This window comes from Homarus americanus, unplaced genomic scaffold (assembly GCF_018991925.1).
Source record: "Homarus americanus isolate GMGI-L3 unplaced genomic scaffold, GMGI_Hamer_2.0 scaffold59232, whole genome shotgun sequence".
Classification (NCBI taxonomy): Eukaryota; Metazoa; Arthropoda; class Malacostraca; order Decapoda; family Nephropidae; genus Homarus; species Homarus americanus.
In genome coordinates, this window is record NW_024717214.1 from 559,575 (window position 1) to 687,315 (window position 127,741).

Sequence of the window (127,741 nt, forward strand, 5' to 3'; positions counted from 1 at the left end):
AACCACGCCATGGTTGCGGCAGCGGGCGCACTTTGGCGTGCGCTGATACCGCTCCGACGCCCGCAGGAAGAGCGCGGGCGGCAGCGACGAGAGCATCTGACGCTGCGCCATCAGGAGGGCATCGCCCACAGGAACGTCCACATTGGACCCGCTCATGACGGAAGAGGCCGCCCCGTCACCCACACCGCCGCCTCTCACACTCCCGAAAGACGTAGTCGTGGCTGACACACTCCAGCAGTTGGCGTAACGTGGTCGACACTTCCGCAGCTGGTGTAGCGTGGTGATCCTGTCTGCGATACGCTGACGTGTGACTGGCTGCGGCCCTGCCCTCCAGCGCTCTGACTGGCCTCACCGTTACCTCTAATCAGCAACAAGTTTGGCGGAAGCTGACACGATAATAATCTTCCTTTAGATCCTTTGCCTCAGTACTCACGTGAGAGACCACGCCTACACCCAGAAGCCACTTCCTATTGGCCGAGGCTCCAGCCCACAGAACGAACGATTGGCCAAGAGAGTTGATACAATCAGCGACTCGCGCTCTGATTGGACGGTTGTGGCGGGCGGCAGAAGAAGTAACCGACGAGGACCGCGTAGATGACATAAACCAATAGAATGTTGCCAACTACATAACTTATTACACTAAACAGCCAAATTAACGCAAATAAATATATAGCAGATAGCCATAGTGGCAGAGGACGTCATGTGAGAGCGGGTAGGTGGTAGAAGGCGGGAGCGAGGAGGTGTGTGTAGAGGTGAGGACCCCGCCAACCCCAACAGAATGTCAATACTGGCCGCGGTTCATCCTGGCCCATGTGCAACCCAGGTCAACCACCTGAAATGTTACTGTTACAACGATGGCCGCCCTACACACCACCACGCCATGTTCTTCACCCAAACTACACCCTCACCCACATCCCTGCAACACCTACACACGAACCATCCTCGTCAAAGAGAAGATAAAATATAAAATAAAATAACATTAACCTGAAAACGAACAAAGCCTCAGTACCTGACAAGAAAGGTAAGGACTCAGCTTAATGATAAGAGTTTCTCGTCATAAGAGTAAAATAGGATTGTGGGTCGTAAATGCATTAATTGATATGTAAATTAGTGTTTAATGAAGGTAATAACAATGAGAAGCAAACAGTGAGTATTACTGATGGATGGTGAAACCTGCCAACTGTCACACACACACACACACACACTCACGCACACACACGCGCACGCACACATACACGCACACTAAAACACACATACATACGCTAATACACACACATTAACATACATTAACATATACACAAGCACCCACAGAGACACACACACACACAAAGTAATACACATACAATAACGTACACACACACATACACACAAACTTATACACATGCAGTAACGCACACACACACACACACACACACATACACAGAAAGTAATACACATACAGTAACGCACACACACATACACACACTAACACTACATACAAACATACATACATACTGTACATACATACATACAGGTACATACATACATACAGGTACAGTTTTGCCCCACCTCCTCCGCCGACTCAAGTCCCTCGGAGTTCCTGCACCAAGCTCCTCAGTGTTTACACAACATTCATACTTCCCAAGCTCACCTATGCCTCCCCACCTGGTCTTCCTCTCCCTAAATGCCACACAACGTAAACACCTAGAAAAAAAAAGAGGGCATGCAAGATTATTCTCTCCCTTCCTACTCCACATATCAAGAAGCGCTCAACACACTGACCCTTTCGACTCTCACTGACCATCACCACGACCTCATCTGCAAATTTGGTAAGAAGCTTCTACACCATCCCCGACACCGGCCCCTACTACCACCTGAGATCCCCTGTCCGAGAATTGCTGTTCGACACCACAACCGCATCCAGCCCATACGTGCACGAACTGATCGCTATAAGAACAGCCCAGTCCCAACCATTGTAAAAATTATCAATAACATGTAATAAATCAGTGTATTCACTCCCAGTAAACACTGCTCCCTACACTGTCACTATGTTGAAATGAACTGTATTTTGAGCTGATCCCCATCTAAGTTACTATATGTCTTATTTGTGTCACTTATGTCACTTGTATATTATTTGTAATTCGTAACCCATTCCCCAAATATGTAACTGTATATTTTCAGCCTTCTGACTGCCAAGCTCTTTCAATAAACCGTTAGTGTGTGTGTGTGTGTATTATACATGCATACACATAAGTATAGACACAAATATCCCTAACACACCAGCACACACACACACACACACACACACACACACACACACACACACACACATGTACAAGCATATACACGCACATACACACAAACTAGTACACACAGTAACTCACACACACCTACAATGTGTGTTTTACACACACATTAACATACATTAACATATACACAAGCACCCACAGAGACACACACACACACAAAGTAATACACATACAATAACGTACACACACACATACACACAAACTTATACACATGCAGTAACGCACACACACACACACACACACACATACACAGAAAGTAATACACATACAGTAACGCACACACACATACACTCAAACTAATACACACAGTAACGCACACACACATACACACAAACTTATACACACAGTAACGCACACACACACACATACACAAAAAGTAATACTCATGCAGTAACGCACACACACATACACACAAAGTATATAATAAACATACTGTAACGCACACACACACACACACGCATACACAGAAGGTAATACACATACAGAAACGCACACACACATACACACAGTAACGCACACACATACACACAAAGTAATAAACATACAGTAACGCACAAACCACACACACACACACACACACACACACAGGTATGTACACTAACCACAGACACACTCCTCATCCACTAAGCATCCTCCAATCCTACTCCCTGCCACTACCAATCACCCTCCCTGCCACTACCAATCCTCCTCCCTGTGTGTGTGTGTACTCAACAGTAGCCAGGTTGACACTGACGGTCTTGGCAGCTCACACGCAACACATCAACTGACCCGCTAACGAAACTTAGTCCTGGGCAAAAGTGTCTTGGTATTAATTCATCTCTATATCACGAGTATTTTAACTTAAACATTATATAAACAAGTACTAAATATAATACATCTTATAGACAACACGAATCACTACATTAAAGTAATGCTGATACTCACATATCACGTTAATGAATAGCCTTCGTCTTCACCTGTATAAGAGATGGAAATATTAATGATTTGTCACCTGTGAAAAATATTCCTTATGAGCTGTCACCTTTGATGGGCTTTTGCTGCTCTGTCATCTTGGCGGGCTAAGATTTGTGACGTCTTCTCCGTCACTCTAAACTGTAACTTGAGTCACTTCCAACACTCTAAGCTGTAACTCGAGTCACTTCCTTCACTCTAAACTGTAACTTGAGTCACTTCCTTCACCCTAAACTGTAACTTGAGTCACTTCCTTCACCCTAAACTGTAACTTGAGTCACTTCCTTCACCCTAAACTGTAACTTGAGTCACTTCCTTCACTCTAAACTGTAACTTGAGTCACTTCCAACACTCTAAGCTGTAACTCGAGTCACTTCCTTCACTCTAAACTGTAACTTGAGTCACTTCCTTCACCCTAAGCTGTAACTTGAGTCACTTCCAACACTCTAAGCTGTAACTTGAGTCACTTCCAACACTCTAAGCTGTAACTCGAGTCACTTCCTTCACTCTAAACTGTAACTTGAGTCACTTCCTTCACCCTAAGCTGTAACTTGAGTCACTTCCTTCACCCTAAACTGTAACTTGAGTCACTTCCTTCACCCTAAACTGTAACTTGAGTCACTTCCTTCACCCTAAACTGTAACTTGAGTCACTTCCTTCACCCTAAACTGTAACTTGAGTCACTTCCTTCACCCTAAACTGTAACTTGAGTCACTTCCAACACTCTAAGCTGTAACTTGAGTCACTTCCAACAGTCTAAGCTGTAACTTGAGTCACTTCCAACACTCTAAGCTGTAACTTGAGTCACTTCCAACCTCCTAGGCTGTAGCTTATTCTCCTCAGCACTCCTAAGCTGTAACTTTTGTCGTTTATGTTGAGCTAAGCATCTCTTATGACTGACTAGGCGGCAGAGAAAGTTCCTCCCACCGCGGTCAGAGATCAGTCTATATATGTGCCTCCGGCCCGATCTGTACACAGGCTCATCATTTTGCACCCCTGATGACATGAGACACAAACCACTCAATATATACTGTTGATGGTAGCATGGTTAGGTTAGGTTTGGTTGGGATTGGGATTAGAGTTTGGTTTGGATTGGGTTAGGTTAGGTTAGATTAGATTTGGTTTAGTTGGAGTTGGGATTAAGTTAGGTTTAGTTGGGATTAGATTTGGTTTTGGTTTGGTTAGGTTAAGGTTAAGTTAGGTTTGGTGAGGTTAGATTTGGTTTTAGTTTTGGTTAGGTTAGGTTAGGTTAGGTTAGATTTGGTTTTGGTTTGAGGATTTGCAGAGTTAGGTTAGTTTAAGTTAGGTTAGGTTAGGTTAGCTTAGGTTTGGTTTGGTTTGGTTTGGTTAGGTTAGGTTTGGTTTGGTTAGGTTAGGTTAGGTTAGGTTAGGTGATCTGTCCCTGGTTACTTATTGTAGTTTTGTATCTGATTATAGCATCCGTGTTTTACTGTGTTGTCAAGATGCTCTCAAATAACCAGGTACTCATGTTATTTTATGTTCAGAACAGTATTGGATGATGAAATATGTCCTCCTGGTGGCCTGGTGTTCTCCTGGTGGCCTGGTGTTCTCCTGGTGGCCTGGTGTTCTCCTGGTGGCCTGGTGTTCTCATAGTGGCCTGGTGTTCTCCTACCAGTGTCCTGGTGATTACTCCTGGTGGTCTGGTGTTCTCCTGGTGGTCTGGTGTTCTCAGGGTGGTCTGGTGTTCTCCTGGTGGTCTGGTATTCTCTAACCTAACCTAACCTAAATCTAATTTAACCTAAGCTAAAAAGTAATTAAGACAAACTTCAGGACCTTTGTGGGATTTTCCTTAATGGGGTTTTGTCCAGCAATTTACTGTCAGTCAGTCTTCTTCGCGGGATTTTCTTCCTATGTCCGTTTTCTCTACTTAGCCTTACGAGTCAGACAGGGTGCCAAAGTCAGTTCATTATATCCCTTACCCTAGTTTTGTCTGGTGTCAGTTACGAGTGTCTGGTATCAGTTACGAGTGTCTGGTGTCAGTTACGAGTGTCTGGTGTCAGTTATACGAGTGTCTGGTGTCAGTTATACGAGTGTCTGGTGTCAGTTACGAGTGTCTGGTGTCAGTTATACGAGTGTCTGGTGTCAGTTACGAGTGTCTGGTGTCAGTTACGAGTGTCTGGTGTCAGTTATACGAGTGTCTGGGTGTCATACGAGTGTCTGGTGTCAGTTACGAGTGTCTGGTGTCAGTTATACGAGTGTCTGGTGTCAGTTATACGAGTGTCTGGTGTCAGTTATACGAGTGTCTGGTGTCAGTTACGAGTGTCTGGTGTCAGTTACGAGTGTCTGGTGTCAGTTATACGAGTGTCTGGTGTCAGTTATACGAGTGTCTGGTGTCAGTTATACGAGTGTCTGGTGTCAGTTACATGGGTGTGACTTCATTTATCACTGACAGGGTGAAATGGGTCAAATTTCTCTCCATTTCTCAGCCATGCACGTTTGATATTAGGAGATATTCTGAAGTCAATAGTAAATACTTTCTCCTATGAAAAAATGCCTTAGTACAATACTACATTAAAGAAAAAGTATTGGAATTTTCTGGTAAAAAGGGGGGTCCGGACTCCCTGGATCCGCCCTTGCCACAACACATGCAATAATTCATGATTGTATATTAATTGTGTGCGAGTATTGATTTAACAGCGATATCTACACCTCGTTAGTACTGTACACACTCGTATTTATCCCCCGAGCAAACCAATGACGAGTCTACAAAGGTTTTTATTTTTATTGGCCACTTTTGATACAGCCCAGAATAACAGCTGTAGTTGCCACAATGATATAGGGTCACTGAGATCCATCACGTGAAATAAACTGGGGTACCGAATCTTCAAGTGATCCCAGGAGTCGATATTCGTGAGGTGGAGGCAGCTGTGAGAAGGAGGTTGGGGGGGTTAGTTATCACTTAACCTCACTTAATGTTAAAGTTGAATCTTATTAAGTCTAGATCTTTCGTGTGTGTTCTGAGTGTCATAGCCGCGTCAAGCTCAACCCTTAAAACTGTATTTACTCTCTCTCTCTCTCTCTCTCTCTCTCTCTCTCTCTCTCTCTCTCTCTCTCTCTCTCTCTCTCTCTCTCTATCTCTTTATCGTCATTTTCACACCTTTATTGTCCAAGAGATGCGGTGATGAGAGAGAATATGAGGGTGAGAATATGAGAAAGAGAGAAGGAGGATTGTGTAAAGAGGGAATGAGGGAGGGAGAGGAGATGAGTGAGGTAATGAGAGATGTGAAGAAAGGAAGAGAAGAAGTGATGGGGACGAAGGGAAGAGGAGGTAACTCAGAGAAAAAGGAGGGAATGGATGGAAGGAGGGTGAACGATATGAGAGAAATGAGACCAGAAAGGGAGGGAGTAAAGGGAAAAAGAAAAGATGAAAGAGAAAGACAGGAGGACAGATAAGGGATGGAGAAAAAGTAAGAAAGTGAGTTAAGGTCTTATTAAACTATCGTGATGATGTTGTTGAAGGTGGTAGCGCTCAGCTTGAAATTAATGATGTCTTTAGTCCGTAAAATATAATAACACAAGAAGAATAGAAAGAGCTTTGGTGGCAGTGACAATGGAGCGCAGAGAGAGAATTGGCCCCCCCTGCTCCTCCTCTCCCTCCTCCTCTCTCTCTCTCTCTCCCTCCCTCCCTCCCTCCCTCCTCCCTCCCTCCTCCCCTCCCTCCCTCCCCTCCCTCTTCACCTCCCTCCTCCTCCCTCCCTCCCTCCCTCCTTCCCTCCCTTCTTCCCTCAATTACCTGGCATTAGAACGTCAAATTACACTAATTATCGGGTGAGTTGAACACACTCCCCTCAGGCTCTTTTAATTCTGATATTTACGTAATTTTAATCCTTATCTATCAATCACGAATTCATTTGTTCATTATGCCCTTCCCAGTGTCATTAATCCATTGTAAAACGTTATATGTGGTTAGATTAGGTTAGGTTAATACTCAAATTCATTTAATAAACAAAACTGGCAGATGAAGCGCTTATTCTTATGTGTAAATAACATATGTGTAAGAGAAAACTGGCCAGGTGTAAGGGAGACTCAACTATTAAGTCGATTTAGTTTGAGATTAATTTAGGTTAATCTAGTTTTGGTGAAGTCGAGTTAAAAATCAATGTAGTTTTAGTTAGGTTAATTTGGATTGGATTAGGATAATTTAGTTTTAATTATGTTTATGTAGTTGAGGTTGTTAATATAGTTTAGTTTAGGAAAGGTTAATTTAATTTAGACTCGGTTAATTTAGGTTAGTTATGGTGTGTTAGAGTAGGTGAGTTAAGGTTTTGTTAGGTTAGTCCATGATAGGTTAGGTTAGCTTAGGACAAATATAGCAAGGGACGAGTCTGGCCAGTAATTACAAATTTTCACTGAGGCAACACCTGCTCTCTCTCTCTCTCTCTCTCTCTCTCTCTCTCTCTCTCTCTCTCTCTCTCATGTTATTATTATTTGCCAACATTGTCAAGGTAAAATGTAATCTAAATAGTTATATATCCGTCTATCTGCAGTCTGTCTAATTTTCTTTGTATGTATCTATCTACAGTATATCTATCTATCTATCTATCTATTAATCAAGGTGACTCCAGCAAATTCAGGTGCAGGTCAAGAGGGTAATAGCAGTGAGACGATTAAGTGTGTGTGGGAGGGGGGTAACACATGGCCCACAGTATATTACTAACTAGGCTATGCACTTAATTCGTTGTTGAAGCTCAATAATAATATAACAACAGTATCTCTCGTCACTAATGATAGAAAATACTTAGAGAAATCGATCAATTAAACTTCAGATTTTTTTTTAAACAGTTTGCTTAGTAAGAGGAATACATTTTTAGTCCAATAGTGTATTTTTTTTTTCATTCATAGCAACGATCATCTCCTAACAATAGTACAATACGGTATTCCTTTAATACCAGAAATTATATTATTTTATTCTTGTTTTATTAGGGTGCAATAAGATGTTTATTAATGTATATTTTAATTAAGAATCCTGAGGTAACGCGTAACTATATAATCAGTATGTATATAGAAATTCTTTACACAACGCTTCCCGATTGATTAGTCTTAACTGAGGCTTCCTTATAATTATACCTGTACATTGATAATAAATCAATAAGTGTTGTTAGTGAGGTGAAATTCATAACCATGTAAATTCTAAAAGATAGACGTATCTGAATAACAAGTGAAGATAAATTCTCACGTTGATAAAATAATATTGACTTCAAGTCTGTACCTTATCTACCTATGTAGAGGATATGAACTTATGAATGTGAGTTAACAGTGAGTATTGAAGTACACTTATTATCATGTATTGTAGAGGATAATAAAATATATAATTATTAGCAAGGATGTTATATATGGACACAGAGTGGCGGTGTAGGGAGCGTGGCGTGACAGTGACTGTTGGTGTGTGAGTCTTGGAGCTGCTCGGCCCGCCGCCAGGGGGATTACCTCCCTCGCCTGATGCGCGATAATTACAAACAACACAATTTCTTTGATTTCCGAAGTAATTAACTTTTGTATTCACATAATAACTTTGTTACGTGAAGAAAAAACGATAAGAGCTGTTTATCATTAAAAATGGACGCTGGGAATTATCTAGGAATAAGGAACATGATGTATATAACTTCGACAACATAGTCAAGCAGAACAAAAGGATATAAAAATGTGGCGACGGAATTAAAAAGTTGATTAAAAGATCATTTTCATATGTTGCTCGGAGACGAGCGGGAAGAAGAATTCTCCTGAGCCAAGATGTTTTTTTTATTCTAAAACAGAAAAACAACTCTGACTTAATTAAAAATTTTGAAATTAAACTGGCAGGTGATAATCAGTAATGTCAGATCCCCTTCGCAAGGAATAATTTTCACTGATTTTTTATTTTTTTTTGGATAGTCTACCTACAGAAGTCCTGGCTGAGGGTAGCGTAGCGAGGAGCCAGTAACATGGGTGACTGATACAGATATTTGTGTACCGTAGAGGATGAAAAAATAATTCATTATAATAATTTTTAGCTAAGAGGAACAATGGAACGGAGTATTGGTAATGACCAGCGTCTGAAACACACACACACACACATCCCTCAACAGCTAGTGAGGCTTTACATCCACTTGGCATGGTGCAAATGTACACTTATTCCACCATCTATACGAGCCCTAAGCCCCTAACGGTGTACCCTGGCCCCTACTGTGTGCACAAAGCTAGAATCCATTCCTCCAATCCGGTCCAGACACTGCAGTACCGGATAATCTACCTATTGATATTTAGGATTACCTGAAGATTAGGCACCCCAGTTTATTTTACGCAATGAATAAACACTTTAACATTAACCTAACCTAACCTTACCTAACTCCACAGGCAGTGTTAGGGTGTTTAATCATCAGATGAAATAAGCTGGGGGGATAATCGTCAGGTGATATTTACTGGTGACCAAGACCTGAATCATTCGTGTCTTCCCAGGGCTGCCTCATTAACTGTGGCTACACCCAACTGAGGGGGCAGTCTCTCTACCTACTGTACACTGACGTCGATGTGCGAGCTGGGTCACATTTTGGGTCAGGTAGGGGATGACCTCTTCTCAAAGTCAATATAAGAGTATCGTAAACACACCGATAGCATACAATCGTTCGTAAACCAACACCAACACCTCTGGGTCGTGTAGAAGGTGAACAAAACTCATCTGGTTGTGAACTTTGTGTCGCCATCTTTAATTTGTTACCTAACTTGGTGTATTTATCATCAAACTTTTAATGACCTTATCAATAAATGGGTCGTGGCTGATGACGTCACAAACACCTGCTGAAGGGAACCAACATTTCTTCTATTAAACACCACTCGCAACTCACTACTCACTACTCACTAGTCTCCACTCGCTACTCACCACTCACTACTCACCACTCACTACTCACCACTCACCACTCGCTACTCACCACTCACTACTCACCACTCACTACTCACCACTCACTACTCATCACTCACTACTCACCACTCACTACTAACTACTCACCACTGACTCACTACTCACCACTCACTACTCACCACACCACTCACCACTCACCACTCACTACAAACTACTCACCACTTACTCACTACTCACCACTCACTACTAACTACTCACCACTTACTCACTAGTCACCACTCGCTATTCACCACTCACCACTCATCAATTACCATTCACTAGTCACTACTCACCACTCACTAATCACTACTCACTAGTCACTATTCACCTATCACCACTCGCTACTCGCCACTCACTACTCACCACTCGTCACCACTAATCAACTTACTGGCCGTTCAAGGGGTTGGTCTATCCAGCGTAAATTCAGGAGGAAACTGTAGACCTGGCCGAGGCTCGAACGGCCGACACATGAGTGAGAGATACTCGCGTTACCACATTATGCAGTATTGGATAAATGTGGCGAGTGAATGTGGGAGCAAGTCAGTCAGTATCTTTTCATATTTAGAACTGTTGGCTCGGATAAATTGCGATAACTGATGAACGCCATTAATGTTAATTATCTGACGCGACGCCAGGTGTCTCAGGTGAAAGATTAACCCCGCTACAGTAACTCTCTTTTATTTCTATTCTCAGTAGAAGTCCGTCCGGCAGTGACACATTATTCAAACCAAAATAATTCGGATAATTCATTTAATTCAAATTACAAAACTGAATTATGTTGGTGTATTACCGTCATATGTCGTCAATTACAAAATACAAGATGTAAATTTCCATACACACACACACACTTGTATACTGTACATGTGTGGGGCTCTGCCGCACTCTGACCAGTCTATAGTTAACGCAGCTCACAGCCGGTAACATCTCTCTCAGTGAACGACATTGTACATCAAGATTTTCACAGAATAATACTGCAGTAATCGTCACATAGACCGCAATGGTTTTACTTGTACATATATACAGTAAAAATATAAAACAACAACAACAACAACAACAAAATTAATACATCTACAGTAGCCTACAGTCGTGTTTACATCACTGATCCCTCACACTCCCGTAGACACCATCGCTAGAATAGTACTGTAGAGAAAAGCAAGTATATTTATCAAACACATACATACATACATACATACTCAGAATACGTATCATGCGAGTGACACTTAAAAACGGTGTGAAATATGTCATCTTTTTCAGCGGAGTCTCCCTCCTCCTCACACACCTGTTGGTGAGTTAATCTATGTATATCACGCCATACATTACCTGTATATCACGCCATACATTACCTGTATATCACGCCATTCACCACCTGTATATCACGTAGAGTGAGGATGTAAACGGCACAGGAGGTTACTGACGGTACAGTGAGGATGTTGACGGTACAGTGAGGATGTTGACGGTACAGTGAGGATGTTGACGGTACAGTGAGGATGTTGACGGTAGTGAGGATGTTGACGGTACAGTGAGGATGTTGACGGTACAGTGAGGATGTTGACGGTAGTGAGGATGTTGACGGTACAGTGAGGATGTTGACGGTACAGTGAGGATGTTGACGGTAGTGGGGATGTTGACGGTACAGTGAGGATGTTGACGGTACAGTGAGGATGTTGACGGTAGTGAGGATGTTGACGGTACAGTGAGGATACGACGAACACAGTGAGGATATTGATGACAGTGCGGGTTGCTTTTCCTCATTCAACAAGACTACTGTATGTGAGGACAAACAGAGGAATCTTAGCTCATGTGATGTCGTGTGTCATGTGATGTATGAGTCGTGTGTCATGTATGAGTCATGTCATGTGATGTATGAAGTCGTCAATGACATCATGATGTAAGTCGTGCGTCATGCTGTGATGTAATGAGGTCGTGCGTCATGTGATGTATGAGGTCGTGTGTCATGTGATGTATGAGGTCGTGTGTCATGTGATGTATGAGGTCGTGTGTCATGTGATGTATGAGGTCGTGTGTCATGTGATGTATGAGGTCGTGTGTCATGTGATGTATATATTATACTCTATGTACTCAAGTCGAGGTTATATATGTGTAATTAACCTTTCAAAATATAATGGTAATGAGACACTTTATGAGTAATTTATGTTAGGTTCCTGGCTATGGTGTGCCCGCGACCCCCCATAGAATGTTGGTTGTATCCGACGTAGCGGTCACCTCTTAGGAGACTTACGGGATATGTCTTTTTACCAGTCTCTTTATCACAACAGGTAATTGTATGTGGAATTAAGAAGCATATGTTTCCCACATTTTGGTGGCTGATGAAGCAAGTGGTGCTGTGTTTTAGGTTTAATTTTGTTCACTTCTGCCACTAGCTGTTTGAGCGGTTGGTCTGTTCTTAGTTACTTTTTTACTGCCTCTATTGTCTAGTGTTTGTACAGGAGGAAACCAGAGTACCTGGAAAATACCCGCTATGTTTGGTAGTGTCACAATGGATAGCGCCATTATAACATCTGTTCCAGGCCGGTGAATCAACCCTGCAGGACACAGCACTAGAGGCAGTCAAGCGTGTTATCGTTGTTATTATTTTGTTCTAACAAATATTCTTTGTGGGTGTTGTTAGAAATGTCTTTACAATGAAAAACTTAGTCATCATTTGTACAAATACTTCAAAAAGTATCTTTACAGACGGATCCAGTGAATTTCAAAGTGAACACTATGACTCCCGTCTCGTTAGGGCTGTCAAAATCTTTTCCCAGTTGTGTCACATTGTCTAACATAAAATTGTAAAGATACTTTTGGGAGTGTTTGTACATGGACTATACAGCCCCTCATCTGCAAAGTTAGGTATTCCTTTACAACTGGGTGGACTGGTGGTACCCTGCATGGACGCGAACCAGCGTACCTTAGGGCAGAAGGCGAGTGTTGTATCCACTCGATCACCACACCCTGAAGTAGAATAGATAGATAGATAGATAGATAGATAGATAGATAGATAGATTTTCAGTAAAATCGTCGTACGAGTTTACTTTAATTCAGTATGTATATAAAAAATGCAAGCATATAACGTACAGTTGTGGACCAAATTCCCTGAACACTTTGTAATATCTGACATTAACTTCTGGGTCATATATATGATTGGTTTATATCTTAATAACGCTGCTCATCATTATGTTGGAGCCACAAAATGGAGAAATAATCAACAACTCTGTAATACAAAGAAAAATCTGAGAAGATGCATTAAAACTTCAACCCCCTTCACCTTAAGTTTCTCAGTACTTACATGGCTGATATTGCCAAGTGTCCAAGGTATTTTGTCTGTATCTGTACATGGACGGTGGAGGCATACCAATGATATACACACAGACATTACGGGTATATAAGCAATGGTAAACAATATGTCGATTCAACTAAGAATAACCAAAACGCCACCATATACTGTACGTCCAGGCTACTGAGTGGTCCTTATAGCTGTGGATGGAGGACTAACCCGTAACCTTTAATCTACAAAATTAAACATGGGAATTTCCGGTTATTTAATTAATAATATCAATAATTTCCAATGTATCTTCAGTATATACTCCCTTAAGATAAATAAAGTATATCTTGCTCTAAATAACAATATCATGATACAGCTCATCTGTTTCAGAACAACGTTGATCATGATAAGAACAAGATCAAGCAGATGCAGAGCGCACTGAGAAATGTTGGCAAAGTTTGGTATCAAAGTAATAAACACGATTTCGTCCTCCCACATAAGAACCAAGAAAACGTTCACATTCAAGTGATACCAAAAAATATGTCTGAGGAAATGGTACCACAGGAGATATATGAGGTCGAAAATGATTTAGAACCTGATCCTGAAGTCTTTACAGCCATCGCCATCACCAAAAAGAATGCAAGTGAAGAAATATCCCAGGAAGATCCAAGAAAAGATCAAGATGACTCGAATATTGATGCAAATACAAAATTCTTCTTGGAAAGAGAGCAGGTTTGATTGATATTTTATTCCCATTATATACATGTATAAGGCTGTAAACATGATTATCAAATGAGAAGTTAGATTCCATGGCTAATATGTAGATAAATTTATCAGTAAGTAAATATAACAGTGAATCTAATCACCAAATCGTATGTTGTGTCACAGGTTTACAGGAGAAGGTGGGCGCGGATCAAGGGTGTGTGTAACCTGCTGAGAGGCGCGGGTTCATATGGCTCTCTATCCGCCACACCACTCCACAGACTCCGCTGGCTTAACTCACACAAGCTGATCATGTGCTTCAACGCCAAGGTAAGTTGGTCTTGCAATGTAGCAATGCATTTTTGTTCCCTAAATTGTAGGCATCGTGGGTTGTGGTGACACTTATAATTAGGGAGAACAACTAGTAAGCACGAGGTAATGCACACTCTGGGAGGTGAGGAGACACGAGTTTTGTTGACGAGTGTACGTACTTTTGTTTTCCCTCAGCAGTCACAGTATTTCAGGCACCTTTAACTGAGTGAGTTCATTAGGAAGATGTCATCACGCCTTCGTGCTTTCTTTTTCTGTAATTGGTTATCTAGAAGCTCTCTTTAGATACGAATTTACGAAATGATGATGAAGGTCAATTTGACATCTTTGATATAGTCTGTCATGATGAAATACGTTCCCTCATTCTCACTCAGAGGAAGTGGCATAAAAATCCTTGGGAATCTTGTCCGACTTTTTTAAAGAGAACGTTAAAAAAATAATCTCACAAATACTCTCTTAACTTGTCTTTACTATGACGATAAAATATTACATCAGCTTTCGGTAAACTTTCATTACAGTTTCGATGATATTTAGGCGAAAATTTTGATGTAATATAAGAAACATATATGAAGTCTCACGTCCCCTGTTAGAAGGAAAATTTGGTAGGTCAGTCATGTGTTCGATTCATTCATTCAGGTGTTTGTGCCGCAGGTGGGGACGTCGACGTGGTTACAGTACCTGATGGAGGCGGGTTATCCTGGGGTCCTCCGTAACTCCTCCAACTGGCACCACACTGCCGAGATTTACCTCAAGCCCTCACAGAAGCGCCTCAGGTCCTTCTCTTTTTATCAGCTTATTTCTTTTCATAATTGATGTTCTTATATTTTTTTTAAGCGTTTACTCCTTTAGTGTTTGTCCTTATGTTTAATATTGCAATGGTGCCTTTATCCAAGCTAATGTTCTCTCATGGGTTTATTTTATTTATCTCTTCTATTGACATTATGTTTTATTAACAGTCTTCACCTTAATTACTGTATGTACTGTACCTGTATATAACATTTTGCGAGGTAACCTTAAGAATGTGTTTCCTTGGCTATGGAATCCTCAGCCGATGAATCAACCCAAGACGTACACAATGGACCTTCTTTCCTCAGCAAGATCACTCTGGCCTTGATGAATCGGTACAGCAAGGTGATGATCGTCCGACACCCCTTTGCTCGTATCGTCTCCGCCTACATCGACAAGATCGCCTCCAGTCCCTTCTCAAAGTACGTGAGCGATTTTCTGCTTGTACCATAACAAAGCTCCACTTTAGGGAAAATGCGAACAAACATTTGCCTGGAGTTGCTTCTGTAAATGGGTCACTGAAGAGTAGGGAACTCCGAGAAATGTTTCTTACATATGCGGACTCTGTACATGTGTTTTTGTTCTGGTACAATATTCTGGTACAATAGAAAAGTGCAATTGCAACATGCAACACTGTCTAGCGTTCGTCTTCAGGTAATGTACCTCCATATTTGTACCACCGAGGAGTGGAGAACACACATTGAACTGATCACGATAGCGTTGACTTTACGATACGATGGATTGGGACTTTATGAACTTCATGTATAATTAAAGGTCTTGGACTTCTTTTTGTTAATCGTCAATGGACAAAAGATTGTTTCAAAAGAGGTGTTTGAAGAAAGAAGTGATAATTGGTAGTTTCTGGTAAGTAATCAGGCACTGAAAATGGTTAAGTTGTAGAGATCTTGTGAAGACGAGGATGATGTAGAGGAGTTGGCAAGGTGTGAAGGCACGACGATAATCCTTTAAGTTGTACTTCTTCCCTCACTCCGAAACACACCTTACTTTCTTAAGAGTTAACTTAAGTGTTACAAGTAAGGCCATACAGTTAGGAGAGCAATCTTGAGGAAGTGCTGAGCGGTTGACCTTAGTAAACTCATGGCGCAGCTCTCGGTATAGTAGGGGTGAGGGGAACGTAGCCACCCCTCGTAATCCAAAATTCTTAAAACTATGTACGTAATTTTTCCCCTTTCCTAAAAATATGAGAATGTATTAGATGCTTCTGTAATCTACAACTCACCAATGGCTCAAATTGCACTGAGACTGTTCTGTAACTGCGTCTCTCCCTCATTTCTGAGTCAAGAAAAAATATCGTTACAATCACTGCCTCACTCCTCCCACAGGTTGTCTCGTTATATCATCAAGAGGTACAGCCACCAGGAATCCGGGCAAACTTTCAGAGCACCGAGCTTTGAGGAATTTGTGCGCTACTTGGTGGATTCCACGCCGGTGGAAGACGATGTGCGAGTGAAGAAGAAACATCGCACCAACCGGCACTGGTTCCCTTACTACGCTAACTGCGCCCCCTGTGATATCCAGTACAACGTCATCGCCACCATGGACACTGTAAAAGAGGACACCAGGTAGTGAGAATCAGACAATTATCTAAATACATCAGTACGGTCAAGTAAAACTTAATATGAATTACAAGATAATTAATGCCCCCCCCCCAGCAACACTTTACCATGGATGGGTGATGCACTTCTCAGTAAATATTAGAGGTACCATCCACTACTTTATAAAATTGTGTATCAAAAATTACAATAACGAATTAATTTAGTTGCAATTATCACTTGCTTTAATTAATTGCCTTGGTTTTATTTAAGTCTTTTGAAAGTTTAGGGAAATTCACATAGAAACGTCAACTGGGCGAGCGATGAACTACACTATGTTAGCGGCAGCCACAGGTGACGTAAAACAACCTTAATCTAACGGGTGTAGGTCACTTGTAGGTCACTTCATGGTTGCAGTTCATATTATTTTAGGGCCTCATCCTATCACTTAACACAACGGACTCCATTTGTTGATATATTTCAAAACTTTTCTCAGCATCAACTCGCTAAGCAAACCTGAAAGGCTTCTACTGACACAGTGTCCATTATCGCCTGCATCAGTACATGAGGTGTTTTATGAATTATGTGAGTTTAGCTCAAGATACAAATTAAACTGGTGTTGTGGTACAGATACAACATTAACTAGTGTTGTGGTACAGATACAACATTAACTAGTGTTGTGGTACAGATACAACATTAACTTGTGTTGTGGTACAGATACAACATTAACTAGTGTTGTGATACAGACACAACATTAACTAGTGTTGTGGTACAGATACAACATTAACTAGTGTTGTGGTACAGATACAACATTAACTAGTGTTGTGGTACAGATACAACATTAACTAGTGTTGTGATACAGATACGTAATACAAAAACACAAGTTGGGTGTGACTAACCTGACCTGGAAGAACCACCGCGCCCCCACCTCCTCCGAGCAGCTTGCCCTCGATCTCTTCAAGGTAATGACTCCACCCATGTACACTCCATTCATGTACACCCCACCCATGTACACTCCACCCATGTACACTCCACCCATGTACACTCCACCCATGTACATTCCACCCATGTACACTCCCCCACCCACCATGTACCTCCCACCCATGCCTACACCCACCTCCCACCCCTTCACCCATCCACTCCCCCACCACCTCCCTCCCTCACCCACCACTCCCTCCCCCACCTCCCTCACCCCCACTTCCTCACCCCCATCTCCCTCACCACTCCCTCCCCACCCACCCTCCCCTCCCACCCATCTCCCTCCCTCACCCATCTCCTCCCTCCACCCACCTACCTCCCTCACCCCCTACCTCCCTCACCCATCTCCCTCCCTCACCCATCTCCCCTCCTCACCCACCCCTCCCTCCACCCACCCCACCCCACTCCCTCACCCTCTCACCCCTCACCACTCCGCTCCCCTCCCACCCTCCCCCACCCATCTCCACCCCCTCACCCCCTCCCCACCCCCTACCTCCCTCACCCACCCCTACACTCCCTCACCCTCTCCCACTCCCTACCCCATCTCCACTCCCCTCCACCCACCTACCTCCCTCCACCCCCCCACCCTCACCCACTCCCTCACCCTCCCCCTCACCCATCTCCGCTCCCTCACCCACCTACACTCCCCCATCTCACCCCCCCCATCTCCTCCCTCACCCACCCTACCCTCACCCATCTCACCCCTCACCCATCTACCTCCCTCACCCCTCCACTCCCTCACCCACCTACCTCCCTCACCCATCTCCCTCCCTCCCCACATCTCCTCCCTCACCCACCTACCCCTCCCTCACCCATCTCCCTCCCTCACCCACCTACCTCCCTCACCCATCTACCTCCCTCACCATCTCCACTCCCTCCCCACCCATCTACCTCCCTCCCCACCCATCTACACTCCCTCCTCCCCCTACCATCTCCCCCCTCCTCCCCTCACCCATCTCCCTCCCCTCACCCACCTACCACTCCCTCACCCATCCACTCCCCTCATCCATCTACCTCCCTCACCCATCTACCTCCCTCACCCATCCCTCCCTCACCCACCTACACTCTCCCCATCTCCCTCCCCTCACCCATCTCCACTCCCTCACCCACCTACACTCCCACCACCTCCCCTCACCCATCTACACTCCCCACCCACTCCCTCACCCATCTCCACCCTCACCCATCTCCACCCTCACCCACCTACCCCCCTCACCCATCTACCTCCCTCACCCATCACCTCCCTCACCCACCTCCACTCCCTCACCCATCTACACTCCCTCACCCATCTACCTCCCTCACCCACCTCCACTCCCTCACCCACCTCCACTCCCTCACCCATCTACACTCACTCACCCATCTACTCCCTCACCCATCTCCTCCCTCACCCATCTCCACTCCCTCACCCATCTCCACTCCCTCACCCATCTCCACTCCCTCTCTGACATTGACAGTACAAACGTGTTACCTCCCCAATACAATTCTATCCACTACTATAATTATAAGAAGGAACATGGGAGAATTTTTCTTGTAATTTTTAATTTATCGTTTATCTTATTTTTTAGTAAACGCATTATAAACGTTTTCCGAGTTAAATTTGTTATATTTATGAACAAAGAATTATGATGATGAAATGTGTTTTATGATCTCATCTGTCGGATAAAGCTGACTTTTGTACAGTACATGTTGTGTGGGGAAAATGGGAAGGTTTACGTCAGGTTTAGCGCTGCTGTTGCCTTTTGATATTATAGTTACTGTACTGATATTTTTCTTCTCGCCACAGAAGCTGCCGACCAACCTGACGCTGGCACTCCACCAGAGATATCGCATTGACTTCCTTATGTTTGGTTATGATGTCACCTCCTATCTTTCCTCTCCTAACTGACAATCATGACTTCATCTCACACTCACTCACAAGAATCACTTCCACATGAGACATAACCACACCTCCAGCAGGAAGTCACTGGTGTATGCACTCATTCTTACTCAAGTATTATTACTTCATGACCTTAACATCAGAAATACTGTTTTCATTAGTCACTCAGATCAACAAGATCTGGGTAAGCTGTGTTTCAGTGTGAGCCGTGAAGGTCTTATGATGAGGTAGGGAGAATGAACACAACCGGAGCAAAAAACATATTGTTCTGCCAAGGCAAAATTTATTATTATAATTTTTGTGAACTAGGCATTTTGTTTATTTTCTATTCCAAGCATCAGTCATTTTGGTAAGTTTTATGAGATTTTCTTGTATATATTTATGTATTAACTTTGTAAGAATTTTCTAGAATGTATTGCATCATTTTTGGTATAATTTACTTAGTATTGTAAGCCTCGATCAGAGTATAGCGTCCTAGAACTTTTCAGGCGTGTCTCGTTCTGACCTATGACGCCTGGATGTTGCAAGCAAAGTCTAATTAAACCAAGTCAACCTAAGCGCAGGAGGCGGAGCTAATTATGTGATGTCATTGGCTCTTAGTGGAAGAAAATGGTAGTAAGGGAGGACTTGTATATTATCATGGGTGAGACTACCTACGGTATTAGAAAATATTCTTGCCATATTTCCTGATTTTCTCATCCCCTAGCACACTATCTTTCAGTTAGCCATTTGAACTTCTCATGTTATTATTAAAAATTTATTATAATTATCAATAAAACTCTTCTTCCTCTCTTTATTACTGTATTATTTCTACTCTCATGATTTCGCTGCCAGTATCAGTGTAAAATCAATTAAGTAATCATAGGCATGTGGGCTAGCTATTTTACCTGGGGAAGAACAGAAAATACAATAATTAAATAAAATAGCTAAAAATAATAACAATTGTTAATGATTATAATTATCACCATCCTCTCTCTCTCCAAGCTGTTACAGTAAATCAGTGAGTACAAGAATATATGTGTAGAGGTTTTCAGTTTACCAATATGGCCACTAGGTATATTACAGATGACAAGGCTATATAACAGTTTCAAGCAACAAATAGGTACTTGTCTCTACACATCCAGTTCTCCTGGCTGAACGTTAGACTTTTAGGAATTTAAATTTAAACCTGCCAATGGCTCTCAAATATTGCCCTTCCTCCTGTTGCACCCTAAGTATTTACTGCATGCACAATAAAATCCACTTTTTTCTCTGTTTTCATCCTTTGGAAATCAATGAAAATATCAAACTTTTATCATGTAATCTGTAATTTGATGTGCATACAGGTACAGTGCATTTATCAGACATTGTCATGGACCTTCACATCATGACGGTCAACTGTTAACTGAGGTCCCACCCCAGGCCACCTCACCTCCTCCCTCGGGCCGCCGACCAGATGACGTCATGCACAGCGAAGGACGAATTTTCGACTCGAAGTGGGTTGACTTGGTATAATTAGACTTTGGGTTCTAGGATTCTCTAGGCGGCTGATGAGAGGTGTAAATGGCTCAGCAAGGCGTCTGGGAAGTAGTGGGTTTATTTCTTGGAAGGGTTCTGTAAGGCACTACTGGGGTTGTTTGGTTTATGGCGCTGTGTAGCTTATCTAGTTCTTCGTCGAATTCTCAAGTGTTGCTTGTTTTACATTCACTACTGGATAGTTTTCCAGTAATTCCTTGTATTTTATCCAATCTGTTTTGCTCATCTGGAGATCTTGGTGGTATTTTTATTCATATTGGGCTGATTAAGATTGTGAATATTATCTGGATATATGATCAGTTGGGGTAATGGGGCCTTTCTCTATGCGGTAGTTTAGGAATGTTTTGTTATTACAGAGGATTTTGTCGGGTGTTGAGACGCCGTTTGGTCCCATCCATGTGGTGAAGTACGGTCCCAGGTGTCTTCCGGTGTTTATTATTCTTTCTAGTGCCGTACCTATGTTGTTATTATTGTCATTGTTAAATATGCGATGTTTAGCATTAAAATCTCCCAGGATGTACATTGGGATATTGTTGTTTATTAGTTTAAGGAGTACTTCGATAGGGAGGAATGGTCTTCTTGGGGGTAGGTAAGTTGTTGCTATTACTATTTCGCCCTGAGTTGTCTGTAGCTTGATGGCAACAAATTCACTGGTAAAATCCCCTCCCCCCATTACCTCCAAAGTTCTTCCAACCCAAACCTCCTACCCTCCCAACCAACAACAAACAATAGCCCTTTATCCTTATCTACAGGTGTTATGTCAAGGCTGGAACTAATCGCCCGTAAGTACAAGCCAAGTGACAGCTAAAGATAACTGGTTTTCAGGTATTGTGGAATTGTTGTGAGCGATATAAGGTTAAAAGACTAAGGAATTGTACACTGGTAGTGTGCTGACTGTATATATTCGAAATGAGAAGTCCAGCGGTAAAGACAGACCCTGTGAACGGTGCTGTGAAGAGTTAGTGATTATTTAGTGTGTTTCTGTGACCTGGTGGAAATCTACCTGCCTGTTGTTTGTCTGTACACTGATACTGATCGTCGGGAAATTACGACACTTGTGATATATCTACTGCTTCTGTATATACGACCTGGCCGCTGGTAAGAGGCGAAAGTGATTCCTGACAATATTTAAGCTCATGCTAGTGACCGTGTTGGCTTAAGAACCTTGTTCAATTAGAGATACTTTTACGGTATCTCTGAAGGAGACTTTTTCTGATGTCTTAAAAACGGAATATTAAAATTTAATAATATTACAAGTAAGAGAATAAAAAAATAGTAATATGGAAATGTGGACAGTCAGCTTATAGCTGAGGTAAACATTGAAAATGTGAATCTGTTACAGCTAGTCTGTGCTCGAGACAAGGACCGACTCTTGGTGGTTCCCATTTCCAACTTATTATCTACATAAGAATGGAGGAAACTGCAAAAGGGCCTATTGGCCCATACTGGGCAGTCCCATTTACACCCAACTCCTATTGCTCATATATCCATCCAACCTATATATTAAGTAAGTAAGCAGCACCTCTTCCTATGCTGAGTTATGCCTCTTCTTATGCTCGAAATATGCTATGCAATTGGGGAATCAAGCCATGACCCTGAACTTTCATCTTTTGACAACGAACTGAAGTTCTCGCACCATTGTGACTTATAAGGTCTTATAAGAAGGTCGTTCAGATATCAGATAGTTCGTCGTAACGCTCTTGAAGAGTGAGAGGTGTTTCCCCGAGATATGTTAGAGACTCAGATTGTTGGAAATGTCGAAGAAGGGCCACCAGACTGGTGCCTTCACTACGATACCTCAAGTACCCAAAGAGATTAGAACGCCGCTCAGGTTCAGATACATAAAGGAGCTAGTGCATGCCCAGTCCTTGCCAACAGAGCGTAACTGAGACGTGACCGATCGCCTAAGCGGCTAACGAGCCGATCAGTGGTGAAGAGGATAAAGGTAAAAAAGTAAGTAAAAGTAAGCAGTTGATACACACGAAAATCATTTTAGCTATTTCATAAAATGACAAAGGTAGAATTTAGGTCATTTCACGCAATGTTTGGTGCAGGTAAACACTTATATACAGCATCCTTAACCACCCCAACAGAATGCTGTAGTAATTCCTGGTCCGGTAAAGTACATCGCCCTCGCCCCTTTGGCTCAAGGAATTATAGGGAGAGAAACATAAGAATTCGCATCTGTCAGCGTGGAACTTATTTCAAACGTTTATCAGTTTTAAAACCTAACCCATATAATCTTTCAATCATCTTCACCATGTAGTTAAATATACCCACACTGTGGAAGCTTCTGTTGTACTGTACTGAAAAAACTACGTTTCAAGACAAAACTCCAAATAAATTCTAGAAAACTCGACTTTAAATATAATAAAATGCACATGGTACAAAAATCGTCCATTGTACATTAAAGATCAAAGAGAAGAAGAATCAATTATATTTTTCTTAATTGCTCGACAATTATGTTTTATCAGCTTTTTTCCCCAAGTGAAAATTTTAGACATATAAAGTACAATAATTTGCTTCCATATTAGTTTTTTTAATAGGTACCAGATAATTTCTTGAGTTATTTGTATGAACGAAGGATAAGTAAAGATAAATAAGTCAGTGGTGTAGTGGACGCTGCCCATAGAGGAAGTGTATCCCCTCAATATTTATCCCTCAGTGGCTGTGTATAGAACGTGACGTATTGTTGATATTTACTTGACTGATACTAGTTTATGAACACCTACGTAATTCCAAAACAATGAAGAAATTGCAAATGTACAGTTTATTGTTGTAAGTATCAGTGGTTTTGATTTTATGCTTACCATGAATTTTCCCAAGATTGTGTGAGGGAAATTGTCTATGTTGTCTTTTATGGCATGGTAATTCATTATGATTTTCGTAGTTGATATTTTGCCGTGACTCGCTAAAGTCCTACTTATGCTATTTTACCGTGAGTGCGATTTGATTGGCTAAGCACTGTTTTATATAATACGGGGAGGGGGTCAGCTCCCTCCCACAGCTAGGAAGTTAGTCTGTTTCTTTGGTTGGTTAGGTCTGGTTCTAGTAAATGTCTCCTCTTTTGAGTTAATATATAGGGCTGCATAGCGTCGATGCGGCCATATCATCTCACGTCCAGAAATGCCTCAAATTTCACCATATCATCGTAAGTTCTTTCTGTTTTATGTACTCAGAGTATATTAAGAGTTAGCTAAGGTTAGGTAGGTTTGGTTGGTTGGGTCTGTTCTTCATAACCACAAATATTAAGAAGCGTTTATTTTAAAAATATAATTTTTTTTTAATATTTCCACAAACTACAACAGTGTCCACTATAATATAACAATGAAAATCCGGCGTTTTTATAATTGTTTTCAATCAATATCGCCTGTGGGTTAGTCCTATATAATTACCCTCTTTTATAAGGATAAGTTTCCATGCACAACAGATACATGCCGCCAGAGTCACGGTTAAATATAGTTCTCACATTGTTCTCCGATAAGGGGTGATTAGCCAATCAGAGTGCACTCATGGTAAAATAGCGTCAGTAGGAACTTACCGGTCACGGCGGCAAAATATCCACTGCCTATGATTTTAGGAAATGCTGGTTTCTTTGTAAAGGTACCTATAGTTTGGTCACCTTGTGTTAAAATGGAATATTTTGGGAATACCCCTGTAGTGTAGATCACAACAATTTTTTTTCCAAGCACTGCTGTCGCCCCAACTTTTACAAGTCCCATTTGGACGGCCATCTGTTTTATATGATATTTACCATCGCACTAAGATGATAAAGTTTGGTTGAATTGTATAAAAGAGAACATTGTCCTGATGGAAGCAACCAACTGGAATAGAATTCTGGTGCTTGCTCGGCTTGGTACAGTCATACAAACCTAATTGTGCATGCAATAGTGTTCTGAGAAAGTGGCAATCTTGCAGAGATGATCAGAGAAATGTCATAACATGGTTGAGGGTTAATATGTAGAAGTTGCCAACACCTTCTTATGTATTGAGTCGGTAAATATTGACTATTTTAGGATAAAATTACCCACAATATTAGTTGAAGTAGAGGAAAATGTGGGTAAATACTAAAAGACACCGAACAAACCTTTGAAAACATTACCTAACCTTTTCTAACTTGTAAAAATGTTAAGAATTGCTTTCGAGCTTATGGATCCCGCCTCATCTGAACACCGAACACAACACCAACACATACTAAAAACCGAAACGTGAATGAGGTAAACTTTTTATAGTCTTAGGCCTTTTAAGGTTAGGAAACGCTAAGTCTGTTTTTTCAAAAGTTTGTTTTGTGTTTTTAAATTTACCTCATATTTTCCCCCTACTTCAAAGCCCTGTCCACTTTGAAAAAAGAATATTGTTAATAATGTTATTGGTTAAAATACTTGAAAAATATAAATTTCCGACGGAAACAATATAGTATAAATTATTATTTTTTCTCGTACTCCATATACAGTATAAGACTCAATATGTAAGTAGGTGTTGGCAACTTCTAAATATTTAAAGGTTAAGTAATCTGCTACTTGTAGCCTTCACCCACTCAACATAAAGATTGGTAATAATTTAAACAGCCACTTTGGGGAAATTTTCCATTGAAGAAACTGTTTCTTACCACTGGGATATATCACAGATAGTCGGAGGAAATGTTTGAGAACGGCAGTACAGTGTAAGAAGGAGTTGTTTGATTTAATAAATTATTTCCACAGATGTTCTCATCATTATAGTAAGGGTATTGTTGTACAGTATTTTCAACCAATTATGTAGCCAGAGGTTTTTGACATAAAATATGAATAGATCTTGTCAAGAGCTATCTTCTGAATCCTACTTTACTTGTTGCAATCGAATAATAAGCTTGATATGGAGTGCTCTTACTTTGTTTACCTTAAAAATTTTTCTATGTCCATTGTTTATGTTACGTGCTTGTGTTCTCAGGGTCGCTCCTCATCCTTCAAGTGTTAAGGTATTCATTGTAGGTTAGGTTAAGTTGGTTTTTGAGTTGAGCACTGTGTTTTTCCGGTGGTTCTTGATCTGTTTTATTCTACTTTGATATTGATTTTTTTTGGAAATCACTTTTTTGGTTGTTGTAGGGATATCTCAAAAAATGAGTGGTTCTAACAAAAATCAATATCAAAATCGAATAAAGCACACCAAAGCCACCGGAAAAACACAGTGCTCAACTTCAGAGCATTACTGGTTGAAAATCAAATTTACTATATTAAATATTTTAAAAAACAGCATTTAATTGCCTAATAGAAGCTAGTGAAATTATTGTTTTGATGTTCACCTATTTTCTGATGGTCAGAATCGTTCAAATCTCAAAAAAACCACCCGGAAAACATAATTTAATCCTACCTAAACTTAAATTAGTTGCATGACCGAAACAATAATAATACCTAGAATCTGACCAAACCAACCAAAAACTACTATTATACCTAACTTCCTAGCCACGGGCTCTGTCCTCCTGGACCCCACCATATTAGTACATTTGGGTAACTGGTACCAATGAAAGCAACTTTGTTGAAGTGTCATGGTGTAATTTTTTTGTGGACGTGAGAGTTCGCTCCTACCAAGCTGGTCTATTCCTAAAACAGACAATGCAGTGACTTGTCAGAATTTTAGTAGGGGTATTCTGTAAATACAGTAATTAATTTCTTCACATACAAATCACTTAGAGACATAATTTTAGTGTCATATCAGTTTTTTACTGTTTTTTATCCAAAATTTCCCTCATCCTTCATGCCCTGCCCACTACAGGTGATTTATGATTGTAGATAGAGAAAAATTAAAAAGAAATACTGTACATAAATACTTATAATTCAAATAAAAAGTTGTTGCCTCGTTTTAAAATACTTACTTCAATGATAATTACATCTGTAGAAAAATGAACAAAATCAAACAACTCCTTCTGTTGGTAGTGGTGTTTTCAGAAATTACCTGGTGGGGAAATTATATACAGTAACTGTATAAATTTCTTCACTTTGGTTTTTCTTTGTTTTGTTGAAATGTGTCACTTGGAACATCAAGTGTAAATAAAACAATCACTTTGTGTACCAAACATATACTATGTATGTACAAATTAATGATCTTTTAATTGCTAAATGGCAACTGCCTGCCTGCAGCTTGTCTAAAAGTTAGAAGTGTAGAGTAGGTTTAGTATATTAACTGATGATGTTACAGTATATTGCTTGTATTATAGCTACAGTACTGTACTAGGAAAGTATAAATCAGTATATCTACACAGAACAGGTTTGATGTATTGAATACCAATCATAAAATCATCTTAAACTACATACCATACTTATAGCAATAAAAAGTGAGTTTTTGAACCAGTAGTATTCATGAATGCATTTATGAATACTTTCACAAAGTATTGGTACAGTATTTGCATTCAATTACTGAACTTTTGTACTGTATGCACTCCATCCCTTCTGTACAGCACTTGTGAATACTGTACTGTAGTGTTCTAAGCAGAAGGGTTCAGATTATTTAAATCCATATTAATTTGTGGTGATGATAGCTGTGCTGTTATGAAGTCTTTCCAAAGATCTTAATTTATACTTTTATTTTAGGATGTGTTGAAGAAACGTGAGTCATGGTAGGAGGAGGTGGTGGAGACAGAGACGATGGAGGGGCTGGAGGAAGGATTCACCGAGACTATCGAGGTGGGGGTGAGGCGAGGGGGAGTGGGCGCTACCGTCGAGGCTTGACCCATCACCGCCACATCATCCCGGAGACGAGGTATCCCAGAACAGGGGCATCTTGGAGATGATGAAGCCAAAGCTGACCCTGATAAAATGGATATTGTGAAGCATCTCCGCATAAAGGTGAGCCAATATTTTGCTCTCTGATATGTTTGTAGTAAACTATTTTTTCAGTGCCTTACCATTGCATTGTTCATTGTCTTTCTGTCCCCTGAGCTCCCTGTTAATGGAGTTTGTGTGTACCGTATGTAAATAAAAGAGATTTTGCATAATATCTAGTATTCATGTTTTTATGACTGCTATTTGAGTGAGAAATTACTTTATGGGTATCAATATATTTATCTGTACAGTATTCATAAATTTGCTTACAGTTTTCAATTGAATTTTGTGAAACTTGTTAGAAATGATCAACATAGATGGATGTGCCAGGAGGGTTCCATTCCAAGTATTTTTAGTAGAGTTATCGTTCCTTATTGTCTGGTAAGCCAAAGTTGATGGCTCTTAGCCATCTTCAGTTGCTCTTGTTATGTTACAGATGTAAGTCGAGGATTCAGTGAAGACTCCAGAATATCTAAACAGTTAAGGAGGCTCTCTCGAGAAGATGACTCAGAACGTTACCTTGCCCAGGTTCAGCAACTACAGGTCAGTTTTCTTTCTTCCTTTATTTTATGATTTTTACTTGTTTTTCTATATTCATTTTGAGCTTCATAATTCAGGAGAAAATCATACTTAAGAATGTGGTATTTCCTGCAGACAACATAGTACTGTACAGTAATACAGGCGACTAATAAAATGGACCATTACCTAACCTAATTATTAGGACTGGCACCCAGTCTAAGTGGCCTGATCCTAAATGACAACAATTTTAATGGGCCCAATTAGACTGATTTAGTTAGCTTAGGTTGGGAATAACTAGGATTGGGGCCCATCTAAACTAAAACCATAACATAATTTACATTTATTGGTAGTTCTCAATTTTTGTAAGTGTTCCATTCCAGAAAACCTTTTGTATATTGGATCCTGTTTTCCCATAATAAAGCTGAGATACATTTTGACAAAACTTTTGACAAAAGAAACTTCATCAAAAAGTCTCAATGTAATATAAAAAATTTTAAGGACAGTTGGTGTACATACTCATTATATGCCAATATTAAATGAAGTTAGTGAGTTCCATGTAGTACAGAAATAATTTTATATTTTTGAGATTTCTTAGTACTGTACTTGAAACTTAGTGTGATCGATTAACCACTGGTTGTGATGCATTGTGAGACTGAGAGGCAGCCAAGGCATATACAGTACCGTAATTATAATTTCATAGTGAAGTACCGACAGTAAGTCTACCGCACTGTACATATAGTACAGTATATCCATTTTGAGAAATTTTGCTTTCACTGGATTTGAATTTTTATGATATTTTATCTGAAGAAGAAATTTTAAACTTATCCAATTAATATTCAATTATTTCTGACATCAGATCACACTCTGAGATACTAAACACATCATCATTCCCACAGTCAAAACACCTTGTCATTGCTTCACCTGGAGATCCTGTAAGCCATGATAACTAAAACACCACTTGTATTTTATTTTTACCTTAGTTACCCACTCTTAATACAGTACCTTACTGTTTGTTGTTTTTACTGTAGTTTAATTGTCTTTATGAATTGACCAGGTCAGGTAATGGAATCCCTGAAATGCCTGTGTCAGCACCTCATCATCTTCCAGTACTGTGAAAAAATTGCAAGAAAGCAAATTTTTTTATTTAACATCTAATTCTTCTTTCATAAATTAAAACCATGGACAAAAATTTAATTTTTTCTTAACTTCAGATTTATGTAAACTGAATCATTATACATCAGAGACTGCCTGTACCAATGCTCAGAGATTTGTTCAGTTAATGAAAGTAACAAAGATTTTATGTAATAAATTCATCTTTTTACAGTACTGTACTGTACAAGGTCTGTACTGTACTGTGGTTCCTGACCAAGCCTTTTCGGTGAAACTCTCAGAATTCGTACCCCTCTAATTCGAAGTCACTCAGAATTCGTAAAGTTTTGCTGTTACAAAATATATACCAGTACAGTATTACAATTTGTGTAATATTTGGTAAAAATTTGAATTATGAGAAACATTTACGAATATGCAGTATAAGACACGTCGCCATGAGGTGCGACCACTGATCGCCCGCTGCCAAAATGTAAACAAAGTACTATACGAGTCATGTTTGTCGGTCACTGTCAGTTCACATTAGTTAGTCGTGGATTGTACATCTACAGTCTACCATGCAAGCTTTTTTCCACTTGTTTTTGCCCAGTATTTGAGCAATTATATTTGTTAAACTTGGAGTGAGTACCTAAATCTGGTAATGTACAGAGGTAATGCAGTATTTAGAAATGTTTACAATTTGCTTGGGGCAAATAATGGAAAAGTATCTTTCTTTTTTTCTCTCGGGAGAGTGTCTCATATTTCGTAAAAAAAAATCTCATAATACGTAAGCATTAGAGCCCCTATTATTTCGAATTATGGGGATTTTACTGTACCACATATTTAATTGGAATAATAATGTTGGGCAATTTTTTTTTTTATCCAGTTAATTTTTGCCTTGAAGCCAAATATGAGGGAATTATTTGGTACAGACTTCAGATATGATTGTACCCCTCGACTGATGGAGTGCACAAATTAAGCATTACTGTACCATACTTTACTAAAAATAAATATAAAACAGTGGGACCTTCCCTGCAGTACTGTACTGAGAGACATTAGTAACAAGACAATGGGACTTAACCTCTAGCTAAAATAATGTTCATGTAGATAATGAACTTTCTGTTTTTATTTTGCATTTATTTCTTTATATGTATTAATTCTGAGTACAGTATAGTATACCATAGACAGTATGATTTGTTGAATTATGTATACTGTTCTGTTAATTACTTGACAGGAATCAATAATGCTGAATGAGAATGTGAAATATGTCCGCCGAAATGCTGACCACTTATTGGACTCCTTATTTGAGAGTCTTCATGCCGCTCCTTCACCTCCATGCCGCTGGGAAATCACACGATGCATTGGTCGAGTTGGTCATGTGATGGAAGGAGACATAAAGAGGTTAGCAACTTATGTAGTGGCAAAATATTCAGATTCCACTTTGTACCCTAAACTGTATAGTTATAGTACATGTATATGAAAATTATTATTTGATGGTACTGTAATTTTATATAGCTTTTATCAATTTTACTTTGATGTACACTTTGGAGTATTCATTTAACATTTAAGTGTTTAAACTTCCAAGCTGTTGTCATTAACCAGACTTTATTTTTTTTTTATCCTTTTCAATACTTATCCTTCAGCACTGTGCACAGTTTCACCTTCTGCTGCTGCTGCATCTCAATTGAGATTCTTTGATGAAGAACTGAACAATGTAAATTTACTCGACAATTATGCTGAATAGATTGACCTAGTACACTGATATTTTGTTGGTGCTTTGTTCTTACTCTAGAAGACTTGTTTAACCCTAATCACCCATTGCTCCCGTATCTTCTTGAGCCACATCAACTTTGCTACCAGGATCACAAGATACACAGTACAGGCTTTACCCAGTGCCATTGTTTAGGGTGGCCCATTCGATTTTATTAAAAATAACTCAAGCTTCATTCAATTCTTCCTTTGATTTTCTGATCGTTCTTAGTTTCTATTTTGTTCCATGAACCATTTTTACAATATTTAGTACTTGTGCCTTTCATATTGTACTTTTGAATTATTATTATTATTATTATTATTAACTATTATTATTATATATTTTTGAGTATTGAACACTGAGAAGAGTAAGGAGAAATATATGTTAGTTCAAGAGCTATATGAAGGTTATTGGCATTAGGAAGTAAAATCCTTAGATCTTGATTGGACTGATAGATTATTTCGTAAGTGGAGTCTTTGAATAGCACGCACGAAAAAAAGTTTTATTTATATGACTAAAAAAAGCAAAGTGTTATTTACTGTATATACAGTATGTTCAATTTAATTAGTGCACTATATAAGAGTTACCATACTATATAGTACTGGTAAATTATATACTGTGTAGAGTTCTTGTGGAAGGAGCTTCAAAGTTAGTACTGTACCTATGATTAACAAGGGAAGAGTAGCAAGTGTGCATAGAGTATCTCTCCATGTTGTTTAAGCCCTATATTGTTTCTTCATCTTTCTTATCCCATCCCTTGTGGTCCACCCCGCACAAGATAAGTTAGAAGAGTAAAGATTATAAATAGACAAGGCAGATATTCAAAGTGTTGATATTGTCTTCTTATTTTTACTATGTTTTCTTTTCCATTTTCTGCCAGCATAGTAAATAAAGTACATTGTAAAAAATTATAAGAATAATAATCTGATAGTTTATTGGTTATTGGGAAAGAGTTTTTGCTTTTAATGAATAATTAATCATCCTTTTTTTGTTGTTGCATAGAAACATGGCAGAACAAGTCAAGATATTTGGATTTTTAGACAAATGGAATCTGCATTTTCAGGTATGTGGATGTAACTCTAGATCGATTGGAGACTTGGAGAGCAGCTGAGATGAAGGTGTTGGTCTTAAGATGTCTCTTAGAGATGCTGCGCTTGGACTCCGATGGATCGCAGCTGGATCAGGTAGGTAGCACTTTTGTGTAGATGTGTAGCCATGTTTATATCAGGCATGTTACTTGGTTCTTCTTATCTCTTTGTACGGTCTTAAAATTTTCAAACATAAATAGTTAATATATTTTTGTCCAGCTATTTAAAAACTGTATACACTGCATTGTTTCTCTCTGGTTTAAGTTCTGGTGCTATAATGTTTTATTGTAATTCGCTGTTTACCCTGGGTAGAAAATCTTGCATTTATTAATGGTTGGACTCTCAAACAGTATTCATATACAATATACCGTCAGTAATCCGGACGTTCATAGGACTTATATTAACACTTTTGCACACCATAACACATTTCTGAATCAATTATAATCTTGTCCAATTAGCACTGATATGTATTTGCATCACTAAAGAGAAAAAATCACCCAAAATTGAGTAATTCCTTTTAATGCTTAAAATTTTGGCAAGTTACTCCTTGGTAATTCAACGTTACTTAATATGGCAACCCCTCTTAGCACGAGGTTTGAGCACTTCACTAGTCTCCCAGCAGTCACACCAGAATGTGCTGTGCACTTTCCTTTTAAATTTTCTCCTTTTTCCCTCTCACTTCTATGCTCGTCTCCAAGGAGACATGACAATAGACTCTGTACTCTAATCGAGTAATACCAAGTTCGGTGTCTGTATGAATCACTCATGACAGCTCTGAGAAAATATGTGGAGACCAGTCCTACTACTACTACACGACCTCACTCACACCATTCACCATGATAAACCCTACCATTAAAAGAAAACTGGTAGATTTATACTGTGTATAAACAGTATCTACTGCTCCACATATATTGGTAGTTAGGCTATGAAACAAATTAATGACTTGTCCACAATCTGTTATTCCTGATGCTTCATAATTGATTATGACTATACGGGTACTGTATTTTTATACATACCGGTACCCCTTTACATTGTTTTGTAGGTTGGAGAAAAGATTGTAGAAGGCCTACAAGGAGTATTAGAAGGGACAGAGACCCCAGAGGTGATGGTGGCAACTGTTGATGTCTTGAGAGAACTTAACAGAAACCACAGTCATATTCTTAACAACTATTTCCAAGTGAGTATGGATTATAAAGCAGATTTGTGTGTTTGTATGCAGCTGAAGCTTCATTTTTCCAGTGTTTGTATGAAATATTGTAAAGCCAAGTAGAGGAAAATCTTGAAATTGTTAACTGCACTTCAGACAACTTTATAGTTATATAAGAATGTCATTTTGTTCAGGATATCGTGGACATTTTGGTTGGATGGCACATTGACCATCATCAGTCTGCTGAGGTGATGAAGTATGTCTCTATGGCTCTTCAGAGTTTCTCTCAGCTATGGCACATTAATGTTCCCATCTCTACCACGCTCCTCTCGCAGTTTGTTGAGGATATGGAAGATTACTGTGAGGTAAGTTAATGGATTTGACTGTGGAAGTTAGATGGTTAAGTCGGTTGACAGTATTCTTAATAAGAACTCTCTTGAGTTAAGTAATGCTTAATGATCTAGACCTAACTGCTGGGACAGATTGGAAGACTGTAGATCCAATGGGCCCCAGTTTTTATACAGGGGGGGGGTCCCTGACTTATGAACGCCTGCCGATATGAACGAGAATTAACTTTAAATTTACAGTATTTTATTTATCTGATGACTTTTTTACTTTCGTATACTGTATTTTGTCATTCTATTTCTTCTTTTCTCTTAAATTAAGTGATTTTAGATGGATATGGACGTAGGCCATGATATAATGGGATTTTAAACATTGTTCTGTAAGTACGGTATGCACATAGCATGTGTTCCGACTTAAGAACATCCTCAGGAATGGAACTCATTCATAACCCGGGGACCCCCTGTACACACCAACCTAACCTAACCCAACCTGACCTAACTTAATACAACCTAACCTAACCTACAGTAATCCAACCTGACTTAACCCAATCCATCCTAATCCAACTTAACCTAACCTAATCTAAACTGACATAACCTAATCCAACCTAACGTAACCAAATTTAATCTAACCTAACCAAATCTAATCCAATCCAACCTAACCTATTCCTAATCTAATAAGGTTAGGTCAGTATTATTAAGACTTGGGCCCCATGTTATGAGTCACTGTTTGATCATACGTATTTGCTGTAGGAGAATGAAATTGTAAACTCCACGATAAAGTCTCCTTTTTTCCTTGTCGCTTTCCTGTGAAGTTATTATTGACTGTCCTTCATTCCCTGTCTCTCTCTCAGAAATGTCATGCCTTACCCCTTCTTCATGGCTTCCTACTTTCACTTCTTAGCCTCATCTTGTCCCATAATCTTCTGTCTTGCCCTCAACTCCCTTGCTCTACTCTTTTGCCCTCACCCTCTCCCCTTCTTTTCTTTCTTGTTCTCACCCTTTTATTCTTTCTTGGCCTCCTCTTCTCCACTTGCTCTCTGATTTCCCTTCCATTGCATTTAGAGTAAAGGACATCATCTTGTATTTCCACAGCATTTTTATAGGTCTGGGTAAAACCAATTAACATTTTGCAGGATTTAGACAGAGGCGTGTCTGGTCGTTCTTCCCCTGAGGATGAAGCTTCAACAGACCCAGTAGTGTGTGCAAAAAAAGTAGCAGCTTTCATCAGGTAAATGTTGCAGCATATTGTAATGAGCAAAGTTGTTTAAAAATTTATATATTTTTTTTTCACTATCTTGCTAAACCAATATCCACACTGTCTCCCACACCATAACACCTTATACCATTACCCCACACTGTCTCCCACACCATAACCTTATACCACTATCCGCACTGTCTCTCACACCATAACACCTTATACCATTACCCCACACTCTCCCACACCATAACCTTATACCACTATCCACACTGTCTCCCACACTATAAACTTATGCCATTTTCCATGCCACATCCCACATTACCAGCACCAACGTCATAACCTAGTGTGTGTCAATGGTGCCAGGGAACTGTGATGGAAGAAGTAGCTACTGTACCTCAAAACTGTGATTACTGATTCACTTTCTGGGGTCTATTACCTATAGCTATTGGCTTCCTTTTGTTGCTTCTGCACAGATTGTTACTTTATGACTTTAAGTAACTGGTACTGTTGTTGTCAAGGCACACTCATTACTCTCCACTCTTACCTTCCCCTGTGGTGGTGGAGCTTGAGCTGGAGTTGGAGTAAGCAATAGAGTATGAAATTAGCACTTAAAGCTCGCCATACCAGAACAGGTGTACTGTATATGATTTTGATATCAACCTGACTCTTTATTTCCAGTGTATTCACAACTGTTCTTCACTGCCTGGAGCCACAAGTGGACCACACAGTCAACCCGATCCTTTCTCCAAACTTTCTGGTGGATGCCCTTGGCAAAATGAAGTCTGGAGCAGCAAAAATATTACGACATCACTGGGAGGAAGCTCTCCTTGATGCTCTCAACCAAGTAAGATGTCATTGCCCCCCATTCTAAGGCTGCAGGTCCAAAGAGTTAGCAGAAACCTGTATATAATACTCACTCTGAACTTGAGTGGAAATAACAGAGGAGTTTGTATGTTATAGAGTTGGGCTGTGCTATTCATCATTAATTAAATTAACCCCAAGAATGTATAAAGGACTTGTTTTCCTAGGAGTATCTCAGAGGGTTCTTAAATGATATGCACATACAGAGAGAATAAGAAGTAAAAGATTGGTAAAATGGATGTATAATTGAGAGGTGGATGATAGGAGGGAGAGGAGAATATCAATAAGATGGAAGTACCGTATGGGGTGGAGGACATATTAAGAAGTGATGGAAATGGACATTAAGGAAACATTGTACTGTACTACAGTATGTGAATGATAGAAGAGCATGATGTGTAGGCATTTATAAGGGTGTTATATGAGTAAAAGTGAACAGGTGACAACAAATAAAGTTGCAGTGTTTGCTCTTAGTACTGGCTGCCCTACAATATAGTGAGGAAGGGCCTGCAAGACTGAATAAAAAGAAATTCAGAATTAGTCATAAATAATTCATTATGAAAATCTGTTCAGAATTTCTGTGAGGTGTTATTTTTTTTTTCAGGTATGCTTGGTCCTTATTCCATATAGTCAAAACATGCCAGAACTTCAGGTCCATTTTTGTGGAGTGGTTGACCTACAACAGAAACTTATTGTCCATTTTGGCTTTATCACCACCCAGTCATACCTGACACTCCTTACTCAGGTAGGTTGTCAGTGATTAGTTCCAGTTGTTATAAAATATTGGGATTGGTTATATTTTATATACTGTAGTGTAAACATATATATATATATATATATATATATATATATATATATATATATATATATATATATATATATATATATATATATATATATATATATATATATATATATATATATATATATATATATATATTCGTACAAAACATGAAATTGCATTTGGTATTAGTACTATTGTATAAAAGACAATGTTTATCCTTTTTTTTTTGTGTATAGATGTTGAAGCAGATTGGCAGCAGCCTGTTAGTTGAGTTTATACAAAAAATTCTGGGTAAAGACTCTCCCCTACGAATTCTACGGTTATCCCCACACCTCACAATATGGCAGGCAACACTAGGGGTGTATCATGCTGTCCTCGGCCTCAAGAATGTGCCACTCCTTCAGGAAGCATACAAATATATTTTGGCTGATTTACAGGTTGGTTTTGTTCTTTTTTGTATTCAGCTTTATTGATGTGACTCCATAGCTCTGTCATAGAGTTAAAATGAAGTACACAATCAAGTTTGTTTGCTAATACTAGAACAGTCTTTCAGCAGATTAGCATCCAGCCAAGAATATGGAATAATCCACGACAGTATCTGATGCATGCTAAAAATCAGGGGATCATCACTTTCTTTCCAACCAACTTGCTTCGTAGCAGATAAGCTCCTACTCAATTGGTTCTAGCTATCTTGACATCCAGTATTGCACAGAATATTGGATGGATGTATCATATTAATCACTTGTGAATGGGTTCCCTCTGCGCTGAATAAAATTGTATGACATAAGACAAATAAAATAATAAACGTTGTATCCCTGCAGTGAAGGGGTTAAAAATTAGTTGGGTGGTTGTTGGCTGTAAAAGATGGTAAATCACTGGTACAGTATCCTGGTTGAGACAGTACTGTATTATAAAAGCAAGTCATCCACAAATTGATTTGCATTTACCTCCTCTTGGAGACCATTAATAATACAGGTACACTATTGTTAATACATATTAATCATCAATTTTCCACATTAATGGCATGGTGTCCTAGTTGTCATTAGACAAATCTGAAGCTGGCTATACAGAGTTGTTTGATCTCAACTGAGTTATGAATGGGATATTAGGATCAGTTCATAATGTTTATTATCTTAGCTTGTGTTTTTGTTTGTGCTTACTGTAGTATTGTTTTTATTAATACCTATATTCTACATGTGTATAAAATTAGGGTTGATTTATTTTACAGGTATTTTACTTTTATAGATTTTAAATGAATTAGTGGAAGTGGTATTTGATACCTTGAATTATTTTCAGCTTGCTCACAGTGTACTGGTGCCAGCTGGTGAACCATTTACCACTACAAATGTGTTGGAAGGTGTTGTATATAATGAAAATGAAGCAACAATTTTACTTATGTATTACATGACAGTTCTTGCAGAGGTGAGTTATTTTACTGAAGTATTACATAACAAATCTAGCTTAGGAAAATTAATGCTGAACATCCAAGTGACTACTTTATTATAATATTGTTTGTGAAGGTCTAATGTACAGTCCCCCCAAAAAGTACCGTTAGCCATAGGGTCGATGTTATTTGAGGCTTTCCGAGCAATGTTACTCGACCTGTTTGTAAATGGTACGTAGTTCTACATCCATGACCTTTGAGCAAGAGGAGTATATACATTTTTGAACGATACATACGTTAATATAGCTTAATGGATTTCTTGTTATATTGAAGTATGTAATATGCCATACAAGGACGACTCCCACCCGCTAGTCCTACCCCATCTAACTGTTGCTGATATGGTAAGCAGGCATACCAACTTTTGATGATGTACTGGGGATCATATAAAAACATTTCGTCTAGCGTTTAAAAATGTAACAACAAAATATCTAACGATACTTTTGGGGGGAACTGTACATAATGTGAATGTATAACTTATAAACATTAGACTATGGAATCAAATTCTTAAAAGGTTATGACTCATGAGACAGATGAATAATTTATATAATAGATCTGCTATTCTGTAGTAATGAATGCCTCGTATCTTCAGGTGGCTAATACACGAAACTCTATAATTACAATGTGGGCCCTCACTCCTCCCCTGGTGGACCTCCTGGCTGCTCACCTCACACCATCCAGCTCACATCTTGCATTGCATTATCCAGAGGTATGATCATGTTGTACATTTGTGTGTGTGTGTGTGTAAGTTTAAATTAAGGTTTTGTTTAATATTCATGTTTTCTCTTTCAGGTTCAACACGCAATATTATTCCTCTTGTATTCTCACTGTGCCAAGCATTCTCACTACATAAGCTCCAGTACCCTGATTGTTGGGGCTTCATCACCTTTTGTACCACCTACTGTGTCTGCAGCCTTCTCAGGTGGATCTCCAGGAAGCTTCTCTGGTTCCTCCACCAGTGAGAATCTGACCACAATACTTACAACCCTCACCGCTGTTTTCCGCCAGGTAAGTCAAATAATAATAATAACAAATATAGGAACAAATTGAAGTAAGTATACAGTGTCCTTTGAAAGGAGAGTTTGGCTTGTATGTCCAATGCCTTTTGCAAGGTGATTCATGAATTCAAGCCATTAGTCCTGGATTTTATGCCATTAGACATCATAGTCTGATATTATACCCTTTCCACACTAACCTGGCCTGTAAGCCAATTCAAACACAAATGTTATTACCTAAATAATGTTAAATTTCTGGACTACCATTTCAAGGCATTAGCACTTCAGAGAGGGTGTTACAAAATGTTAAATATTTATCATAAAAGGTCAATATAAATACGCGCTTGGATACGCACAGTCCGGGGGAAGTAAACGTTCAGGGAAACCATTCGGCTATTTGTAGCTATAGAAGAGGGTCTTTAGAAGCAGCAGTACACTATCTAAAATAAGAAGCAATTGATTGTGAGCACTACATGAGGGTGCACATAACCCAGTTCAGACACACTGTAAGAGAGTTTCAAACATCAAAACTATAGTAGTCCCAGTTTAGACCTCATGCCATCCATCTGACTCTCCTTCACTCCATTTACAAAATAGAGACAAATGTTGTGCCTCTGTTTTAGGTACTTGTGAAGTCTCAAAATGATCCATGCAGCTGTCAGTTTTATGGGTTTGTGTGAGGCTTTTGTTTTTGTTTACCTTAACTTATTTACCTAATGGCCACCCACTAGAGGTGGCCATCCCAAGGGAAGTAGGCCAGTGGCCTCTGTAGGATCCCTCCATTGTTCTTGATAATTTTGTCGAGGGCTATTCTTAAGCCCAGTACTGCTCTTGATTCCACAGCTTGGGCTGGTAAACCATTCCATAGGTCTACCATCCTCAATGTGAAAAAGTATTCCTTATAATCGTAATGCATGATAACTTGGTGTTGGTGGTGCGTGACATCACAAAAATAATCCTGGGTTCACATTTTCTATCCCTATCAGCATTTTGAATGTTTCCATGAGATCTGCCCTATTGTGCCTTGTCTGAAGGGTTGTTAGTTCTAAGGCCCTCAGTCTACTTGGATAATCAAGAAGACATAGTTCCAGAATCATCTTAGTCGCTCTGTGTTGCACCTTTTTTAGGGATGTTAGATCTTTCTGGAGGTAGGGTTTCCTTGCCTGTATACAGTGATCCAGAATGGGATATACTTGAGATTTGTATAGTTGAAGGATTGTTTTATTATCTTTGTATTCGAAGGTACGCTTTATAATTCCCATATATTGATTTGTTTTCCTCACTGCTACCCCCACTTGTTGCACCTCCTTCTGTGAATGATGTGTCCGCATATGTGCTCAATACATCAGTCTTAGTAACTAGACTTCTGGCATTTGCATACCAACACTTGATTAACCCAGTTTCTATGATTCCTTTTTGAAGACTCATTCTGGAGCATTTGTTCTCACTGGGTTAGGAGTACAGTAGAATCCCAGTTATCCAGCATCCAGGCAACTGGTAGATTCAACTAACCGGCACCAAAATAAAATAATACTCATAAAAATTCTCCTCAAATCAGCTAGAATCGTAAGTTTGAGTATCACACGCAACGGGGATGAGCTGCTATGATAAACAATAGAATCAATACATAGCATATCATAAAATACAATGGCACATAATTTATGTACAAAGAATAGCTCCTTCCACACTCAAACCATCCTCTGGGCAATGCAACATAGTTCAGGCAGTCTACTGCAGTCAACCAGCTGACTCACAGATGTGTGACCACTGACCACGCAGTTATAGCCCAGTAACCCACCGCCTCAACACACATTCACTTCCAAAATATACACACCAATGCTCTTCATTTTTCCTATTTTATAGTTTTATATTAGATTTTCTTTATATCTAAGCCACATTAGAGTACTGCATCACAAGGTCAAGGCAACAGCATCTGCTTGTGAGTACAGTATAGTGTATACAGTAGTATATTTTATTTATTTACCATACTATATGGGACTGTATGTGTACAGTAGTGTTTGCATAAACAAATAATTCTCATGACGTATTGGTCATCTCATTTTCAAGATTTTACCTATACATTTCAAGAGTTCTATCCCTTGAAATAATACTTTTGTTTTTATTGACTTCAGACAAGGTAAATTTCCTTGTTAATGGGATATCTACTAATTTTCAGAGGCAAGTAACTGGGGCTAACATCCTCCAGCTATGCTTGGAGTGGGCTGCTGATTTGATTCGGAGCAGTGAAACATCTGTACCACAGCTTCTCAAGATCAAAGTTTTCACTATGATGATTGACACAATAGTGCAAACTGGCTACCACCATCTTAACTCTGTGACTGCTGCTGTTGCTACATGCTTGTCTACAGTTTTCTCAATATTACAGCCATCTCAGGTAAGAGTATCAGATATTATTGTGTAAAGGAGTAAAAAGGACTTCACTGACATGGATTATGGACTGATCAACATGGCATTTGAAGAAAATCTGTTTGAAGGAAAGTATTGCAAGATTAATAATATGTATATGGAGAGACGAAAGTACTATACAGTATATTAAAGTAGTTTTTGTGTTTTTTAGAAGACCAAAACTATAAGTTTGTACAGATGAATAAATTTGTGAATTATTATTGAAGAGTTTTGGTCCATATTCTGAGGTTTATATATAAAATTCTTCTTTATTATAATGAACCAAAACATAGGTCATAAAACATGAAAAGAACTTAGTAGTGGAGGTAAAACTGCATAGTACTGTACATTATTCTTTATTAAGTGTTCCATAGTATCAAGGGTTTGTGGTAAATAGTTATGTGAAAGGTCCTGAGACAATTTGGGGAAGTTGATGATCATGGGAGCCATGGCTCATGTACAGTTAAAGTCAAACGTAATTATCAACTCCACCACCTAACCTCTGGGTCCTTTCTGCACGGTAAGTCACGTGGGATGGAGAGGGGGAATGGTCAACTTGGGGGATGGTTGTGGGAAGGTGGTATGCAATGTAAGATGCTCATCAGGGAGGAGAGGGGATTGATGAAAGCAGAGAAATTTATGAAGGAAGGAAAGGAAAGATGGATGTAAAAATAAAAATTCACAACATTATCTTAGGTTTACATGCTTGAAAGAGTAATATTTGAGGACCCTTATTTTATGATTTTTATAATGTTCCATCCATCTCCTTATTTATCATTTTTTTCAGGCTGTTATAAGGGTGAGTATAAGGGTAGAAATCACATTTATTTTTAATATTTACCAACACTGGTCATACATAATCTCTATAGCCCTTCCAGTGTATTCCTCGCCTGTCACTCGTCGTCTCCCGGGCCTAAAATTATATCATTTATATGAATTAAGAGTTCAAATATGTTTTGTTTACATTACATACCCAAAATTAGTCATTTTAATATAACAAATATCAGCAAACCCTCAAAAAATCCTCGCAATGATTTTCACAACTGTAATAAACATATAACAGGGTGGACAAGTCTCATGCTATCCAACAGTTCATTCTTAATATTTTTTTCACCAATTACTGTAATAGTGATTTTTTTTATTTTTTCAAGAACAGCAGTGGCAAGAGGTGGAAGTGCTTAAGTAGCGATTCATTCTTTTTTTTTCCAATTAATAGTGATTTTTTTTCAAGAACGGTAGTGGTTAGAGGTGGAAGTTATAACAGGTTCGTTTAGTGTTACTGGTGGTGAGTAAGCTATGCCTCTCCTCTCTTATGTTGTCATATCAGGTGTTTTCCATCACGGAAGCCAGACTCCTTATTAATCAACCCTAATGACACATTACCTGCCAAAAGCTCGCCCACATTCCTCCCCAGAATCTCAAGTAAAGGCATAGATAACTAAGGGAATAATAAGTCCATATGACACCTCCCCGAACACCTGCCCGCCTGGTTGGTTGATTGTTTGGGCTTTAGACCTGTCAACTGCCAGAGTTATTAAGGCCGTCATCGTCAAGCTACAGTACAGTGCATCCACCAACCTTAACACCTTCTGCAGGTGTTAAGGATAATTGTAAGACCACATACTCTCTCACTACGCATGTGGCCCTTGACTTTGATCTGTCCTACCTTACCCGGGTCTGCCACCCCTAGCTCTCCCTCCATCAATATCTCTCCCACCCTCTTGAGCTCGTGGGTATGGTAGTAGGAGGGGTGGATGATTACTTCTGACCGTGACTGTACTTACCATCATTACATAAATGAGACAAACACAGCAACTGTTGACTCACAAAGTAAATTCAGAAATGTTTTGAGATCGACTAAGGTCAATTTAATATTTTTTTGAATCAATTCAGTGATGAATATACTCGTATTTTAAGAAGCATTTTAAGTAGCTCAAACATAAGATGAATCAATCAACATAGCCAATTCTTGATGAAAACACAAATTAATATATTGTTGTAAAGAAAATTTAGATTCTTAAATATATTAACTTTGTTTCTCTCATAAGTAATATGTCTTTTTTAACTTTACATCTTCAGCATACAGTTGTGTTCAGTAAGAGTTTGAATGTTCACCAGGGCTGTTTTTCATTATTTTTGTCACTCACCTAAACTTGATGTGTGGAATGTTATTTGCAGAACTTGGAGGAAGTAATAAAACTGTGTCTCCATCATGTAAGCCACAAGGATTCCAAGATACGCAGTATGTATCTTGACTTGCTGGCCAGGTTACCCCTCAGTACTGTGTCTCATGCACTCTGTACTGGCAATGCAACTGATGAAAATGAATACACAGCAAATAAGGTTGGCGGACTTGTACTGTTCTTTATCTTAAGCACATAAGACTGTTATGATCTCTAGCCTAACAACAGTTTAAAGTAACTCATGTATAAGCTGCAACCCAGGCTAACCTCAAAGGTGATGGCTGGCATTAATCAAACAGTCAGTATCAATTCCCCATCACCACACTATCCCTCAGATAGGAGTTTGGGAGGTGACAAATCACCACACAAGTGTGAGAGCTAAATAAGCCTTTCTTGCTGCAGTGCCATAAATAAGTTAATGATAAATAATTAAATAATCATAATGAAAATGTCACTTTGGAAAACTGATATTTTGAAAATTTGCATATTAAGTTGGCATGTGAACAATTATCTCTTAACAGGGTGATTCATCATCAAGTGTGGACTTTGGAAGTCTGGATTCAACCTCTGTCAAGAGTTTGGAGCGTCACTTTGTACTGCGCTCTACATCTGGTCAGCTGCCATCCAATGCCTTCCACACACTTATGGGTTTTATTCTTCATGTGTCACAACCCAAGTAAGTTTGGTTCGGAGCACTAAGTCTTATTCAGTATTTCTGTTTTAAGATGAAGGAAGATGGTTAACAATACTGTATTGGAAAGCTATTGAATATAGGAAGAGATATATTGTGTTGAGATGGACCAAATTTGTAGCTGAATTGCTTGTCAAGGAATATAAGTTAGTTGAGTATACAGATTAAGGTAAGGATTTTGCATTGAATTATTTGCTTTAAATGTGAAAAATAATGAAATATACAACCTTTTAAACATAGGGTCATTTATCAGGGAGACTTATGTATGCCCACCAAACACACAGTTCACAACCCAGTCGAACTGTAGACGTTGATGACTGACATTATTTTACCAATTGGTGCATCTTTCCAGTTACAATCAATTCAGCATTTTTGTTCAGTTGCAGATCATCATGTAAATACATGTTTTGTGTTTTCCAGGGGTGAATTTTGGCAAGATGATCTGTTTGCTATTTGTCAGCGGGTAGAGAGAATGGCTAAAGCTGAGGACTGGAGTCTGCCTGTTTTAGCCTCACACCTGCACACTATACTCTGGAAGTGGTTGGCATGGGAACCAGCACAGCACTGTATTGCTAGCAAGCTGAGAACAACACTTGGGAAACCCCAAGATACATTTACAAGTATTGAAGGTAAATTTATATGTGTGTGTGTGTGTGTTCGTTCATAACAATAAGGCATTGTGGAAATTAGTTACAATCTTGCAAAAAGCATGTTTTGAGAAAATGAACTTCAAAAGTTTTTCTACACAAATATCACAGTAATTCAGCCAAATATGAGTCAATTTTTGTAGGGTTTGTACCATATTGTTTAGAAATGTGTCTACCTTATTGGGATAATACTACCAACATGTTTGGAGAGGTGGAAGGCCCAGCCACCTCCCCAGGTTGCCACTGGTATCTGTGGGCTAAATGCTGATATTATGCACACTCATCCAACATACACCCCTTGAAATGAGTGTAATTTTCCCAATACTGGTGATGAACTTACATCTTGGGACATTGCCCGTTTTCTTCTACAGATTCAGGAGAATTAATATTAATAAAAGACTGACTTTCGTATCCATGTCGAGGTCGTCACTAATATCCACAACGCGTCAGTGTACAGGTGATCCACATTATACGTCAGGGATGTATTCCAGAGAAAAGCATCTTAGAGTGAAGCATTTTATAATGAGGAATTTTTCATCAAAAGAATTAGTGTAATTAGGGGTACAGTATATGCATGCCAACATGTACTGTACAGTAATGCTCCTTGGAAACTCAGCACATCAGTTTACAATGGGGTCATTATAACATACTGTACTGTATAGTATTTGATATGAAGATACAGTAACCTAACACCATTATTTATTACCTTTGAATGATACATGATGGTTTGATTTTGCTACTTGTACACTTAGACAACTGATTTATGTATAAACCAGGGAATAGGCAGAAGCATAATGCACAACAGTATTATTTATTAAGTGCTGATAAATACACTACAATATTATTTACAGTACTAAGTGTTGAAAACTGTTGTTTTGAAAAGTACCAACCCTCTTGGGCAGTGACAGCAGAGGTGCATGAGAAAAGAAGTGCATTGGCAACACTGCTCGGAGGGAGGTAGGGCTGTTCACGCTTTATATACAAGCACCAGGCGTTTAATAAAATGCAATAACTCATCTGGGTTTGGGTGTGGGATTTTTTCAGGAAAATAGATTATTTTATGATAATATTTTATTAACCCGGCACCAAATGAATGCAAATAATATGAGAATTTATGGTGGAATTGCAAACTGTCATATTACTGGAGTCAAGGGAAGAGTTAATCAGCTACCATCCACCCTACCTCTCACTTATCCCTCACTATTCACTTCCCACTCTTAATTTTTCTTATTTTCTTTATTTTGAAGTCACATTAGAGCATTGAATTGGTATTTCCTTAACCTTTGTGGTGTCTTATGTAACAGTGGCACAGTAACAGCCTTCTCACACCTGTCAAGTGCCTGTATGTTATGGTCATTTCTAGACTTGATATTCTCCCACACACAATATACTACTACACTGTACAGTATACAGTATTTTCCTCATTCATAAGACACACTGGCACATTGAAATGACTTTTCTACAAATTCTGTGGTTACTTAACACACAACAATGGCATTAACGCTCAGCCATGTTCGAGGTTACTGATGGCTATTGGCTTTTAACACTATCTATTCATCATATTTGGGTGCACATAGACTTAGTATAAAACAGTGGATGATGCAGGCGACGTATATGTGAAACAATTGCCACACTGTATTAAGAAAATGTCCTATATTTGTTAGCGACGTATATATGAAATGACATATACTGATACAACGTATAGCGATAACCCCCTGTACATTATTTCAAGGGTGTAATTGTATTATGAACCTTTAGTAATATTAAAAGTGTTGTTTCAAAATCTTTGCCAGTAGACAGCATGAAGATGGTCAGTAGCTAAGTAATATGTACAGGGAAGGATGTACATGTAACCCTGTACATTGTTTCATGTCAGAAGAGTTGTGTTGACCATTATGATTATTTATTCCACAGGTGTGATTAAAAGTCGTGCAAAAGAAGTGAGAGAATGTGGTCAAGAGGTAGAAAAGGGCCAGTCATCTGGGAAGAGTGAAGAGGATAAGGTACCCACCAAAAGTTTAAATGGAACTGAAAAAAATGAAAGTGAGAATGGTAATGTGAAAATTCATTCACTGGCTGTAATGCTACTCGTAGAGTTTGTGGAGAGTCTTGAAAAAGCCATGTTTAATGCCAGTGATGGATGTGCCGTTGCTGTTCCTCCACCAAACAAGGTGAAGTATTACATACCCCATTTGTTAATATTATCAGTTACAGTAATTCCTGTACCTTACCTTTCATAGATTTGCTGTTCACATTTATACCTTTCACGATCAATATACTGTATATCCAGCTTTTTTACGTTTTCATACTTATCATGGTCACACCTCAAGGCAAGCAATAAAAATTTGTGCTGACGGATTTTTCATTGCTTGTTCCTTCAGTCTTGCACGATTTAGTTTTAAAGTTTTTTAATTACAATTCTTTGTGGTGTAATATGGCCAGCAAACCTGCATCTCTGTCAGGGTGTGAGAGCATCTTGAATGGTGAATTTGATACTGTCTCTGGAGGGAAGTTTTGTAGAGGTGGTGGACTGTTTTATTAATCCAGTTTTATCAAATAATAATTTATGGCCTTATGGCTGGGACCATTTATAACCTGTCTCTTGCTCATGAATATGTTGCAGTTCATTCCTTCGAGAGTAACGGGAAGGAAGGTTATGGTTCTTTCACAGGTCAAGGGGAAAGTTGGGCAATTTAAAATTTTGAATTTGGTAGTGATACAAGGTGCACATAAGCTTCAAAAGCTGTTGGTGCAAGAAATCCATCCCCCTATCCCTGATGAAGTGCTGTCAGAAGACAGGCTTTCTGGAATGACTCAGAAATTGAAGGAAGTTAGAAATGCTCAGTTCACAGTTTTTGACAGGCTGCAGAATTCGATATGTTGTAGTTTTTGAAAAGTTTGTTTGTGAGGAAATTTAATGCTATGATAGCACATTTCTTATTGTGTTGCTTAAGGGATTCTGCTAATTGGCTATTTGATTATTTTTAGCAAATTGATTAGGAGGGAAAGATCAGAGAACAGTCATTTGGAACATTTCCAAGATTATAGTAGAATGATTGGAACTAATTCAGTCACTCATAGTTCTGATATGAGGTTAAGGAATTAGCAGTTAATTTCTGGTTAAAAATATAGAACAAACTTTGTTGGAAAAATATTGAATTTTGAATAAAAGTAATCTTAATTATAAACTCTATTTTCATATATAAACTGAGGCAACATAGGCATGCATTGCACACTTTACACTATTATGTATGTATACAATGTGTACACATACAAATGAAATGTACTTTTAGATTGTATTCAAATATTGGCATTAGTACAGTCTATAAAGGAAGAAGATTTTTAGTAATGTAATTGGGCTACCGGTATTCACAGGAGCTTTATATTAATTAGAATCACTGAGGTAACATAGGAGTTTAGCTTGTTGTCTAGTTGTTTGTAGGGATGCATACGATGCTGATGTGTGATCCTGTATGATGTGGAGCAACAACTATAAGCCACTTGGAAAATTTAGGACCTTATATGGTCTCAAAAGATGACTTTATTTCTAACAGATAACTAATTTGTACTGATAGTGTGAGAGATGTTTTTGGATGTGGTTTTATATTTATTTAGATAAGGAAAATAAAAATACTAATGTCTTTTTTCCTCACCAGAGTGTTCGAGCTTTCTTTCGGACAAACCGTCAGACATGTACTGAGTGGCTTAGTCGTATACGTGCAGCCGTTATAATTGTTGCACTAAACTGTGGACGACCAGAGGTAGCAATAAGACACTCAAACAAACTTCTCCAAGAACTAAAAGATAACAATAATACTCAGGTAATATTTACTATACCTTGGCTTTTTAGGAACTCTACAGCAGGGCCTGGGAGAGACATCTTAATTCCTTATTCCTGAATTAGGTCCTCCCTGTAAGTCCCTCCTTGTACTTGTTATCATTACCAATGTTTCATGGCCGTTTTACACACTTGCATGGGTTAGTCACGATTACCTGATGGCAGCTGTTGGGTAAAAATCAGAATGGTATGTTCCCTCCTCCCTTCACAATCCTCAATATTTGCTTCCTGTCAGTTGTATTACTTTTAACACTTTGAAAGTCATATGAATTTTTTCCAGTTTCTGCGTTACTGCCAAAACCTTTAACAATAGAGTCAAAACACCTGAGCTCAAGATATTTTTTCTTTGGATTACTGTGGTTGGCAGGTAAGAAATACAGTGAAACCTCTATTTCACGGACAATATGGAGAGGAAAGACTGTTATATTGAAGATGTGTTAGATTTAAAACATCTGTCTAAAGAACTATATAGAGGTGAAGAGTCCATTATATTGAGGGTCTGTTAGATGTAAAACATCTGTCTAATGAACTATATAGAGGTGAAGAGTCCATTATATTGAGGGTCTGTTAGATGTAAAACCCCCATCGCATGGATTACAGTACATGTACTGTATATGGAAAGAGAAGTCTTATTAGGAGGTTTCACTGTAGTTAATATGGAAAAAATTCGTTCAAGCAAGAAACAAAAGATTTTCAGTGAATAATTGAAGTTAATGAAATACAATTAGTTCTCCCATAATACTATATGTGTTTTCATAACACAAGTTGGTTATAACTTGATGAATGTATTAGGGAACACATTTTTACAAAGTGGTTGCGAATTGGGTATAACGTGATCGAGTAAACATAATTTTGTCGCTCAAGTAAGAATAAGCAATTGTGCAGCTGCTTCGGCTTAGGGTCACACAAGGTAGGATGCCGGTGGACATTTCTAGATTCTGCCCTCACCGGCAATTTGGTAATAAAAAATAACTGGTAATGAATGAAAATTACTGTACAGTATTTGGTATTAACCCTGAATAAATTCCCAGTTAACATGTGTGATCACTAGGGGTGAACTTGAAGGCGGGCAGTGATGATTTCACTGCCCTGTATGACCTGAGTTATTACTGAGTCAGTTTATACAACTTTATCTACACTTCAGTTGTATAAAAATAAGCTATTAGGCTGTTTTCCTAAATTTAAAAAAAATTCTCTACTCTATGCTATAAAATTTGGTGTTGAAACACTCGATTTAGTAATGAATTTTGAGGGATCTGGTAATGACAGGAAAATCAGACTTGGCAACCCAACACTCCTCAGTCATTGTTCAGCTTGCATACATATCACATGTGTTGTTGCAGAGTGTGCCCTACCCTTTATTTACATTTATTATGGTTAGAAATGTTTTGATTTAAAGGTTGTTGCGTCACACTCCACTAATATCATCGTCTTTCCTCTTCATCCTCCTTTATGGCTACATTTTCTATCACTTAGCAATGTAGACTAACACGCTTTAGCAAGCATTTCCCCCCCTTTCATGTTGTTGTTATAATAATGAATGATATCAAATTTAAACATAGTTATAAAGAACACATAAAAACTAACAATAATATAACAAATTGTAATGAAAAATGTCAGTCTTGCAGGTGTTTAACAATCTATTATCCCAAACTCCTAATTTCCATTCAATCAACTGTTCTTATGATGCGATGTTCTTCAGGAATGCAATTACCATGGTATAGGAGAACTGACTGTGTGATGACTTTTAGAAAATTTAAAAAGATGTTTATTTTTTTATAATGTTATTCCTACCGAGTTCCCTAACTCTGAATCTGAAAGAAAATGGTCTTTTTGTATTTTTATGTGTCATAGTTTTAAATTGGAGAGAAACTGGCTAACACCAAGTAACTTAGTATTGTCACTTTAATAATCTGTCTGACAAACAGGAAATTTAGACATTATATTAGGATAATTTTTTCACATGTGCAGAAATTTCTCTTATGAAATTACTACAGTGCAACAACAGATTGCACTGTAGTAATTTCACACAATCCATCAGTGTTCAGCTGTATGCTGAGTTACATCATGTTTCTGCCATTTCACAGGGAAGTGACTTTGAGCGAGCCATCTGTTACTGTGCCCGAGCTCTAGTGGCTGAAGGATGTGATGAAGGAGTGACGGGTCTCTATCACTGGTGTCGAGATCACATTGGCCGGAGATTTGCCTGGCTTAAACCTGCAATCTACAGTGCAGGCAATAAGTAAGATGTCCTGTTTACTATATATACTGTACAGTATATACCAAATGGTAAACACAAGCCACCTGTTTAGTCTCCTTTTGCAATACAGGGTACACAGTTTGTTCTTTATGACTTGATCTTAATGTCAACCTTCCTTGCTTCTAGTGATCGCAAAAGGCAAAAGAGATAGTACTGTATTACATGACTTTTTTAACAAAAGATTCCCTCACATGAAGCAAATGGGCAATTCTATAGCTGTGCTTTTGATTTGCTCATTAGTGTGTAGCTAATACTGTACAGTACAGTATATCTATTCTTATTTTTCAAACTATTTTGTCCTGGGATTTTAAAATCCCTATTGCAGTACTGCATTATTAATATAATTATTAATTCCTCCAGGTATGAAAAGTCATTGAGGGGCTACTTGCATTTCTTAGATGGCATAGAAGAAACAGAAGAAACTGAAAAAGAAAAGACTGTGGAAGATGAGTCTGGGACAACACATGTTGGAACAGGCAACCAAGCAGATGTTAAGCAGTTAGATCCTCTCATCCAAGAATTCATTTATTCCCAGGTGTGAAGGCTAATTACTGATATTTCCTTGTTTGCACTTTTATTCCATTTTGTTTTGTCTTTTTTTCTTATGTTTTGTTGTTTTAATATCTCATCTCAGGGTCTTGCAGGAGAAGAACACCTTAATGGAACAAATATGTTAAGGCAATTGGAAACAATAACTGACAGGGAATGAAGAAGAGTGTGTTATACTCTTAGTTTCAGCCTCTCTGTGCTGTGGAGGTTCAGGACATACAAAAAAATTTAAGGAAAAAAGAGTACTTTCTCTATTTTTTTTGTATCAATACTTTTTTCTCCTTGGAAGGGGAAACTTGTATAGAGATAAACCCTCACCACCCACACAAATCTAGAAATAATTTTTATAGCTCAACTTCTTTCAATTATTACTCCTTTATTTTTTCATAGAATGACTGTGTAGTTCAGCAGAAGTGTTCTTGCACACAAATTATCAAGGGTTTGAGTCTAAAGCACATTGGAGAACTGGGTTCCCTCTTTGTACACACTGAGAAAAAATGAGTACTGTACACTTATAAGTAGGCAGGGGAGTTGTAACCCAGCCATGCCAGCTAAGAGGGCACTTGTTAGTCCTACCTATAAAGCCCAGTTCCCACTCAGTAAAATTGGGTTGGGGATAGGAAGGGCATATTGTGCATTTAGTCTAGCCTTTTAATCATAAAGCTTGATTTTTTGTTTTGCTCTCTCAGATTGCAGAATGTTACAGTAAACTGAGCCAGTGGGGAGAACTGCAGAAGTGGATGATGCAAGTTCGAAGTAATCAGAAAGATCCAGAGAGCACTACAGTCCATTCTGGTCTTCTCAATACCTACCGGAACCTTGCACATGTTCAGTAAGTTTATTTTTCTTGTTAACAATAATAAGTGCTTTTGTTTTATTTTTTGTATATGATTTATTACAGGTTTTGTTTGTTTTCAAGTTAAGTTATAAAATTTTTTGTCTGTTTGATTCGCTCTTTTATAACAGTACTCAAATTTTAAAATTCTGATCTCAGATCCTTAACCAGCATGTAAAAGGGTACCCTTGTATAAATTTTGAACAAAATCCATGTTTTGACCTTATCACGATAAAATGCCTTTTCTCTGGAAACTTAAAACTAAAATGTTTAAAGTGTAAAGGTAGTCCATATTACTTAAAAAATGTACAGTGGTCCCTCGGTTAACGAACGGTTCGATTAACGAAATTTCGGTTAACGAATTACCTCCCATAAGAATCTTCAATTCGGTTAACGAACAAAACTTCGATTAACGAAATCCTTACGACAAACACGTTTTGTTGTGAGTATCAGCTGATGGGCTAGTTTGCCAATTCAATAATCTATTCTATGTTTACATTCGTTTCCAGTGGAGTAAATATCAAGAAAGCTGTGCTCTTTAATATTTTTGCATTTTTTATATTAAAATTATTAGTCATTTTAAAATTTAGTTAACATATTGATAATATATGTAGTACAGGGAACTAGTTTTTTGTGTGCCCATCAGCCGCTTGACTCACCCACCAGGCGTCAGTTTGCATTTGTTTACAGTGGAGTGAACATCGATTTTATTGGTGTCTTGAATATTTTTGCATTTTTTCATTAAAATTATTGGTCATTCTGAAATTTGGTTAACATATTGATAATATATAGCACAGTGCAGTGTTGATTTGAATAAAATAATCTTGAATTACACCTAGTGAACTTAAAATTTTATTGGTGAAATTACTGCATCAAGCATGGGTCCCCTGATAGGTGATTTCTCCTCCATCCACACTTCCTTCTCTTCTCCCTTCTCCACCCCCACTTCTAATTCCCATCATCTTCATCAACCAGAAACCTTTTACATACACACCTCAAAATAAGTGTACGGTACTTTACTGCATTTTTTTTTTTTTACTTTGTATGTACAGTACTTTTCTGTTAGCTGGAACCAATTACCCAATATCTCATTTAAACAATGGATTCGGTTAACTAACGACTCTGGAACGAATTGTTTTCGTTAACCGAGGGACCACTGTATATAGGGGCAATTTAAAACTTACGGGACCAACGTATTTGACGATTTAAATATTCCGTTTGTATTAAAGTACATAAAAGCTCATTAATTAACACTAATTACTTGAATTTTAAAATTCATAACCCAGATCCTTAACCAGTATGTAAAAGAGTGCCTTTTTTGTGAATTTTGAACAAAATCCACGTTTTGACCTCATATGCTGAAATGATGTGTAATCGCTCACTACACCCAGAAATATTTGGTGTAAAATAATGCATAAAGAAAAATTATGTGATTTACAAGGATAGGAACATTCTTTTAAGTGTTAATCAAGTTCAGAGGATGCTTATGAAATATTTGTTTAGTAGATCGAAAAGCTTGCTATGGTTCCACAATACCTGCAGTTTCTTCTGTATTTTGTAGCTGACATGATGACAGGATGCCAACTAACATTTCAAATATAAGAAATTATTACAGTACTAATTTTTCCAAAACCAAATGAAGTGGAATTATATTTGAGGATACAGTATAATAATTACTTTTATAATGGTTTACAGCCACTTTTATTTCTCCTCTGCATCATATAAGAACTCAGTTGTTAACTTTGCCACCTCCATTTATTATGAGTACAAATAGTATGGCACTGCTTTATTTATTTATTTTAATTTCTCACATGATACTTGTGTTTATTTGGCCCCATAGAGTCAGTGGTACCTTTTATGTACTTGATCATTTGTGTTTGTAGTCTTGGGTCCGTGCACCCATGTTATAAGTCACTAGTTAGCTTACAACGTTCTCACATTTACTACAGTGTATGGAAACTTAAGAGATCTTATTACAGTACAATATATTGTGCCATAATTCAGTGGGATGCTGGTTGGCAAATTATGGATGTGTTTTGTTTGATTCTTATCTTCTTTATCTATTTTTTTTCAGAGCTTTGGCACACTTTGACTCTGCAGATCCTGTAGGAGTAACAGCTAGTTTGAGTAACTCTGTGAATTTGGTGGATTGGTCAAGAGGTCAAAATTGGGTTATGTGGAAGAGGTTCCAAGACATTAATACTGTCCTCCTTCATTCTTTCACCTCAGCAGTATATCCCCAGCCATCCACATCAAGGTGAATTAAGCTGTTTTCAGTCAACACTTTGGATCTTTATGTTGGGAAAATTGGGTCTTAAGTCTTATTTTGTGTCTGTTTTATTGATGGCCATAACTATGATTCATACAAAAACCCACTCACACATGTGCACCACCACACAAACACCCACTCACACATGTGCACCACCACACAAACACCCACTCACACTTGTGCATCATCACACAAACACCCACTCACACTTGTGCATCATCACACAAACAAACACCCACTTACTTGTACAGTACAGCCTATTTTTTGTATATCTGACCATTTTAGTTCTTGAGACAGAGCCCCAAGAGAACTACAAGGACTGGTTTTCACAAATGACCAGTAGTTGTGGATGTGAAGGAGTGAAAACCTCAAAATTGGTTTTTACTGATGATGAAGGTCATTAGTATCCAAAATATTGACATGAATCAAATTCAAGATTTACCAGGTTAAATTGCATTAAAATTTTTCATTCAGCAGTGATTTTTGCATCTCGGTTTTTGTAACGTACAGTACGTATACTGTATTCATTATCACTACCACAAAGGCAAGGATGTTTTTATATATTTCTCTATAAACCTTGTAATTGTATAGGTATACCACTTCTCTGATCCCAGCATAATGATTCTTAAACATTAATCTGAACCTGTAAAAATAAAATATGTAATAAGATACATTTTAAACTGCACTGAACACTATGAGTCAAACACCCAGAGCTGCTAATTACTCCATTCCACTTGCACACTAGTGACTGAAAAGTTGAGTAACTATTAACTTCCAGGTGAGTGGAAATCCACTAGTCTGCTAGTGCTAGGGGCAAGTTACTCGTGGCTAGTGGAGCCGTTTACACAACATATGTAAGGCACCTGTTGCTATCCCGTCAGCACTGACACCTAGTAACACACCTCATGCAATCGCTCCCTTGTTCTTCTTGCTCTGTTTAATTCCACACATGTAACTTACAGAATGATAATTTTGGGAGTCTGCAGTTCATTTACCATATTAATATAATGAAACATATAATATATCATAAATCCAGGAATTGTAAGTTTTATATGTACTGGACAGGAGTAATTGTAATTTGATATGAGTATGTGCATCCGTTATCTCCATCCAGGGAATCCATAGGAAAGATTGTGTCTGAGTGTCAGGAACAGGTAGAGTGGCTCTTGCAGTTGTCCACTTTATCTTCACATTCAACAATGCATCTTCACTTGCTGCTGTTCCACCAAGTCCTTCATGAGGTAGCTATTTAAAGATTGTTGTCATTGCTGTTTTGTCTCAGGTGCTTCAATTGCTAGAATTAGTTGCAACTTTCAATTTATTTTTATTTTTAAGGATGTCAAGTCAATAAAAGTACCCGCTGTATGTGACTAATTATATTCAGACTAATGTATAAACCTTACAAAGAGAACAGTGATGTATCAATTATAATATGGCTACGACATTGTGGAAGGAAACAAATAAGATATTTTTGGTAGACAAAATAACTTTTATTGGTTTTAATTTCATTGGAAGATCAGGAACAATAGTACAGCTTTGTCTTTATAGTTAAGGAGTATTTTGGATGAGAGTATGGGAGTTGGTCGTCTACACGAAGGTTGGGAAAACACCAATCTTGTGAGTCTGCCGGCTGACCTCATTCCTCATGTTTCTCGCTGGGCCAAGCTTATTGCTCGTCTCAACCGAACAGTCACACCAAGTAAGTACAGCACTGTATAAGAATGTACACCTTTTTATATTTGTAGAACTTAGTATATTATTATTATTATTATTATTATTATTATTATTATTATTATTATTATTATTATTATTATTATTATTATTATTATTCTGCAAGTCATTACCCCAAAAATCTGAATAGAGGCCTATAATAAGTCAACCTCACCAGACTTTATTAGTATTGATGATATTCAAGTCTTAACACTCTTAGGGTCTTCATAAGAATATAAACTCATATGTAAGAATTTATCACCTTGGGGTCTTCATATGTGAAAATGCATAAAAACATAGGGTGATATTTAATTTTATGTTAAGCTTGTGTGTTCTTTGCTAGATATGCACATTGTCTCTTTCATATGGCTATCAGCTTTCCTCAGGAAATGCCATTATATACATGATATATATATATATACAGTATATATATATATCAAGATTAGAATCCTTTGATATTTAATTAAGTTTTGAAAACTAATATTGTTACTATAATTTTTTTTTTCATTTATTTTTCAGCCTCAATTACAAAGTTGGATCTCTTGTCTGCCAAACAAGCTCGCAAGCAGGAGAATATGGACTTTGCTGAGAGTACCCTTATAGGCCTTCTGGGAAGTGTTAGCTCAAGTTTGGCTGATGCTGCACTGGAAATTGTACCTGGTGCTGAATATAATCCATTACAGGCAAAATTGCATAGGGAAGCAGCTAAGATGCTTGCATGGTATGCACTGGTTTTTATTACAGAACTTTATAATGTACACATTGTTTTATATATCTTTCTGTATCCAAACAGAAGTGAAATATTAAACGTATTATCATTAGAGGAAAGAATCAGCTAAATTTTCATGAACAGAAAGCCAGATGCCACACACCAGTCAGTCACAAAGGAATTTAATCGATAACACTCAAACATACTAAACTGACTCTAACCCAGAGTCTTAATTTCTCTACCATTTTCATTGATTTGTTATGATTACCTTACCAGAAAAGGAAAAAAGAGAATAACATTTAATTTTCCTGTGGTTCTCGACCTATGAGACCTACATATATCGAATCATTCTCCAGTTACACTGAGTGAGACAAAATAAATAGTGATGCCAACTTAAATTCTTAGCTTAATTTTAAAATCATTTGTTTTGATTAGAAGAATTAATTGAGTGCTTGAAATTAATTCAGTCACAGAAATTGAAATGTATGTCAGCCAGATCTTTGTAAGTTAGCTCAAATAAGGCCAAATGTTATCAGTACCTTCCATTTTTGTCCACGTAATGGATATTAAAATTTTCATGTGTATATGTCTCGGAATCATAAGCTTATAAAATGAATATGTACAAAAAATTTTAATAGGATTTCATGTGGCTTGTAGAAATAGTGTGCAGTATATGATAAATGAATGATTCTTGTCAGATGATTTTTGGCCCAGTGTTGTCTTATATTTTCCAGCTGCGGGTGACATGTCATCTTCAGATTCTGGGTATTCTTGCCCTGTCAGTGGTCACACAACATTTAAATTTTTCAGTAAAGGACATGTTGCTCAGGGGTGTGCTGTGCTTGCTGAAGCTGTTGTTGGTCTAAATCCCAGCTTGGCAACCTTGGCAGCAACAGACACCACACTTCTCACACTTCCCCCCAATGAAGCTGGTCATCTGTGTGCACGTTCCATCGTCACCCTCAACAAATGGTGGTCACAGGATGAGAGACGACTTCTAATGCTGTGTGGAGATTCATCAACCCCGATTCCTCCATGGATAGAGAAGCTCCATGCAGGTACATTGATTTAGTATGTTCTTCAGTATTTAAAAATCAATTGTTATCATACTGAGGATAGCTTATGGAGGATAATAATAGAGAGTTGTGTTGACATATTTTGGAGTGATTATGAGAATACCGTATGTTCTGTATGAATTAGTATTATGAACTATGCTGATGTACAGTAACAGGTATAAAAACAATAATTTCAGAACACATTCAGAATAGTGTTAATCACTTTATTGAAATTAGATTTTGTTTGTTACTGGTAACTGAAATTACTGTTTTCTAAAATAGTGGGAATTTAAAGTGGGTTAATAATCAAGGCTGCCAAACAAACAAAGACTTACCCCTTTGCTATGAAATTAAGCCCTGCCCACACCACTCTGAAAGTGTGTGCTGTTTCTCCCAAATCAATTTGCCTGCAGCACATTAAAAACACAGTTAGCAAATTTTTTCATTACGAGTACTGTACAGTACAGTATTGTACATGGTGCTATATAATAATTATGGTGAGGTTGCCCTGTAAGTGTTAACTTTAAAGTTGAGCAAGGAGCATAGACATCAAAACTAAGCTGCTGCCTTCACCATTCAGCCCAAACATGAGTTGAATAAAACTTATTTTCTTAGTAATTGGCATATTATTCTCTTTTAACTCAATGCAGTAACTGCATCATTTGGGACCTTATGGGTGCCCACAACACACAAAAAACATGACATAAAAGTTAAAAAAAATATAAAATTTAAAAGCCATAAAAACCATATAGAAAATTTTTACTCATCATGGGTGGCAATTTATAAGGCTGTGAACTGAGGCGGAGAGTAACTGCCAACTGCTGAGCCCTGGTTGTTGTTGTGATGCAAGAGGTGGTTGTGATGACAAACAATGTGGTGACAAATGCCAATTGTCTTAAAACGACGATAATGCGATTTTGGTAAATTACCTGTAGACAGTGTTAGCAGTTAAGGGGTTAACTAGAAGAAACCGAGTCATTATAGGTAAAGATATGATGTAGCATTGCATTCACATTAAAGAGAAATAAGCAAGTAAGAAAGTGAAGAGAAATACCGGTAATAGTGTGGTTGTCACTGTAAGGCATTAATGTTTTTCAGGTAGAGTATATAGAGTTCAATAGAAATCAGAAATGTTAATAGCTCAATGCTGAAAATAATATAGAAACATTTTCTCCTCTTAGAAACATACTGTACTAGCAGTTGTTAAATAACCCAAAGAACTAGTGAGCTCCAAAACATGTGATTATACTAAGAATTAACTTACAAAGTTGATGAATATAGCTACTATATTTTTTCCTTTGGGCAAATAATTTATGTACTGTACAACTAAGCAGAGATTAATGATGAATAGGCCAATAATAAAAACCTTTATTAAGATAAAATGCCACTTTGTTTTCTCTTGCTGTTGAATTTTGTTGTATTTATATTGGTGTGGACTGCCATGTTTCATACTTAAAGGTACAATAACTAAATGTTGTGTTTTTTATTAGTTTATCAGGAGATGAAAGAATTTGCACCAGAAGAGTTACAACCTCTAGCAGAAGTTAGTCACTCCACACTGCCACCACTGGAGAGCAAGATGGGTCACATCCTTACTCTAGCAGCCACACAGTGCCCTACACTACCCAAAGTTTGGTTCCACATTGCTTCTTGGTGTTTCAGGTAAGGAAGCTATCACCCCCCTCCCCCAAATGTTTTAACACCTTTACCATTAAGCTTGTAATGATTTTAAAGCTTTGATGTCAATATCTCAAGTCAAGGATTGTTGAGTATTTGAAATTTATAAAAGCTATACCATGCAACAGACATGGGGTAATAGGCCCGCTGCAGTTTCCTCCATTCTTATGTTCTTATTATGTTCTTGATGTGTTGTCCTGTTCATAAGTGTCATTATTTTTTCCAAAGGAAGACTAAGCAGTAATATTTATAAAATATAGGAAACAAAGTACAATTGGACTGTACAACGTCAACTGTTACAGTTTGCCCTCCCTGACATGGGTAGCCACCTCCTACAATTCCCGTGGCAATATCTCTGTTGGGGAAGATTTTTGGTTCTTGTCCATGGTCCACAACCTTGGCAACCCATGTAATATGTGTAACTTTCAGATCTCTTAGCTGCTTATCTTTTGAAGCTATGGCTGGAACAGACTCACTAACAGACACTCATGTCCTTTAATTATTTTAGATGAAGATGAGTTTTTATCTCTAAATTTTGTGATATTACCAGATGGGGCAGGAGAATTCTTGAGCACAGTTGCACCAATGATGATCAACTGTCAGAATCTGATCGCAAATGCGTCGAAGAAATTCTTGTCCCAGCTCTTGGGTTAGATTCGACTGATTGCCAGCAGAGAGTGGAGGAAATGTGTTTACTCTTGGGAAATAGAAAAACAGGACAACAGCCAGAAGAGGAAGAGGAAGAAGATCTCCGGCTGGAGGAAGTGCAAGGAGCCCACCAGGTATAATTTTGAAATTCAACATTTTGATGAAACACACCCACTTTCATCTGTCTTTTTAACCACAAGAATTCACATTTTTTATGGGATGTAAGGGTAATTATGTGCTATAACAGCACCTTTTGATTATTGTGGCCAGATGTAACTTGATGATTGAAAAAATGTAATCACTGAATCTATGTTACAGGCTGTGTGATGATCAAAAGCATACAAGTAAACACAGATCATAAGAGATTGGTTTGTCTTACATAAATAGAGATGGGATTCATGCACTGTTTCATTCATCCAATAGCTAGAAGGGGTGTGGCTATTGATAAGTAATGTTAATCATGAATTCTGGCATCCAAGTAGAAGTGTCCTCATTAAACTTCTCTTCTAATAACTTTAGGACTGATGAATTATTGATAGATAAATAAAAGGAATATCTCATAGGCTGACTCCTGGCTTGGGTGAATGTGTACTGTGTAGTCACACTAGTTTTCTGTTTGAAAATTCAAGATCAGACACCCAAAGGTGCCTACAACAGCTGGTGTTGAGGCTGATAATTAAGCCAAACCAAATTATTGCAGGAAATTATTGTCAATATTTGAAACTGTTTTGTTTTTCCTCCAAGCTTTTATTACTGATAGTTGTTTCCACGAACTTCCACTAGAAATATATCATAAATTTAATTCCTTCATATTTCCTCCCTTTTGGGTTTTCCTAATTTGTGTTTATTTATTTATTTATTTTTTTTCAGGTGGGATCTCAGATAACATCTACACTTCAGTGTTGGGGTTTGTCAAATGCTGTGATCACAGAACTCACTTCCCCTCTGCTGGAAGTTCATCGAGCAGTTCAAGAGCGACATTACACCGTTCTGGTAGCAGCTGCTAAAGCCTATTTCCGGTTCCTCAAGATCAGTCATGGGGTAAGTGATTCCTTTATCTACATCCTTTGGTACAACAGTGGTGAATATGTGAAATAGATATAAACCTTAAGTTATGATGATTTTTGTGTATTTGTTGTACTGTACAGGGCGACCTTTTAAGGTGTCCTTGAAACCTCAGACAGGATACCTCATCATCAGTCAGGGATATTCATGGATATGTGGAGTGCAGGACAGGGCAGATACAACAGTGATTGGTGAGTGTTATTTGGGTAGTCCCCAGATCTCTTAAAGGAGGGGGGAAAGAGCAACTGGTGCACATGTCCTCTCATTACCTTAAAAGACTGACCCTACTTATGTTGGGGGGCTCAAGGACCCCATGATAACATATTTTGGTGAATATGAGCTGCCCCAATTCTAAACCACAAGGTAAATTTTTGACAGAATTCATGCAAAAAAGCTTGGCCTTCGATTTTAAGCCGTACCCTAAAGTTGGTAGGGATAATATCATATTCACATTCAAGAATGTTCAGAAAACAAGAGATACATACATCCTGTATATGAAATTGCATACACTGTACTTGTGTACTTATGCACATACAGTATTAGAATAGTTGATTAGGGTAACAAAGTTCTGGTGAAAAGTACACAAGTACATAACAAAAGGGGTAGATATGGCAACAGTGCCAGTAAGCAAAAAGGTATAGTCACTAGCAATGATATAACAAAAAGAAATATGTCGTCACAAATGTCTGTGAACACATGAGTCATGCCTGAGAGTGTACAGGTGTACCGCAATAACTGACGCATATAGGGAACGAGAAAAGTCATTGGTTAGTGAATCAACAGTTATCGGAGCAATTAATCCCATAAGAACATAACAAATACAGGGGGTTAGGGACTGGCCACACTCCAAAAACTTGTCTACCCTTGAAAATGTCTGGGAAGGCCAAGGCATCCAAAACAACTGTGTCTCTGAGGTGAAGCTTGACAGCGTAAAGCGGCCATGAGACTCCCCAGAGACTGTGTGGGAGTCAGAGTGATATCTTCACTCCTCCTACAAGAGTCCTCTTAGCCTCAAAGGGGACATGTGATGATGACCAGGTTTGTTCTTCATGATGTGGTGAGTGTTGTTTAATTGTTTTCTATTGATTTTATGAGTGTAGGAATTTTTTTGTTGGTAATATATGTGTGTTTGGGAATTGGCTGGGAACATATCCCATTGAAACCCATATTATAATGTTCACTATCTATGATATTTCACTTAGTAATGGGTTTTCAGGAACCTAACTCTATCATTTATCGAGGTTTACCTGTACATAAAAATATGATATTAGAACAAGAGTAACTGCCTGTAACTGTTTGCTTCCTAGACCTCAAGAATGGGTACGTATGTTCATCTTTTAATGCACAGGACAGAGATTTACACAATTCCTTTCCTAAATTTACCATGCAAATAATAATCTCCTTTTATTATGAAAACAAAAATAATAATTGTCAGGTTAATATCAATATAGTATATGAATTAATTTTTTATAGTATTACTACTTTTAGGGTTTCAGGCACAGTAGGTATGGCTCACAGAACTTCACTCTTGTAAACAAACTCACAAGTATACAACATGCAGAGTGATGATGGTAATGGTGGTACTGATGGGAATTTTGACTTAGGGTGAGGTAATAATGGTGGTGGGGATCGGTAAGAGGAGGCTCTAGAGTGTACAAGGAATTAAAGTAATAATTACACGTACTGTATTTTTGAGACCTTACTAAAATTTTATCTGATAGTAAGCAACACCCTCACCAGAAGAAGTGATTTCCATTTATCTTTTTCCTTAATTATTTCTCAGAATTGAATTACTGTATTGTTCTCAGTCATACCAGAAATCCAAGTTTCAAACACTTCTGCATAAATTATTTGCTAAGGTAACTACTTTTATTCATGGAATGGAAAAACACACACACATACTCTGGAAATACCTCATGGTCAGTGTGTTGTACCAGTATAAAGGCTAGCTGTGGTGTAATGGTCAGCATGCTCTCCTCACAAGTGAATGGACCTGTGTTTGATTCCTGGGCAGTGTGAAACTATGGGAAACTTTCTTTATGTCATTTTCCTCCGTCTAGCCAGCAGTAATTGAGGACCTGGATGTAAATCGGTTTGCAGATCGTGTTTTGGGTTAATGGTTAGCCAGTATACAGTGAGTTGTCCGGTCTTCTCGGATTATTCCTTGACACTGGGTCATGCAACTAGTTAACTTAGAGTGTGGTTGTTGTGTTGTTAACAGCCTCTACACCTTAGACAAATTCACACCTAGGTGGCCCTAAAGCCGGCCATCCTCGAACACGAGGGGCAACCATTATATAATAGAGAAGAGTCTATATAGCTTTTTGACACCTAATAAAAGCTATTATATTAGTGTTCCTTAATTTTCAGTTTACTGTGAGCCATGCAGACCAGTGTACAGTATCTACTTTACGTCTCCTGAGGCTTATGGTTAAACATGCCTCAGAACTTAGAGACGTGCTGGAAAAAGGACTGGCAGAAACACCTACACGACCATGGAAGACTATTATTCCACAGGTGCTACTCCTTTTTGTGTTTGATAAGTGTTTTTTGACTATGAATGGAGTAGAATATCTAAAAAAAACTAAATTTAAGGCAATTCCCAAAGGGATAGGTGTCAAGGGTTTCCAGGATGAGTTTCTACTTAGTAGATCCATCAGTAACACATGATGATGACAGTGTTCACCTGTGTTGTATTTTATTTCCAGAAGAATGAAGACAGATAAGAAAATATTATTTTATATACATTACCTGTACAGTACTTCTGTGTTCTTGACTTTTAAATCCAGGATTTAGGGTAGTACAGGGGGCCCCCAAATTCGCTGATTTTTATTTCGCGGTCCTCTATCATTCGTGGATAAAGTAATAAAGCACGGACTTGAGGGTAGACTCACATTTTTAATAAATTTGTTTCTGATTATTTGTGTGAGTATTTTCCCATTATTATTTATTTGTGTGTGTGTGTGTGTGTGTGTGTGTGTGTGTGTGTGTGCACATATACTGTACTGTATATACAATACAGGTAAAAGAAATAATTGTTCGAAGGGCAAACACATAAAGGGAATATACATTTTTTTGGTTATATGTATTATATAGTGAAGATTATGTGGGTGTGTTTGGGACTCACTTTCAGTGGATATGAAGTGGATCAGAATTACTATATGCTTTCAGTCAATTCAGAGTTCCAAATTTCTGCATTATCTCAGGAACAGAGCATTTATTGTCGACCATGGCTAACACTTCAAGTTTATCCTTCATGGTAAAGTTCTTTATGCTCTTTGTAGCTTTACCAACACGCAATTGCTTGTTCATGATAAAACAGGCACATTTACACTTAGTAATCTCCACACATAGTCTGAGTGCAGCATGATTGGGACCACATAGCCTGTACAATGTCACTCAATAACAATGACCTGCAAGATACACAAGATATTTGTTTAAATTTTAAATAATTTTTTCCATGACTTGTCTGGTTACTCAGATGGTCTGGTACTCGGGGCTTTTACTGTGTACTGTATGTTATGTTTTTTTAAGATGTTGCCATTTTTGTAAAGAAAACTATAGAATCTTAGAGAAGAAAGCATCTCAAGTAGTTGAGATGAATTAATATTGTTCTAATACAGGTACTGTATTTGTTTTTGAAATTGACTAACATTTTTTTCTTTCAGCTGTTTGCACGGTTGAATCATCCTGAGCCATATGTTCGAGGGAGCATTTCAGAACTTTTGTGTCGCCTAGCTGAGGACTTCCCACACCTTATTGTGTTTCCTGCAGTGGTAGGATCAGCTGGTGGAAATGTTGCTGCAAATCAGGCTTCACTAACTGGTATTTCAACTTGAGGTTTTCACAGTAAATTTCATTATATCTGAGTAATGAGCATGCATATTTTCATTTTCATTCATCTCATATCACTTGTGAGCCCCGTGTGATCACTTGAATATAGTATAGTGGGAGGATATATTAATTATAAGCTGAGACCCTTTCAAGCTGGAATATTTCTGCCAGGGGTAGTTCAGATAAATGGAGTGGAGCAACATTCCTGTAAATGATATTATTTTGGCTTAAGAAATGGAAACTTAGTACAGTATACAGTACAGTATATCAATCCACCATTTATTTCATTCCTACATATTTCTATTTTTCACACTGAACTGTTAATTATAGCTAATATCAGTAATTAATAAGTTTTACTGATGTATTAGTTACTGAAGGGATGTATCATTTTACAGATATGTTAGCTAAATATTTACACAAAGGAAAACTTAGGGGAAAAATGAAACAGGCACTTGGAGATGAGGATGAGGATGAAGAGGAAGAAGAGGAGGAGGAGTTTGACCAGGTAGAAGAAGAGGAAGAAGAGGAGGAGGAGGAGGAAGAGGAAGAATTAATATCAGAATCCACAGAGGAGCAAGAAAGAAGAACTCTGATGCGGAATTGTTTTTCTGCCTTGGTTGACACCCTGACAAAGCAGGTAAGGTTAATAATGAAATGATACATAAATAACAGTTACAACAAATGGTAGAATGCTTTTATATATATCCTAATTTTTGGCATTTTAGGGAAGACATTGTCTTCACATTTGTCTGTTTGTCTTTTACTGGAATAAACCCTGAAGACAGGCAGCTTTTGTAATACAAACTACTTGCTGGAGGATTGGGGGGTTCTCCATTCTATCCTCTATTATATGAGACAGGGTTGACTTGTTCACCCATTTGGATATGCCTGTTACCCCTGCTTCTCCATCACACCATCAGCCTCAAATAAAGACTAGGTTCAATAGTTCCCATGCATTGAAGGTTTTCCCTGAGCAGTTTTATCCAGTCTGCACACTTTTTAAGATCAGTCCATCATTTTGAAGTTCAGTACCTGGCTGACTGCTGACTTAGAGATCAGACACAGTAGATCAGCTCTTCTGTGACTGCTCATAGACTCTAAAACCTACTGTAAATATCTATCTCCTTTATGATATCCTAAAGATATGGTGCAGGGACTATCACAGTTCTAGTGTTATCATGTCGGTATGACTAATATTAGGTCGTAAGTGTATCAAATTGTAAGATTTATTTGTGTGTTTGACCAAACTCACCAAGTCTGTGATACATTAGTGTGATTTTTGGAGTGACTGGCCTTCACCTTGGGCCTATGATCCAGGCTTCATGTGAATGCACATCGGTCTACACTCTTTAGGCTTTTTACATTACCTCACCGTGGAATGCTTATTTTTGTGTAAGTAAAAGAAGGGGGAGTGATTCAGGAATGCAAATATTTAGTCCAGGAAGAGAGTCTGGAACCTGACTCCACAATTACTTCATAAAACTAGTCTTGAGATGCAGTTTATTTTTGTGTGCCAGCTAAAAGGCATTAAACCTCCATACAATGTGGTCAATTTAGTAATTTGTTTGTAAATTGTGGAAATGTATTTATTGATAATATTGAACTTATCATAACTTTGCTTTTCAGATTGGGTCCAGCATTAGTGAGGTGCAGATGCTTGTTCATGAGCTGCGACGCATTACTGTGCTGTGGGATGAGCTTTGGCTTGGAACATTGGCACAGCATCACAGCGATATGTCCAGAAAGTGTCACCAGTTGACAGCAGAAATAGCACGTCTCAACAACAACTCATCACTCTCACAGACAGAGAAACAGCAGCTTATTAAAAAGAAATATGACATTATATTTAAACCAGTATGTAAATTTTTTCAGTTACAACCGAGTGTTAATCTAAAATCTGCCAGGTTTTAGTTGGATAAGTAACTTAGGGATATTTGTGCAAATCTTTTTTGGGTCTTTTAATTTTCAGTATATGCTGTGTGGTACTATCAATAGTACACAATTCTTTTAAAAGACACATGGTGAGTTACTGCATTTTAATTGAATTAGTTTCCTTGAATATGTGATAAATGTTAAAATAACTTCAAAAATTTACAGTGATCACTAACTAGAACTAACAAACCTTTACAAAATTTTTGACTTTGTGGGCCAGTAACCCTCAGGCTATGGTATTGACAAGGCTGGTGGCTAATTCAGTGCATACCACCAGAGAATAATCCCACCATCCCTGCCATGTTATGCAGCTTGTTAATCCAGAATGCTACCACCAGAGCCATGGAACTTCTTGTATTAAGTGTACTATAATTTATTTATTGTACTGTTTATAGGTACAGTACTTAAGTATATCTTCACCTGTATTCGTATACAGTATGTACGTTATTATTGATTAATTATTAAAATCACCTTCCAGCTGTTGTTTGTGCTCGATCAACTTGCTGATATCACCTCCACCCCACCAGAGACGCCTAACGAACATCATTTCCACGATACATACGGCTCACAGATTTCTACAGCATTGTCTAATTTAAGGGAACCAGAGAGTTATTTTGATCCCCAGTCTGCTCTCTCAGGCTTACGGCAACTACATCAAGTAAGTTTGCCTGATATTTATTAGAAAAGAGAACCATTGACTCCATAAAATCTTCAAAACCACTTTTATAATACAGTGGTCCCTTGGTTAACGAATACAATTCGTTCCAGAAGGTAGTTCATAAACCGAAAATTTCGTTAACCGAAACCATTGTTTCAATGGGATTTTGGGTAATTGGTTCCAGCTCACTGAAAATTACATACAAAGTAAAAAAAAAATGCAGTAAAGTACACTTACTTTGAGGTGTGTATGTAGAAGGCTCCTGGTTGATGATGATGGGAATTAAAAGTGGGGGTGCAGGAGAAGGGAGAAGAGAAGGAAGTGGGGGTGGAAGAGAAATCACCCCATGCTTGATGCCATCATTTCACCCATAAAATTTTAAGTTCACTAGGTGTAAATCATGATTATTTTCTCTAAATCAACACTGCACTGCACTATATATTGTCAATTTGTTAAATAAATTTCAGAATGACCAATAATTGTACTGTAAAAATGTAAAAATACTCTGTGTTCAAGAGACCCACAAGCAAGATGTTTCCTCCACTGAAAAGAGATACAAACTGAGGCCTTGGTGGGTGAGTCAAGTGGCTGATGGGCACACCAAAAGCTAGTTCCCTGTACTGCAATTATGTTAAATAAGTGTTAAAATGACGAAAAAAATTAATATAAAACTTGGAAAATTATTGAATAGTACAACCTTCTTGATATTTACTCCAATATTAATGAATGTAAGCCCTAGAACCGATTTCTGTATTGGCGGACTAATCTTCCAGCTGGTGAGCAAGCCAAAGCATATTGAAACATTTTCGTAAGAATTTCGTTAACCGAATTTTTGTTCGTTAACCGAAATGAAGATTCTTATGGAAGGTAATTCGTTAACCGAAATTTCGTTAACCGAGGGACCACTGTATTGAAAATTTAAAGATTTGCCAAAAGTAAATCAAACTACTATAACAGTCATGTACAGTCCCCTTCATAAGTGTGTTTACTGGGGTTGTCAGTTTTTGTGCAGTGTGCAACGCTGTATTTGTTTACATTCGACAGAAACTCGCAAGAGTAAACGTACTATGGAATAAATTTAAAACAATATTAAAACACTGTAAACACACTAGTGAAGGGGACTGTACATGGGATGGGACCGCCTGCCTCAGTGCAAACAGTATACGTGTGTCGGACACTCAGTCAGGGGCTACGATCTACCACGTAGCTTTTTCCACTTGTTTTTCCAACGTTGCCAAGTGTTTGAAACATTTTGTCTGACAACCCTAAAACTGGTACTGTACTTAGAAATGTAAAAATTTTTATCGGGGCAGATGACGGAAAATTACTGTTGTTTTGATTATTTTTCCCTTGGGAGAAGGTGTCCCTCGTTATTCATAAGCTCTAGAGCCCCTATGTTTTTTTCTTTACTGTATTCTTGATTGCTTGTTGTCCCAACACATATTACACATACCACCATTTTTTTCACTCTATTTTCGTGCAAAATATTGGACAGTTAGCTGCAGCAAACAAACTAAAAGAATAAGTTTTATTCAAGTGTGACTTATCAATCCCACCAAACTAGATGCACTATGGTTGTCTCTCAATTGCTTTGTTAGTGCCCATTTATTGGAATATTCTCACCAAGATGAGATTCAAACCAACCACTTATTGGTTCCCTTGTTCTCACTTGACATTTGCATTTGTGCTATCACTAGGGATGCATCCAGCTAGGCTACAACACAAAATAAATAAATGTCTGCTCTGACCTTGCCACAGTACAATGTCAGAACTGGCAATCTGTCAGGTTTTTATTGTAATTTGATATATTATAGTTATAGTTTTATCATGTTAGGAAAGTTTTTGTTGTTCATTAAGTTAATTTTCATTACTTTATGAGGTTTAGCTTGCTGATTTCACCCCCATGAAGATAAAAATAAAATGAGGTTGAAGGTGGGTAAAGATTATATATTTAACTTAATCCTGTCTTCTCATCCATTGTAATATTGTGGTACTCTACTTCTCCTGGATAATGAAACAAGGTGTTGATGGAGTGCTAAAGGCGATTTTAATTAGGTTTTCTTATTTCTTAATATTTTATTCTTTATTTCTTTCTAATTTTTGACAGATGCTTCAGCAAAAAGCTCACCGTAGAGCATCATCAAACCTGAAAATGGTTGACGTATCCCCCAAATTGGCAAACCTTCACAACACCAAGATTGCCATGCCTGGTGTGGTGTCTGCCAGTCAACAGGTAAGGAATTTTGTAGCTTGACACTCTTTGTCAAGTAATTGTTGTTTTACACTAGTCAGTAAAGGGGACTTGATCATTATGCCTTGTGCCCCAACCTTGCCTCCCTTAACCCCTTTGCTCCAAGGGGCTGGTATGGCACTAAACCCCCTATTAGAGGTGCCATATTTTACCTGTACATAGCTTACAATGTTTAATTTCTAAGTCATATTACCTTATTATACTTACTGTTGGTTTGTCCCTCTTTTATTTCTTATTTTTCTGTGAATATTTATAATACAGACACTCCCTGGGTTATAGATGGCTTCTGTTCTTGGAGGCCATCTGTAAGGCGGAAGTTACCCTTCCATAGCCATAGGTAATCATTGAACACACGCAGTACACATAATGCATATATAATTAATGTACAGGTATGGAACCATTTATCCAGCAAGCTTGGGACTTTGGGGTTGTTAGGCCTAAAATGTACAGTAAAACCTCTGTAACTGCCTGTGAAGAATGTTCAGATCACTAGATTCATCCCTAAAAATATCTTTAACTGTGTACACTGTAACATTAACCTGTTGGAAGTCAATCACGGATATATCCGTGATAAACAATAGGTGTCAGCTGGCATCGATCGCGGATATATCCGTGATGAAAGGTTACTAATCCCTCATGGCATTACATGCAGTACTAATAGCTTGATTTTTATGAAGTGTTTCAAGCACCTCTAGACCTATGTTTTGACATCACTGCTAGCTGATGTGTCTCTGTTGCAAATATTACGTGTTATTGTTGGGAAATGTGATAAATTACAATAATATTAAGTCATTTATAGATTTTTTTTTTTAGAAAATCAATATATAGCATTTTTTCACACCCATATGTACTCAAGCATGCCCCAATACTCATACATCGCTGATCCGGTGACTGCACATGTGTGTTTCCAGCCAAATCGTTACAATAACAATTACGTAGACTTGGTGAATATGATAATAATGTACTTAACGAGTGTCACATTGATCACTGCAATATATCATTATGAGTTGTGGGCTAAAAATAGAACATACGTACAGTGATGTCAAGAGTACAGTATACTGTATTGGGATATCATAGTGTTCCACTAATGACACAGAGCAGTATTTCACAAGATATTCCTGGTACATCCTCTGGTGCACTGCTTGGTGTTCTAGTAGCTACATCATGGTACAGCCTGTGACTGAAAAGGCTTGGGGTTTAATTTTACAATCACCCATCCCTTCTCATCACAGTTATCACCCTCAGTAAAGAGAGATTGAATGCTCCTTCAGCATATCCCCACTTTATTGAGAAGAGTTTAGCACTTTCTGTTCTATGCATTTGGCATGTTTCAAATATTTTGAAGGAAGTCAGATGCATGTCTGTATTTACTTAACTTTGTCTTGCAGGTAATCACTGTGGCTGCTGTTGATGGGAATATCTCCATTCTACCCACAAAGACAAAACCCAAGAAGCTTAGTTTTCAGGGATCTGATGGCAAAAAGTAAGTGAATGATTCTTATGCAGCAGTAGTAAGCTCATTAACCCCGTAATGTTCATGACTCATATGTCAGTCACAAACTGGTTTTGTCCAATTTGATCAGTGAATGATATGCATCATAGAAATGAAATTATTTGCCATAAGCTAAGTTTTCATCCTAGGAGTGTCATATTTTAGTGTGTCAAAGAGAGGAGCCTTCACTCCCAAGGTAAGTTACCAATTAGTGTTTAGTGAGTTAGGCTTGGCAGTGTATAGATGGAATATTTTCAGAGTTTTTTTTAGCAGGTAAGCTGTCCTTGGTTATGGTTCCTTTAAATAAAATTCCCATCATCATTGCTTCCCTGCACTCTTGGATTTCAGTGAAATTGACTATACAGGCTCTCCTCGACTTATGACGGGGTTCCTGACCGACAACCAGGTCGTAAGTCGAATTGGTTGTAAGTCGAAAAGGCGAAAATAATACATAGAAAATCTAAAATGGGTGTCTCTTTTTCTTCTCAGCACCACGAGAACTCTCACTTTTACGATTGCCAGCCATTTTAAAGGGAAATATAAACGAATATTTTGTCAGTACACAGCGCGATCACTAACGTCGGGAATTGAAAATATATAATTTGAAAAATATTTTATATGACTGCAGCGGTCGTTTGTGTGGGTGGTTGTAAGTCGAGGAGTACCTGTAATGTTGTTGCTGTTTTTTGGTGATTTCTGAAATGCTATTTGAATATTCAAACCATGATAACAATCCTGTCTCACCAATGTTATTCATATTCATGCACTTCTTTGGGGGTAAGCCTATCAAGTGACCGGTCGGATTTCAGTGTTGTTATCATGAAATAGTGCTTTGTGTTATATGAAAGTTAAGATAACACAGTGAAAAACCTTCAGGTATACTTCTCCTCCTACCTTATCCCCTCTCCAGTTCCTGATGCGTGCAGCCTTGCAAGAACACATAAATGTTATTATTTTTTCTTCAGGACAACACATACGGTATATTGGTGCAGTGATCTAAAGATATTTTTCTTCCCAGGTACACCTACCTATTTAAGGGTTTGGAGGACCTGCATCTAGACGAGCGTATCATGCAGTTTCTTGAGATTGTCAACACCATGTTAGCAAAAAATCAGAGGTAAGAATATTAAACAAAAAAGTGAAGGAATTGGACCAATCAGAATTTTTTGTATTACAGTATTAGTAATTCAAAGATAATTGTTCACAATAATATGTGTTGACTCCATGGTGGATTTTGTAATGGAGGCATGGATCTTTGCACGAAAACTTGGAAAATGCACAGTATAGCACAAAGGAAAATTCTATGAAATATTTTATTATGAAAAAGAATTAAACATCTTCAAAAGGCTCTGCTGAGTGATGCTGGTTTGTATGAAGTGAAGGTGATAAACCAGATGGGTAACTTGGGGCCATGTTATGAACACAGGACACCACAGAAGAAGACATCTTGCACAGTAGTTAGAATGATTGACAGCAAATGAAGGGAAAGCCTGTGTGTGCTCTTGATTCAGATCACTCAGCAGCATGATGACAGAAAGAAGGTTGTAATTGAAAAAAAAAAATGTTTGGTTATTAATTATGCTTGTCATTCTTAATCCTATTTAATTTTCTCCAAGAATGTAAAAAATATCAGTACCAGACTACAGCAATTACATTTGACTTGTATTTCTTAACGTGGGCCAGGTAAAATATTAAAAGTGGTGTCCCCTTAATGAAGGGATTAATTGGCAGCTAAGTATCCCCCCACCTACCCCAATATGTGCAAAAAATGGAAAACAAGGAATATTAAACTTCCACTTGTAAAATCAAGTAATTTATTAGCCTTTAGCTTGCAGTAATCCTTGAAAACTTTACCAAATTATTGCTATAAACTCTTTTCGTCTCGTTTTACAGAGGCAAAGATTGTGTTTACCGAGCACGTTACTACTCGGTGGTGCCACTTGGACCACGATCAGGGCTTATCCAGTGGGTTGGTAGTGCTACACCTCTGTTTGGTCTCTACAAGCGCTGGCAACAACGTGAAGCTCATGCCATGTTGCTGAAGACTCACTCCTCTGCAGTGTCTATACACCCTCAAGGTTTGTTCTATATTTTTTGTCTTAGTTGAACCATTTTAGGATTATTATTTGGACAATTAGAATGAATTACAGTACATATAGGAAAAGGCTGTGTTTTTTCTTGAGTTCACTACAGTAGAACGTCGATATAACAGAGATACGTTCCAAGAGAGGTCGCTTTAAACCGAATTCGCACTAAATCGAAGTGTTGTTTCAATGGAATAATTTAGTTTGGGACTTGAAAGAAATGCAAAATACTAAATAGACTGAGAGTCTACTCAGATGCACCTCAGCCCATCTCCTAGAATAAACAAAACATTGTTTTTTGTAGTATTATGTTAAAACAAACACTCATAAATCAACACAGCTAAAATTAAGGGATGTGAAATGGTCTGTTTACTGGCTGGGAAGATGGGGGGGGGGGAGAGGGAGGGAGGTGAGGTAAGGTGATATGTTGACAGCTGATGCCAAGGTCTAGTGCTTATTTATCTGTTCTTAAGAGTGATTTTAAGTTTTTCTCTTATAAAATGTCACTGAACTGACAAGGGAGAATATAATTAACATTGCTGGAATTCTTATAAGATTATGATTAATTTGAATATAAACATGCTATAGCTCACATTAGATATACAAATTTTAGTTTAATTTAAGAATTTTATTACATAGAGCAAAAATTTTTATCTCTTGGGAAAATGGGGGGGGGGGGAAGTGACAGTGACATGTTTGACAGTTGATGCCGAAGGTCTAGTGAAGTATTTATTTGTTTATTTATGCCCTTTAGCTTGAGTTTATGTTTTTTGCTTATAAAATGTCACAGAAGTGACCAGGGAGAAAACAATTTACACTGCTGGAATTCTTATAAGATAGTGATTAATTTGAATATAAACATGCTATAGTTTGCACGAAACAAAAATTTTATTAATTATTTAGTACATTATTTTGAGTACATGTACAGTACAGCTTTGCCCTTAGGACAGTGTAGCATGCCTAGAGAAACATTAGGCGCAAAATTTTAAATATGATGCGCCAGATTGGCTCTTGCAAAATAGGAAAGATTCGCTTAAAATTAAAACATTGTTCATAATTGTGGGTGTCGCTTTAAATCGACGTTCTACTGTAATTTGCTTCATGACAAAGGAAGGCTTGCTGGAGGGGAATAAGGAAATGAGAAAGACTAAACGGGTCCTACAATGATCTGCAGAATGGATGATTCACATAAGAAGAAGCACTGTAGACTCAAAATTTTAGAATTTTGCCACTTATTACCAGATATATATAATGTTTGATAAGGTTATTCTGTTCTTTGTCCTTGAATGCTACAAACTTCTGAATGACTACAGGTATTGGGAATTCAATTCTTGCCAAGTGCTCACCTGGGGAACACCTTCTTGTTTTTAATCAGTCAATGTCTACTTGCAGCTCCACCACAGGTTCCGCGACCCTCAGAATTGTACTACAACAAACTGACTCCTCGCCTGCAGGAAGCTGGTATTAGCTTAGATAACCGGAAAGAATGGCCACTGGCTGTAATGCGAGATGTGCTGAAAGATCTTATCAAAGACACCCCTTCAAATTTGCTCTCTAGGTGAGATGTCTTGCTGTTACTTAATGTTTGGTAGTTTTCCCCTTCACTGGTTGAGTAGAATATTGTTTTATTCATACAAAAATTTGCTCTGTGTGGATTTTTTTTTTTTATCAAGAATGGATCTTAATATTATAGATAGTCAAGCTTTGATCAAAAGTTCCAGGACAGAACTTATTAGGCCTAATGCACAATGAGTTAATTCCATAAGAACACAAAGGCAATCAGTTTGTTTTATTTAGATAATCTGAAATGCCTTAACCCCTAGGCCCCGGGTGATGTTCCAGAACGTCCACCTATTTTCCGTGTTTTTTTTTTTTTCCGATTTATCCCTGTGGGAAGGGTACTGCCAGCAGCACCCTAACCCAGGGCTTAAGGGTTAAGAGTCTAGATGTGGCTTGATACAAATGAACTGAAAAATATAATGCAAGAATTGAATGCCATACCAAAAGTGCCAGAGGTGCTTTAACAAATGACAGGATTCCTGGAATCACTGTGTATAATCAAGGGAAGACTTCAGTATTTTTAAGGTGATAAATATGATTAACTGTATGACCTATAGTTTAGCAAAAAATAAATCTGTCCATAAACTTTTTGATGAAACTTCATATATTATACATGGTGAAAATATTTGTATCATAATTATTAGTTTTTGTATTTTTTTTTCCATACATGATAATGTAACAGATTTTAATCAAATATAACATCTGATGAATTGTTATTGATGGTACGATTGTGAATAAACTCCATTGGTTGTGCAGTTGGTATGGATGTTGCTGCCAGCATTTGGTAGAATCTGCCTTCCCTCAATGCTTTTGGAGATGCACTGAGTGTGAAGGCTTTGTCTGTTGGAAAGATTGTCTGGTTCTCTTAATTTTGATAAAATTAAATTCTTTTTTAAAACAAATTTTTCTTATAACTTGTACATTTGTTAAACTGAAATAGGATAAATATTATTTTTTATAAAATACAGTACAGTTATTATATTGGAGGCCATTATATGGTTAAACACATGTTGAACACTGTTGTGGATTATATTAAAAGACACTTGGCTACTGTTGATAATAATGATGAAGTTTTTGTTTAAATCTATAATGGTCTATTATGTTTTATCACAGAGAGTTGTGGATGTGCAGTGTAAGTGCAGGAGATTGGTGGCACCTCACACTGACATACTCCATCTCAACAGCAGTCATGTCTATTATTGGTTATATCATTGGGCTTGGAGACAGACATCTGGATAATGTCCTTGTCAATCTTACTTCAGGAGAGGTAAATGACTTTTTTCTTTTAAATATTTACTAAAAAAGATGTTAACCAGCACAGATATCCAGCATTTCTCCTATATTCATTTGTAAAGTTCTGTACAATACTCCATTTTCAATGAATTAATATCTACAGTATTTATCAGTAATGAATATCTGAAAGAAATTTTTTCTCTCTTTATAGTATCCATAATTTTTCTTCTAGGTGGTCCACATTGACTACAATGTGTGCTTTGAAAAGGGCAAGAACCTCCGTGTGCCAGAAAAAGTTCCCTACCGGATGACTCACAACATAGAAGCAGCACTTGGGGTCACCGGAACTGAGGTCAGTGAATTACATATTTTGTGAAATACAGTACAGTACAGGTAATTCCTTATGCTCTAATAGTTAAGAAGAAAAGGAAAAATAGACAAAACCTCTTTAATATAATTTGTTAATGAATACCTGTATATTAAAGTTATGAGCTAGAAAGGAAAGTATGGTACTCATTTAAACTCAGAAATTATATGTTCTGTACAGTGGTCCCTCGGTTAACAAGCACAATTCGTTCCAGAAGGTCGATCGTTAACCGAAAAATTTGTTAACCAAAACCATTGTTTCAATGGGTTTTTGGGTAATTGGTTTCAGCTCACAGAAAATTGCCAAAAGTCGACAAAAAATGTAGAAAAGTACACTTATTTTGAGGTGTGTATGTAGAAGGCTCATGGATGATGATGATGTTGATGATGGGAATTAGAATGGGGGTGGAGGAGAAGGGAGAAGAGAAGGCATTGGGGTGGAAGAGAAGTCACCCCATGGTGCCATTTCACCCATAAAATTTTAGTTTACTTGGTGTAATTCAAGATTATTTTCTTTAAATCAACACTGCACTGCATTATATATTGTCAATATGTAAAATAAATTTCAAAATGACCAATAATTTGACTGGAAACACAGAAAAAAAGCGTTTATGTTGAAGAGAGTCTGAAGCAAGATGTTACCTCCACTGAAAAGACACAGAGACTGACACCTGTATGGTGTGGTGACAGGCTGTTTGGTGCACTAAAAACTAGTTTCCCTGTACAGTACTTAAATTATGTTAAATAATTGTTAAATTGACTAAAAATGTTAATATAAGACTTTTAAAATTATTGAATAGTGCAAACTTCTTGATATTTACTCAAATAGTAAGGAATTTAAGCCCTAGAACCGATTACTGACAGCTAGTGTGCAAGCGAAAACATGTTGAGGGGCGCTCGTAAGGAATTCGTTAATCGAGGGAATGCTTGTTAACCGAAGTTAAGAATCTTATGGAAGGTAATTCGTAAACCCAAATTTCGTTAACCGAGGGATCACTGTACATAAGGTGTCAGAACTACATAACAGACTGAGAGGGGTGGGTGTATGTACGTAAGGGAACAGTAATACAATTGACCCTCCTACAACATGGTTTTTTCATACACATTTTTGTCCTAATGTTTTGTGATAAAATTTCTTTATACTTCAGGGTGTCTTCAGAAGTGCTTGTGAACAAGTGTTACGTACTATGCGCCGAGGGAGAGAAACACTACTAACACTCCTGGAAGCATTCATATATGACCCTCTAGTAGACTGGACACCAGACAGTGAATCAGGATATGCTGGTAGGAAATTAAATTACTTCTGTTCATAACTTGTTTACTTGCACTGAAGGAGCATAAATGGCAAGGAGATTTAAGATATGTTTTTAAGTGATCCCCAGTATTTTTTTCCCTAAATTAAATTTTTGTAGGCATACAGTACATGATCTTCAAATTTAAATAGGTTATTGATGACTTGATGTGTAGGTAAAACTGGATGTCTTAAAGGTATAACCTTTGGGGATAATATGATTTCCAGTCTTTCCCCATCATTTTCCCAGGTGCTGTGTACGGTGGTGACCAGGCACTAGTATCAGGTGCACGGCAAAGTCGGCAGCAGCTTGAGCGTGGCCTCACCCTTAGCATGTTTGCTGTCAGGATGGCAGAGATGAAGGCTGACTGGATAGCCAACAAGTGAGCTCACCTTCATGTTGAAACTTAAAGTTCATAAGTACTCTTATTATAAAGATTTTAAAACTGAATGAATTATTTCTAATTCTTTTGATTAACAGTACGTATAATGGTGTAGTAAATATGAGGCGTCTAGCATCGCACAGATGAACTAACCAAAACATAGTTTTAAGTAAACAAGTTTCAAAGTTTTATGACTATAAAATCCCACAATGTCATCAAATATTGATAAAATTGGCAGCAGTTTTCCCACCCATGTGGCTGGCATGTGATGATATGGCAGATGATAACAATTTTCTGAACTCCCGGAACATTTGTTTACAGACCTGGAATTGAGATAATTTTGCCGGAAAAAATTTTGGGCCGATTTCAGTTCTGGCAATTTGAGAGTTCCGGAGATTCTGGCTAACAGAGAGATTACTTATATACTGCATTCATGTATACAGTAAACCGATCTTATACGAGTGTATAGTTTGACCAATGATTTTTTGGTAAAAATATCCTGAGTTTTTCATATATCTCTTGTATAATTTATCCCTAGCTTTTGAGAAATACCTGTACTGGGTATAATCCTAAACCTAACTTGTAGCAACACACCAGATCCACACCAACAAGTCTTGACTGTGACCATCACCACAACAGCTGATGCCGTGCACAGTGTTACCAACTCTGAAACTGCATTCCCGCCAGTTATCAACTCCAATGAGGAATAAGATAAAATAATTTATACCAGTAAATATGAGGACTAAATAAGAAATTATGCTAGTAAATAAAATAAAACAAAAAATTACTCTACAGTATTCCAATTTGGCTTCTGGACGACAAAAATTTTCGTTGTTACACTACACAAGGAAGACAGCTCAGAATAGCTGACATCCCTTACTTTCCCTGTATGCTTAGTGTGAACTCTTAATACACAAAGAATGTTTATTCCATTTTTGGTTTGACCTTATTATTTTTTTCTTCACGTTCCGTATAAGATTGTGTGTGCATATAACTTAGTAAAAAAAAATAAGAAAATTATGGACTGTACAGTATATTTACCCAAAATTACAAGTTAAAAAATAACCATAACATAGTTGACAGTTTGGCCTGGACTGGCAGGGGGAGGGCTAAGGGGATGTGGCTATAATAACAAGTCTGATGCCCTTATTATAAATATAAAATACTGAAAAACAAATAAAAATTACAAATAAAAACATAAGGAATATTAGCACATGTAATGTAACTGGCTACATGGTAAGTCACATGGCTGAAGGATGTACCCAAGAATGTCTGTGGGTAGTTTTAAAGTTGCCGGCATTTTTGCGGCTGGGACAGGGAGCCATTTATTCTAGAGACAGTAATTTCTTTTACCTGTATTGTAAATATGTGAGTGTGTGTAGACAAACACATACAAATAATTATAATTGGAAAATCCTCTCACAAATAATCGGAAACAAATTTATTAAAAATGCGACAGTAAAAATGTTGCTCGCGGATTTGGCGATTCGCGGAAATTTTGAGAACCTAACCCCTGCGAATTTGGGGGGCCCCCCTGTACCTCCTTTCTCAGCATTCATAAACCATGCCGCGTCAAAAAACATTTGTATACAATCTATGGTAGATGAAAAAATGCAGCTAAAACCATTAAGGAAAAGCTGCTTTCCTCAACACTCACCACAGCAATGCAGCCGACACCCTAGCAACCCCCTCCCCCCAACACACTCCGCCGCTCCTGCAGCTTGACCTCCTAACTCACACACAAAGAATTGTATATCTTATGAAAATTATTTATTTTACATTTTTTCATAATATGTATGTAGGATTGTGTGCACATACAATTGAGTAAAAAAAATGAAGAATACTGTATAATTTTTATCTACTCGAAATTACGAGTTGAAAAATTACCATAACACCTCACAGCTTGGTAAAGTTACCTTACTACGAGCATGTCCCGGGTAGCTATTGTAAATGACCCGGGGAAATGCATGAATTGTAACCCCTCAAAATTACTATGCATAAATATAGTTCAACCCCCCTACTTTTGCATAAAAAATTGATCATAAAAGTTTAAATTATACTCGAGTACTGTTTATACGGTAAGTCGTGCAAGCATGGAAAATGGCCATGAGATAGTGACGATGGTAATGTTGCACAGCTTTTGAGTCCCTTTTCTATGTACTAATTTGTTAGATTAATTTCTATTACACATCTTCTTTCAGGATGGAGGTATTGGCTGCAATCCCTGAGGTGGAAGGAAGTCTTGGTGAGTGGCAGAAGTCTCATGAAGAACTTGCTGAAGCAGAGGCCAACTTACAAGATGGACATCACCTAATGGCAGTGCTTAAGGTTATTATGCACTGCACAAAACATTTCTGTGCCATAAAACTTTGCTAACTTATATAAGTAGGATAAATCACATGCACAAGTAATACCATCATGAATTAAATAACAAATGTTAAGTGTAACTTGTAGGAAGATCAAGTTGCATCATAACTGCTGATTACATTTATTGATAGTGTAGGGAAATGGGTCTTGCTTATAATAAAGTGCACCAATCCTTGTTGGAATACCCCTTAAGTGAATTATTGCATTATTGACAGGAAGCAGAAGCCAACCCACAACATAGTTTATACAGTCTGAGACCTCGCTATGAAGAATACTCAATGGTGAAGAAGTCCATTGACCATGCCAAAGATCTTGTCAATGCCCGTGTCTTGGAAGTAAAGCAGTGGCACAACCTATACCTGGTAAGATGATTACATCATTTTATGACCTTAATCCTCTCATTGTCTTTTGATGCAGATTGCATTGCTGAGCACTCCTGTCCTGGGCTAACCCCTCTCACTCAGCTGTATCTCACACTGAGAGAACCCCTCCCATAAGCAGAAATGCTGGAACAGTGGATCAGACCTATCAACCACCTAAGTTCCTCCCACTAGCCTTGTGGGCCAGCTGATGTATCTCTAAGGGTGCAATTTGGGTCTGGATCACTCTACCCAATGTTAACTAAAATGGAAAAACTGTTCCTATTACCGACTGCGAGGGGATGAATTTGTAAACGCTATTTGTGTCAAAAGACCATGAGGGGTTGAGATTTCTGACCATAGGCAGCAATACTCAATTTCATAAAGATTTATTTTGAAATTAAATTTCATTTAAAATATTTATAAGATCCCATCATCCCCCCCCCCTCCTTTTTTATACTCCCAATAATTTTTATGTGTATTTGTCTGTCTCTTTATGAGGGGAATTTTTTGTATAAGGAAGACAAAGTTATAATTCTGTGCTTTAATAACCCATTTATAAACATCTTAGAGAAACTGAAGGAAAGGAGAGGAGAGGGAAGTAGAATTTCCCCTAACCCTAGGATATAACCCCCATTACCAATACTATATACAGTATCAGACTCATTATCAGGGTTGGAAATTTTCAGCAAATTAATTCATATACAGTAGAATCCTAGTTATTTAGCACCTACAGGGATTGAGAAGTGCCAGATAAAGAGATTTTCCGGTTAGTTGAACCTCATTTTGGATCCCCCAAATTAATCCTACAGTACACAGTGCTACAGGCTGACCTCACAAATTTGTGTCTGAGTAAAAAGACTGCATTGCTTGAACATATTTTCATTATTACTTTGAAGAAAATTACAAAAAGGGTAAAATTTTCCATAGTCTTAGAAATAACTTCTGATAACCAGTTCATACCGGTACATTTATTCTGATTTTAACCCTTAGACCCTGGTCATTGTAAGACCCACCGAACCCCCCGGGTTAATCAATATAAGAAAAACACCAGAAGAATGTGCGGTACTTGCATTCAAATTTCATTGTAGCATGGTTGGAGAGTTGTCTAGTGTTGATGAGCTGTGTGGAGTGATGAAAGCTGTCTTGTTCAAAACTACTGCGCACAGTCCACAGTGAGCGGGAAGTGATGTTGACACTCACTTGCTACACACAGTTCTTACTTGAAGGCCTTTTTAAGTCATATTTCTATCATACAGTAAAGCTATTACAAAACACAAAATATTTATATTTTCCTCAACAGAATTATAAAATACTGAGCAGTAGGAATATTTAGGCAGCCCAAAACTTATCACTTTTTTCAAATATATACACTATTTACATAAATACAGTATTTTACGGCATAAGATGCACAGTATTTATGAAAAAACTTTTGTGTGGATTTTCCTCCTGTAGCCATAGTTTTTGTAAAATAATATATACAGTACCAGTTATTGTGAGGAATAAATAAAAATAATACCAATAAATAAGTTACAACAAAAAATTCCATAGCCAAACCAGTAAATAAAACCCAAATGAAAGCTTTAACACAGTCGCCATTTGCATATAGTCCCTGCTTCTCCATAGTAACAAAGACTAGTTGGGACGCCGATTCCCTAGCAATGTCCCCCCTCTCCCCTCCTCTCCTACCCCACATGCCTCGCTGCCACCTACTCCCCCGAGCCAGCTAACTCATGTGCAAAGAAATGTATATTCCCTTTATGTGTTTGCCCTTAGGACATCTTATGTGCCATGAAATACGGTACTTATACTGAATTTAGAACTTCTTGATCGTGTGGAAGTCTTTGTAGCATGGGATGCACAAGGCAACTAACTCCACACTCCTTGCACCAAGTCGTGGCGGGTGGGGAGGGGAGGGAGAACCAGTCTGTAGGTCTAACTGTCCTCACTGCCTCAGCAAACTCGACATCATCTAGGTCCTGTTTCCTCCTCATCATTGTCATCGTCACACAATACTATAGCAATGCCACTCAAATCAAGCAAAGCAACTCTTGATGAACAGCACTACTGTCCTCACTGCCTACGCTTGCGATTAGGTGTGGAGGAGTGAGGTGGGTCATCAGAGTGGTCTAAGGACGTGCATCCCTCACAATGTCTGGTGGGTAATTAACCATGAGGCACGAGTCTTGAGACATATACACATGAGTTGAGTTGCCAAGTACATAAATATCCCATGCAAAGTATTTCCTCCAGCCTGGAAATTCAAAATGTGCCCCGAAAATTAAGAACGTTCAGGAACATCACCCTGGGTTTAAGGGTTAAGCTTTTTCCACATTTATCCTGGTTTTTGGGAACACATTATATTTGTTCTAATTTTGAGCAACATTTGTATTTTCACATATTAAGCAGCATGTGTATGTGTTCTATTTTTCAGACTGCCGCTAGAGTTTTTGAAAGTGGACAGGCAGGTGAGTGGCGAGGAAAGGTCAGCAGCATGGGGAGTCTCCAGCCTAGTGTGGCACCCGTAAATGAGTTCTTAACCAAGGCTGGTCAAAGTCAACTGGCCACACAATGTGAACATACAGAAGGTTAGTTTGAGAAATCCTTTATTACTCCACTTTATGATCTTTTGAATAAAGCACGTGGTTGATAGGTGATTGTAGTCTTGCAATCATAGTTTGAAGCTTTGTTAATAGTTTTTTGTTTCCTTTAGGTAGTTACAAGCAAGGGTATACCCACAGTTTAAAAACTTAAGAGTACATTACTGCCTCTTCTTCCCCCTCCCCCACTGCACCATACCAGACACAAGCAGTCCATCCACATAACCTCACACTCCAGTGGTTTCAACTGTATTTTCATATACTGTAATTCATAATACAGTACACAGGTGCACATAAAATTTTGTCACTACCAGAAAAGCATCTTAAGTTCACAGAAATAGAGGGAGGGAGGGAGGCAGGATATACAGTACACAGTAGGAGTACTATAAAAGTCAAATGGATTTCATAGTGTATAAGATAGTGGATTGGAAATTGTTAGTTAAGTTTAGCATTAAGGTTATTTGTGATAAAATGACAATATGAGTACAGTAAGAAGGATGAGAACTTAACTTCTCATAATTCACTAATTTGAAAAGTTTCAGAAGCCTTTTAACTTTTCTTTCTATGAAATATTTGTCCTCTATTCCATGTTTGCTGATATCACCTTTCATAGTTGTGTCACTCTGTAATACATAGAGTTTTTCCTTCTTTTCTTCAAAGTTGAGTTAGGGAAAGTGATAAATCAAGTGCAAGGTGTCCTCAGTAGCAGTCTAGACCTGCTGATTAAATATGGAGGTGTGTGGGTCAATTACCCTGCTGACCACTTAACACGCCACCGCCTCTCACAGCAGCTGGTATGGCTCGCCTCCCTTCTTCAAGATTTTTCATTGAATAAGTAAGTGCTCCTCACCCCCCCTTTTTTCTCGCTCTCTCTCTACAGGCTTCTTGTTGTAATACAGGGTGGTAAGCCAAGGGCTGATCCTCTAATTTGTAACACATTATATTGCTAGTTAATTACCCCACCACATTGGTAGCATGTTTGTTCATTCACCAAAAGGTTGTTCAACCATCAGCAAGTACACTTGATGGTGCATTCATATTATTGCTGAATGTGCAAGGGTTGAGGAAACCAATTCCTCCACTGTGTCCATGAATCAAACCTGTAACTTTTACTTCTGAGAGGAATGCTGTACCACTGAGCTGCAGGGTCAGACCTTCTTAATGTGATATAATAAAGAGGAAGGCAGAAATATATTACCTTTCCTAAACTACTAAAAACTGAAGAAAATCTACATGTACAGTACTTTCCTAAGATTAACATGATTCACAGTTAATATATACGATAGATATAAGATTTCCCTAAGTTTATGTACAGCATATGTCATGTTATGTTTTTACATACCTTTTCATAAGATAAATGCAGCAGATAGTTACCTGTGGAGGTTTTGTTTATCCCTCATCTCTGCAAGTCAGTTATTACTATGATGCAAGTGGCTGAAAGCAAAAGCAAACACAGAATTTTTTAATACTATTGGTTCTTTCTTTTGTTGTGTTGTATTTAGTACAGCTACCTCATCTTCAGTCATTGACATTATTCACAAAGTAAAGAAGTTAAGATTCAGGCGTCATCCAACCATAGAGGTTGTTTCAGTGAGTCAGTGATTTAAGTTGTTGAAGCCCAGTATTGCACATTAATAACATTATGATACCATCATCAAAATATCTTGATTTTATTATTTGTGGAACTAAGAAAGTTATAGTTTAAATAAAATAAAAAAAATTAAAGAGTTGTAAAGAAAAGTTAAAGGATTATAATTTGAAATTAACTGATGTCCTTAACCTTTTGTGTGTACAAGGGGTTGTGTGTAACTCATGTACTTTGATCTGTGTAATGATATAATTTTTGAAGGTCTATAAATTTATTTTGACGGTTTTTGTATTTTTTCTTTACTGAGTGGAGATAGTTAAACAAGAGAAGTACAGTACAGAAAAATAGAGGAAAGCCAAGGCAACAAGTAGAAATACCTATACTGTATACACGTGTTTCTGTTAATAAAATAAATAAAGATTAAGAGAATTATATATTTGTTTAGTGTTCAGATGGTGATCAGCAAGAGTCACACAGATGCTCCAGATGCCAGTACAGTGAGCCACGTGTGTAGTGTCGACATGGAACTTCACAACAAAGCCCTGCAAATTAGCTCCCAAATTCAAAAGGTTTGTACTGTATACAGTATATTAACCCTTTGGCTGCGGAAGGTTTCCCATTAGCTGAATAAAATGGTCTGGCGGTAGCCAGAATGAGATGGTAAGTGCGGGAATTGCAGCGAAAGGGTTAAAGTTCAACATCATAGGTGATAGGTTACCATGATGAAAGGCTCAGTACCTCTATTGAATTTGTATCTCATACTGTAATATGAAACTGCCTGTACATTTTTTCAAGTATGTATTACACAAAGTACCTTGTATCAGACACAGAACTTGGATAAAGTAGGGGATGATATTGTAATATCGAAAATATATTACTGTACTGTACCATTATAAGCATTAACATTAGATAATCCATAAATTTCATACACTAACTTCTGATGTATGATTTAATGGTACAGTAAACTTCATAAAATGAGGATGTACTAAACCATAAAAGAATATACAGTATTGTACAATGTAATAAACTTTTATGAGTCCCTTTATCATCAACTTATTTGATATTTGAAAAATGAAATTTAGGATTTAAACATGAAATAAATGATTTACAACTGATATGTTCACTAATTTGGTCATTAGTGAGTCCTTTTTCTATTTGTTCCTGTGTGAGTTTGTCTCTACTATTTACAGCCTCTTGTCACACAGTGACATTGCAGAACTGTAGCATACTGTACTGTACATTACAAACAGACCTCATTAAGTAAGTTAGTGTCCCAATCCAAATGTATTACAGCTTACTAATCCTTCCCTGGGTTCTTTTGTAGTAATGTACTGTACTGTATCATTAAAGCAGAATCTTTTAAAATATTTGTCTTTCTCTTTAGTTAACAAATGAAAAGTATGTTGCCATTGATTAACAGTTTATTGTTGACACCAGGTTTATGAAAGAATGAGAGCTGAGGGCCTCAATGACAGAGGTGTCGTGGTGAACACAGTTCAGGAGACATCGTTGGCAATATCAGCATTAGTAACTGACCATGGAATATCAGGAGTGGCAGCCATGACATGTGCACTCCTTAATTCCCTCACACAGCTCACAAGTGCCAGGTATGTACTCTGTATAGTTTTTCTCTTTTCTTTTTTAGTTAGACATATCTGATGAGTCTGAAAATACATTAATACAAGAAAGAATTTTACAGCAAAGAGCACAAACAATTAACCATTTTTTTTCTTGTACTCATTCTTTGCATATTATCTAATTGTATCATAATGTGTAGTAAACATTATTATTTTTTTTAAGAGATTGGTGTTTTGGGGTTTCTTAAAGCTTGTATGGTTTGATAGTACAGTAATTGAATTTACTATTTCATACTAAATCATAAAACCTATGATTATTAATTAAACCTCAAGGACTATGTGGGTGTGTAGTGCATATGATGTGGATGTTTAGTGGAGATGATGTGGAAGTTTAGTGTATATGATGTGGATGTGTAGTGTATATGATGTGGATGTTTAGTGAAGATGTTGTGGGTGTATAGTGAAGATGATGTGGATGTTTGGTGGATATGATGTGAGGTGGATGCGAAGCCATCTCACAGGACACAGCTGATTGATGAGGTGTGTTATGTTTGAGTTGTGTTCTACGTTTTGATCAACTGAAATCAAAACAAACAATGTTGGCAATGCATTCTTGATGGAGTCCATTGGTTTTCTTTGTTTTATGTTTTTTTATTATTTAAACTTAAGTCAGACTGGGACTCGTTCTCGTATCTTAGGTATTATAGAAATTAGCATAAACTATTTACCTTAATAAACACAAGATAAATTCATACAGGCGCTGTATAATATGTTTGTCTTGTGTTACCAAACTATATATAACAAAGAAACCTGATTCTGTGACATTTTATCTGGACTAAAAATACCAAACTTTTTCATATATACCTGCACTGTACTGTATACCAAACAAATTTCAGTATTGGATGAACTTTTTTGGATTAGTTTTATACCAAGAACCTCCCTATACTGAACTGGCTGCTCACCAATTATTTCTGTATAGAGAGGTAATAGAAGTAATACTGTAATAATAACATTTCATTCACTTTCATTTCTTCTTACCACTGCAATAGATGTATACAGTACTGCTCTAGCACCCCCTCACAACAGGACCCCCCCCCCCAGGTCTGGTCACCTCACAAAGGCTAGCAGCACTCACCAGTGGCATACCCTTCACCAAAAATCATTAGATGGCCATACCCCCTAATGATTCAAACACACTGCTTCCTCCTGAATGCAATTACCATTACCTATATTTTGAATGTACAGTATACTTCACCTGTTACTTCCATCTTAATGCAGTTCTCATCCATAACTTCCATCCTAATGCATTCCTCACCCATTACTTCCATCTTATTTTTGGCCCTTTCTTTCCCTCTTACAATCAACTTCTGTATTATTATACACTTTTTGTAAACCAATCTTTCACTCCCACTTGTACTCCTCTAGTCTGTGTTTCCCAGTCATTTCATTGTATTCACCCCACATATTGCACTGAAGCATATTATTTAAAATGTTTTATTTTTTTTCTTCGGGGGCATCCAGAGATCATGCTTCACACTCATGTAATAATGTCAGTTTGATGATTCTTCTTCATGTTCCCATCTGTGGCTCCCTTGATGTGGTTTTCATTCTGTGTAAGAATGCTCAAGCCACTCGTTACTTTTTTCCTTCAGCAAAATAATTGAAAGGATGATTGTTATTTTGTTGCAATAGGTTACGTGCAGACAAGACTGCAGCTGGTACTGGAGAGGGTCTAGTAGACTTAACCATCGGAGGACTGTGGTGGTTAAGAGAGAGTATGGTGACACTCGGTGGGATGGTGGAGCTGGTGACTTTCCTCACCACACACTCCCCACCAACATATCCTCAAGAGACACCTGTTATACAAGCCATATCTGCCCTTCATGATGTGTTTGCCAGCCTTCATGTATGTGTTGACTGTTAGCTCTCTTAAAAGTCATTTATATGTTGATCCCTTTATACCTGTAGTTTTGCAGTAAAACCATGAAAATATTGGTGTACAAAATATAAAGGTTTTGTATGAAATGCTAGATATGTTACCATATGCAGTTTTCTAGAAATGCAACGAAGCCAGATGACTCAATTATAGGTTGTGGATTGAGGAATAAGGATATACAATACCATCCATCCCCTATTCATGGTTAACTTCAGCTTAACTGTTTGTAAAAACCCTGTATTTGCATACTGTACATCCAAGTAAACTTTTGTTGAAGTCTAATAGAACTGAAGATTGATATATGTTGCTTTTTTTTTCATAGTATTAATGTGGTTTTACAGGAGCTGGTCTTAAACACAAGTGGAATTATCATCGTAGAAGGCGTGCGACTGTTCTGGAGAGGAGAGCCATCTGTAGTTAATTTGGCCACTGAACTTCAATCTGTTGTGTCCAGTGCTCCTACTCCGCCTGCCACACTTTGTCAACAACTCACCACACATCTCCGTCTAATGATCCTCATGATGCCTGTAAGATGTCTTCACTCTCAGTATAAAAAAAAAATTGATGATCCCACATTTACAGTAAGGAGGTGCATCAATCTTCCTCACCTATTTAAATTCTCAAACTGTTGTAAAACTAGAGCAGGAACTGTAGTTGGTGATGCAAATTATAGAAATTTAGACAATAAAAAAATTCTTGGAGCCCTCCACTTAATTGTATTGTTGTAATAATTGTGGCCTGCAGCCCACAAAAGGTTGGGAATCACTCAATCTCCTATATCAAGAATCTACTATTTATTCAATAACATTTTGCCATTTGCACAGCCTCGCCATGAGGATGCCCTGCAGGAGGCAACAGCACTTCATCACAAGTTAATTGAAGTCATTGAAAAAATCACATCAGGAGGAAGCAACAGTGCATCTTCTAGTGCAGATATGAGCCAAGGGCAGATGCTCCTTATGGGCTTCCACTTATTATTTGAGGCTGTAGAGACACAGTTGGATCAGTTGATGGATGCTGTGAGTCATGCTCCTCTTCCCCAGCCCTGGCCTAGGGTTGACACAGCAAGAGAAGCTGCTGAGATAATGGTAAGTCTTCCTACTTTAAATAAAGCTTGAAAAAATTACCCGGAGATTGCTTAATGCTTATATTATGTAAAGAGATGTAGTACAGTAATGTATTGCACTTAAACCCCTGAACTTTACATACAGTAATTAGATTATTAACATTGTCTAAATATATTTTAGGCTCCTTTACAAGATCCAGCTCTTCGACAAGTACTACGATGCTTGCTGCGTGTGAAGAAGGTGCAGACCATTGTTGAATTTTTCACCACTGCATATCAGTCCTCTCCTTCATTCAAGAGAGATGAACCATCTAGTAAGTACAGGTACTCTGTCATAGGAGGCTGTCTTGTATAGGATGCTTTAGAAGTTTTGTGTATCCTCTTTGTATTTCATGGTTTTCAGACTGAGAATCAATCCTCTGTTTTTACTTATTATCTCCCATCATCTCCCATTTTTATGTGGGAGAGATCTAGGGGTTCAGAAACCTTAAGAATGGGAAGGAGGAATGGTGTAAAACAAGAGTGGAAAGCCTCAGTAAAGGCTTTGACAATTAAAATATCCTCAACTTGAATACAACTCTTATTTTAATTTTAGATTAATGGTTGCTGTATTCATTATTCTGTTGGGGGAAAGTGATTACGCTGTATTCGTTTTTTATTATTTATAGAGCTACTTTAAACATTTAAGAGTTTATGGTATACTTCTTTAATCTGGAAAGTCTTTTTTATAGTGAAGACCACATTATAGAAAATAGAAAGGCATCTCTAACTGTACAAATGCAAAGAACAGATTTCTCTAGTTCCTTAGATATTTCTCATGTAGTTGTTTTGGCCATAAATATTGTCTCTGTTGTCACCCTCCTATGCTTAAACCCAAACTGTGCTAAGTTAATGTCTGTTCTCAACAGAATTAAACTTTATCAAATGTTGGTCATCAATATTATCAATGAATTAAGTATTTTTTGTGGCATTTTATCTCTGTATAAGGTCTGCCTTAGTGACCTCTTAAAATTAATATCAGTGATCCATTATAGGTAACAGGAACAAAAATAACTTGTGCGATGAAGAACGACTCCAAAGAATTGTTCGTCGATACGCCAGTGACTGTGTGTCCCTCCTGTTGCTGGGTCTTCCCTCACACCTGGCAACTCACTTACTCTTACTGCACAGCCAGAAGCTTGGGATAAATGTGACTGGTAAGTAATTAGGTGCTGTTTCAAGCAACTCATTTGCTGTACAGGGGTATAGGCAAAACTATGAGTCATATACAGTATATCCTTTGTGTACTAGATGCATGTTTGGTGTACAGCTAAGAATACTGAATGGGAAACAAAATTGTATATGCCGTATATTTTTTTATTGCAGGTTGCCTTACATATACAAGCGGGTATTGTTTGTATGAGCAAAGTGATCTGATTTGATCCCCCATCGAAAATTTATGAGAATGCCAGGTAAACAAAGGGACATTTAACTTTGGGACAAATCAGAGGGTCTACCCTCAAGTCAACTCCGTGCTTTGTTAAACTTTATTAACAAAGCACGGAGTTGATTTGAGGGTAGACTCGCATTTTTAATACATTTTCGTTTTCTTGTTTCTGATTATTTGTTAGAGGATTTTGCCATTATTATTTATTTGTACCGGTATGTGTTTTGTGTGTGTGTGTGTGTGTGTGTGTGTGTCTATGCACACACATATACTGTACAATACAGGTAAAAGAAATTACTGTCTCTAGAACGAATGGCTCCCTATCCCGGTCGCAAAAATACCCTTAGACATTCTTGGGTACATCCAGGGTGTCATCCGCGAATAATCAAGGACTGTGAATTAAATATTCGCAAATTGTCTGGGCATGCTGTAATGTTTATTTTTAACTCTTTACTAATTAATCACAATTGCAAGGAGCGATGTCTATCCATATGGCCTTAATTAGTGTCTGCAGAAGTTTAAATCTTGAGTCATTAACCAGCATTTGTAATTACTGTATATTTGTTAATACCATTAATGATTCAAACTATATAACAGCTTTATTGCATTTTACGAGTATTTGATAGCTACATGAAAACTTCAGTTAACTCAAAACTGCAAAAAATAATTGTTTGCATATTTTCCTGAAACCAGTAAGGTATTTTGAGGATTAGAATTACACTTACTGTATTTATTAAGGGATATTGGTAACGACAGTGTATGTTTTTATGTTCATACTTACATTAAGGTTCAGTACTACCTTGATGAAATCATCACCACATGGTAATTTCTCTACCAGTACTTACATTTAAATTTGCAAATGAACTGTTGCTTATGAAATATCTGATTCTATTTTGGCAAGATGGACATAACCATACCACTTAGTGAGTACAGTGGTTCATGATAGCATTATACTGTACTGTACTAATATGTAGTTTTATCTGGACAGGTTTTTGTTACTTTAATTACCATTAGTTAAGTTTGCTCTCTTTCCTTCACCTGATAATTTCCCTCACAAATGTGCTGTAGACAGGAAAGCACTTTAGAGAAAGCTGTTTTTCCAAAGATAATTTTTTTCTGGTAGATAGTAACAGAATTGACTGATGCTGGCTTGTATTCATATGGCAACTGTATATGTTTTCTCCAAATGCCTTAGATACGTAGTTTGAGTGAAGAGGCTGGCTGTATGTCATTTAACATCTTTGAAGCCACAAAAAAATTGTGAACTTTACTTTGAGTAATTGTTTACAATGAGGTGGGCGGTCGGTGGTTGCATCCCAAGGCAACATGTGCATCATATACTGTACAGTATATTCGAAAATGTCTCTCATAATCGGAAATTTTACCAAATACGCATTACGATAATTTTAATAAACAGTCTCTCCTCGACTTGCGACATATTCGACTTACGACAACCCAGACATACGACGGCCATGGTTATATAAAATATTTTTCACATTACGTATTTTCAAGTCCCAACGTTAGTGATCGCGTTGTGTACTGACAAAATTTTCGTTTGTAATTCCCTTTAAAATGGCTGGCAAGCTTAAAAGTGAGAGTTCTCGTGGTGCTGAGGAGAAAAAGTGACAACCATTTTAAAATTTTTATGTATTATCTTCGCCTTTTCGACTTACGACCTGGTCGTCGGGACGGAACCCCGTCGTAAGTCGAGGAGAGACTGTATATATATCGTAATACGTATTTCAAATATCTCATATTTGGAAATTTTACCAAATATGAAATTTGTAATATATATTTTGTAACAGGAAAGCATTACAAATTATAAGTGATTTCGAATTTGGGGGTACAAATTATTGTAGTTTTACTGTATGACAGGCTACATAGAGGCACGAGACGTAGGTACAGAGGGTCGAGTCAGCTTAGAAGGAGTAGTTCAAGAAGCACTAGAATGCTGTATGACTCGGCATGGCCTGGACCCAGTTCTTCCCGCCTCTGCTGCCACCACACTGACACACCACTTGAACGCTGTCCGAAAAAAGTTGCTCCTCAGGTTTGTTTACTGTGTTTTATGAAAAAATACAGAAAATGTTTTGTCTTAGTTCAGATTTTACTGTATCAGCAGGGAAAGGCTTGGTAGACAAAAAAGAAAAATATAAGAGTTTAATATTTGATCAACCTTCTTACTTTATTTGGAATACTGTCCTGTACATTAAATAAAAACTCTGACACTGCCACAGACACTGGGAAGCTGAGGCAGAGGGATTGCGGACAACTCACCAGAGAGTAACTGCTCAACACCTCGGTCATCAGTGGCACTACGAAGACATTTTGAAGCAGCGTGTTGTTGCCCCTCCTGTACAACCAAGTAAGTTTTAAAATTTACTTTCAGATATAAGAAGCAACCAAATATTATATGCTCAAGGTGAATTTTTTTTAGGGGAACCAACTTAACATTCCATATCTCATAAAAAGTTAACTTGTGAGTACTGTACAATGGTTTCAATGTGTTTCAGACCTACTGTACAGATTTTTATTAAATCAGGTCACATTCTTCCTGATCTTAGACTCAGTATAAAACCTGAGACACAGTGATATCTCCTTTAGCCGGAACAATTGGTGCAGAGCACTTCCGGAAATGAAAGATTTCCGCGTAACAAGACGACTCTCTCAAAGCCGGAAAACCCTCGTCCCCGGACTTTTCCTGGTAACGGAATATTTTTTTTCGTAAGTTCCAGAAATTGTCCATTACATCATCTCTTGAACCAGGAAAAATATCCCCCATTCCCGGAATTTTCCGGGTAACGGTAAAATGTTCTTGGAAGTTCCATAAATTGCCCATACATCATCTCTCAAACGCAGAAAAACATCCCCCCATCTCCGGAATTTTCCAAGAAAATTTCAATTCCGGCAATTGGAGAGTTTCAGGTTTGAGGGGTTCCGGCTAACGGAGATATTACTGTATTCCTATGAAAAAAATCCTTTTGTTTAATTTCCACATATAATATGAGAGTAAATGAGGAGAAATAGAACAGTCAGGTTACTGGCTGGGTGACTACTGGTGGAGACAAGTCTACTTCTTCTCTGTGAGTTTGATAGTAAGCTATTTGGAGATTGTAGGAGAATGATGACACATCAGAAACTAATTTGTAGACTTTTTATAACATGCGAGTGTTGGAGAATAATTAATTAAGTTTGTGAAATAATTAAGCTTATTAATAGTAAAAAAGATGTTATATTTTAGCATACAGTATGTTCACTATTACTTAAGAAAAAATAACAAAAATGGCCAAAAATTTGAACTTTAGTTATGTTCATGTGTAAATTGGATCATAGCCCCCCCCCTCCCCCCTTTTTTTTTTTACTTTTTTTTCATACTTTGAATTTTTATAAACTATGTATTCATAAATTGGGGTTTGCCTTAACAGTACTTTGTAGGAAACCTTCAACATTTGCAGGGACTATTGTATATTTCCATGCTTATATAAGTACCTCCTGTACCCTTTCCAAGGTGGATAGCACTTAATTTTTGTTTTTTTCATACATAGGTCGGAGTGCCCTTCTTGGAGATTTAAGAAGTAGTGTGAGTAAACTTCTTGCTTTACACCAGAATGTTTCTGAACTGCGGGAGAAATACACTAATCTAACGGGAAATGTTGAACAGCGTCTCAAATGGGCTGCTGGTTCCAACCCATCAATTGCCAAGGTATGTTTGTGTTTACTTGTATTTAATATTTTTAGTGGTAATTTAATCTTGATATTCTCGTAGTTATAATCCATTTTTTTATTGATACCAAATTGACTTCAAAATGTCCCCTAACTTTACAAGTAAATACTTTTGTGTTTATTTTGTGCTTACAAGGCTTCGGTTCACATCATATGATGTGTCCTTAAATGATTTTGGTTCATGTCATTTGACCTTTCGTAATTTTGCAATACTGTACTGTTTGAATTGCCACCAGAGCCTGGATAGATTATGTTGCCAAGTAGACATTTATCCTTGACTCCCTCACACGTGCAAGCCTTCCAGTCTCCATTCTCAATAGCTTCTCAGCTTTTATAATGTAGAGATCTCACCCTTGAACTTCACAGTAATAATAGTAATTGTAAATAGTAATAACATAATAAAACAACTACCTCATACTGCCTACAAGTCAGTGTTGTTTTACCTTGTACTGCCAATCTCAACCCACCCACCCACACACACACTCCTCATGTGCATTGTCGACCCTTCCTGGCCCCTGTGTTGTCAACCTGTGGTGAGGAAAAGTATATCTTTTAATGTTTATGTCAGGCATGACAATTTTGTAGGATTAGAATTGTTTATTTGTTTTTTAAATTTTCCTGAATATACCCGTGGGGGGAAGGGGGGATATGCCTTCTGTAACCTGGTGCCTGGGGGTTAATAATCTTCTATTATACACATCATCTCACACAAGTTCATTGACCTTGCCTTAACTTACTCATGTATGTATAGTAGTTACCTATCTATCTTTTATCTTTACCCAAACAACTTTTTTCTGCACAAACATTAATAATTTTCCTTAGCATGTTTGCCTATAACCCCAGGTACTGATCCAACTATTGTTAACCTTTTGACATCTGTGCTTTATCAACATTTAGATCTATTTTTTTTCTTCTGTGCTCCTCTGTAAAAGGACCCCGGTTTCTAGATCTGTCAGTCAAGTTACATAATTGAGCTACAGTATGAGAGTCTCTTTGTGCAATCTTACTTTTGACATGAAGCAACTGGTATAAAATTATGGACACTTTTGAGCTGTGTTATGGGAGGCGAACACTGTAGTGGATCACATGTATTAAAGCAGCTGGAGTGAGTGTATTAACTGCAAATGAAGAGAAAGTCTGTGTTTGCCTTTGGTTTTTTCTGTCCTTCATCTAAGTGGGGGGAAAAGCTTACAAGATATAACAAAATTAAACCATAGAGTTCATTTCTTTTATCTTAAGAATGCAGGATTTAACTTATGTCAGGGAATCACAAGACATTTGGTTTAATAGTAGCAGCTTAATTTATTTTGATCTTGATTTCGTAAGATGTTGTGTTATACTGTCAAGTATACTCACTAATTTTAGTGTTTTACTGGCATTTGTAAAGGCACTGGAAGAATTTAGCAGTGGTGTTGAAATAGCATTAAGTGGTGTAGCTGAGTTGCTGCAGAGGAGTGAAGAAGTTGCCTCGCTGTGTAATGCTGTGTTGCACTATGAAGCTGTGCGCACACACACTGTTGATGCCATCACCTGGGATGGCAGTTTCACCTCAGTGAGTTTTGTTTTCCATCATGAAAAAAAAAATCAGATACTGTATAGGTGAATAGTTTCATGCCTTATCCTTTTCATATATCAATATTACCGATACATAAAAAGTTAAGTATTTATAATTTGTATGACAAAGATGATCTTAATTTGTATGAGACAGAATTCTCGGAATAATTTTAGCTGTGTATGGATTAACTTTAAAGATGTACTAACTGATGACATCCCAATAGGTACTGAATACATGCCAGGAAAGCTGCATGTTACTTGAACGCTACCACACAGCTGTAAACCCTCAAGAGGAAGTATTGGTGTCTCTGTGTCCTCTACCGGCAGATGTCAACACTCACTGGATCCAACACGCATCAGTTGCTGTTTCAGGTAAACTTAGAATGTTATTTCACTTATGTAGTTTGGATCCATCATGAAGAAGAGAGGACTCAATGAGACAAGGTATAAAGTGGAATGAGGTTTATGACCAGTGAGAATGGAGTAATGTTGATAAATGGATGAGTTAATAGAGATATAATGTACAGGTAAATCTCGATAAACGATGACTCATTCAGCGAAATTCCGCTTTAACGATGGCCATAAATTAAGACCATCTCGCTATATCCCCAGGCCCCGATGTGGGTCAGTGACCTGTGCCCAGGTGGGCTAATCCCCGTAAAAAAATAAATTAATAAAAATAAAATAAAAAATTGCTTGGTTGGATTTTTTTTTTATCTCTTGTGTAAACTATGGGGTGTATATACAGTAGGGTCGGGATATGTAGCAACTTTACGTATATAAAGATTTTTTTTATATCGCGGTTACCAAAATTATCAACATTTTCCAATATACAGTAGACTCGCAACTTTGAGGGTTACGTTCCTGGGACATCTTGTAAAGTCAGAAACACTCCTAAATCTCCCTTAAATCACTATATATATACGTACATATACACTAGACCTCATAAATCACTACTGTAATGTGATACAGGTGATTCATTTTTGTCTCTTGTGCAAAATATACGATGTCTGAATTAAAATTATTCGCTGTCTTGCAAGGATTCAAGCAATATAATGTATATTCTGCTAACTTTAGTCTGACATTTTATAAGATCAAAACCTTAAGCCTAAAAACCACACTCGCTCTTACTGGAAGTCGGAGAGGAGTTGAGGAACCTAACCCCATTGTTTATCGAAGTTTATGTGTACTATATAGCTTCCTAGTGTACCAGTTATGACTACTAAACAGTTAGGTAGAAAAATGTGGGTAAGTAAACTGTAAATATATGATTGGTGATTGGGATCTGTTTGTCACCCTATTAGCTTTATCAGAAAAGAAAACCTCTGACTTGTGTTATGTACAGTTCACACCACTTATTAGCCACACAGACTGGCTGCCTCAAAATTCCTAACCAGCAACATCGCTGGGTCCATCCCTCCCCCACATCCTGAAACATACAAACCAGGCAATTAATCGGTAAAGTCAACGCTTACCCCCAAACATGTTAGCATGGATAGATTTTAGAAATAGAAAGAAAATACATCTTCAAAATTATTTATCAATGCACATTACAAAACAATTTTGTTATGTAGTGTACATTAAAATATTCAAATGAGCATTTTATTTTCTACATATATTTTGTCGAGAATTATTCATTAGGCTTTGCTGTAGTGGGCTATTACAAGTCGTCTTGTGGTTTTTTTTCTCAACAGATCACATAGAACTTCTGACAAAGTTGGTGGGTGATCAGAGTGGAGAGTTAAGGAAATCTGTAGACAGTGTGCGGTCTTCTGTCATTTCTTTGCGCATCCATCTCACCACACATCATAAATTTATGTCTGATATCCGAGCTCTCCTTAAGAGTATGGCAAAGGTGAGTGCTTTTCTGCCTGGTGTCTTAAGTTGTCAATGTATGTAGTTCTTTTATGGTCATTCATGGTGTACTGAAGTCATAAAGTGGGAAAAGTGTCAGTTGGATGCTGGTACCTATATCTACTGTATACAGTACAGTATACAAGAACCGGCAGTATGACTGAAGTCCTAGTGACCAGAGCAACTTTGGTTTGTATATGTAAAAGTCTATAGGATTTCTTTGCTAGAACAAGTTAATAGTTATAGTAAATCTATTATGAAGTTTTCCATGGTGACAAAGCCTGCCAGGGGCTATAGTTGAAGGATTACACTATTAATAGTATCCAGAAGATTTAGATTTTGTTTCTCTATTTGCTAGAGATAGTTAAATGTTGTTGGTTATAGTGTGCCTTGAATTCTCTGACCTAACATGCTAAGGTCCTTGAATGAGCTTCTTAATATAGTCTCATCTGGGAGATACCAGCCTACAAAATGAAAATTTTATGTAAGATCTTTTTTCTTTTTTAAGGAAGAAATAATAAAATTTTAATTTGATTCCAGTTTGAAGGTGAAGGTGGCTTAGCTGGTGTTGAGGACTATCTTGCTCTCTATCGCAGTTATTCAGAAACTATTTCAGGACTGATTCGACAAATGCTCCATGATCCTTTAACACCAGATAAAGCTTCTGTCTACCTTCAGAAGCTAAGGGATGTCACTACTCAGACTGGTTAGTTTTGACATTTTTATTGTTTAAAAGGTAGGGTATAGTTTTAGTAGGAAATGTGAATTGTGGAGGACGAAAACAGTAATGTTTTATTAGCTCTCAGTATCATTTCATTTACTATATGTTTTACATAATACAGGTACCTGCATGATATCTATGAGTATAATAATAATAATGCAGTTATAACAATGATAATATTAATGCTGTATTTCCCAGCATACTATATTAGGCATAGCTCCATGGAAGATGCATCCCTAACTTGGCAAGGAATATTTAGAAAAAGCCATGGTGTTGCAATCTGCTTCTTGTTGTGACACACTTTTATATTAATTGTGTCGTTCATACAGTATGTCAGCTATACTCCCATCATGTCATCCATTGTAGGGATCAAGCCAACGTTATGTGCAGTAGACCCTTTGATAAGGTCATTATAATGGAGAGTGATAACGCATTCTCTTCTGAACCATATTATCCCTCACATTCAGGCTTAGTACACTGACTACTATTCTGAGGGACAATACAGCTTGGAGGATTCGGGATTCTGATATTATCATTGTAAACCTCCACTACCAAGACACACACTCTCAACTGTGTCTTCTCTATTATAAAGAATTTCTCCTGATTATTTAATAATGATCTATTCTATTATGTCAAATAATGTAAAACATGATTGGGTAAATTGTTTTGGGAATTAATTAGACAAAACAATGACATATTTTCCCAATCCTTATTGTGAAATAGAAGTATCAGAGCTCAATTGTTGAACTGCTTGGGTGCTTCTTTATGTGTTGGGGGGCAATGGATGGACAGCGATCCGCCGTCCAGTAAGGGTGAGGGTGGACTTTACACAATCCACCTTGACTGTATCAAGAACTATCATCTGGGGTGTACATTGAAACCTGAGGCTGGGTTCTCGCTTTTTCTGGAATCAAGGCTTGGCTTACAGGCACACACCACATATTTTGATCTTCCACCCATATCACTAACAATTTTCCCTTTCAATCATCAATCCTCTTCTTTGTTTTGTATCACAGTTGACTGCATTGGTGTAGATCCTTTTACATGTCCAAGAATTTTTTCTTTGTGTTTCAAAATTTTTCTGATCGTTGACACACCGAAGCCCAATGCTCTACCAATAATTGGTGGTTTCACCTCTTTCAGAATATTTAATTGCATCAACCTTCACTTCAATTGTAATTGTTTTCCCTTTGCTTGGATGCACTAATATCACTTGCATCAAATTTGCATTTGGGAGCCATGATGAGGGCAGAAGAATAGAGTTTATAAGCAAAAAAAACAACACTTTGCCCTTGGTCAAACACGTTACTGAGATGAGCGTAAGGCGTAAGGCGTACTGGTGCTACCACAAAGTGCATGGCAAAGTGCACTCCACCCACCACTCTGCTCCACCAGACAAACTAGTTCTCATACGTTCTATGAACGGTTGTACTTATATCGGATTTTTAAATTAATATACTTTATTGGGACCTCATTCATATTGGCAGATGTTCATAAGTCAGATGTATGTAACCTGGGGACCTCCTGTGCTGAACTGTAGTTTTTCCCCAAGGAATAATTCTCACTGAACTGAATGTTTTTATCCATTTTAGCCCCACCGACACACACACACACCAAAAAAAAAATATACATCTTTGAAATCTGACCAATATCATGGTCATTTTGAAGCCATGTGCACTTGATATTAGGAGATATTCCGAGGTCAATAGTAATTATTTTTTACGTTACAAAAATGCCTGAGTACAATATTGCATTAAAGAAAAAATAATGGATTTTTTTTTATGAAAAGGAGGGCTGGACCCCAGGACACCCCCAAGATCTGCTCCTGCAAATACATCCCCTTTACCAGTGTAAGAATTCATGATCACACTCTTCCTTCAGTCGTCTGGAGCAGTACTTTCCATCATGATTGTGTTGGCCAGTTCAGTCACCAATGACACTCCTATATTGCCTGATGCTTTCATCATCTCTCCAACTAATTTTCCAAGAGTTTTAACCTAACCATCCAAGTATTACATCCTAACCATCCAAGTATTACATCCTAACCATCCAAATGTTATATCCTAACCTTTCCAAGTGTTACATCCTAACCATCCAAGTTTTACAGCCTAACCATCCAAGTGTTACATCCTAACCATCCAAGTGTTACATCCTAACCATCCAAGTGTTACATCCTAACCATCCAAGTATTACATCCTAAACAATTAAGTGTTATAGTTCCATCCAGAGTAAACAAATGAGAGTAAGTGAGTAAGAGTGTAGGTAGGAAGTGTAAGATTGGTGAGAAGAGTATATGATTCAAAAGTTGGGGGGGAGGAGGAAATAGGGAAAGACCAAGGAGATTGGAGAATTATTATGATGGAAATAATAGACATGAAGGGGACAGACAACCAGGAAACAGTATTTTCAGTGAAGTATACCAGAGCAGGGAACCAAGTGGTTTATGGAGATGTTACAGCATTGGAGGTGGATGGATAACAAGAAATAAAGAGATAATCTGTGTTTACTCATGGCTCTGGGCCACCTTACAGGATAGCAGGAGGGAGCAAAAAAGTAATCAAGGTTTTTTCTTATTTATATACAGTATTTGCTTGTTTATATTTTGTACATTGTAATGAAAATTTTTAAATGATATATTATTGTCATGAAAATGATGATTAAATCCTTAATTTTTACAGGGACTATATATGATCGTCTCGTCGAATTTGGCAACCAGTGTGTTGTTGAAGAAAAGCAAGAGGAAACTGAAGGTCAGAGAGAGAACAGTGGAGAATCTCGCAGGCCGCCCTTACTACGCCAGTCCAGTGTTGTAATGTCTCCCACCAAAACTTCTACTCCAGACTCAAGAAGCAAAGTTAAGAGGCATCCTCTTACAGGAAGAGGTTAGCCCTTGAGCTTTAGTCTAGACTAAGATGCATGATACAATAAAATCTGGGAAATCTTTTGCATGATTGTATAAGTACTAGGAAGAAATCTTTACAGACAGTAAATTTTAGACTAAAACCACCAACACTCCACTTTTTTTTTCCACCTATTAGCTTACTAGTCATTTGGGCAGTTGGTCTATCCAGTCTTAGTACAGGAGGAAACTGGAATCCAGGAAACCTGTGATGTTTGGTAGGGTCACTGGATGACACCTTTTTCATGTGTGTCTGGACCAAACAGGATTAAAACCCTTGACATATTGGTGAGAGATATGTACATTACCACTGTACTTCAAACAAATATTAATTTAGAAATTGTATTTTCTGTTTATTTTTCAGCTGTCCAAGAACACAATGCTTATGCTTTGAATGTTTGGCGACGCGTCAAAGTAAAGTTGGAAGGAAGAGATTTAGATCCAACAAGAAGAGCATCAGTTTCAGAACAGGTAAGGAATACAGTAATTGAGATTTCAATCAATTAAGCTATGACAGTATAGTAGTATACCCACGATTCATAATAAGGGCTGGATCATTAATCTTACTTTAGTGGTCAAACAGTTCTACTTTTAGTTGACTGTTAAGGTAGAGATTCTTCTACAACTCTTCTTACTCAAGCTTGCAGAGGCATCGGCTTTACTGTTCTGATCAGAAGATGAGATCTTGAATGATAAGTGGATCCTATACTATTAAACTTAGGAAACCTGCAAGACCTCATCACTACACATGTAAAGTGTTGACTCCCTTTTGTCTGAAAATTTAAACATACTAAAATTTGTTGGTGTAACAGATAATAATGTACTCTTGTGGCTTGTTGAGAGTCCCTGCTAGAGCTTTCTCATTCATTCTTGTGACAGGCTGTAAACTTACTGGGCCAGCTGTTAGAAATAGAACTTGGTTGAAATTATGGTCGAGAATATTGTCTCAGAATTACTTGAATCATCAGTGTAGGAATTATGTGTATCCAGAGTACCTCTTTATTATGGGATAAATGGTTAAATGCCTAACAGTTCTTGTTATCAGAATGAGCTTTCATTTTATCACTGACAATTTCTTGTACTTAAAAGTCCATGAGTCATGATCTTAGTATTCTTTCTCTTCCGTGTACTTTTTCGCTTCTGTTTTCATTATGTTTATTACATGAAAAGTTTTTGTCATTTTTACAATTTGTTATTGAACTTGTGTGTTTGATTGATATACCCTACTATTGTTTATTTTTAGGTTGATTACACCATAAGAGAAGCAACAAACCTGGATAACCTAGCAACACTATATGAAGGTTGGACACCATGGGTATAGGGAATACAGTATAGCATCATCTGTCACTTAAAATAAATTGTTCATAATTTGTACTTCTGAGAAGATTACAAGAAATTAAACATTGCAATTGTTTTATTTCATCTCTACCTGTTAACTTTATGTTATAAAATTTTAGTATTCCAAAAATATTTTTGTTATTAATATTAACAGTAATAGGGTATATTGAAGCCACCTGTGATCCACAAAAAATGGGGGTGTGGTGACGTAGGAGGGGAGATATAAAAACACTAATCGCAGGCTTTGAGGCGAGGAGATGAGCAACCAAGGGTATACAGTAAATCCACAATTTGTTTCAAAGACTTTCTTCAAAATATATAATACAGTACCATAGGGATTAATATGACTGGACTATTTGAATAACCACATGTTTGCAGTTGACTTCTTACAAAGCAGCCCTTCTTATTTGTGGTAAAACAAGGGTGGCAGGTTGGGAAATGTTCTCACGTGCAGGTAATTTTACAACTTGTATGATTAACAATCTTAATCATAATGTTCAGCCCTAATGAATATAGATGTCAGGTGCACACTGTAACCAGCCACCATGGGACTGATAAGGTCACTTGACATCAATCTACTCGTCACATTGTCTAGCAACATTGAGCCTTTACCATCGTTATACAGTGGTCCCTCGGTTAACGAGCGCCTCGGTTAACGAGATTTCGGTTAATGATTTACCTTCCATAAGATTCTTAACTTCGGTTAACGAGCAATCCCTCGATTAACGAGTTTTTTACGAGCCGACTTCAACATGTTTTCGCTTGCATTTGCCAGTCCACCAGCTGTAGTATTGGTCCGCCAATACAGTAATCGGTTTTAGGGCTTAAATTCCTTACTATTTTAGTAAATATCAAGAAGTTTATACTTTTCAATAATTTTAAAAGTTTAATATTAACTTTTTTAGTCATTTTAACAATTATTGAGCATAATTGAAGGTAAAGAAACTAGTTTCTGGCGTGCCATCCAACCTGTTAACACACCAGACAAGCGTTAGTCTCTCTCTGTTTTCAGTGGAGGTAACATCTTGCTTGAGACTCTCTTCAACTAAACGCTTTTTTTCTGTGTTTCCAAGCAAATTATTGGTCATTTTGAAATATATTTTACATATTGACAATATATAATGCAGTGCAGTGTTGATTTAAAGAAAATAATCTTGAATTACACCAAGAGAGCTAAAATTTTATGGGTGAAATGGCACCATGGGGTGACTTCTCTTCCACCCCAATGCCTTCTCTTCTTCCTTCTCCTCCACCCCCATTCTAATTCCCATCATCATCATCATCATCCAGGAGTCTTCTACATACACACCTCAAAGTAAGTGTACTTTTCTACCTTTTTTGTTGAATTTAGGCAATTTTCGGTGAGCTGGAACCAATTACCCAAAAACCCATTGAAACAATGGTTTCGGTTAACGAGCAACCTGCTGGAACGGATTGTGCTCGTTAACCGAGGGACCACTGTATACATTTTGCTTTCATTAAATGACTGACCTAGTAGGGCTGCTTATGTCACATTATTCACCTAGCCTCTCCCCGGGTTATGCTTCCTTCCAGCCACCCAGTACTGTATTACCACTAACTACAACACATTTGAATTTTGTAAAAATAGAGTGTTTGTCATTAACATATACAGTACAGTACAAATCAATTAATGTGGGGTGGGTCTGTTTCCTCCTCATCATTGTCTTTGTCACCCGTACTATATCAATGCCACTCAAATCAAGTAACTCTCGACAAACAGCACTACTGTCAAGGAAACGCCTTCGCTTACGGTTGGGTGTGGCGTGTCTCCCTCATAAATCATCACGCACAAGCGTTCCCATACATGTCACGCGGCCAATCAAAAGCGTTTTTTTTTTTTTGGCAACCAATTTAAATAATTTTTGGTTTAATTCGTGGTATTTTTGGCCCAATCAAATTCGATTTTTATTTTGGGTCTCATATTTCCAAATTCAAATTCATTTCCGACCATGGAAGTCTGTGATGGGTGTCACTTAAATTATATGGAGCTGATTGCGAGTTTTTTGGGAAAAAAACAAAGAAACTCTAGCATTTTTTCGATCGCATGGTGTTCTCCCGACCTCAGTAAAGTGTCCTCAGTGCAAGACTGAATGTAAATATCGCAAAGACCAACATATGTGGAGTTGTCCTAACTCGTCCTTTATCCCAAAGACAAAGAAGAGACGTTGGTGTTCGTTCACTCGGTTATTATAAGGGAACATTTTTAGAAAGGTGCCATTTTCAGCCATGGAAATTACTTTTATTCATAAATCATTGGTGTCTCGCCTTTGGGACCACAAGACCGTAATTGAGTGCTTGAAACTGTCCTCTCATACGTCTGTAGATTGGCGGAGTTATTGTAGTGAAGTAACACAATTCTGGTTTGAAAATCAACAACCTATTGGAGGGCCTGGAATTGCTGTTGAAATTGACGAAACTCTAATTGTTTGAAGGAAATACGAACGCTAACGCATCTTAAACCAAGTGTGGATCTTTGGGGGGATCGAAAGTCTCAAAAATTAATTTTGTGATTCCGTTGGTCAAGCCGCTACATGAGAAGCGTGACTGGGAAACTTTGATGCCTCTCATTTTGAAATATATATGGCCTGCATATAAAAACTTGTGATAATGGTTACGAACACCACATGATTAATCACTGAAAATTTTATAGATCCAGCCCAGCCCGATATACACACACAAACAATTCAGAGGGATTGGTGTGACTTATAGGAGTGGATTGAAAGGCCTGGCATCCGGAAACACCTCCTAAAGCAATACTTTGCAAGATATCTGTTCATTCATGATTCTTCGGGTGTTGTTCTTCATCACTTTTTGGGAGAAGCTGCCCGCCTATACCCCCCCCCTTCAGCAACCTGTAAGAATCTCAGAATCCAACTACGAATGAGAACCAGGCCAATAAGGTAAGAAATAGGTGATTCCATCATATGGTGAGAGTCAGTTAGGTTAGGTTTGGTTTATGTTATGTTTTTCGAGTGTTTTTTGTGTCTTGTATTTGCTTTGTGGGGTATGTGTTGTTTGGTTCACACTCAGGATGGGATGGAGAAAGGAAACTCACAATGTGCTCTCTATATACATGTTGTATTGGATGTACAATGCAGCTTGGTGCTGGGAAGGCAGCATGGTTACAAGCGTGATGTAGAGAGAGCTGGTTGGTGAGGGTGCTCAGAGGAGGACAGCTTGTGGGTTGCCATGCTCGCCGGCGGGAGAGAGGACCGCCAGGCAGGCGGAGGAGGAGGTGTTGCTGGCTGGTTGGTGTGGGTAGAAAGAGGCAGGTCACCACGAGGTCAGGTCTTAAATAGCGGGGGGTAGGTGTGGCTTAGTAGTTGACCCCCGCTCCGTGATGTATGGCGGCGCTGGTTGACCTTGACCACGAGGCATACACTGGGGAATTGGTGGGGTCGGCTACTCAGCGACAAACAGCGTTTGTAGGGGAGAAATCCACTACAGCTTAGCCATTTTTTTTTTCGGAAAACGTCCCACAAAAAAAAATGATAAAAAAAGGTCAATTTCCGACGGAAATGAAGGCCATATTCGGTCTAAACACACAAAACACTAGAAAAATATATTTTTTACTTTCTAACAGAGTTGGGTGCGCTTATGCAAATTTACCTTTCTATTTATATTTATTTTATTAATATTCTTTCTTCATATACTTCAACAGAACACAAACTTGAGACTATAAAATAAGTTAAAGATTGAAAAATTTAGCCAGACAACGAAGGGGTCACGCCTGTCACCATAACTACCGGACACACAGGGAGACGACAAGTTACACTTTACTACTTTACTGTCTTATATCGACAACCATAAACTGCTTCCCACTTTTACTTTATAAAAACATTGCATCGAATAATTACTCTACAAACATTTAAGATAAAAGCTATAGTGTGGAAAGGTGAGGAAGTTTAGTGTTATGCTAAAAGCTGTTGTGGGTGTAAACAAACCCTTCTCAAAGGTATTTAAAAATTTATTAGTAAAAATATCAATAAAATCAATTACATCTTCAGTGTTAAGTGACGATGTTGTTTTGATATTTAATGAATGTTTTAAGTGATAAATAAGTGATCTCAGTTAAGTGAAAATAAGTGATCTCAGTTAAGTGAAAATAAGTGATCTCAGTTAAGTGAAAGTAAGTGATCTCATATGAGTGCTAATCAATTAGTGACCTCTTAAATGAAAATAAGTGATCTCAGTTAAGTGAAAACAGGTAATCTCAGTTAAGTGATAATTAGTGATGTCAGTTAAGTGAAAATAAGTGATCCCAGTTAAGTGATAATAAGTGATCTCAGTTAAGTGATAATTAGTGATCTCAACTCAATTGAAAATCAGTGATCTCAGTCAAGTGAAAATAAGTGATCTCAGTTAAGTGATAATTAGTGATCTCAGTTAAGTGAAAATAAGTGATCTCAGTTAAGTGAAAGGTGAGCTCTTAAGTGACCTCAGGATGACGCCATCAGCAAGACCAGTAAGTATTTTTTAGTATTTTTTGCTAATATTCAAAATGTTGTTCCGGCCTTAGCAGTTACCTGACGTAATTTCTTCCTAAATGATCAAAGCTTTCCTGCCTCGAGAAACAGACATATAGGAGGAATTCTTTTTAATAAGATTTCAGTTTTGACAAAAAAAAAATCATTTTAATTTCTAATATATAGTAAAGATTCCAATTTTTTTTATAGAGAATAGTATTAGTAGTAAAGGGGAGAAATCATATATTACTAACTGATCGATGATTTATTTTAATTATCTTGGATGAAGGCCATTGGTGCAGTGCCTGAAGTGTGGGATATTTTAAAATTCTTAGTGATACGTGGTTTCTTTTTTTTGTCATGGCAGTAGTGTCAAGTACAACTACTGTATTGTGAGAGGGTTTATTCTTTTATAAATTTAAATGAACTTACTGTAGCAAAAAATAGTTACTAACATTGATTTATGGTTTTACAGGTTAGAACTTCGGAAGCGTCTTTGGTAAGTACAAAGTCCCGATTGTTTGAAATTTGATCATATTTTCTGTATCAGTTATATTAGGTTGGGTTATACTAGGTTACTGTTTTAAATAAAAATTTATCCTTTAATATTTTACAAAGTGGGGATAAACTTTGTTAGCCTGAGTCTTGCTTTATCAAGGAGCAGACTGTACAGTCAGCCAAAGATGCACTGACCCCTGCAAACCCCAAATTGCTTTAGTTCCCCTAATCATTTTACCATTTTCTGTGAGGAAATGAAATATTGTAGCATTAACTCTTAACTTCCAGATTTATCCCCCGATTATGCCGTAAAATTTTTTTATTAACATAAAGCAGAAGTCTAAACTCATGCTGACTACCTTTGATAAGCCAGCGGTATAAACGCAACTGTTAGAAAGTCAATTAAATGAAACGGGTATTTGTGCTGCCCGCCTTCATCAGTTCTGAATCAGAGAATTGCGTGGTGACTGCACGAACAAAAGTGCCTTTGAAAATATTTGTGATTTAGCAAAGATGATAAAATAAAATACTGTTTTGAGGTCATCCCTCAATGCTTTGTAATTACCGTGGATCCCCTCCTCATGAGAACCCAGAAATGAAGATAATGAATCGAGTGACAGACAATTGGTTGACGCTAAGTGAGCCTTTGATAATGAGACTTGATTTATAGATAAAAGTATTAAATTTTTACCTACTCATATCTGAAACACTTTTTTTTACATTATATTGCGAATGATAAATAAGACGACGGGTCTCATTCTTATAGGAGTAGAAATAATATACTTTTGTGGGCAGATATTCAGAACCGAGAGACAGTGGGTGTACTTACCAGGGTTGTCAACCGGAGAGAAGAGAGCGTATGTTATATATATGGAGTAATTAACTGGCCAATCAGCAGTGTTTTGGACTCCCAACTAAGACGACGTGAAAAATACAAAGCTAGGTGGTATTATCCGAGAGGATAAGACATAATTAGGATGAAAATTGTAATATAAAGATGAAAAATGTGATCCTTGTAATCTTACATCATTTATTGTCCGTCATAACAAAGTTGCTCTCAATCAAAATATAACCACTAAGTAGAATCTTGATTAAGGCTACATTTTAATTTCTCGCAGTCTTTGGAAGGGAGGTGGTTAACCAGTTGCTACTTGCTGGGATGTATGTTGTATCTGACGTACTTACCAACACAATGATGGCACATGTTACACATAGGAACTCCAGAGTGGACAAAATGTGTGTGTTGTCAGGAGGAACAGAAAAATATCAAATGTCACAATGTGCTTTCCATTTATTTTATTTTTTCATTTTATGTTATGTATGGAGGATTTTTTTTATTAAAGATCAGGGTTCAATTGCATTCTTTATTTTTCGTTTTTCATTGTATCTCCCACAAAGAAAAAATCACTGAGTTCGTTCAATTACTTTACAACTAACTCTTACGAACATTATCAAACATTCTACAAGTGAAATTTAATCGGTGGTATTCATCATGTACTGTATTTGGCGCTATTTCTTTATAAAATCCTAGTTATTTAATGAGCCTGCGGTTTTTGGTCGTCACACCATCTCAGTTCAACAATTGTCAATCCTGTGGTCAGTGGCAACAAAGCGTAAACAGAATATTCAAGATGTAGTGTTGAAGGTCGCTGCCACCCTCAACCTAGTACGTAGTTACTGATGATTTCATTCTGTTTGTTTAGGCTACTGGCGGCCGCAGTATGTGATGTTCTAAATTTGAATACTTATGGTTCTGTTGTTTATTATGAAACTGTTCTGGTTCAGGTACTTTTGATATTTTGTCAATATTATTCATCATGAGTATACTCCAGTATCCATGGAGGTCTGCCTCACGACCTGTCTGCTACCAAGTCGAAGCGAGTTTCCATTCAGAACATTTCATCAGATCATCAAACCGTAACAAAACAGAAATGATCATCAGCTAGTGTTTGGTGGAATAGTTAATTCTTACGTATAGAGGTAACCGTATGTTAGGGAAAGTGTTGCAAGTATCGATAGAATCCATCACTTACTGTACACACCCTGGTGTTAATGCAGCGTTGTCGTTGAAGTGGTATAGCCACTGTCAATATTAAAATATGTGGTTAACGCTGCGGCAAAACAAACTCCAGACATTTAACTTGATAACATTTTACAAATCTTTGTTTATAAAATCAACTTATAAAGGAAATATGCATCGAGGTCAAGCAGCCCCACTTGCCTTAATGCTTGAATTCACCGATTAGTATAATGTCGCCTAGGAGGAAGCAATTAACTGAAGAAGAGAGATAATTGAACTGTGCTAAACATTATTTTTTTTTTCATTCCCGTTTACTGCTTATCTACTGTATTTGATATGAATACCCATTTTTTGCACTTTCCTCCCATTACTTTTCAGTTTATTTTGAACAGATCAAAACTCGAAACAAGTATCATTCGAATCAGTTTCATAAAAAGGAATATCATTGAAACAATACTCGAGGCACGTTTCATAACAGTTAGACAAAGTGTCTGTACAGACATTTTATAAAAAATATATGAGTCGATAGGGCAAATATTAATAACACTAATAAATTACAATATATACACGGTAACATTATCGAAAAAGGATGCCGTACTACTAGAAGACTGTTTGAGAGCTTTATGGGTTCGAATACCGTAAGACACCCGTATTCATACCTACGGTTGACTATGTATTTTGGTGATCTGTCGGTGTAATATCTGCAAGTCTGTCGAAGTAATCTTATGGAAGGTCTATTTATAATGAGATAGTGTCAAAGGTCACGACGCAGTGGTATAATGCAAAATATTGTCTTTATATTATGAATTTCCATGGCACTAAAATGCAAAAAGGGGTAGTTCTCATAGAAATAATTATTGACAACTAACTAGCGTGTAACCAATACATTTAGAAGGCAGCGTTTTATAAGGGAAGGTTTTATGATGTAACTATGTTAAGCAATCCAAAAGAAATTAGATTCTATTGTTTGTTGGATGAGTCAACTAAAGTGTGGAGAGGGGTAGACATTGAAGAAACTATAAGAGGTTTGTCATAGAAATTTCATAGTCCTCAAATATATGAGTATGAGCTCACTTATCACTACCGCTTAGTCCCCCCCTCACACACACCACACTGATGATCATTTCCTGACACTTAAAATCCTGGGACTTCTTCAATGAGTTGAATTAATGTATAAACGCAATTTGTTTATAAATTTTGATAATTTTGTTAATCCAGTGACAAGATTGATTTTTTTGGGTGGTGGAAACAGCACTTGATTCATGATTGCCCCAGAACGATTACTGCACCGTCTTTTACTGTAAATAAGACCAATGTTATGCACCTCGTATATTCAGCTCAGACATCTTTTAATCACTATTGATAAAATGTTACCGGTACCTTAATAGAAAAAGGTCTAATTGAAATAATATTTAGCCGGATTTTTTTTTAATTTACCTCCAGGTAAGAAATCATGACGTAACTAACAAAGTAAAGGGTGAGGACTTTAAACCTGCGACTATATTTTTTTAATAGTTAGTAAATTTTGCCAAAGGAAAATGAAAAACGTCTTGTTCATTTTTTATAAATCTCGCTTTCTCATCATGAGCATTGTAGATTTAAAGCCAAAAATAAACTTTTTTAAGTTTACCGTTATATTTACACAAAAAAGTTCAGTTGTTGTCCACAATTGCACAAGTTACACAACTCGAAGATTAACCCTGACTTCTGATAAGAATAGCGCCCCCGCCACCCTGAAGCCGCCCTCGTTTGTTTGGCATCCTATCCTATCCAGCAGTAGTAAGTAAATACGCAATGTGAAAAATGACGACTTGGACACGTCATGCAAATATTCTTAATAGTGGTCATCTCTTTAGCGTCTACTCAATATAAATATCACCTTTTTCATTCTGCTGCCAGTGTTATACTTTATCTCCGCTCTAGACAACTTCAATGGGAATTTTCTGTGCTTCTCTTCCACTCATCTACTATTGAAATTAGTCTTGCGGGTAAGTCTCGATCTCTGCTGGAGTTTGTGTTTCCACTTGCTGAAGAAGGCGACGAAGGAGTAAATAGTTAAAAGTAGACAGCTGTAAAGGGGAGTGTGATCTCTGCTGCCTAGGCCTAACTTTATGGCGAGGCTCCGTACTGTGAGACTCGGAAGTGTGGGTGTTGATGTGGGGTATTGGCTGGCGGTGTCCATTGCTGCTCTTGTGTCCCAGGAGTTTCCACACAGGAGGCAAGACGTTACTGGATTCCGTGAATTCTTCGGTGTCTGAAAATTAAACCCAAAGGTTGATTAAAGTTAAAAGTTTCTAAACTGAGTATTTCTTTTTATGTCTCTTCCTGAGGATATTTTTAAACTTAAAGGAAGGACTTTTAAAGTAGTAAACACTATCGTGAAATAAGATTAAAAAATATTACATTGTTGTTAAATGTTATTACTGTTCTTTAACAACTAAGGTCGAAATCTGGAATAATTTTCTTAAACTTTTAATAAATAAAACTGTGTCTTAACATCCGCGAGAGATGACACATACACGGACAGAAACGGCCCTGTTAGTCATGCAAATATGTATAGTACAAGTCTACTGCAGGTCACTGAATGAAGCTCCTTATTTCTTATTTACTTTCTGAGAACTGTTGGTCGCAAAAATCCACCCGTTAAGTATTACTCGGATCAGACCATCACTTTTCAGTAATTTGAGTGATATTCATCCCTCCGTTGATTTAAGCATTTTTGGAAGATGATGATGATGATGAGAGTGTTCTAATTAGTAAAATATTGTTGCTATACTTGAAGACAACCTTTAAAATATCAGTGCCCTTGATTTATATTTTAAGGATTTCGTTTTAGTCGGAGGCCTAGTACCCGTCAGACTATACATCCTTAGTAGGTCAGTGATGCCGATATCGACGTTATTATTGGACTGTGTGATCACGTGTGAGCTTTCTACAGCGAATCTATATTACTCTGTATTACTTGTGCGTCTATAGTATAGTACCAGTACTTTTAAACTTGAACATGAGTTATACGCTACAAACTCTCCCAGGCTTTTGGAAATTACTCAGATAAATGCCTTTTTATTTGTATTTTTCTTGTAATCATCGGTAATTATGAAACATCAATAAATATGTTGTGTTTACTACACGTTCAAAGTCACATTTTACCAAACCACACCGTCTATAGCTACACCCCTCCCATTCCGACATTCAGCCGGCAGGTGGCCAGCCTAGCTATGGCTCCCCCTAACATTCTCCTGAGCACCGTCATCACCCGACACCGTGCCTAGAATTCTCGCCTAACGTCCAATTTACGCCCATTCTCACTAAGATGAGAGGCATACTACCCACCAGCGAGGACTTACCCCGGGGACTCTGGACTGTAGTGTGACCCAGAACGTATGGAGATCCTGATGACGTTCATCAGTATAACCATTATCCTTTATCCCTGTGTCTCTTATATGTCAGGGGTGACGGATGCGACTTGTGGGACTTTGGTACAATCTCGTCGTTGAAAGTATTGAAGATCATAAGGAGTTTACTTTTTTACTTAAATATTAATTGGATAGAGATACTCCAAAAATAATTTAGACAGGTTTCTTGGATAGGATTTAAGTATATTTAAATATGTTATGTTTAGTCGGCACATACAAATTCTTCTCCATATAATTTTTCCCAAAGTGGTTTATGGTTCAGAAGAAAAAATAATCGACTGCATTGAATTTGAATTGGACTGAAAGGGACAATCGCCATTGATTGTTCAACTGCACGACCTAGGAGAGCGTGGTGTTACCTGGCCTTGTGTTGAATTTGTTTATTGGTTGCATCAGGCAGCACTATGAATACCATTCTTGACTAAATGACTGACAGACTCACTGACAACATTTTACTTGGCCCACGATAAATTAGCTTATGATGTTTATAGTTTGTTTTCATCACGTAATCATCAAGTTCCTTAAGTTAAAAGTTGAGAGAGAGAGAGAGAGAGAGAGAGAGAGAGAGAGAGAGAGAGAGATATTAAACGCCTGAGGCCTCACCTTGGTCTCGGGTCTCCAGCACATACATCAGAGGCGCTAACCAGTTGCTCTTGGGATCTTCCAGTAGAGGCCAGTTGGCCAATGTGTCCCCGACGCCCACGCCGGCTTGACCTGCAACATCATTCAGGTGGTTCCTCTTACCCACCCGAGGGAAAGGTATAAGATCCTGTCGCTTACGCTGACGGCACTCACCTGAAGGAGTAGCGAGATAAGTTTAAAGTAAGCTAAGTTACTTATATTTGTAAGTAAACTATATAATAATGTACAGTAGTAAAGACCATAAACTATCCCAGCAAAACATTACAGTAATATGCTAAATACTGGGATGATATTCATATTGTTTCTGTAATCCATTAAAACTTATCGATTCCTGGCGCAGTACGTGGGGGACTTACGCCCCACACCGGCAATTCTACGAACCTCCGGCAAACTTTTGAAATTTGGGAACTCAGGGGCAGAGACGAAGACAGACAGGTCAGGCAGAGTTAGTGAGAGATGCCTGGACCAGTATTGACGGGCGTTCCGGGAAGAATATAATTGATTGGAGGTAAGCATTAAATTGCAAATATCGTCTTATGTTAATTTAGATGTGCATACCAATTATTTCTCCTACATTATACATATTAAGTAAATGTTAAATAATACATATCTAAAAAGACTCTACAAGAATAGGATGGGTTAAAAAACACTTTACATTAGTATTATATTACCTACTTTGTTCTTAACGTTTATTATATAGTTTACATGTGAATCAATAATGTCCCTAAATTATATCGTCTTATTTCACGTCTTATAAGCGATATTTTTTTACGAAAGTCATCAAAAGTTTCCGGATTTTTTTTAATTTAGAAATTAACTAGAAAAAAAAGTACGTACATAGTCAAAGTACCGCACAGTTTATATTATGTCTATAATTAATTTTCTGATATTCAATAGTTTGAAGTTCCGGAGCCATGATGACCACAAATTAATTATTTAATTTCTCCAAAACTTTTCACTCGGGTTCCTTATTAACACTCGCCCTACACATCCGTCTCCTATACTGAACCAATACTGCTCTTGAATCTGAGAGGATGAACAGATAATCGTGATATATCATTAATACATAGAAGTTTTACAAATTATATTTTGATATGGAATAGACTACAATATATTGATTTGATAGTTCCGCTGCATCTATGAATCAGGCGCTGAAACTGTGACGTGGTATTACTGAAGAATTTAAAATGAAATATGTCACAGGCTCTTTAATTTTATTCATCAAAAGCGATTTTTCTTGTTGTGGTAGATTTTAATAAAATATTTTGTGAATTATTTGGAATAATTATAAAAATCATTCATTGTCTGACACGCCTGTTACTGCTGAAAACTGAGCAACTAGTCTGAACTATCCTCTACACGTTCATTTTTTTCAAGTTTATACACACATCTTTGCACACACACAGAGTAAATAGTTTGCGCAATCAACAAAGCTCTCCTACCCTTGATTAGTTTTGCTTGCTCAGATTTATTTGTGAAGAAAGGTCTGATCAAATGTTTGAGCTGTGTAGCGGGTTTAAGGGCAGACGGTGGTGGGGAGAGTTGTGGATCACTTGTAATGAACCCTTACCTGACGGTTCTGGGGAAGAAATGTTTCCCACCAACGAGTGTGGGTGGGGGAAGAAGAGATAAATGAGGAAGGAGAATAAGGTTTAGTATAAAACTACGCTAGAGGGAGTAAAAACTCTCGTTTCCCTTATAGAGGTCCCACGAGCGACCTCCGAAAACTCCACTAACCATTGAAAAATTCCCATTATCTTGTCATTACTATTTTTTATTTCACTCAGTGTTGTTGTTGAAACTATTTTAAACTTAAATGTTTTGTTAAAACTAGGTTTGGTAATATGCTAGTCCTGGATTGCAGGTTTTCCCTTGCATCCTTAGGTGTAACTAGTTTGTCTAATTAATACTAGTTGTATCATACAGCCTTTGTGACTTTTAGTTTTAACCCGTTAAAATGGTTTTTACTTATTTCGGGTTTTAACTAACATATATATGTGTGTGTGTGTGTGTGTGTGTTAAGTGCGGGGAGCACATTCTCTTTCATACACAGTGTTAAAAACGATAGTATACTAACAGTTGTTAATTGTACAGTATACAGTATTCCTGAAGGTGCCTCTTTTGTAGGGGAAACTTTGAATTAGAAATGTACAACTTCGGTAACCAGGTGTTTGAACATCCACCTCATGGAAGAACAGTCTTAAGAAAACTAGGATATTAGAAAGATTAACAACTCTGAATATCTGTGTTTCACTCAACATGATTACAAACCCTTTTGCCCATCATTGAGGATAATAGCCTAATAAATCAGCGTAAATATGGGTTTGCATGTACTGTGTTATATAATGGTGTCCAAGAATCGTATTTCAGCCACACAGTGTGCTTGAGGGAGGTGAACGATAATAAATGTGTCGGTAATATTCAGGTTCACATAATATATTATTGTATGTTTGGGCGCGAAGAGTCCAGAGAGGGTTCAGTATACACTACGCGTTGGGTACAATATGATAAAAAATTTAATTCTCAGCCAAAATCGATCTCCCCTTTATCGTCGTCGGTAAAGAAAGAGTAGAGTTACTAGTTAGGATATCTACATAGTTTACAGAACATTAATGCTTACTAGCACTGTCAAAACCTATAGGAGCCTCCAGTCTCTGCATTCTAGTTAATAAATCATGTTAACTCCCTCGCGCTGCTGATTGGAAACCGGGTGTGGTTTGGTTCGGTTAGGTTAGGTTAGGTTAGGAAACAAGCAAACATTGGGAATCTGACTCTCGTGTTTCCTTCTATACCACAAACCCATCTGACACACTGAGTCATATTCACACTTAATATCGTTAAATGTTTCCACCATTAACTTTCATTATTAAGATGCGTATATCATCCTCCTCTGTTACCTTATATAAAGTGTGCTAATCCCTCATACAGTTCATTAGCACCCAGCCAGCCATTAGCACTTTTAACCTGACGACTCACCTGATATTAACAATGTACCAGCTAATAACTCTAATGAATTATTTATTAGCGACGATGTACACGGTGTTACTGAGTCTTATACACACACCTAAGGATATTCAACTTGTCTGTCTGTCTGTCTGTCTGTGTCTGTCTGCTACTATCTGTCAGCCTTATGACGGGCTAATACGCAGTGCTGGCTGATGAAGGTATGTACAGTATGTATGTATGTACAGTCCCCCTCACTAGTGCCTTTACATGGGCCCGTCATACAACATTCCAGAAATCATTATCTTTGAGATATTTGTTTTAATATTGTTTTACTTTGATTCCATAGTAAGTTTGCTATTGTGAGTTAACTTCTGTCGAATGTAAACAAGCACAGGGCTGCCACACTGCACGAAACCTGACGAGTCCCTGTAAACGCTGTAGTGAAGGGGGGCTATGTGTGTGTGTGTGTGTGTGTACATGTGTGTATATATGTATGTATGTGTTTGTTTTTGTATGTGTGTGTGTTTGTTTTGTATGTATGGGTGTGTGTGTGTGTTTGTTTTTGTATGAGTGTGTTTTTTTTGTGTGGTTATAAGCGTCATCAGTAGCTATTATGGCTAAGTAATGGACATTTATTCTCCGTACATTATATTAACACATCCACAACACTGAGTCAGTTTTATTTTATAGTTTAATATAACGTGTCTTTTCATTTGTTAAAAATATATAAACCGATTTTGTTACTTTATGTTACTTTAACTTTTAATGGTATATAAAATTCAGGTAAGGTGATATGCTACATGATGTTATCTTAACCGAGAATCAGGTGTCGAAATGCAGGTGTTGGTTATTTTCACAGTACGACCACAGCCTCGTTATTGTTATTAGTAATAGTAGTATCATTATTATTTTTATTTTCATCATTATTATCATCATTGTACAGCATACGCGAACTTCAATATAATTTCCCGAATTATGGAACAGTAAAGTGTTATATACAGTTGTACATCGTGATCGCGGGTGAGGGTATGGATGACACACAACTGAAGCTCCTCACTTTACCCTCAGATACAGTTTGAGCATCACACGATTATTAATGGAACTGTGAACTATCCTATTATGTTGTGCTAGAAAAGTGTTTGTCACTGGGTTGAGTAGCACCTGTTTACGATCATTATTACTGCATCTTATTACCACAAAGTTTTGACATCGAACAAGTAATTATCTTAATGGGTCTTGGTCACTCCTGTGGGGGGGTGGGGATGGTGAGGGTAACTTCCTGACCGAAACATGACCACCGATTTTGTGATTCTTATTCTAATTTACGTTTATCGTGCTCCAAGTCCCATGGGGAGTTTTATATGGCTATAGAAATTAAAAAAAGAACTCGTGCAACAATACGATCTCTCTCGTTCTCCTATGGATGTCACGATTTGTTAAGCGTCTTAAGGTCTTCGACGACTAAATTTCACATCGTCATGGATATGGATGTCAGAGGGTATCCGGGGTATCGTATCCCACACCTCTCTTGGCAGCAGTTTTCAATTGACAAAGTTCCAACAGTCGCTGGTTAATATAAAGCTGTCTAACTATGTCGAGTTACTCACCACTGAGGAGGATCAGCGCCACAATAAACGTATCCAAGAACGATGCAACATAAAACTATCCAAGCAAGTCCAGCTACTCACTCCCGAGGACGATGAGAGCGACGAGAAGAAGGATCCTAAGACAGACGAGGTTCCTCATCTCAGCTCCGGGTGGTCCTTCTGCCTCTTGCTGTATACACTCTCCACCAGCGACCTTTTCCTGGTAACCCGAGCGGCAGCGACAGCGGGTCGCTGGAACAACAGACGGGAAGACCAGAGTGGAGACGTAAACAACGGCGGGAGGTGTGGAATGAGAAGTAATTTGGAGGAAGAGAGGTTATATAGGGCGGGCAAACCGAGCACCTCCCACGCGCATAGCCCTCACTACCACAGCACCAACACTACCCCCTCCCCCCTCCTCACCCATTCTCTTTCACCCCTCTAACACACACACACTCTTTCTCTCTCTCTCTCTCTCTCTCTCATAACCATCTCGTTCGTACACCCAAACATTATATCTCTTACGTGTTGCTGGTCGTGTTCTTTGGCGTGATCTAATGATTCAAATATGGATGTTATTATTTATTTTTAAGTTTGATGTGGAGATGAAGGTTAGTCTTTGTGTCTTCACAGTTTTGTTGTTGTTGATGGTGAACAAGTCGACGAGGACAAGTTTTTTTTATCAATGAATTTGTCTTATTGCATCCAGGAATTATTTTCTTCATGCATACTGTATATACTGATACATAAACGCTGGGGCGAATGTGTGTGTGTGTGTGTGTGTGTGTGTGTGTGTGTAATAATAAAGATTAACGGTTTATTGAAAGGGCATGGCAGCTGGAGGCTGAAAATATACAGTTACATAATTGGGGAATGGGTCTCTTGATTTACAAGTAATATACAAGTAACATAAGTGATACAAATATGATATATAAATGACGTGTGTGTGTGTGTGTGTAATGGCCAGCCCACTTTATTGGGTAGTGAGGTTGTTAAGTATTAAGGCAACACAATACCTGTGATCCAGGTGATCCACGCTAAGGGGGGAGGGAGGGATGAAGGAAGGGATGGAGGGAGGGATAGAGGGAGGAAGGAAGGAAAGAGAGACAGATGGCGGGAAGGGAGGGAAGGAAAGAAGGATGGCGGGAGGGAAGGAGAGAATGGGGGTGAATAGAGGCAGGGATGGGTGGATAGAGGGGGCTAGGGAGGGAGGGGTGAATAGAAGGAGGGAGAGATTGATAGAGGGAGGGAGGGAAACTAAGCTCTATTTGTTATTTATATCCCCTACACACAGTTAGGTTGCTGCCCGATGGCTGCCCTCCTGTACCATTTAATGTTATTTTGGCCGCTCTATTTTTACACTTTGGTCTTTTCACAGTAAGGCTTATTCCCACCGTAATGAGAGTGAATTGCTCTGTTTTAAGTATTCCATCTTGTACGGTGTGTGTGTGTGTGTGTGTGTGCGCGTGTGTGTGTGCGTGGGTGCGTGTAATATTTACTGTGGTTCTGTGTCTACTGTGTTTATTTCTTGCAATTATCTTTATTTTTATTACACTATTTATTTTACTCGTATTTTTTGTATATCCTGAAAAATAACTTAACCTGGTGAACGGTGAAAGAATAATAGGAATAAACTATAATCTGTTAATTATGGAAATGTCAATTAGCCCCTCCCTCTTTTTCTCATCCTGGCTTGTGACTGGTCAGTTAAGAAAAAATATTAAATTCTATAGATTGACTAAAAAAAATTTAATCACAAAACCTTACGTCATGTTGCTGGGCGGGACCGAGGGTAATAAATAAATAAATAAATAAATAAATAAATAAATAAATAAAGAAAAAACATCTCCAGCATGATCAAAGCAGGATGTTATAATATATGGATCATCAAGAGTACAGTATTTTAAAAGAAAAACATCCACAAATTTCACAAGTATATTAATACAACATATCCATGTACTGTATATATGTAAGTTGTAAAATTATTTTTTTAGATTATTTAAGGCATATGTTATGATTTCTCCAAGGCGTATTTTCTGAAAATTCCAGATACTGCATTTTTTCTGGTCTATGAGGAAAATTCAAGGATAAAATTATGAATAATTTGGAGATTTTATGGAAAGTCTCCAAATTTTTCTGTTCCGAGTCTGAGAACCAATTCCAAGGTTAGGTTAGGTAGCAAATTCCAGAATTTTCCCAGTAACCGGAAAAATTCCACATCATTCGTGATACCAAGAATTATTTCTTAAGTATTGGTGAAAGGTGAATAGTCAGCTGTATCTCCACATGTGAATGAAAATAAAGGCATTAATATTACAGTATGTTAGTTGAATTTGCGAATTCTGAAACATCGTTATTTATAAGGGTTAATATTAATAAGTTTCCAACACCTACATATTGTGGGTAATTTTTTCTGTTAAAGTAATGCAAAAAATTTAATTTCCAATAGAAACTCGGATTTTTTTGTTTGATATGCAACACACTAAAAAAAAATTCTAATGTAGATTTTTATGGTGATTCCAAAACAGTGGTCCCATTTTTTTTTGAGAAATTCTTAGAAAAATTATAAGCCCTTTAAAATTTTAATGTTCTATACATCAAAATTTTAACCTAACCTACCTAACTTAGCCTAACTGGAAAAAATCGGTCAACTTAAAATCCTAAAATTCCCTGGATGACCGAACCGAAAATATAATACCACCATCAATTTCTTTTATTTTGGAAGACATTGTTAATTTTTGTTGGAATCATGGACATACAAGGCCAATGTCTTCACACTTGATTCTACTTTACTTGTAGACAAAATATAGAATGGCTGTGTGCTGTACTGTATATCAACATTGCCATTAAACATATGAAAATCCTTGATATTTGCCATCTATAATGAAAACAAAAACATAAAAAAATCACATAAGCAAAAACTGCCAAATGTGTTAGGGCCTGGGAACTACCCTGGTACAGGTCACCTGGCATATTTGGACTTGTTAAAATATTAAATTTAGGCTACTAAATATTTATACTATATCCATTTATGTAGTGTTGGGTGATTATTAATTGCGCTCATTACGAAAATTAGGTCGATATTATTTCTGATAAGGGACGTCATTTACCATCCCTGATGAAGCTGCCGTTACCACTCTCAAATTAGGCCACTTACGACTTTTTTTAGCTTAATTTGATTTCCATACATTCCTACACATAAATTATTTGGATTAGCTATCTTAAAGGCTTACCTTAAATGATGGTTAGAAGAATTTGGAGGATATAAGCAAGTAGAGGCTGGCGGAAGTTCCCACACAAATATGGATTTCATTTAAAAAGAACACTAAAATTTTTCATACGCTGTTCCTTATGGAGGATATCTTATAAAAAATATAATTCCTCTGCAGATTTATACAATTCATGTACATTCAATTCTATTTCTTTTCTTTTGGTTTCAAAATATAGTTTCATCGTAGTGGTCATCAGGCGGGGGTAAGAGTACCACGGAAATCTCCCACGTTCTAATAATGAATCGCACAGGTTTTTTTGTTTTTAAGCCCCAGTGTTTCTTGCAAAGCGACCATGGGGATACCACAGCATCGCGTACACCACGGAAGTTCTTGCAATTGGCCCTAAGAGCCATTGGACATACTGGCGTGGCGTGTGGGTGGTGGTCAGACACAAACCACCAACCACACATGCACTTCTTCCTCGTCCTCGCAGATAATATTCAGGTCAAGATTAGGATAATTAAAGTGTGTTTCTAGAAGAATAAATTATGTAGGTATATTTAAGAACACGAATAAAATTATAATTACGTGATGTGAGATAAATATGGAGGAAAGCTTCTTAGATGATGAGAAAACGTAGCCTCATTAAAAAGCACTTAAAGGTAATTAGTCTCCAGGAATCGGGTTGTAAGTTAGTTAAGTAAGTTATAATATAAAATGATCACTCGATGAAAATGCAATGTAGGGCTCCAGATGCCTGTGTATACTGAGCACCATACGTTCTCGTTGGTTCCCTCAAGCCAAAAATAGAATGGTAACCCCACCAGCCAAGTTATTGTCTCCTGAAGCTCATGTTTGTCTGGAGAATAATTAGGTTTTATGTGTCTATTGATAGCTCAACCCAACCTAAGCCAAGACAAGCCAACCCAACCTAACCAAAGCCAACCCAACCCTAAGCCTAACTTAACCTAATCCAACCCAACCCAAACCAACCCAACACCTTACCCAACCCAACCCAACCCAACCCAACCCAACACTCAACCTAACCTAACCTGGGAAACATGAACTTGAAGTATTAAAATAGGAATTTGTGATGATTTCCAGGTAATGGGGGCCCTCAGGGTGTCTACGTAATTAGTGGAACCCAGAGGGGGATAATGAGGTGGAGGTATGTGTTTATGAGGGAGGTGAGAGGTCAGGAGAAGTGTGGGGGAAGATATGGCTCCTAAGGAAGTGTAAGGGGTCATGAGGTGTTAGGGAGGTGGGGGATCATTTAGGAGTGTGATTGGTCATGCGGGAGTGTCAGGATCATGAGATGTGAGCGAAGTGAACGGTCATGAGGAGGTGTGAGAGAAATGACGGGTTCTGAGGGAGTGTGAGGTGTCGTGAGGTGTATGAGAAGTGAGGTGTCACGAGGAAGTGTGAGGGAAGGAGAGGTCAGGAGGGAGTGTAAGGGAGGTGAGAGTTCACGAAGGAGGTAGGTGAGGATTCGTGAGGGAGTATGAAGAGTGAGGGGTCATGAGGGAGTGTGAAGAGTGAGGGGTCATGAGGGAGTGTGAAGAGTGAAGGGTCATGAGGGAGTGTGAAGAGTGAGGGGTCATGAGGGAGTGTGAAGAGTGAGGGGTCATGAGGGAGTGTGAAGAGTGAAGGGTCATGAGGGAGTGTGAAGAGTGAGGGGTCATGAGGGAGTGTGAAGAGTGAGGGTCATGAGGTGTGAGTGAGGTCATGAGGGAGTGTGAAGAGTGAAGGGTCCGTCATGAGAGTGTGAAAGTGAAGGTCATGAGGTGTGAAGAGTGAGGGTCGAGTGTGAAGAGTGAGGGGTCATGAGGGAGTGTGAAGAGTGAGGGGTCATGAGGGAGTGTGAAGAGTGAGGGGTCATGAGGGAGTGTGAAGAGTGAGGGGTCATGAGGGAGTGTGAAGAGTGAGGGGTCATGAGGGAGTGTCTGTGGACATAAAAACAGCCTCACACTCTTCCCCAAACAATGCATTGTTTTCCTGGTGAGGTCAGTCATGATGTAGGGTGGTGGTGGCCCGCCCGCCTCTCCCAGTAACACGGTGCAGGGTGGAGGTGGGCCACTCCCTGTAATATGGTTACCGTGATAGACGACATGTCTACTGTAAGCTCACACAACTTTTCACTCTTCTCTATTGTCTTCCGCCGTGGTGTTCGTGTGTGTATTTTGTATTTTTGTCTACTATTTTGTTTGATTCATTTTGTTTATGTTTCTAATTATTATCTCTTTATGGAATGATTCAGAAATCTTTAATTACCTTATTTACTCTTCCTGTTATTTTATGGGTTATTTAAGAGTTTCAAAGATGGCGCGATGTTCTTTGTTGCACTAAGTAGCCTCGTACACTAGACGCTAATAGCTGAGTCTGTGGGACCAAAAAAAAATCATTAATGTCACGTCAACTTTGAACCTTTACGATGACACCTGAACAAAGCCTTGGGTGGGGAGACGAGATACTCAGAAGAAATTATGTACAGTACTTGGTGTCTCCTTTAAGTGTTCACAGTTGAAATGACAAAGGTCTTACTGGCGCTCATACTCTTAATATATTTTTTTGTTTTTTATTCAGAGTAGTCATTAGAATATTTGTTTTAATGCTCAGAATGGAAACTTAGCAGAGCACCAAGGTTAAAAATGACCTTCAAACTACTTAGTAATATTAAGTATGGGACGAAGCTCCACTCATCGTAAGCGAGCGAACTGACTCCCGGCCATCACTGAACTATGCCAGAACGAACCATGTTGGTGATTAACGTTTTGGCTGACTATATTACGCATTTACGTAACCTGTTTTTATTTTCATGTATTCATTGTACTAACATTTTATATTTATTTATTTTTATCTCCAGTTTTAAGCAATGGCGATGTTACTGGAGTATCAGATGCATTTATATCACGGTACTTATTTTTATTAAGATAATTATCCATCTACTTATTTATTTATTTATTTATTTATTTATTTATTATTATTATTATTTTTATTATTATTATTATTATTATTATTATTATTATAATTATTATTATTATTATTATTATTATTATTATTATTATTATTATTATTATTATTTCCGTGATATCATTTTCATTAATACTTTCGTCAGCAGTCAGCGTTCATTCCTGTCAGCTATGATGTCTAGTGCTGTACATGTATGGGTCTGGTATACCTCTGAGCTCTCCAGCATTTGTATCACTTGTTTCAGAGCGGGAATTGCCGAGCTTAAACTGTGATGTGTGAGAATTGCTGGTGTGGGAGGTACAAATGTGGGTCATATATTCTTTTTAGTTCATCACCACCACACGACAACACAAAACTTGAAGGAGAGAGAGATATGCCCCCTTCCCTTCCCCTCCCTCTCTATCTATCTTTGTCATTAAACAGGGAGGTACTACCGCCTGGGAAGATAGTGGAAGCATAATGTGTTGTAGACCCTGCTGCCATATGGCATCACGAAAATTGTGACCAAGTCCCAGGTTGATGATCTGACTTTCTGCTTCATTTACACACAATTGCAGGGCCTCAGTTGTTTCTCTTACTATGACAACACATACATTGGTGGTTTAACAAAAGCCTTCATTAGAGAAAGGTAAAGGAACATACAGTGAACATACAGATTAATGTAGGTCTTGAACAGCAATCTCGTAGTGTAGTAACTCCCTCCCAGATGGTGTTAGGAGGAACTCACGTGGTGTAGTAGTTCCCTCAGATGGTGTTATGAGGGACCTGGCGTGGTGTAGTAATTCCCTCGCAGATGGTGTTATGAGGGACCTCACGTAGTGTAGTAATTATCTCACAGATGGTGACAGCATTTTGTATTCTATTGATCTTGTCACTTGCTCCATATACAGTACATGTGTTACTTGATCCATCTCATCATGGTAAACATAAGGTTGACTATTGCCTGTATGAACTTGGTTCCTTGCTTCAAATTCATCAGCAAATTCTTTCTTGTTTATAGTTTTTGGGGTTCTGTATCAAGGAACAATAAGGCATCAACTCTACCAGCTTCACCTTGACTTATGTGAGAGAGAATCTACAGCAGCTTGATCCTGACACCTTTGTCCTCAAGGTGTGCATATATGTGTCAAGCTTATGAGACAAATGGGTGACACTCTTGAATTGAGGGTGTGAAGAGCAAGTAGTGAGGGTGGGGAGTCAGTGATGATGAGACTGTCTGTGGTATTGACTCCTACACAAGTCTCAGGGATGTGAGAATGGCAAATAGTTCAGTTGGTAGAGTGGATACCTCTCTCTCTCTCTCTCTCTCTCTCTCTCTCTCTCTCTCTCTCTCTCTCTCTCTCTCTCGTTAACTTTCTCCGCCCACTACCAATACTTCTCGACACCTTCCCAGAAGTTGTAAGACCGTGTTCCAGGTCTTACTCTTCTCCTACCCTCACTTTCTTGCGTGTTAGGGGGAAGTTGAGAGACGGAGGAGGAAAGGGTGAGGGGTGGGATGGAAGTGGAAGGAGGGGAATTGTTGAATTGGTTCTGTGCAAAACACTCAATTTTAATACCGTAGTTGATGACTAATTTGTAGAACTTCAGTGTATCGTTATGTTATAATTAGTAAATGATTATATATAATTTTGTTAGAATATAATTACATCAGTAAATCATTGTATTACTGTACAACATTATCATTGTGTTGCCTTATCATTGTAACATGTTATCGCTGTATTTTCCCATTACTGAAAACCTACTCCTGTCCTCAATTTAAGAACCATTGCTCTAGAGTCCTCACTCCACTCTCTGGTTCTTGAGCAACGTGGACTGTCAGGTCAGTTTCTGCTGGGTAAATGTGTCTGGCAGTGAGAAGGTGGACAAGTTTGTCTCAGCTGCTGCGCCTGTAACCCGTGCTTCAACCATTCCCATTTCACGGCATGTGTCCTGGAATTGAAACTGCCGTGAATAATGTTTGGCAGTGTTGTTGGGATGACGCTGCTGGCCTAAAATAAGCTCTGGGAGATCACAACAGAGATTCGCCCCAATGCCACTCTTGGCTGACACTTGGTCGCATGATGATCAGGGAGCCTCAGCCAGTATGTGAAGACTGGTTGATCCCCTTGACTATCAAACACTTGCTGGTCAAGTGCCCTGGTCGAGAGAACCTTAGTTCTAGGAGCAGCAGATATCTCTTATGCAGAC

At 37.9% G+C, this 127,741-nt stretch overlaps 3 protein-coding genes across 3 annotated transcripts; 2 read left to right on the top strand and 1 right to left on the bottom strand.

The window, feature by feature from the left end:
* The first annotated feature begins 11,042 nt into the window (after positions 1-11,042).
* LOC121858848 (carbohydrate sulfotransferase 11-like) lies at positions 11,043-19,930 on the top strand. Its single transcript, XM_042355505.1, has 8 exons — positions 11,043-11,419; positions 13,790-14,131; positions 14,288-14,431; positions 15,083-15,204; positions 15,526-15,639; positions 16,561-16,800; positions 17,633-17,732; positions 19,529-19,930. Exons 1-8 carry the CDS (start codon positions 11,342-11,344, stop codon positions 19,628-19,630), a joined length of 1,242 nt encoding a protein of 413 aa, XP_042211439.1. The 5' UTR covers positions 11,043-11,341; the 3' UTR covers positions 19,631-19,930.
* A 3,854-nt stretch (positions 19,931-23,784) lies between these two features.
* LOC121858838 (serine/threonine-protein kinase SMG1-like) lies at positions 23,785-103,844 on the top strand. Its single transcript, XM_042355487.1, has 66 exons — positions 23,785-23,914; positions 27,703-27,957; positions 28,370-28,476; positions 30,773-30,939; positions 32,352-32,472; positions 33,419-33,553; positions 33,718-33,888; positions 35,001-35,095; positions 35,744-35,909; positions 36,528-36,668; positions 36,944-37,144; positions 38,004-38,129; positions 38,741-38,857; positions 38,941-39,156; positions 41,320-41,538; positions 43,728-43,892; positions 44,254-44,408; positions 44,844-45,052; positions 46,985-47,241; positions 48,727-48,891; positions 50,996-51,150; positions 51,529-51,703; positions 52,407-52,549; positions 54,627-54,809; positions 55,936-56,062; positions 56,370-56,520; positions 57,051-57,252; positions 58,051-58,298; positions 59,786-59,957; positions 60,523-60,754; positions 61,491-61,661; positions 64,056-64,202; positions 65,354-65,510; positions 65,915-66,156; positions 67,146-67,373; positions 67,930-68,109; positions 70,217-70,342; positions 71,749-71,843; positions 72,871-72,969; positions 73,746-73,930; positions 75,329-75,494; positions 76,610-76,763; positions 76,962-77,081; positions 78,244-78,379; positions 78,637-78,769; positions 80,971-81,097; positions 81,352-81,498; positions 83,930-84,083; positions 84,756-84,930; positions 86,129-86,252; positions 87,121-87,290; positions 88,953-89,166; positions 89,538-89,723; positions 90,021-90,284; positions 90,444-90,576; positions 91,297-91,458; positions 93,564-93,738; positions 93,926-94,053; positions 95,234-95,391; positions 96,799-96,963; positions 97,190-97,337; positions 98,660-98,820; positions 99,360-99,525; positions 102,219-102,422; positions 102,804-102,910; positions 103,683-103,844. The coding sequence occupies exons 4-66, from the start codon at positions 30,782-30,784 to the stop codon at positions 103,758-103,760; spliced, it is 10,290 nt and encodes a 3,429-aa protein (XP_042211421.1). The 5' UTR covers positions 23,785-23,914; positions 27,703-27,957; positions 28,370-28,476; positions 30,773-30,781; the 3' UTR covers positions 103,761-103,844.
* A 6,268-nt stretch (positions 103,845-110,112) lies between these two features.
* On the bottom strand, positions 110,113-119,664 carry LOC121858839. The gene is made up of 3 exons (XM_042355488.1): positions 119,475-119,664; positions 114,802-114,993; positions 110,113-113,036 (listed from the first exon to the last, which is right to left on the bottom strand). The coding sequence occupies exons 1-3, from the start codon at positions 119,530-119,532 to the stop codon at positions 112,759-112,761; spliced, it is 528 nt and encodes a 175-aa protein (XP_042211422.1). The 5' UTR covers positions 119,533-119,664; the 3' UTR covers positions 110,113-112,758.
* Positions 119,665-127,741: the final 8,077 nt, after the last annotated feature.

Excerpts from the sequence above, each read along its gene's own strand:
- LOC121858848 (XM_042355505.1), top strand. The coding sequence starts at position 11,342 with ATGCGAGTGACACTTAAAAACGGTGTGAAATATGTCATCTTTTTCAGC. Across the intron at positions 14,132-14,287 it reads TCTTCTTGGAAAGAGAGCAG|GTTTACAGGAGAAGGTGGGC; the intron begins GTTTGATTGATA and ends GTTGTGTCACAG. Across the intron at positions 17,733-19,528 it reads TTGCCCTCGATCTCTTCAAG|AAGCTGCCGACCAACCTGAC; the intron begins GTAATGACTCCA and ends TTCTCGCCACAG.
- LOC121858838 (XM_042355487.1), top strand. The coding sequence starts at position 30,782 with ATGCTGAATGAGAATGTGAAATATGTCCGCCGAAATGCTGACCACTTA. Across the intron at positions 51,151-51,528 it reads ATCTACAGTGCAGGCAATAA|GTATGAAAAGTCATTGAGGG; the intron begins GTAAGATGTCCT and ends TAATTCCTCCAG. Across the intron at positions 71,844-72,870 it reads CAGGGATCTGATGGCAAAAA|GTACACCTACCTATTTAAGG; the intron begins GTAAGTGAATGA and ends TTTTCTTCCCAG.
- LOC121858839 (XM_042355488.1), bottom strand. The coding sequence starts at position 119,532 with ATGAGGAACCTCGTCTGTCTTAGGATCCTTCTTCTCGTCGCTCTCATC. Across the intron at positions 114,994-119,474 it reads CGCTCTCATCGTCCTCGGGA|GTGAGTGCCGTCAGCGTAAG; the intron begins GTGAGTAGCTGG and ends CTACTCCTTCAG. Across the intron at positions 113,037-114,801 it reads GCTGGAGACCCGAGACCAAG|ACACCGAAGAATTCACGGAA; the intron begins GTGAGGCCTCAG and ends TTTAATTTTCAG.